We start from the raw sequence: 144179 nt of genomic DNA on the forward strand, positions 1-144179 counted from the left end.
GTCTGACCCCTGGAATTTGAGATGGGATGGTGTGGAAGGAGATTCACTCAGTGTCTGACCCCGGGCTTTTGTGATGGGATTGTGTGGAGGGACATTCACTCTGTGTCTGACCCCGGGAGTTTGTGATGGACGGTGTGGATGGAGATTCACTCTATGTCTCACCCCTGGAATTTGTGATGGGATGGTGTGGAGGGAGTTTCAATCTGTGTCTGACATCGGCAATGTGTGATGGGACGGTTTGGATGGAGATTCACTCTGTGTCTGACCCCGGGCTTATGTGATGGGACGGTGAGGAGGGAGATTTACTCTGTGTCTGACCACGGGCTTTTGTGATGAGACGGTGAGGAGGCAGATTCACTCTGTGTCTGACCCCTGGAATTTGTGATAGGATGGTGTGGAAGGAGATTCACTCTGTGTCTGACCCCGGCAATGTGTGATGAGACGGTTTGGATGGAGGTTCACTCAGTGTCTGACCCCGAGGGGTTTAAGATGGGACGGTTTGGATGGAGATTCACTCTGTGTCTGACCCCGGGCTTTTGTGATGGGAAGGTGAGGAGGGAGATTCACTCTATGTCTGACCCAGGGCATTTGTGATGGGACGGTGAGGAGGGAGATTCACACTGTGTCTGACCCCGTGAGTTCGTGATGGGCCGGTGTGGTTGGAGATTCACTCTGTGTCAGACCCCGGGAGTGTGTGATGGGACGGTGTGGAGGGAGATTCACTCTGTTTCTGACACCGGGAGTTTGTGATGGAAATGTGTGGATGCAGATTCACTCTATGTCTGACCACGGAATTTGTGATGGGAAGGTGAGGAGGGAGATTCAATACCTGTCTGACCCCGGGCTTTTCTGCTGGGACGGTGTGGAGGGAGATTCACTCTGTGTCTGACCCCGGGCTTTTGTGATGGGACGGTGAGTAGGGTGATTCACTCTGTGTCTGACCCCGTGAGTTCGTGATGGGCAGGTGTGGATGGAGATTCCCTCTGTGTCTGACCCCGGGAGTGTGTGATGGGACGGTGTGTTTGGAAATTCACTCTGTGTCTGACCCCGGGAGTGTGTGATGGGTCGGTGAGGAGGGAGATTCACTCTGTGTCTGACCACGGGAACGTGTGATGGGACGGATTGGATGCAGATTCACTCTGTGTCTGACCACGGTATTGTGTGATGGGACGGTTTGGATGGAGGTTCACTCAGTGTCTGACCCCAGGCTTTTGTGATGGGTTTGTGTGGAGGGAGATTCACTCTGTGTCTGACCCCGGGAGATTGTGATGGGACGGTTTGGATGGGGATTCACTCTCTGTATGACCGCGGGGAAGTGTTATGGGACGTTTTGGATGGAGATTCACTCTGTGTCTGACCCCGGGCTTTTGTGATGGGACGGTGTGGATGGAGATTCACTCTGAGTCTGACCCAGGGAAAGTATGATGGGACGGTTTGGATGGACATTCACTTTGTGTCTGACCCCGGGTTTTTGTGATGGGAAGGTCTGGATGGAGATTCACTCTGTGTCTGACCCCGGGAAATTATGATGGGCCGGTGTGTATGGAGATTCACCTTCTGTCTGACCCAGGGTGTTTGTGATGGTCCGGTGTGGATGGAGATTCACTCTGTGTCTGACCCCTGGAGTTTGTGATGGGACGGTGTGGATGGAGATTCACTCTGTCTGACCCCTGGAAAGTGTGATGGGACGGTGTGGATGGAGATATACTCTGTGTCAGACCCCGGGAGTGTGTGATGGGACGGTGTGGAGGGAGATTCACTCTGTTTCTGACCCCGGGAGTTTGTGATGGAAATGTGCGGTTGCAGTTTCACTCTATGTCTGACCACGGAATTTGTGAATGGACGGTGTGGAGGGAGTTTCCATCTGTGTCTGACATCGGCAATGTGTGATGGGACGGTTTGTATGGAGATTCACTCTGTGTCTGACCCTGGGAGTCTGTGATTGGACGATGAGAAGTGAGCTTTACTCTTTGTCTGACCCCGGGAGTATGTGATGGAAAGGTGTGGATGCATATTCACTCTATGTCTGACCCCTGGAATTTGTGATAGGATGGTGTGGAAGGAGAATCACTCTGTGTCTGACCCCGGCAATGTGTGATGAGACGGTTTGGATGGAGGTTCACTCAGTGTCTGACCCCGAGGGGTTTAAGATGGGACGGTGTGGATGGAGATTCACTCTGTGTCTGACCACGGGAACGTGTGATGAGACGGTTTGGATGGAGGTTCACTCCGAGTCTGACCCCAGGAGTGTGTGATGGGACGGTGAAGAGGGAGATTCACTCTGTGTCAGACCCCGGGAACGTGTGATGGGACGGTTTGGATGGAGATTCATTCTCTATCTGACACAGGGCTTTTCTGATGGGCCGGTGTGTATGGAGATTCACTTTGTGTCTGACCCCGTTCTATTGTGATTGGACGTTGTGCAGGGAGATTCACACTGTGTCTGACCCCGTGAGTTTGTGATGGGACGGTGTGATTGGAAATTCACTCTGTGTCTGACCCCGGGAACGTGTGTTGGGACGGTGAGGAGGGAGATTCACTCTGTGTCTGACCCCGGGAACGTGTGATGGGACGGTTTGGATGCAGATTCACTCTGTTCCTGACGCCGGGAGTGTGTGATGGGACGGTGAGGAGGGAGATTTGCTCTTTGTCTGACCCCGGGAGTTTGTGATGTAAAGGTGTGGATGCAGATTCACTCTATGTCTGACCCCTGGAATTTGAGATGGGATGGTGTGGAAGGAGATTCACTCAGTGTCTGACCCCGGGCTTTTGTGATGGGATTGTGTGGAGGGACATTCACTCTGTGTCTGACCCCGGGAGTTTGTGATGGACGGTGTGGATGGAGATTCACTCTATGTCTCACCCCTGGAATTTGTGATGGGATGGTGTGGAGGGAGTTTCAATCTGTGTCTGACATCGGCAATGTGTGATGGGACGGTTTGGATGGAGATTCACTCTGTGTCTGACCCCGGGCTTATGTGATGGGACGGTGAGGAGGGAGATTTACTCTGTGTCTGACCACGGGCTTTTGTGATGGGACGGTGAGGAGGCAGATTCACTCTGTGTCTGACCCCTGGAATTTGTGATAGGATGGTGTGGAAGGAGATTCACTCTGTGTCTGACCCCGGCAATGTGTGATGAGACGGTTTGGATGGAGGTTCACTCAGTGTCTGACCCCGAGGGGTTTAAGACGGGACGGTTTGGATGGAGATTCACTCTGTGTCTGACCCCGGGCTTTTGTGATGGGAAGGTGAGGAGGGAGATTCACTCTATGTCTGACCCAGGGCATTTGTGATGGGACGGTGAGGAGGGAGATTCAATATCTGTCTGACCCCGGGCTTTTCTGATGGGACGGTGTGGAGGGAGATTCACTCTGTGTCTGACCCCGGGCTTTTGTGATGGGACGGTGAGTAGGGAGATTCACTCTGTGTCTGACCCCGGGAGTGTGTGATGGGACGGTGTGTTTGGAAATTCACTCTGTGTCTGACCCCGGGAGTGTGTGATGGGTCGGTGAGGAGGGAGATTCACTCTGTGTCTGACCACGGGAACGTGTGATGGGACGGATTGGATGCAGATTCACTCTGTGTCTGACCACGGTATTGTGTGATGGGACGGTTTGGATGGAGGTTCACTCAGTGTCTGACCCCAGGATTTTGTGATGGGTTTGTGTGGAGGGAGATTCACTCTGTGTCTGACCCCGGGAGATTGTGATGGGACGGTTTGGATGGGGATTCACTCTGTGTATGACCGCGGGGAAGTGTTATGGGACGTTTTGGATGGAGATTCACTCTGTGTCTGACCCTGGGAGTCTGTGATTGGACGATGAGAAGGGAGCTTTACTCTTTGTCTGACCCCGGGAGTATGTGATGGAAAGGTGTGGATGCATATTCACTCTATGTCTGACCCCTGGAATTTGTTATAGGATGGTGTGGAAGGAGAATCACTCTGTGTCTGACCCCGGCAATGTGTGATGAGACGGTTTGGATGGAGGTTCACTCAGTGTCTGACCCCGAGGGGTTTAAGATGGGACGGTGTGGATGGAGATTCACTCTGTGTCTGACCACGGGAACGTGTGATGAGACGGTTTGGATGGAGGTTCACTCCGAGTCTGACCCCAGGAGTGTGTGATGGGACGGTGAAGAGGGAGATTCACTCTGTGTCAGACCCCGGGAACGTGTGATGGGACGGTTTGGATGGAGATTCATTCTCTATCTGACACAGGGCTTTTCTGATGGGCCGGTGTGTATGGAGATTCACTTTGTGTCTGACCCCGTTCTATTGTGATTGGACGTTGTGCAGGGAGATTCACAATGTGTCTGACCCCGTGAGTTTGTGATGGGACGGTGTGATTGGAAATTCACTCTGTGTGTGACCCCGGGAACGTGTGTTGGGACGGTGAGGAGGGAGTTTCACTCTGTGTCTGACCCCGGGAACGTGTGATGGGACGGTTTGGATGCAGATTCACTCTGTTCCTGACGCCGGGAGTGTGTGATGGGTCGGTGAGGAGGGAGATTCACTCTGTGTCTGACCACGGGAACGTGTGATGGGACGGATTGGATGCAGATTCACTCTATGTCTGACCCCTGGAATTTGAGATGGGATGGTGTGGAAGGGGATTCACTCAGTGTCTGACCCCGGGCTTTTGTGATGGGATTGTGTGGAGGGACATTCACTCTGTGTCTGACCCCGGGAGTTTGTGATGGACGGTGTGGATGGAGATTCACTCTATGTCTCACCCCTGGAATTTGTGATGGGATGGTGTGGAGGGAGTTTCAATCTGTGTCTGACATCGGCAATGTGTGATGGGACAGTGTGGATGGAGATTCACTCTGTGTCTGACCCCGTGAGTTCGTGATGGGCCGGTGTGGTTGGAGATTCACTCTGTGTCAGACCCCGGGAGTGTGTGATGGGACGGTGTGGAGGGAGATTCACTCTGTTTCTGACACCGGGAGTTTGAGATGGAAATGTGTGGATGCAGATTCACTCTATGTCTGACCACTGAATTTGTGATTGGACGCGGTGGAGGGAGATTCACTCTGTGCCTGACCCCGGGCTTTTGTGATGGGAAGGTGAGGAGGGAGATTCACTCTATGTCTGACCCAGGGCAATTGTGATGGGACGGTGAGGAGGGAGATTCAATATCTGTCTGACCCCGGGCTTTTCTGCTGGGACGGTGTGGAGGGAGATTCACTCTGTGTCTGACCCCGGGCTTTTGTGATGGGACGGTGAGTAGGGAGATTCACTCTGTGTCTGACCCCGTGAGTTCGTGATGGGCCGGTGTGGATGGAGATTCCCTCTGTGTCTGACCCCGGGAGTGTGTGATGGGACGGTGTGTTTGGAAATTCACTCTGTGTCTGACCCCGGGAGTGTGTGATGGGTCGGTGAGGAGGGAGATTCACTCTGTGTCTGACCACGGGAACGTGTGATGGGACGGATTGGATGCAGATTCACTCTGTGTCTGACCACGGTATTGTGTGATGGGACGGTTTGGATGGAGGTTCACTCAGTGTCTGACCCCAGGATTTTGTGATGGGTTTGTGTGGAGGGAGATTCACTCTGTGTCTGACCCCGGGAGATTGTGATGGGACGGTTTGGATGGGGATTCACTCTGTGTATGACCGCGGGGAAGTGTTATGGGACGTTTTGGATGGAGATTCACTCTGTGTCTGACCCTGGGAGTCTGTGATTGGACGATGAGAAGGGAGCTTTACTCTTTGTCTGACCCCGGGAGTATGTGATGGAAAGGTGTGGATGCATATTCACTCTATGTCTGACCCCTGGAATTTGTGATAGGATGGTGTGGAAGGAGAATCACTCTGTGTCTGACCCCGGCAATGTGTGATGAGACGGTTTGGATGGAGGTTCACTCAGTGTCTGACCCCGAGGGGTTTAAGATGGGACGGTGTGGATGGAGATTCACTCTGTGTCTGACCACGGGAACGTGTGATGAGACGGTTTGGATGGAGGTTCACTCCGAGTCTGACCCCAGGAGTGTGTGATGGGACGGTGAAGAGGGAGATTCACTCTGTGTCAGACCCCGGGAACGTGTGATGGGACGGTTTGGATGGAGATTCATTCTCTATCTGACACAGGGCTTTTCTGATGGGCCGGTGTGTATGGAGATTCACTTTGTGTCTGACCCCGTTCTATTGTGATTGGACGTTGTGCAGGGAGATTCACAATGTGTCTGACCCCGTGAGTTTGTGATGGGACGGTGTGATTGGAAATTCACTCTGTGTGTGACCCCGGGAACGTGTGTTGGGACGGTGAGGAGGGAGTTTCACTCTGTGTCTGACCCCGGGAACGTGTGATGGGACGGTTTGGATGCAGATTCACTCTGTTCCTGACGCCGGGAGTGTGTGATGGGTCGGTGAGGAGGGAGATTCACTCTGTGTCTGACCACGGGAACGTGTGATGGGACGGATTGGATGCAGATTCACTCTATGCCTGACCCCTGGAATTTGAGATGGGATGGTGTGGAAGGGGATTCACTCAGTGTCTGACCCCGGGCTTTTGTGATGGGATTGTGTGGAGGGACATTCACTCTGTGTCTGACCCCGGGAGTTTGTGATGGACGGTGTGGATGGAGATTCACTCTATGTCTCACCCCTGGAATTTGTGATGGGATGGTGTGGAGGGAGTTTCAATCTGTGTCTGACATCGGCAATGTGTGATGGGACAGTGTGGATGGAGATTCACTCTGTGTCTGACCCCGTGAGTTCGTGATGGGCCGGTGTGGTTGGAGATTCACTCTGTGTCAGACCCCGGGAGTGTGTGATGGGACGGTGTGGAGGGAGATTCACTCTGTTTCTGACACCGGGAGTTTGTGATGGAAATGTGTGGATGCAGATTCACTCTATGTCTGACCACTGAATTTGTGATTGGACGCGGTGGAGGGAGATTCACTCTGTGCCTGACCCCGGGCTTTTGTGATGGGAAGGTGAGGAGGGAGATTCACTCTATGTCTGACCCAGGGCATTTGTGATGGGACGGTGAGGAGGGAGATTCAATATCTGTCTGACCCCGGGCTTTTCTGCTGGGACGGTGTGGAGGGAGATTCACTCTGTGTCTGACCCCGGGCTTTTGTGATGGGACGGTGAGTAGGGAGATTCACTCTGTGTCTGACCCCGTGAGTTCGTGATGGGCCGGTGTGGATGGAGATTCCCTCTGTGTCTGACCCCGGGAGTGTGTGATGGGACGGTGTGTTTGGAAATTCACTCTGTGTCTGACCCCGGGAGTGTGTGATGGGTCGGTGAGGAGGGAGATTCACTCTGTGTCTGACCACGGTATTGTGTGATGGGACGGTTTGGATGGAGGTTCACTCAGTGTCTGACCCCAGGCTTTTGTGATGGGTTTGTGTGGAGGGAGATTCACTCTGTGTCTGACCCCGGGAGATTGTGATGGGACGGTTTGGATGGGGATTCACTCTGTGTATGACCGCGGGGAAGTGTTATGGGACGTTTTGGATGGAGATTCACTCTGTGTCTGACCCCGGGCTTTTGTGATGGGACGGTGTGGATGGAGATTCACTCTGAGTCTGACCCAGGGAAAGTATGATGGGACGGTTTGGATGGACATTCACTTTGTTTCTGACCCCGGGTTTTTGTGATGGGAAGGTCTGGATGGAGATTCCCTCTGTGTCTGACCCCGGGAAATTATGATGGGCCGGTGTGTATGGAGATTCACCTTCTGTCTGACCCAGGGTGTTTGTGATGGTCCGGTGTGGATGGAGATTCACTCTGTGTCTGACCCCTGGAGTTTGTGATGGGACGGTGTGGATGGAGATTCACTCTGTGTCTGACCCCTGGAAAGTGTGATGGGACGGTGTGGATGGAGATATACTCTGTGTCAGACCCCGGGAGTGTGTGATGGGACGGTGTGGAGGGAGATTCACTCTGTTTCTGACCCAGGGAGTTTGTGATGGAAATGTGCGGTTGCAGTTTCACTCTATGTCTGACCACGGAATTTGTGAATGGACGGTGTGGAGGGAGTTTCCATCTGTGTCTGACATCGGCAATGTGTGATGGGACGGTTTGTATGGAGATTCACTCTGTGTCTGACCCTGGGAGTCTGTGATTGGACGATGAGAAGTGAGCTTTACTCTTTGTCTGACCCCGGGAGTATGTGATGGAAAGGTGTGGATGCATATTCACTCTATGTCTGACCCCTGGAATTTGTGATAGGATGGTGTGGAAGGAGAATCACTCTGTGTCTGACCCCGGCAATGTGTGATGAGACGGTTTGGATGGAGGTTCACTCAGTGTCTGACCCCGAGTGGTTTAAGATGGGACGGTGTGGATGGAGATTCACTCTGTGTCTGACCACGGGAACGTGTGATGAGACGGTTTGGATGGAGGTTCACTCCGAGTCTGACCCCAGGAGTGTGTGATGGGACGGTGAAGAGGGAGATTCACTCTGTGTCAGACCCCGGGAACGTGTGATGGGACGGTTTGGATGGAGATTCATTCTCTATCTGACACAGGGCTTTTCTGATGGGCCGGTGTGTATGGAGATTCACTTTGTGTCTGACCCCGTTCTATTGTGATTGGACGTTGTGCAGGGAGATTCACACTGTGTCTGACCCCGTGAGTTTGTGATGGGACGGTGTGATTGGAAATTCACTCTGTGTCTGACCCCGGGAACGTGTGTTGGGACGGTGAGGAGGGAGATTCACTCTGTGTCTGACCCCGGGAACGTGTGATGGGACGGTTTGGATGCAGATTCACTCTGTTCCTGACGCCGGGAGTGTGTGATGGGACGGTGAGGAGGGAGATTTGCTCTTTGCCTGACCCCGGGAGTTTGTGATGTAAAGGTGTGGATGCAGATTCACTCTATGTCTGACCCCTGGAATTTGAGATGGGATGGTGTGGAAGGAGATTCACTCAGTGTCTGACCCCGGGCTTTTGTGATGGGATTGTGTGGAGGGACATTCACTCTGTGTCTGACCCCGGGAGTTTGTGATGGACGGTGTGGATGGAGATTCACTCTATGTCTCACCCCTGGAATTTGTGATGGGATGGTGTGGAGGGAGTTTCAATCTGTGTCTGACATCGGCAATGTGTGATGGGACGGTTTGGATGGAGATTCACTCTGTGTCTGACCCCGGGCTTATGTGATGGGACGGTGAGGAGGGAGATTTACTCTGTGTCTGACCACGGGCTTTTGTGATGGGACGGTGAGGAGGCAGATTCACTCTGTGTCTGACCCCTGGAATTTGTGATAGGATGGTGTGGAAGGAGATTCACTCTGTGTCTGACCCCGGCAATGTGTGATGAGACGGTTTGGATGGAGGTTCACTCAGTGTCTGACCCCGAGGGGTTTAAGATGGGACGGTTTGGATGGAGATTCACTCTGTGTCTGACCCCGGGCTTTTGTGATGGGAAGGTGAGGAGGGAGATTCACTCTATGTCTGACCCAGGGCATTTGTGATGGGACGGTGAGGAGGGAGATTCAATATCTGTCTGACCCCGGGCTTTTCTGATGGGACGGTGTGGAGGGAGATTCACTCTGTGTCTGACCCCGGGCTTTTGTGATGGGACGGTGAGTAGGGAGATTCACTCTGTGTCTGACCCCGGGAGTGTGTGATGGGACGGTGTGTTTGGAAATTCACTCTGTGTCTGACCCCGGGAGTGTGTGATGGGTCGGTGAAGAGGGAGATTCTCTCTGTGTCTGACCACGGGAACGTGTGATGGGACGGATTGGATGCAGATTCACTCTGTGTCTGACCACGGTATTGTGTGATGGGACGGTTTGGATGGAGGTTCACTCAGTGTCTGACCCCAGGATTTTGTGATGGGTTTGTGTGGAGGGAGATTCACTCTGTGTCTGACCCCGGGAGATTGTGATGGGACGGTTTGGATGGGGATTCACTCTGTGTATGACCGCGGGGAAGTGTTATGGGACGTTTTGGATGGAGATTCACTCTGTGTCTGACCCTGGGAGTCTGTGATTGGACGATGAGAAGGGAGCTTTACTCTTTGTCTGACCCCGGGAGTATGTGATGGAAAGGTGTGGATGCATATTCACTCTATGTCTGACCCCTGGAATTTGTGATAGGATGGTGTGGAAGGAGAATCACTCTGTGTCTGACCCCGGCAATGTGTGATGAGACGGTTTGGATGGAGGTTCACTCAGTGTCTGACCCCGAGGGGTTTAAGATGGGACGGTGTGGATGGAGATTCACTCTGTGTCTGACCACGGGAACGTGTGATGAGACGGTTTGGATGGAGGTTCACTCCGAGTCTGACCCCAGGAGTGTGTGATGGGACGGTGAAGAGGGAGATTCACTCTGTGTCAGACCCCGGGAACGTGTGATGGGACGGTTTGGATGGAGATTCATTCTCTATCTGACACAGGGCTTTTCTGATGGGCCGGTGTGTATGGAGATTCACTTTGTGTCTGACCCCGTTCTATTGTGATTGGACGTTGTGCAGGGAGATTCACTCTGTGTCTGACCCCGGGAACGTGTGTTGGGACGGTGAGGAGGGAGTTTCACTCTGTGTCTGACCCCGGGAACGTGTGATGGGACGGTTTGGATGCAGATTCACTCTGTTCCTGACGCCGGGAGTGTGTGATGGGACGGTGAGGAGGGAGATTTGCTCTTTGTCTGACCCCGGGAGTTTGTGATGTAAAGGTGTGGATGCAGATTCACTCTATGTCTGACCCCTGGAATTTGAGATGGGATGGTGTGGAAGGGGATTCACTCAGTGTCTGACCCCGGGCTTTTGTGATGGGATTGTGTGGAGGGACATTCACTCTGTGTCTGACCCCGGGAGTTTGTGATGGACGGTGTGGATGGAGATTCACTCTATGTCTCACCCCTGGAATTTGTGATGGGATGGTGTGGAGGGAGTTTCAATCTGTGTCTGACATCGGCAATGTGTGATGGGACAGTGTGGATGGAGATTCACTCTGTGTCTGACCCCGTGAGTTCGTGATGGGCCGGTGTGGATGGAGATTCACTCTGTGTCAGACCCCGGGAGTGTGTGATGGGACGGTGTGGAGGGAGATTCACTCTGTTTCTGACACCGGGAGTTTGTGATGGAAATGTGTGGATGCAGATTCACTCTATGTCTGACCACGGAATTTGTGATTGGACGCGGTGGAGGGAGATTCACTCTGTGCCTGACCCCGGGCTTTTGTGATGGGAAGGTGAGGAGGGAGATTCACTCTATGTCTGACCCAGGGCATTTGTGATGGGACGGTGAGGAGGGAGATTCAATATCTGTCTGACCCCGGGCTTTTCTGCTGGGAAGGTGCGGAGGGAGATTCACTCTGTGTCTGACCCCGTGAGTTCGTGATGGGCCGGTGTGGATGGAGATTCCCTCTGTGTCTGACCCCGGGAGTGTGTGATGGGACGGTGTGTTTGGAAATTCACTCTGTGTCTGACCCCGGGAGTGTGTGATGGGTCGGTGAGGAGGGAGATTCACTCTGTGTCTGACCACGGGAACGTGTGATGCGACGGATTGGATGCAGATTCACTCTGTGTCTGACCACGGTATTGTGTGATGGGACGGTTTGGATGGAGGTTCACTCAGTGTCTGACCCCAGGCTTTTGTGATGGGTTTGTGTGGAGGGAGATTCACTCTGTGTCTGACCCCGGGAGATTGTGATGGGACGGTTTGGATGGGGATTCACTCTGTGTATGACCGCGGGGAAGTGTTATGGGACGTTTTGGATGGAGATTCACTCTGTGTCTGACCCCGGGCTTTTGTGATGGGACGGTGTGGATGGAGATTCACTCTGAGTCTGACCCAGGGAAAGTATGATGGGACGGTTTGGATGGACATTCACTTTGTGTCTGACCCCGGGTTTTTGTGATGGGAAGGTCTGGATGGAGATTCACTCTGTGTCTGACCCCGGGAAATTATGATGGGCCGGTGTGTATGGAGATTCACCTTCTGTCTGACCCAGGGTGTTTGTGATGGTCCGGTGTGGATGGAGATTCACTCTGTGTCTGACCCCTGGAGTTTGTGATGGGACGGTGTGGATGGAGATTCACTCTGTGTCTGACCCCTGGAAAGTGTGATGGGACGGTGTGGATGGAGATATACTCTGTGTCAGACCCCGGGAGTGTGTGATGGGACGGTGTGGAGGGAGATTCACTCTGTTTCTGACCCCGGGAGTTTGTGATGGAAATGTGCGGTTGCAGTTTCACTCTATGTCTGACCACGGAATTTGTGAATGGACGGTGTGGAGGGAGTTTCCATCTGTGTCTGACATCGGCAATTTGTGATGGGACGGTTTGTATGGAGATTCACTCTGTGTCTGACCCTGGGAGTCTGTGATTGGACGATGAGAAGTGAGCTTTACTCTTTGTCTGACCCCGGGAGTATGTGATGGAAAGGTGTGGATGCATATTCACTCTATGTCTGACCCCTGGAATTTGTGATAGGATGGTGTGGAAGGAGAATCACTCTGTGTCTGACCCCGGCAATGTGTGATGAGACGGTTTGGATGGAGGTTCACTCAGTGTCTGACCCCGAGGGGTTTAAGATGGGACGGTGTGGATGGAGATCCACTCTGTGTCTGACCACGGGAACGTGTGATGAGACGGTTTGGATGGAGGTTCACTCCGAGTCTGACACCAGGAGTGTGTGATGGGACGGTGAAGAGGGAGATTCACTCTGTGTCAGACCCCGGGAACGTGTGATGGGACGGTTTGGATGGAGATTCATTCTCTATCTGACACAGGGCTTTTCTGATGGGCCGGTGTGTATGGAGATTCACTTTGTGTCTGACCCCGTTCTATTGTGATTGGACGTTGTGCAGGGAGATTCACACTGTGTCTGACCCCGTGAGTTTGTGATGGGACGGTGTGATTGGAAATTCACTCTGTGTCTGACCCCGGGAACGTGTGTTGGGACGGTGAGGAGGGAGATTCACTCTGTGTCTGACCCCGGGAACGTGTGATGGGACGGTTTGGATGCAGATTCACTCTGTTCCTGACGCCGGGAGTGTGTGATGGGACGGTGAGGAGGGAGATTTGCTCTTTGTCTGACCCCGGGAGTTTGTGATGTAAAGGTGTGGATGCAGATTCACTCTATGTCTGACCCCTGGAATTTGAGATGGGATGGTGTGGAAGGAGATTCACTCAGTGTCTGACCCCGGGCTTTTGTGATGGGATTGTGTGGAGGGACATTCACTCTGTGTCTGACCCCGGGAGTTTGTGATGGACGGTGTGGATGGAGATTCACTCTATGTCTCACCCCTGGAATTTGTGATGGGATGGTGTGGAGGGAGTTTCAATCTGTGTCTGACATCGGCAATGTGTGATGGGACGGTTTGGATGGAGATTCACTCTGTGTCTGACCCCGGGCTTATGTGATGGGACGGTGAGGAGGGAGATTTACTCTGTGTCTGACCACGGGCTTTTGTGATGGGACGGTGAGGAGGCAGATTCACTCTGTGTCTGACCCCTGGAATTTGTGATAGGATGGTGTGGAAGGAGATTCACTCTGTGTCTGACCCCGGCAATGTGTGATGAGACGGTTTGGATGGAGGTTCACTCAGTGTCTGACCCCGAGGGGTTTAAGATGGGACGGTTTGGATGGAGATTCACTCTGTGTCTGACCCCGGGCTTTTGTGATGGGAAGGTGAGGAGGGAGATTCACTCTATGTCTGACCCAGGGCATTTGTGATGGGACGGTGAGGAGGGAGATTCAATATCTGTCTGACCCCGGGCTTTTCTGATGGGACGGTGTGGAGGGAGATTCACTCTGTGTCTGACCCCGGGCTTTTGTGATGGGACGGTGAGTAGGGAGATTCACTCTGTGTCTGACCCCGGGAGTGTGTGATGGGACGGTGTGTTTGGAAATTCACTCTGTGTCTGACCCCGGGAGTGTGTGATGGGTCGGTGAAGAGGGAGATTCTCTCTGTGTCTGACCACGGGAACGTGTGATGGGACGGATTGGATGCAGATTCACTCTGTGTCTGACCACGGTATTGTGTGATGGGACGGTTTGGATGGAGGTTCACTCAGTGTCTGACCCCAGGATTTTGTGATGGGTTTGTGTGGAGGGAGATTCACTCTGTGTCTGACCCCGGGAGATTGTGATGGGACGGTTTGGATGGGGATTCACTCTGTGTATGACCGCGGGGAAGTGTTATGGGACGTTTTGGATGGAGATTCACTCTGTGTCTGACCCTGGGAGTCTGTGATTGGACGATGAGAAGGGAGCTTTACTCTTTGTCTGACCCCGGGAGTATGTGATGGAAAGGTGTGGATGCATATTCACTCTATGTCTGACCCCTGGAATTTGTGATAGGATGGTGTGGAAGGAGAATCACTCTGTGTCTGACCCCGGCAATGTGTGATGAGACGGTTTGGATGGAGGTTCACTCAGTGTCTGACCCCGAGGGGTTTAAGATGGGACGGTGTGGATGGAGATTCACTCTGTGTCTGACCACGGGAACGTGTGATGAGACGGTTTGGATGGAGGTTCACTCCGAGTCTGACCCCAGGAGTGTGTGATGGGACGGTGAAGAGGGAGATTCACTCTGTGTCAGACCCCGGGAACGTGTGATGGGACGGTTTGGATGGAGATTCATTCTCTATCTGACACAGGGCTTTTCTGATGGGCCGGTGTGTAAGGAGATTCACTTTGTGTCTGACCCCGTTCTATTGTGATTGGACGTTGTGCAGGGAGATTCACAATGTGTCTGACCCCGTGAGTTTGTGATGGGACGGTGTGATTGGAAATTCACTCTGTGTCTGACCCCGGGAACGTGTGTTGGGACGGTGAGGAGGGAGTTTCACTCTGTGTCTGACCCCGGGAACGTGTGATGGGACGGTTTGGATGCAGATTCACTCTGTTCCTGACGCCGGGAGTGTGTGATGGGACGGTGAGGAGGGAGATTTGCTCTTTGTCTGACCCCGGGAGTTTGTGATGTAAAGGTGTGGATGCAGATTCACTCTATGTCTGACCCCTGGAATTTGAGATGGGATGGTGTGGAAGGGGATTCACTCAGTGTCTGACCCCGGGCTTTTGTGATGGGATTGTGTGGATGGACATTCACTCTGTGTCTGACCCCGGGAGTTTGTGATGGACGGTGTGGATGGAGATTCACTCTATGTCTCACCCCTGGAATTTGTGATGGGATGGTGTGGAGGGAGTTTCAATCTGTGTCTGACATCGGCAATGTGTGATGGGACAGTGTGGATGGAGATTCACTCTGTGTCTGACCCCGTGAGTTCGTGATGGGCCGGTGTGGATGGAGATTCACTCTGTGTCAGACCCCGGGAGTGTGTGATGGGACGGTGTGGAGGGAGATTCACTCTGTTTCTGACACCGGGAGTTTGTGATGGAAATGTGTGGATGCAGATTCACTCTATGTCTGACCACGGAATTTGTGATTGGACGCGGTGGAGGGAGATTCACTCTGTGCCTGACCCCGGGCTTTTGTGATGGGAAGGTGAGGAGGGAGATTCACTCTATGTCTGACCCAGGGCATTTGTGATGGGACGGTGAGGAGGGAGATTCAATATCTGTCTGACCCCGGGCTTTTCTGCTGGGAAGGTGCGGAGGGAGATTCACTCTGTGTCTGACCCCGTGAGTTCGTGATGGGCCGGTGTGGATGGAGATTCCCTCTGTGTCTGACCCCGGGAGTGTGTGATGGGACGGTGTGTTTGGAAATTCACTCTGTGTCTGACCCCGGGAGTGTGTGATGGGTCGGTGAGGAGGGAGATTCACTCTGTGTCTGACCACGGGAACGTGTGATGGGACGGATTGGATGCAGATTCACTCTGTGTCTGACCACGGTATTGTGTGATGGGACGGTTTGGATGGAGGTTCACTCAGTGTCTGACCCCAGGCTTTTGTGATGGGTTTGTGTGGAGGGAGATTCACTCTGTGTCTGACCCCGGGAGATTGTGATGGGACGGTTTGGATGGGGATTCACTCTGTGTATGACCGCGGGGAAGTGTTATGGGACGTTTTGGATGGAGATTCACTCTGTGTCTGACCCCGGGCTTTTGTGATGGGACGGTGTGGATGGAGATTCACTCTGAGTCTGACCCAGGGAAAGTATGATGGGACGGTTTGGATGGACATTCACTTTGTGTCTGACCCCGGGTTTTTGTGATGGGAAGGTCTGGATGGAGATTCACTCTGTGTCTGACCCCGGGAAATTATGATGGGCCGGTGTGTATGGAGATTCACCTTCTGTCTGACCCAGGGTGTTTGTGATGGTCCGGTGTGGATGGAGATTCACTCTGTGTCTGACCCCTGGAGTTTGTGATGGGACGGTGTGGATGGAGATTCACTCTGTGTCTGACCCCTGGAAAGTGTGATGGGACGGTGTGGATGGAGATATACTCTGTGTCAGACCCCGGGAGTGTGTGATGGGACGGTGTGGAGGGAGATTCACTCTGTTTCTGACCCCGGGAGTTTGTGATGGAAATGTGCGGTTGCAGTTTCACTCTATGTCTGACCACGGAATTTGTGAATGGACGGTGTGGAGGGAGTTTCCATCTGTGTCTGACATCGGCAATTTGTGATGGGACGGTTTGTATGGAGATTCACTCTGTGTCTGACCCTGGGAGTCTGTGATTGGACGATGAGAAGTGAGCTTTACTCTTTGTCTGACCCCGGGAGTATGTGATGGAAAGGTGTGGATGCATATTCACTCTATGTCTGACCCCTGGAATTTGTGATAGGATGGTGTGGAAGGAGAATCACTCTGTGTCTGACCCCGGCAATGTGTGATGAGACGGTTTGGATGGAGGTTCACTCAGTGTCTGACCCCGAGGGGTTTAAGATGGGACGGTGTGGATGGAGATTCACTCTGTGTCTGACCACGGGAACGTGTGATGAGACGGTTTGGATGGAGGTTCACTCCGAGTCTGACACCAGGAGTGTGTGATGGGACGGTGAAGAGGGAGATTCACTCTGTGTCAGACCCCGGGAACGTGTGATGGGACGGTTTGGATGGAGATTCATTCTCTATCTGACACAGGGCTTTTCTGATGGGCCGGTGTGTATGGAGATTCACTTTGTGTCTGACCCCGTTCTATTGTGATTGGACGTTGTGCAGGGAGATTCACACTGTGTCTGACCCCGTGAGTTTGTGATGGGACGGTGTGATTGGAAATTCACTCTGTGTCTGACCCCGGGAACGTGTGTTGGGACGGTGAGGAGGGAGATTCACTCTGTGTCTGACCCCGGGAACGTGTGATGGGACGGTTTGGATGCAGATTCACTCTGTTCCTGACGCCGGGAGTGTGTGATGGGACGGTGAGGAGGGAGATTTGCTCTTTGTCTGACCCCGGGAGTTTGTGATGTAAAGGTGTGGATGCAGATTCACTCTATGTCTGACCCCTGGAATTTGAGATGGGATGGTGTGGAAGGAGATTCACTCAGTGTCTGACCCCGGGCTTCTGTGATGGGATTGTGTGGAGGGACATTCACTCTGTGTCTGACCCCGGGAGTTTGTGATGGACGGTGTGGATGGAGATTCACTCTATGTCTCACCCCTGGAATTTGTGATGGGATGGTGTGGAGGGAGTTTCAATCTGTGTCTGACATCGGCAATGTGTGATGGGACGGTTTGGATGGAGATTCACTCTGTGTCTGACCCCGGGCTTATGTGATGGGACGGTGAGGAGGGATATTTACTCTGTGTCTGACCACGGGCTTTTGTGATGGGACGGTGAGGAGGCAGATTCACTCTGTGTCTGACCCCTGGAATTTGTGATAGGATGGTGTGGAAGGAGATTCACTCTGTGTCTGACCCCGGCAATGTGTGATGAGACGGTTTGGATGGAGGTTCACTCAGTGTCTGACCCCGAGGGGTTTAAGATGGGACGGTTTGGATGGAGATTCACTCTGTGTCTGACCCCGGGCTTTTGTGATGGGAAGGTGAGGAGGGAGATTCACTCTATGTCTGACCCAGGGCATTTGTGATGGGACGGTGAGGAGGGAGATTCAATATCTGTCTGACCCCGGGCTTTTCTGATGGGACGGTGTGGAGGGAGATTCACTCTGTGTCTGACCCCGGGAGTGTGTGATGGGTCGGTGAGGAGGGAGATTCACTCTGTGTCTGACCACGGGAACGTGTGATGGGACGGATTGGATGCAGATTCACTCTGTGTCTGACCACGGTATTGTGTGATGGGACGGTTTGGATGGAGGTTCACTCAGTGTCTGACCCCAGGATTTTGTGATGGGTTTGTGTGGAGGGAGATTCACTCTGTGTCTGACCCCGGGAGATTGTGATGGGACGGTTTGGATGGGGATTCACTCTGTGTATGACCGCGGAGAAGTGTTATGGGACGTTTTGGATGCAGATTCACTCTGTGTCTGACCACGGTATTGTGTGATGGGACGGTTTGGATGGAGGTTCACTCAGTGTCTGACCCCAGGCTTTTGTGATGGGTTTGTGTGGAGGGAGATTCACTCTGTGTCTGACCCCGGGAGATTGTGATGGTACGGTTTGGATGGGGATTCACTCTGTGTATGACCGCGGGGAAGTGTTATGGGACGTTTTGGATGGAGATTCACTCTGTGTCTGACCCCGGGCTTTTGTGATGGGACGGTGTGGATGGAGATTCACTCTGAGTCTGACCCAGGGAAAGTATGATGGGACGGTTTGGATGGACATTCACTTTGTGTCTGACCACGGGTTTTTGTGAACGGAAGGTCTGGATGGAGATTCACTCTGTGTCTGACCCCGGGAAATTATGATGGGCCGGTGTGTATGGAGATTCACCTTCTGTCTGACCCAGGGTGTTTGTGATGGTCCGGTGTGGATGGAGATTCACTCTGTGTCTGACCCCTGGAGTTTGTGATGGGACGGTGTGGATGGAGATTCACTCTGTGTCTGACCCCTTGAAAGTGTGATGGGACGGTGTGGATGGAGATATACTCTGTGTCAGACCCCGGGAGTGTGTGATGGGACGGTGTGGAGGGAGATTCACTCTGTTTCTGACCCCGGGAGTTTGTGATGGAAATGTGTGGTTGCAGTTTCACTCTATGTCTGACCACGGAATTTGTGAATGGACGGTGTGGAGGGAGTTTCCATCTGTGTCTGACATCGGCAATGTGTGATGGGACGGTTTGTATGGAGATTCACTCTGTGTCTGACCCTGGGAGTCTGTGATTGGACGATGAGAAGTGAGCTTTACTCTTTGTCTGACCCCGGGAGTATGTGATGGAAAGGTGTGGATGCATATTCACTCTATGTCTGACCCCTGGAATTTGTGATAGGATGGTGTGGAAGGAGAATCACTCTGTGTCTGACCCCGGCAATGTGTGATTAGACGGTTTGGATGGAGGTTCACTCAGTGTCTGACCCCGAGGGGTTTAAGATGGGACGGTGTGGATGGAGATTCACTCTGTGTCTGACCACGGGAACGTGTGATGAGACGGTTTGGATGGAGGTTCACTCCGAGTCTGACCCCAGGAGTGTGTGATGGGACGGTGAAGAGGGAGATTCACTCTGTGTCAGACCCCGGGAACGTGTGATCGGACGGTTTGGATGGAGATTCATTCTCTATCTGACACAGGGCTTTTCTGATGGGCCGGTGTGTATGGAGATTCACTTTGTGTCTGACCCCGTTCTATTGTGATTGGACGTTGTGCAGGGAGATTCACACTGTGTCTGACCCCGTGAGTTTGTGATGGGACGGTGTGATTGGAAATTCACTCTGTGTCTGACCCCGGGAACGTGTGTTGGGACGGTGAGGAGGGAGATTCACTCTGTGTCTGACCCCGGGAACGTGTGATGGGACGGTTTGGATGCAGATTCACTCTGTTCCTGACGCCGGGAGTGTGTGATGGGACGGTGAGGAGGGAGATTTGCTCTTTGTCTGACCCCGGGAGTTTGTGATGTAAAGGTGTGGATGCAGATTCACTCTATGTCTGACCCCTGGAATTTGAGATGGGATGGTGTGGAAGGAGATTCACTCAGTGTCTGACCCCGGGCTTTTGTGATGGGATTGTGTGGAGGGAGATTCACTCTGTGTCTGACCCCGGGAGTTTGTGATGGACGGTGTGGATGGAGATTCACTCTATGTCTCACCCCTGGAATTTGTGATGGGATGGTGTGGAGGGAGTTTCAATCTGTGTCTGACATCGGCAATGTGTGATGGGACGGTTTGGATGGAGATTCACTCTGTGTCTGACCCCGGGCTTATGTGATGGGACGGTGAGGAGGGAGATTTACTCTGTGTCTGACCACGGGCTTTTGTGATGGGACGGTGAGGAGGCAGATTCACTCTGTGTCTGACCCCTGGAATTTGTGATAGGATGGTGTGGAAGGAGATTCACTCTGTGTCTGACCCCGGCAATGTGTGATGGGACGGTTTGGATGGAGGTTCACTCTGTGTCTGACCCCGGGCTTTTGTGATGGGAAGGTGAGGAGGGAGATTCACTCTATGTCTGACCCAGGGCATTTGTGATGGGACGGTGAGGAGGGAGATTCAATATCTGTCTGACCCCGGGCTTTTCTGATGGGACGGTGTGGAGGGAGATTCACTCTGTGTCTGACCCCGGGCTTTTGTGATGGGACGATGAGTAGGGAGATTCACTCTGTGTCTGACCCCGGGAGTGTGTGATGGGTCGGTGAGGAGGGAGATTCACTCTGTGTCTGACCACGGGAACGTGTGATGGGACGGATTGGATGCAGATTCACTCTGTGTCTGACCACGGTATTGTGTGATGGGACGGTTTGGATGGAGGTTCACTCAGTGTCTGACCCCAGGATTTTGTGATAGGTTTGTGTGGAGGGAGATTCACTCTGTGTCTGACCCCGGGAGATTGTGATGGGACGGTTTGGATGGGGATTCACTCTGTGTATGACCGCGGGGAAGCGTTATGGGACGTTTTGGATGGAGATTCACTCTGTGTCTGACCCCGGGCTTTTGTGATGGGACGGTGTGGATGGAGATTCACTCTGAGTCTGACCCAGGGAAAGTATGATGGGACGGTTTGGATGGACATTCACTTTGTGTCTGACCCCGGGTTTTTGTGATGGGAAGGTCTGGATGGAGATTCACTCTGTGTCTGACCCCGGGAAATTATGATGGGCCGGTGTGTATGGAGATTCACCTTCTGTCTGACCCCGGGTGTTTGTGATGGTCCGGTGTGGATGGAGATTCACTCTGTGTCTGACCCCTGGAGTTTGTGATGGGACGGTGTGGATGGAGATTCACTCTGTGTCTGACCCCTGGAAAGTGTGATGGGACGGTGTGGATGGAGATATACTCTGTGTCTGACCCTGGGAGTCTGTGATTGGACGATGAGAAGGGAGCTTTACTCTTTGTCTGACCCCGGGAGTATGTGATGGAAAGGTGTGGATGCATATTCACTCTATGTCTGACCCCTGGAATTTGTGATAGGATGGTGTGGAAGGAGAATCACTCTGTGTCTGACCCCGGCAATGTGTGATGAGACGGTTTGGATGGAGGTTCACTCAGTGTCTGACCCCGAGGGGTTTAAGATGGGACGGTGTGGATGGAGATTCACTCTGTGTCTGACCACGGGAACGTGTGATGAGACGGTTTGGATGGTGGTTCACTCCGAGTCTGACCCCAGGAGTGTGTGATGGGACGGTGAAGAGGGAGATTCACTCTGTGTCAGACCCCGGGAACGTGTGATCGGACGGTTTGGATGGAGATTCATTCTCTATCTGACACAGGGCTTTTCTGATGGGCCGGTGTGTATGGAGATTCACTTTGTGTCTGACTCCGTTCTATTGTGATTGGACGTTGTGCAGGGAGATTCACACTGTGTCTGACCCCGTGAGTTTGTGATGGGACGGTGTGATTGGAAATTCACTCTGTGTCTGACCCCGGGAACGTGTGTTGGGACGGTGAGGAGGGAGATTCACTCTGTGTCTGACCCTGGGAACGTGTGATGGGACGGTTTGGATGCAGATTCACTCTGTTCCTGACGCCGGGAGTGTGTGATGGGACGGTGAGGAGGGAGATTTGCTCTTTGTCTGACCCCGGGAGTTTGTGATGTAAAGGTGTGGATGCAGATTCACTCTATGTCTGACCCCTGGAATTTGAGATGGGATGGTGTGGAAGGAGATTCACTCAGTGTCTGACCCCGGGCTTTTGTGATGGGATTGTGTGGAGGGAGATTCACTCTGTGTCTGACCCCGTGAGTTTGTGATGGACGGTGTGGATGGAGATTCACTCTATGTCTCACCCCTGGAATTTGTGATGGGATGGTGTGGAGGGAGTTTCAATCTGTGTCTGACATCGGCAATGTGTGATGGGACGGTTTGGATGGAGATTCACTCTGTGTCTGACCCCGGGAGTGTGTGATGGGTCGGTGAGGAGGGAGATTCACTCTGTGTCTGACCACGGGAACGTGTGATGGGACGGATTGGATGCAGATTCACTCTGTGTCTGACCACGGTATTGTGTGATGGGACGGTTTGGATGGAGGTTCACTCAGTGTCTGACCCCAGGATTTTGTGATAGGTTTGTGTGGAGGGAGATTCACTCTGTGTCTGACCCCGGGAGATTGTGATGGGACGGTTTGGATGGGGATTCACTCTGTGTATGACCGCGGGGAAGCGTTATGGGACGTTTTGGATGGAGATTCACTCTGTGTCTGACCCCGGGCTTTTGTGATGGGACGGTGTGGATGGAGATTCACTCTGAGTCTGACCCAGGGAAAGTATGATGGGACGGTTTGGATGGACATTCACTTTGTGTCTGACCCCGGGTTTTTGTGATGGGAAGGTCTGGATGGAGATTCACTCTGTGTCTGACCCCGGGAAATTATGATGGGCCGGTGTGTATGGAGATTCACCTTCTGTCTGACCCCGGGTGTTTGTGATGGTCCGGTGTGGATGGAGATTCACTCTGTGTCTGACCCCTGGAGTTTGTGATGGGACGGTGTGGATGGAGATTCACTCTGTGTCTGACCCCTGGAAAGTGTGATGGGACGGTGTGGATGGAGATATACTCTGTGTCTGACCCTGGGAGTCTGTGATTGGACGATGAGAAGGGAGCTTTACTCTTTGTCTGACCCCGGGAGTATGTGATGGAAAGGTGTGGATGCATATTCACTCTATGTCTGACCCCTGGAATTTGTGATAGGATGGTGTGGAAGGAGAATCACTCTGTGTCTGACCCCGGCAATGTGTGATGAGACGGTTTGGATGGAGGTTCACTCAGTGTCTGACCCCGAGGGGTTTAAGATGGGACGGTGTGGATGGAGATTCACTCTGTGTCTGACCACGGGAACGTGTGATGAGACGGTTTGGATGGAGGTTCACTCCGAGTCTGACCCCAGGAGTGTGTGATGGGACGGTGAAGAGGGAGATTCACTCTGTGTCAGACCCCGGGAACGTGTGATCGGACGGTTTGGATGGAGATTCATTCTCTATCTGACACAGGGCTTTTCTGATGGGCCGGTGTGTATGGAGATTCACTTTGTGTCTGACTCCGTTCTATTGTGATTGGACGTTGTGCAGGGAGATTCACACTGTGTCTGACCCCGTGAGTTTGTGATGGGACGGTGTGATTGGAAATTCACTCTGTGTCTGACCCCGGGAACGTGTGTTGGGACGGTGAGGAGGGAGATTCACTCTGTGTCTGACCCTGGGAACGTGTGATGGGACGGTTTGGATGCAGATTCACTCTGTTCCTGACGCCGGGAGTGTGTGATGGGACGGTGAGGAGGGAGATTTGCTCTTTGTCTGACCCCGGGAGTTTGTGATGGGTCGGTGAGGAGGGAGATTCACTCTGTGTCTGACCACGGGAACGTGTGATGGGACGGATTGGATGCAGATTCACTCTGTGTCTGACCACGGTATTGTGTGATGGGACGGTTTGGATGGAGGTTCACTCAGTGTCTGACCCCAGGATTTTGTGATGGTTTTGTGTGGAGGGAGATTCACTCTGTTTCTGACCCCGGGAGATTGTGATCTGACGGTTTGGATGGGGATTCACTCTGTGTATGACCGCGGAGAAGTGTTATGGGACGTTTTGGATGGAGATTCACTCTGTGTCTGACCCCGGGTTTTTGTGATGGGACGGTGTGGATGGAGATTCACTCTGTGTCTGACCACGGGAACGTGTGATGAGACGGTTTGGATGGAGGTTCACTCCGAGTCTGACCCCAGGAGTGTGTGATGGGACGGTGAAGAGGGAGATTCACTCTGTGTCAGACCCCGGGAGTGTGTGATGGGACGGTGAGGAGGGAGATTTGCTCTTTGTCTGACCCCGGGAGTTTGTGATGTAAAGGTGTGGATGCAGATTCACTCTATGTCTGACCCCTGGAATTTGAGATGGGATGGTGTGGAAGGAGATTCACTCAGTGTCTGACCCCGGGCTTTTGTGATGGGACGGTTTGGATGGGGATTCACTCTGTGTATGACCGCGGAGAAGTGTTATGGGACGTTTTGGATGCAGATTCACTCTGTGTCTGACCACGGTATTGTGTGATGGGACGGTTTGGATGGAGGTTCACTCAGTGTCTGACCCCAGGCTTTTGTGATGGGTTTGTGTGGAGGGAGATTCACTCTGTGTCTGACCCCGGGAGATTGTGATGGGACGGTTTGGATGGGGATTCACTCTGTGTATGACCGCGGGGAAGTGTTATGGGACGTTTTGGATGGAGATTCACTCTGTGTCTGACCCCGGGCTTTTGTGATGGGACGGTGTGGATGGAGATTCACTCTGAGTCTGACCCAGGGAAAGTATGATGGGACGGTTTGGATGGACATTCACTTTGTGTCTGACCCCGGGAGTTTGTGATGTAAAGGTGTGGATGCAGATTCACTCTATGTCTGACCCCTGGAATTTGAGATGGGATGGTGTGGAAGGAGATTCACTCAGTGTCTGACCCCGGGCTTTTGTGATGGGATTGTGTGGAGGGACATTCACTCTGTGTCTGACCCCGGGAGTTTGTGATGGACGGTGTGGATGGAGATTCACTCTATGTCTCACCCCTGGAATTTGTGATGGGATGGTGTGGAGGGAGTTTCAATCTGTGTCTGACATCGGCAATGTGTGATGGGACGGTTTGGATGGAGATTCACTCTGTGTCTGACCCCGGGCTTATGTGATGGGACGGTGAGGAGGGAGATTTACTCTGTGTCTGACCACGGGCTTTTGTGATGGGACGGTGAGGAGGCAGATTCACTCTGTGTCTGACCCCTGGAATTTGTGATAGGATGGTGTGGAAGGAGATTCACTCTGTGTCTGACCCCGGCGATGTGTGATGAGACGGTTTGGATGGAGGTTCACTCAGTGTCTGACCCCGAGGGGTTTAAGATGGGACGGTTTGGATGGAGATTCACTCTGTGTCTGACCCCGGGCTTTTGTGATGGGAAGGTGAGGAGGGAGATTCACTCTATGTCTGACCCAGGGCATTTGTGATGGGACTGTGAGGAGGGAGATTCAATATCTGTCTGACCCCGGGCTTTTCTGATGGGACGGTGTGGAGGGAGATTCACTCTGTGTCTGACCCCGGGCTTTTGTGATGGGACGGTGAGTAGGGAGATTCACTCTGTGTCTGACCCCGGGAGTGTGTGATGGGACGGTGTGTTTGGAAATTCACTCTGTGTCTGACCCCGGGAGTGTGTGATGGGTCGGTGAGGAGGGAGATTCACTCTGTGTCTGACCACGGGAACGTGTGATGGGACGGATTGGATGCAGATTCACTCAGTGTCTGATCACGGTATTGTGTGATGGGACGGTTTGGATGGAGGTTCACTCAGTGTCTGACCCCAGGATTTTGTGATGGGTTTGTGTGGAGGGAGATTCACTCTGTGTCTGACCCCGGGAGATTGTGATGGGACGGTTTGGATGGGGATTCACTCTGTGTATGACCGCGGAGAAGTGTTATGGGACGTTTTGGATGCAGATTCACTCTGTGTCTGACCACGGTATTGTGTGATGGGACGGTTTGGATGGAGGTTCACTCAGTGTCTGACCCCAGGCTTTTGTGATGGGTTTGTGTGGAGGGAGATTCACTCTGTGTCTGACCCCGGGAGATTGTGATGGGACGGTTTGGATGGGGATTCACTCTGTGTATGACCGCGGGGAAGTGTTATGGGACGTTTTGGATGGAGATTCACTCTGTGTCTGACCCCGGGCTTTTGTGATGGGACGGTGTGGATGGAGATTCACTCTGAGTCTGACCCAGGGAAAGTATGATGGGACGGTTTGGATGGACATTCACTTTGTGTCTGACCCCGGGTTTTTGTGAACGGAAGGTCTGGATGGAGATTCACTCTGTGTCTGACCCCGGGAAATTATGATGGGCCGGTGTGTATGGAGATTCACCTTCTGTCTGACCCAGGGTGTTTGTGATGGTCCGGTGTGGATGGAGATTCACTCTGTGTCTGACCCCTTGAAAGTGTGATGGGACGGTGTGGATGGAGATATACTCTGTGTCAGACCCCGGGAGTGTGTGATGGGACGGTGTGGAGGGAGATTCACTCTGTTTCTGACCCCGGGAGTTTGTGATGGAAATGTGTGGTTGCAGTTTCACTCTATGTCTGACCACGGAATTTGTGAATGGACGGTGTGGAGGGAGTTTCCATCTGTGTCTGACATCGGCAATGTGTGATGGGACGGTTTGTATGGAGATTCACTCTGTGTCTGACCCTGGGAGTCTGTGATTGGACGATGAGAAGTGAGCTTTACTCTTTGTCTGACCCCGGGAGTATGTGATGGAAAGGTGTGGATGCATATTCACTCTATGTCTGACCCCTGGAATTTGTGATAGGATGGTGTGGAAGGAGAATCACTCTGTGTCTGACCCCGGCAATGTGTGATTAGACGGTTTGGATGGAGGTTCACTTTGTGTCTGACCCCGTTCTATTGTGATTGGACGTTGTGCAGGGAGATTCACACTGTGTCTGACCCCGTGAGTTTGTGATGGGACGGTGTGATTGGAAATTCACTCTGTGTCTGACCCCGGGAACGTGTGTTGGGACGGTGAGGAGGGAGATTCACTCTGTGTCTGACCCCGGGAACGTGTGATGGGACGGTTTGGATGCAGATTCACTCTGTTCCTGACGCCGGGAGTGTGTGATGGGACGGTGAGGAGGGAGATTTGCTCTTTGTCTGACCCCGGGAGTTTGTGATGTAAAGGTGTGGATGCAGATTCACTCTATGTCTGACCCCTGGAATTTGAGATGGGATGGTGTGGAAGGAGATTCACTCAGTGTCTGACCCCGGGCTTTTGTGATGGGATTGTGTGGAGGGACATTCACTCTGTGTCTGACCCCGGGAGTTTGTGATGGACGGTGTGGATGGAGATTCACTCTATGTCTCACCCCTGGAATTTGTGATGGGATGGTGTGGAGGGAGTTTCAATCTGTGTCTGACATCGGCAATGTGTGATGGGACGGTTTGGATGGAGATTCACTCTGTGTCTGACCCCGGGCTTATGTGATGGGACGGTGAGGAGGGAGATTTACTCTGTGTCTGACCACGGGCTTTTGTGATGGGACGGTGAGGAGGCAGATTCACTCTGTGTCTGACCCCTGGAATTTGTGATAGGATGGTGTGGAAGGAGATTCACTCTGTGTCTGACCCCGGCAATGTGTGATGGGACGGTTTGGATGGAGGTTCACTCAGTGTCTGACCCCGAGGGGTTTAAGATGGGACGGTTTGGATGGAGATTCACTCTGTGTCTGACCCCGGGCTTTTGTGATGGGAAGGTGAGGAGGGAGATTCACTCTATGTCTGACCCAGGGCATTTGTGATGGGACGGTGAGGAGGGAGATTCAATATCTGTCTGACCCCGGGCTTTTCTGATGGGACGGTGTGGAGGGAGATTCACTCTGTGTCTGACCCCGGGCTTTTGTGATGGGACGATGAGTAGGGAGATTCACTCTGTGTCTGACCCCGGGAGTGTGTGATGGGACGGTGTGTTTGGAAATTCACTCTGTGTCTGACCCCGGGAGTGTGTGATGGGTCGGTGAGGAGGGAGATTCACTCTGTGTCTGACCACGGGAACGTGTGATGGGACGGATTGGATGCAGATTCACTCTGTGTCTGACCACGGTATTGTGTGATGGGACGGTTTGGATGGAGGTTCACTCAGTGTCTGACCCCAGGATTTTGTGATAGGTTTGTGTGGAGGGAGATTCACTCTGTGTCTGACCCCGGGAGATTGTGATGGGACGGTTTGGATGGGGATTCACTCTGTGTATGACCGCGGGGAAGTGTTATGGGACGTTTTGGATGGAGATTCACTCTGTGTCTGACCCCGGGCTTTTGTGATGGGACGGTGTGGATGGAGATTCACTCTGAGTCTGACCCAGGGAAAGTATGATGGGACGGTTTGGATGGACATTCACTTTGTGTCTGACCCCGGGTTTTTGTGATGGGAAGGTCTGGATGGAGATTCACTCTGTGTCTGACCCCGGGAAATTATGATGGGCCGGTGTGTATGGAGATTCACCTTCTGTCTGACCCCGGGTGTTTGTGATGGTCCGGTGTGGATGGAGATTCACTCTGTGTCTGACCCCTGGAGTTTGTGATGGGACGGTGTGGATGGAGATTCACTCTGTGTCTGACCCCTGGAAAGTGTGATGGGACGGTGTGGATGGAGATATACTCTGTGTCTGACCCTGGGAGTCTGTGATTGGACGATGAGAAGGGAGCTTTACTCTTTGTCTGACCCCGGGAGTATGTGATGGAAAGGTGTGGATGCATATTCACTCTATGTCTGACCCCTGGAATTTGTGATAGGATGGTGTGGAAGGAGAATCACTCTGTGTCTGACCCCGGCAATGTGTGATGAGACGGTTTGGATGGAGGTTCACTCAGTGTCTGACCCCGAGGGGTTTAAGATGGGACGGTGTGGATGTAGATTCACTCTGTGTCTGACCACGGGAACGTGTGATGAGACGGTTTGGATGGAGGTTCACTCCGAGTCTGACCCCAGGAGTGTGTGATGGGACGGTGAAGAGGGAGATTCACTCTGTGTCAGACCCCGGGAACGTGTGATGGGACGGTTTGGATGGAGATTCATTCTCTATCTGACACAGGGCTTTTCTGATGGGCCGGTGTGTATGGAGATTCACTTTGTGTCTGACCCCGTTCTATTGTGATTGGACGTTGTGCAGGGAGATTCACACTGTGTCTGACCCCGTGAGTTTGTGATGGGACGGTGTGATTGGAAATTCACTCTGTGTCTGACCCCGGGAACGTGTGTTGGGACGGTGAGGAGGGAGATTCACTCTGTGTCTGACCCTGGGAACGTGTGATGGGACGGTTTGGATGCAGATTCACTCTGTTCCTGACGCCGGGAGTGTGTGATGGGACGGTGAGGAGGGAGATTTGCTCTTTGTCTGACCCCGGGAGTTTGTGATGTAAAGGTGTGGATGCAGATTCACTCTATGTCTGACCCCTGGAATTTGAGATGGGATGGTGTGGAAGGAGATTCACTCAGTGTCTGACCCCGGGCTTTTGTGATGGGATTGTGTGGAGGGAGATTCACTCTGTGTCTGACCCCGGGAGTTTGTGATGGACGGTGTGGATGGAGATTCACTCTATGTCTCACCCCTGGAATTTGTGATGGGATGGTGTGGAGGGAGTTTCAATCTGTGTCTGACATCGGCAATGTGTGATGGGACGGTTTGGATGGAGATTCACTCTGTGTCTGACCCCGGGCTTATGTGATGGGACGGTGAGGAGGGAGATTTACTCTGTGTCTGACCACGGGCTTTTGTGATGGGACGGTGAGGAGGGAGATTCAATATCTGTCTGACCCCGGGCTTTTCTGATGGGACGGTGTGGAGGGAGATTCACTCTGTGTCTGACCCCGGGCTTTTGTGATGGGACGGTGAGTAGGGAGATTCACTCTGTGTCTGACCCCGGGAGTGTGTGATGGGACGGTGTGTTTGGAAATTCACTCTGTGTCTGACCCCGGGAGTGTGTGATGGGTCGGTGAGGAGGGAGATTCACTCTGTGTCTGACCACGGGAACGTGTGATGGGACGGATTGGATGCAGATTCACTCTGTGTCTGACCACGGTATTGTGTGATGGGACGGTTTGGATGGAGGTTCACTCAGTGTCTGACCCCAGGATTTTGTGATGGTTTTGTGTGGAGGGAGATTCACTCTGTGTCTGACCCCGGGAGATTGTGATGGGACGGTTTGGATGGGGATTCACTCTGTTTATGACCGCGGGGAAGCGTTATGGGACGTTTTGGATGGAGATTCACTCTGTGTCTGACCCCGGGTTTTTGTGATGGGACGGTGTGGATGGAGATTCACTCTGAGTCTGACCCAGGGAAAGTATGATGGGACGGTTTGGATGGACATTCACTTTGTGTCTGACCCCGGGTTTTTGTGATGGGAAGGTCTGGATGGAGATTCACTCTGTGTCTGACCCCGGGAAATTATGATGGGCCGGTGTGTATGGAGATTCACCTTCTGTCTGACCCCGGGTTTTTGTGATGGTCCGGTGTGGATGGAGATTCACTCTGTTTCTGACCCCGGGAGTTTGTGATGGGACGGTGTGGATGGAGATTCACTCTTTGTCTGACCCCTGGAAAGTGTGATGGGACGGTGTGGATGGTGATATACTCTGTGTCAGACCCCGGGAGTATGTGATGGAAAGGTGTGGATGCATATTCACTCTATGTCTGACCCCTGGAATTTGTGATAGGATGGTGTGCAGGGAGATTCACACTGTGTCTGACCCCGTGAGTTTGTGATGGGACGGTGTGATTGGAAATTCACTCTGTGTCTGACCCCGGGAACGTGTGTTGGGACGGTGAGGAGGGAGATTCACTCTGTGTCTGACCCCGGGAACGTGTGATGGGACGGTTTGGATGCAGATTCACTCTGTTCCTGACGCCGGGAGTGTGTGATGGGACGGTGAGGAGGGAGATTTGCTCTTTGTCTGACCCCGGGAGTTTGTGATGTAAAGGTGTGGATGCAGATTCACTCTATGTCTGACCCCTGGAATTTTAGATGGGATGGTGTGGAAGGAGATTCACTCAGTGTCTGACCCCGGGCTTTTGTGATGGGATTGTGTGGAGGGACATTCACTCTGTGTCTGACCCCGGGAGTTTGTGATGGACGGTGTGGATGGAGATTCACTCTATGTCTCACCCCTGGAATTTGTGATGGGATGGTGTGGAGGGAGTTTCAATCTGTGTCTGACATCGGCAATGTGTGATGGGACGGTTTGGATGGAGATTCACTCTGTGTCTGACCCCGGGCTTATGTGATGGGACGGTGAGGAGGGAGATTTACTCTGTGTCTGACCACGGGCTTTTGTGATGGGACGGTGAGGAGGCAGATTCACTCTGTGTCTGACCCCTGGAATTTGTGATAGGATGGTGTGGAAGGAGATTCACTCTGTGTCTGACCCCGGCAATGTGTGATGGGACGGTTTGGATGGAGGTTCACTCAGTGTCTGACCCCGAGGGGTTTAAGATGGGACGGTTTGGATGGAGATTCACTCTGTCTGACCCCGGGCTTTTGTGATGGGAAGGTGAGGAGGGAGATTCACTCTATGTCTGACCCAGGGCATTTGTGATGGGACGGTGAGGAGGGAGATTCAATATCTGTCTGACCCCGGGCTTTTCTGATGGGACGGTGTGGAGGGAGATTCACTCTGTGTCTGACCCCGGGCTTTTGTGATGGGACGATGAGTAGGGAGATTCACTCTGTGTCTGACCCCGGGAGTGTGTGATGGGACGGTGTGTTTGGAAATTCACTCTGTGTCTGACCCCGGGAGTGTGTGATGGGTCGGTGAGGAGGGAGATTCACTCTGTGTCTGACCACGGGAACGTGTGATGGGACGGATTGGATGCAGATTCACTCTGTGTCTGACCACGGTATTGTGTGATGGGACGGTTTGGATGGAGGTTCACTCAGTGTCTGACCCCAGGATTTTGTGATAGGTTTGTGTGGAGGGAGATTCACTCTGTGTCTGACCCCGGGAGATTGTGATGGGACGGTTTGGATGGGGATTCACTCTGTGTATGACCGCGGGGAAGTGTTATGGGACGTTTTGGATGGAGATTCACTCTGTGTCTGACCCCGGGCTTTTGTGATGGGACGGTGTGGATGGAGATTCACTCTGAGTCTGACCCAGGGAAAGTATGATGGGACGGTTTGGATGGACATTCACTTTGTGTCTGACCCCGGGTTTTTGTGATGGGAAGGTCTGGATGGAGATTCACTCTGTGTCTGACCCCGGGAAATTATGATGGGCCGGTGTGTATGGAGATTCACCTTCTGTCTGACCCCGGGTGTTTGTGATGGTCCGGTGTGGATGGAGATTCACTCTGTGTCTGACCCCTGGAGTTTGTGATGGGACGGTGTGGATGGAGATTCACTCTGTGTCTGACCCCTGGAAAGTGTGATGGGACGGTGTGGATGGAGATATACTCTGTGTCTGACCCTGGGAGTCTGTGATTGGACGATGAGAAGGGAGCTTTACTCTTTGTCTGACCCCGGGAGTATGTGATGGAAAGGTGTGGATGCATATTCACTCTATGTCTGACCCCTGGAATTTGTGATAGGATGGTGTGGAAGGAGAATCACTCTGTGTCTGACCCCGGCAATGTGTGATGAGACGGTTTGGATGGAGGTTCACTCAGTGTCTGACCCCGAGGGGTTTAAGATGGGACGGTGTGGATGGAGATTCACTCTGTGTCTGACCACGGGAACGTGTGATGAGACGGTTTGGATGGAGGTTCACTCCGAGTCTGACCCCAGGAGTGTGTGATGGGACGGTGAAGAGGGAGATTCACTCTGTGTCAGACCCCGGGAACGTGTGATGGGACGGTTTGGATGGAGATTCATTCTCTATCTGACACAGGGCTTTTCTGATGGGCCGGTGTGTATGGAGATTCACTTTGTGTCTGACCCCGTTCTATTGTGATTGGACGTTGTGCAGGGACATTCACACTGTGTCTGACCCCGTGAGTTTGTGATGGGACGGTGTGATTGGAAATTCACTCTGTGTCTGACCCCGGGAACGTGTGTTGGGACGGTGAGGAGGGAGATTCACTCTGTGTCTGACCCTGGGATCGTGTGATGGGACGGTTTGGATGCAGATTCACTCTGTTCCTGACGCCGGGAGTGTGTGATGGGACGGTGAGGAGGGAGATTTGCTCTTTGTCTGACCCCGGGAGTTTGTGATGTAAAGGTGTGGATGCAGATTCACTCTATGTCTGACCCCTGGAATTTGAGATGGGATGGTGTGGAAGGAGATTCACTCAGTGTCTGACCCCGGGCTTTTGTGATGGGATTGTGTGGAGGGAGATTCACTCTGTGTCTGACCCCGGGAGTTTGTGATGGACGGTGTGGATGGAGATTCACTCTATGTCTCACCCCTGGAATTTGTGATGGGATGGTGTGGAGGGAGTTTCAATCTGTGTCTGACATCGGCAATGTGTGATGGGACGGTTTGGATGGAGATTCACTCTGTGTCTGACCCCGGGCTTATGTGATGGGACGGTGAGGAGGGAGATTTACTCTGTGTCTGACCACGGGCTTTTGTGATGGGACGGTGAGGAGGCAGATTCACTCTGTGTCTGACCCCTGGAATTTGTGATAGGATGGTGTGGAAGGAGATTCACTCTGTGTCTGACCCCGGCAATGTGTGATGGGACGGTTTGGATGGAGGTTCACTCAGTGTCTGACCCCGAGGGGTTTAAGATGGGACGGTTTGGATGGAGATTCACTCTGTGTCTGACCCCGGGCTTTTGTGATGGGAAGGTGAGGAGGGAGATTCACTCTATGTCTGACCCAGGGCATTTGTGATGGGACGGTGAGGAGGGAGATTCAATATCTGTCTGACCCCGGGCTTTTCTGATGGGACGGTGTGGAGGGAGATTCACTCTGTGTCTGACCCCGGGCTTTTGTGATGGGACGATGAGTAGGGAGATTCACTCTGTGTCTGACCCCGGGAGTGTGTGATGGGACGGTGTGTTTGGAAATTCACTCTGTGTCTGACCCCGGGAGTGTGTGATGGGTCGGTGAGGAGGGAGATTCACTCTGTGTCTGACCACGGGAACGTGTGATGGGACGGATTGGATGCAGATTCACTCTGTGTCTGACCACGGTATTGTGTGATGGGACGGTTTGGATGGAGGTTCACTCAGTGTCTGACCCCAGGATTTTGTGATAGGTTTGTGTGGAGGGAGATTCACTCTGTGTCTGACCCCGGGAGATTGTGATGGGACGGTTTGGATGGGGATTCACTCTGTGTATGACCGCGGGGAAGTGTTATGGGACGTTTTGGATGGAGATTCACTCTGTGTCTGACCCCGGGCTTTTGTGATGGGACGGTGTGGATGGAGATTCACTCTGAGTCTGACCCAGGGAAAGTATGATGGGACGGTTTGGATGGACATTCACTTTGTGTCTGACCCCGGGTTTTTGTGATGGGAAGGTCTGGATGGAGATTCACTCTGTGTCTGACCCCGGGAAATTATGATGGGCCGGTGTGTATGGAGATTCACCTTCTGTCTGACCCCGGGTGTTTGTGATGGTCCGGTGTGGATGGAGATTCACTCTGTGTCTGACCCCTGGAGTTTGTGATGGGACGGTGTGGATGGAGATTCACTCTGTGTCTGACCCCTGGAAAGTGTGATGGGACGGTGTGGATGGAGATATACTCTGTGTCTGACCCTGGGAGTCTGTGATTGGACGATGAGAAGGGAGCTTTACTCTTTGTCTGACCCCGGGAGTATGTGATGGAAAGGTGTGGATGCATATTCACTCTATGTCTGACCCCTGGAATTTGTGATAGGATGGTGTGGAAGGAGAATCACTCTGTGTCTGACCCCGGCAATGTGTGATGAGACGGTTTGGATGGAGGTTCACTCAGTGTCTGACCCCGAGGGGTTTAAGATGGGACGGTGTGGATGGAGATTCACTCTGTGTCTGACCACGGGAACGTGTGATGAGACGGTTTGGATGGAGGTTCACTCCGAGTCTGACCCCAGGAGTGTGTGATGGGACGGTGAAGAGGGAGATTCACTCTGTGTCAGACCCCGGGAACGTGTGATGGGACGGTTTGGATGGAGATTCATTCTCTATCTGACACAGGGCTTTTCTGATGGGCCGGTGTGTATGGAGATTCACTTTGTGTCTGACCCAGTTCTATTGTGATTGGACGTTGTGCAGGGAAATTCACTCTGTGTCTGACCCCGGGAACGTGTGTTGGGACGGTGAGGAGGGAGATTCACTCTGTGTCTGACCCTGGGATCGTGTGATGGGACGGTTTGGATGCAGATTCACTCTGTTCCTGACGCCGGGAGTGTGTGATGGGACGGTGAGGAGGGAGATTTGCTCTTTGTCTGACCCCGGGAGTTTGTGATGTAAAGGTGTGGATGCAGATTCACTCTATGTCTGACCCCTGGAATTTGAGATGGGATGGTGTGGAAGGAGATTCACTCAGTGTCTGACCCCGGGCTTTTGTGATGGGATTGTGTGGAGGGAGATTCACTCTGTGTCTTACCCCGGGAGTTTGTGATGGACGGTGTGGATGGAGATTCACTCTATGTCTCACCCCTGGAATTTGTGATGGGATGGTGTGGAGGGAGTTTCAATCTGTGTCTGACATCGGCAATGTGTGATGGGACGGTTTGGATGGAGATTCACTCTGTGTCTGACCCCGGGCTTATGTGATGGGACGGTGAGGAGGGAGATTTACTCTGTGTCTGACCACGGGCTTTTGTGATGGGACGGTGAGGAGGGAGATTCAATATCTGTCTGACCCCGGGCTTTTCTGATGGGACGGTGTGGAGGGAGATTCACTCTGTGTCTGACCCCGGGCTTTTGTGATGGGACGGTGAGTAGGGAGATTCACTCTGTGTCTGACCCCGGGAGTGTGTGATGGGACGGTGTGTTTGGAAATTCACTCTGTGTCTGACCCCGGGAGTGTGTGATGGGTCGGTGAGGAGGGAGATTCACTCTGTGTCTGACCACGGGAACGTGTGATGGGACGGATTGGATGCAGATTCACTCTGTGTCTGACCACGGTATTGTGTGATGGGACGGTTTGGATGGAGGTTCACTCAGTGTCTGACCCCAGGATTTTGTGATGGTTTTGTGTGGAGGGAGATTCACTCTGTGTCTGACCCCGGGAGATTGTGATGGGACGGTTTGGATGGGGATTCACTCTGTGTATGACCGCGGAGAAGTGTTATGGGACGTTTTGGATGGAGATTCACTCTGTGTCTGACCCCGGGTTTTTGTGATGGGACGGTGTGGATGGAGATTCACTCTGAGTCTGACCCAGGGAAAGTATGATGGGACGGTTTGGATGGACATTCACTTTGTGTCTGACCCCGGGTTTTTGTGATGGGAAGGTCTGGATGGAGATTCACTCTGTGTCTGACCCCGGGAAATTATGATGGGCCGGTGTGTATGGAGATTCACCTTCTGTCTGACCCCGGGTTTTTGTGATGGTCCGGTGTGGATGGAGATTCACTCTGTTTCTGACCCCGGGAGTTTGTGATGGGACGGTGTGGATGGAGATTCACTCTTTGTCTGACCCCTGGAAAGTGTGATGGGACGGTGTGGATGGTGATATACTCTGTGTCAGACCCCGGGAGTGTGTGATGGGACGGTGTGGAGGGAGATTCACTCTGTTTCTGACCCCGGGAGTTTGTGATGGAAATGTGTGGTTGCAGTTTCACTCTATGTCTGACCACGGAATTTGTGAATGGACGGTGTGGAGGGAGTTTCCATCTGTGTCTGACATCGGCAATGTGTGATGGGACGGTTTGGATGGAGATTCACTCTGTGTCTGACCCTGGGAGTCTGTGATTGGACGATGAGAAGGGAGCTTTACTCTTTGTCTGACCCCGGGAGTATGTGATGGAAAGGTGTGGATGCATATTCACTCTATGTCTGACCCCTGGAATTTGTGATAGGATGGTGTGGAAGGAGAATCACTCTGTGTCTGACCCCGGCAATGTGTGATGAGACGGTTTGGATGGAGGTTCACTCAGTGTCTGACCCCGAGGGGTTTAAGATGGGACGGTGTGGATGGAGATTCACTCTGTGTCTGACCACGGGAACGTGTGATGAGACGGTTTGGATGGAGGTTCACTCCGAGTCTGACCCCAGGAGTGTGTGATGGGACGGTGAAGAGGGAGAATCACTCTGTGTCAGACCCCGGGAACGTGTGATGGGACGGTTTGGATGGAGATTCATTCTCTATCTGACACCGGGCTTTTGTGATGGGATTGTGTGGAGGGACATTCACTCTGTGTCTGACCCCGGGAGTTTGTGATGGACGGTGTGGATGGAGATTCACTCCATGTCTCACCCCTGGAATTTGTGATGGGATGGTGTGGAGGGAGTTTCAATCTGTGTCTGACATCGGCAATGTGTGATGGGACGGTTTGGATGGAGATTCACTCTGTGTCTGACCCCGGGCTTATGTGATGGGACGGTGAGGAGGGAGATTCACTCTGTGTCTGACCACGGGCTTTTGTGATGGGACGGTGAGGAGGCAGATTCACTCTGTGTCTGACCCCTGGAATTTGTGATAGGATGGTGTGGAAGGATATTCACTCTGTGTCTGACCACGGGAACGTGTGATGGGACGGATTGGATGCAGATTCACTCTGTGTCTGACCACGGTATTGTGTGATGGGACGGTTTGGATGGAGGTTCACTCAGTGTCTGACCCCAGGATTTTGTGATGGTTTTGTGTGGAGGGAGATTCACTCTGTGTCTGACCCCGGGAGATTGTGATGGGACGGTTTGGATGGGGAGTCACTCTGTGTATGACCGCGGAGAAGTGTTATGGGACGTTTTGGATGGAGATTCACTCTGTGTCTGACCCCGGGTTTTTGTGATGGGACGGTGTGGATGGAGATTCACTCTGAGTCTGACCCAGGGAAAGTATGATGGGACGGTTTGGATGGACATTCACTTTGTGTCTGACCCCGGGTTTTTGTGATGGGAAGGTCTGGATGGAGATTCACTCTGTGTCTGACCCCGGGAAATTATGATGGGCCGGTGTGTATGGAGATTCTCCTTCTGTCTGACCCCGGGTTTTTGTGATGGTCCGGTGTGGATGGAGATTCACTCTGTTTCTGACCCCGGGAGTTTGTGATGGGACGGTGTGGATGGAGATTCACTCTTTGTCTGACCCCTGGAAAGTGTGATGGGACGGTGTGGATGGTGATATACTCTGTGTCAGACCCCGGGAGTGTGTGATGGGACGGTGTGGAGGGAGATTCACTCTGTTTCTGACCCCGGGAGTTTGTGATGGAAATGTGTGGTTGCAGTTTCACTCTATGTCTGACCACGGAATTTGTGAATGGACGGTGTGGAGGGAGTTTCCATCTGTGTCTGACATCGGCAATGTGTGATGGGACGGTTTGGATGGAGATTCACTCTGTGTCTGACCCTGGGAGTCTGTGATTGGACGATGAGAAGGGAGCTTTACTCTTTGTCTGACCCCGGGAGTATGTGATGGAAAGGTGTGGATGCATATTCACTCTATGTCTGACCCCTGGAATTTGTGATAGGATGGTGTGGAAGGAGAATCACTCTGTGTCTGACCCCGGCAATGTGTGATGAGACGGTTTGGATGGAGGTTCACTCAGTGTCTGACCCCGAGGGGTTTAAGATGGGACGGTGTGGATGGAGATTCACTCTGTGTCTGACCACGGGAACGTGTGATGAGACGGTTTGGATGGAGGTTCACTCCGAGTCTGACCCCAGGAGTGTGTGATGGGACGGTGAAGAGGGAGAATCACTCTGTGTCAGACCCCGGGAACGTGTGATGGGACGGTTTGGATGGAGATTCATTCTCTATCTGACACCGGGCTTTTGTGATGGGATTGTGTGGAGGGACATTCACTCTGTGTCTGACCCCGGGAGTTTGTGATGGACGGTGTGGATGGAGATTCACTCCATGTCTCACCCCTGGAATTTGTGATGGGATGGTGTGGAGGGAGTTTCAATCTGTGTCTGACATCGGCAATGTGTGATGGGACGGTTTGGATGGAGATTCACTCTGTGTCTGACCCCGGGCTTATGTGATGGGACGGTGAGGAGGGAGATTCACTCTGTGTCTGACCACGGGCTTTTGTGATGGGACGGTGAGGAGGCAGATTCACTCTGTGTCTGACCCCTGGAATTTGTGATAGGATGGTGTGGAAGGAGATTCACTCTGTGTCTGACCCCGGCAATGTGTGATGAGACGGTTTGGATGGAGGTTCACTCAGTGTCTGACCCCGAGGGGTTTAAGATGGGACGGTGTGGATGGAGATTCACTCTGTGTCTTACCCCGGGAATGTGTCATGGGACAGTTTGGATGGAGATTCACTCTGTGACTGACCCGGGCTTTTGTGATGGGACGGTGAAGAGGGAGATTCACTCTGTGTCTGACCCCGGGAACGTGTGATGGGACGGTTTGGATGGAGGTTCACAGTGAGTCTGACCCCAGGAGTGTGTGATGGGACGGTGAAGAGGGAGATTCACTCTGTGTCAGACCCCGGGAACGTGTGATGGGACAGTTTGGGTGAAGATTCAATCTCTATCTGACCCCGGGCTTTTCTGATGGAACGGTGTGGAGGGAGATTCACTTTGTGTCTGACCCCGGTCTATTGTGATGGGACGGTGTGGAGGGAGATTCACACTGTGTCTGACCCCGGGAGATTGTGATGGGACGGTGTGATTAGAAATTCACTCTGTGTCTGACCCCGGGAGTGTGTGTTGGAACGGTGAGGAGGGAGATTCACTCTGTGTCTGACCCCGGGAACGTGTGATGGGACGGTTTGGATGCAGATTCACTCTGTTCGTGACGCCAGGAGTGTGTGATGGGACGGTGAGGAGGGAGATTTACTCTTTGTCTGACCCCGGGAGTTTGTGATGGAAAGGTGTGGATGCAGATTCACTCTATGTCTGACCCCTGGAATTTGTGATGGGATGGTGTGGAAGGAGATTCACTCAGTGTCTGACCCCGGGCTTTTGTGATGGGATTGTGTGGAGGGAGATTCACTCTGTGTCTGACCCCGTGAGTTTGTGATGGACGGTGTGGATGGAGATTCACTCTATGTCTCACCCCTGGAATTTGTGATGGGATGGTGTGGAAGGAAATTCACTCTGTGTCTGACCACGGCAATGTGTGATGGAAAGGTGTGGATGCAGTTTCACTCTATGTCTGACCCCTGGAATTTGTGATGGGATGGTGTGGAAGGATATTCACTCTGTGTCTGACCCCGGGCAATGTGTGATGGGACGGTTTGGATGCAGGTTCACTGAGTGTCTGACCCCGGGCGTTTGTGATGGGATTGTGTGGAGGGAGATTCACTCTGTGTCTGACCCCGTGAAAGTGTGATGGGACCGTTTGGATGGAGATTCACTCTGTGTCTGACCCCGCACTTTTGTGATGGGACAGTGTGGATGGAGATTCACTCTGTGTCTGACCCCGCAATTTTGTGATGGGACGGTGTGGATGGAGATTCACTCTGTGTCAGACCCCGGGAGTGTGTGATGGGACGGTGTGGAGGAAGATTCACTTTGTTTCTGACCCCGGGAGTTTTTGATGGAAATGTGCGGATGCAGATTCACTCTAGGTCTGACCACGGAATTTGCGATTGGACGGGGTGGAGGGAGTTTCAATCTGTGTCTGACATCGGCAATGTGTGATGGGACGGTTTGGATGGAGATTCACTCTGTGTCTGACCCCGTGCTTTTGTGATGGGACGGTGAGGATGGAGATTCACTCTGTGTCTGACCCCGGGCTTTTGTGATGGGACGGTGAGGAGGGAGATTCAATATCTGTCTGACCCCTGGCTTTTGTGTTGGGACGGTGTGGAGGGAGATTCACACTGTGTCTGACCCCGTGAGTTCGTGATGGGCCGGTGTGGATGGAGGTTCCCTCTGTGTCTGACCCCGGGAGTGTGTGATGGGACGGTGTGTTTGGAAATTCACTCTGTGTCTGACCCCGGGAGTGTGTGATGGGTCGGTGAGGAGGGAGATTCACTCTGTGTCTGACCACGGGAACGTGTGATGGGACGGTGTGGAGGGAGATTCACTCTGTGTCTGACCCCGGGCTTTTGTGATGGTACGGTGAGTAGGGAGATTCACTCTGTGTCTGACCCCGTGAGTTCGTGATGGGCCGGTGTGAATGGAGTTTCCCTCTGTGTCTGAACACGGGAGTGTGTGATGGGACGGTGTGTTTGGAAATTCACTCTGTGTCTGACCCCGGGAGTGTGTGATGGGTCGGTGAGGAGGGAGATTCACTCTGTGTCTGAAAACGGAAACGTGTGATGGGACGGATTGGATGAAGATTCACTCTGTGTCTGACCACGGTATTGTGTGATGGGACGGTTTGGATGGAGGTTCACTCAGTGTCTGACCCCAGGCTTTTGTGATGGGTTTGTGTGGAGGGAGATTCACTCTGTGTCTGACCCCGGGAGATTGTGATGGGACGGTTTGGATGGGGATTCACTCTGTGTCTGACCGCGGGGAGGTGTTATGGGACGTTTTGGATGGAGATTCACTCTGTGTCTGACCCCGGGCTTTTGTGATGGGACGGTGTGGATGGAGATTCACTCTGAGTCTGACCCAGGGAAAGTATGATGGGACGGTTTGGATGGACATTCACTTTGTGTCTGACCCCGGGTTTTTGTGATGGGAAGGTCTGGATGGAGATTCACTCTGTGTCTGACCCCGGGAAATTATGATGGGCCGGTGTGTATGGAGATTCACCTTCTGTCTGACCCCGGGTTTTTGTGATGGTCCGGTGTGGATGGAGATTCACTCTGTGTCTGACCCCGGGAGTTTGTGATGGGACGGTGTGGATGGAGATTCACTCTGTGTCTGACCCCTGGAAAGTGTGATGGGACGGTGTGGATGGAGATATACTCTGTGTCAGACCCCGGGAGTGTGTGATGGGACGGTGTGGAGGGAGATTCACTCTGTTTCTGACCCCGGGAGTTTGTGATGGAAATGTGTGGTTGCAGTTTCACTCTATGTCTGACCACGGAATTTGTGAATGGACGGTGTGGAGGGAGTTTCCATCTGTGTCTGACATCGGCAATGTGTGATGGGACGGTTTGGATGGAGATTCACTCTGTGTCTGACCCTGGGAGTCTGTGATTGGACGATGAGAAGGGAGCTTTACTCTTTGTCTGACCCCGGGAGTATGTGATGGAAAGGTGTGGATGCATATTCACTCTATGTCTGACCCCTGGAATTTGTGATAGGATGGTGTGGAAGGAGAATCACTCTGTGTCTGACCCCGGCAATGTGTGATGAGACGGTTTGGATGGAGGTTCACTCAGTGTCTGACCCCGAGGGGTTTAAGATGGGACGGTGTGGATGGAGATTCACTCTGTCTCTGACCACGGGAACATGTGATGAGACGGTTTGGATGGAGGTTCACTCCGAGTCTGACCACAGGAGTGTGTGATGGGACGGTGAAGAGGGAGATTCACTCTGTGTCAGACCCCGGGAACGTGTGATGGGACGGATTGGATGCAGATTCACTCTGTGTCTGACCACGGTATTGTGTGATGGGACGGTTTGGATGGAGGTTCACTCAGTGTCTGACCCCAGGCTTTTGTGATGGGTTTGTGTGGAGGGAGATTTACTCTGTGTCTGACCCCGGGAGATTGTGATGGGACGGTTTGGATGGGGATTCACTCTGTGTCTGACCGCGGGGAAGTGTTATGGGACGTTTTGGATGGAGATTCACTCTGTGTCTGACCCCGGGCTTTTGTGATGGGACGGTGTGGATGGAGATTCACTCTGTGTCTGACCCCGGGAAATTATGATGGGCCGGTGTGTATGGAGATTCACCTTCTGTCTGACCCCGGGATTTTGTGATGGGACGTTGAGGAGGGAGATTCAATATCTGTCTGACCCCGGGCTTTTCTGATGGGACGGTGTGGAGGGAGATTCACTCTGTGTCTGACCCCGGGCTTTTGTGATGGGACGGTGAGTAGGGAGATTCACTCTGTGTCTGACCCCGTGAGTTCGTGTTGGGCCGGTGTGGATGGAGTATCCCTCTGTGTCTGACCCCGGGAGTGTGTGATGGGACGGTGTGTTTGGAAATTCACTCTGTGTCTGACCCCGGGAGTGTGTGATGGGTCGGTGAGGAGGGAGATTCACTCTGTGCCTGACCACGGAAACGTGTGATGGGACGGATTGGATGCAGATTCACTCTGTGTCTGACCACGGTATTGTGTGATGGGACGGTTTGGATGGAGGTTCACTCAGTGTCTGACCCCAGGCTTTTGTGATGGGTTTGTGTGGAGGGAGATTCACTCTGTGTCTGACCCCGGGAGATTGTGATGGGACGGTTTGGATGGGGATTCACTCTGTGTCTGACCGCGGGGAGGTGTTATGGGACGTTTTGGATGGAGATTCACTCTGTGTCTGACCCCGGGCTTTTGTGATGGGAAGGTGTGGATGGAGAGTCACTCTGAGTCTGACCTAGGGAAAGTATGATGGGACGGTTTGGATGGACATTCACTTTGTGTCTGACCCCGGGTTTTTGTGATGGGAAGGTCTGGATGGAGATTCACTCTGTTTCTGACCCCGGGAGTTTGTGATGGGACGGTGTGGATGGAGATTCACTCTGTTCCTGACCCCGGGAGTTTGTGATGGAAATGTGTGGTTGCAGTTTCACTCTATGTCTGACCACGGAATTTGTGTATGGACGGTGTGGAGGGAGTTTCCATCTGTGTCTGACATCGGCAATGTGTGATGGGACGGTTTGGATGGAGATTCACTCTGTGTATGAACCTGGGAGTCTGTGATTGGACGATGAGAAGGGAGCTTTACTCTTTGTCTGACCCCGGGAGTATGTGACGGAAAGGTGTGGATGCATATTCACTCTATGTCTGACCCCTGGAAATTGTGATAGGATGGTGTGGAAGGAGAATCACTCTGTGTCTGACCACGGGAACGTGTGATGGGACGGATTAGATGCAGATTCACTCTGTGCCTGACGCCGGTAGTGTGTGATGGGACGGTGAGGAGGGAGATTTACTCTTTGTCTGACCCCGGGAGTTTGTGATGGGATGGTGTGGAAGGAGATTCACTCAGTGTCTGACCCCCGGCTTTTGTGATGGGATTGTGTGGAGGGAGATTCACTCTGTGTCTGACCCCGGGCTTATGTGATGGGACGGTGAGGAGGCAGATTCACTCTGTGTCTGACCCCTGGAATTTGTGATAGGATGGTGTGGAAGGAGATTCACTCTGTGTCTGACCCCGGCAATGTGTGCTGAGACGGTTTGGATGGAGGTTCACTCAGTGTCTGACCCCGAGGGGTTTAAGATGGGACGGTGTGGATGGAGATTCACTCTGTGTCTTACCCCGTGAAAGTGTGATGGGACCGTTTGGATGGAGATTCACTCTGTGTCTGACCCCGCACTTTTGTGATGGGACGGTGTGGATGGAGATTCACTCTGTGTCAGACCCAGGGAGTGTGTGATGGGACGGTGTGGAGGAAGATTCACTTTGTTTCTGACCCCGGGAGTATGTGATGGAAAGGTGTGGATGCAGATTCACTCTATGTCTGACCCCTGGAATTTGTGATAGGATGGTGTGGAAGGAGATTCACTCTGTGTCTGACCCCGGCAATGTGTGATGAGACGGTGTGGATGGAGATTCACTCTGTGTCTTACCCCGGGAATGTGTGATGGGACAGTTTGGATGGAGATTCACTCTGTGACTGCCCCGGGCTTTTGTGATGGGACGGTGAAGAGGGAGATTCACTCTGTGTCTGACCACGGGAACGTGTGATGGGACGGTTTGGATGGAGGTTCACTCTGAGTCTGACCACAGGAGTGTGTGATGGGACGGTGAAGAGGGAGATTCACTCTCTGTCAGACCCCGGGAACGTATGATGGGACGGTTTGGATGGAGATTCAATCTCTATCTGACCCCGGGCTTTTCTGATGGGCCGGTGTGTATGGAGATTCACTTTGTGTCTGACCCCGGTCTATTGTGATGGGACGGTTTGGAGGGAGATTCACACTGTGTCTGACCCCGGGAGTTTGTGATGGGACGGTGAGGAGGGAGATTCACTCTGTGTCTGACCCCGGGAACGTGTGATGGGACGGTTTGGATTGAGATTCACTCTGTTCCTGACGCCGGGAGTGTGTGATGGGACGGTGAGGAGGGAGATTTATTCTTTGTCTGACCCCGGGAGTTTGTGATGGAAAGGTGTGGATGCAGATTCACTCTATGTATGACCCCTGGAATTTGTGATGGGATGGTGTGGAAGGAGATTCACTCAGTGTCTGACCCCGGGCTTTTGTGATGGGATTGTGTGGAGGGAGATTCACTCTGTGTCTGACCCCGGGAGTTTGTGATTGACGGTGTGGATGGAGATTCACTCTATGTCTCACCCCTGGAATTTGTGATGGGATGGTGTGGAGGGAGTTTCAATCTGTGTCTGACATCGGCAATGTTTGATGGGACGGTGAGGAGGCAGATTCACTCTGTGTCTGACCCCTGGAATTTGTGATAGGATGGTGTGGAAGGAGATTCACTCTGCGTCAGACCCCGGCAATGTGTGATGAGACGGTTTGGATGGAGGTTCACTCTGTGTCAGACCCCGGGAGTATGTGATGGGACGGTGTGGAGGGAGATTCACACTGTGTCTGACAAGGGGACCGTGTCATGGGACGGTTTTGAAGTAGATTCACTCTGCGTCAGACCCCGGCAATGTGTGATGGGACGGTTTGGATGGAGATTCAATCTGTGTCAGACCCCGGGAGTGTGTGATGGGACCGTGAGGAGGGAGATTTACTCTTTGTCTGACCCCGGGAGTTTGTCATGGAAAGGTGTGGATGCAGATTCTCTCTATGTCTGACCCCTGGAATTTTTGATGGGATGGTGTGGAAGGAGATTCACTCTGTGTCTGACTGCGGGCAATGTGTGATGGGACGGTTTGGATGAGATTCACTCTGTGTCAGACCCCGGGAGTGTGTGATGGGACGGTGTGGAGGGAGATTCACTCTGTTTCTGACACCGGGAGTTTGTGATGGAAATGTGTGGATGCAGATTCACTCTATGTCTGACCACGGAATTTGTGATTGGACACGGTGGTGGGAGATTCACTCTGTGCCTGACTCCGGGCTTTTGTGATGGGAAGGTGAGGAGGGCGATTCACTCTATGTCTGACCCAGGGCTTTTGTGATGGGACGGTGAGGAGGGAGATTCAATATCTTTCTGACCCCGGGCTTTTCTGATGGGACGGTGTGGAGGGAGATTCACTCTGTGTCTGACCCCGGGCTTTTGTGATGGGACGGTGAGTAGGGAGATTCACTCTGTGTCTGACCCCGTGAGTTCGTGATGGGCCGGTGTGGATCGAGTTTCCCTCTGTGTCTGACCCCGGGAGTGTGTGATGGGACGGTGTGTTTGGAAATTCACTCTGTGTCTGACCCCGGGAGTGTGTGATGGGTCGGTGAGGAGGGAGATTCGCTCTGTGTCTGACCACGGAAACGTGTGATGGGACGGATTGGATGCAGATTCACTCTGTGTCTGACCACGGTATTGTGTGATGGGACGGTTTGGATGGAGGTTCACTCAGTGTCTGACCCCAGGCTTTTGTGATGGGTTTGTGTGGAGGGAGATTCACTCTGTGTCTGACCCCGGGAGATTGTGATGGGACGGTTTGGATGCGGATTCACTCTGTGTCTGACCGCGGGGAGGTGTTATGGGACGTTTTGGATGGAGATTCACTCTGTGTCTGACCCCGGGCTTTTGTGATGGGACGGTGTGGATGGAGATTCACTCTGAGTCTGACCCAGGGAAAGTATGATGGGACGGTTTGGATGGACATTCACTTTGTGTCTGACCCCGGGTTTTTGTGATGGGAAGGTCTGGATGGAGATTCACTCTGTGTCTGACCCCGGGAAATTATGATGGGCCGGTGTGTATGGAGATTCACCTTTTGTCTAACCCCGGGTTTTTGTGATGGTCCGGTGTGAATGGAGATTCACTCTGTGTCTGACCCCGGGAGTTTGTGATGGGACGGTGTGGATGGAGATTCACTCTGTGTCTGACCCCTGGAAAGTGTGATGGGACGGTGTGGATGGAGATATACTCTGTGTCAGACCCCGGGAGTGTGTGATGGGACGGTGTGGAGGGAGATTCACTCTGTTTCTGACCCCGGGAGTTTGTGATGGAAATGTGTGGTTGCAGTTTCACTCTATGTCTGACCACGGAATTTGTGAATGGACGGTGTGGAGGGAGTTTCCATCTGTGTCTGACATCGGCAATGTGTGATGGGACGGTTTGGATGGAGATTCACTCTGTGTCTGACCCTGGGAGTCTGTGATTGGACGATGAGAAGGGAGCTTTACTCTTTGTCTGACCCCGGGAGTATGTGATGGAAAGGTGTGGATGCATATTCACTCTATGTCTGACCCCTGGAATTTGTGATAGGATGGTGTGGAAGGAGAATCACTCTGTGTCTGACCCCGGCAATGTGTGATGAGACGGTTTGGATGGAGGTTCACTCAGTGTCAGACCCCGAGGGGTTTAAGATGGGACGGTGTGGATGGAGATTCACTCTGTGTCTGACCACGGGAACATGTGATGAGACGTTTTCGATGGAGGTTCACTCCGAGTCTGACCACAGGAGTGTGTGATGGGACGGTGAAGAGGGAGATTCACTCTGTGTCAGACCCCGGGAACGTGTGATGGGACGGATTGGATGCAGATTCACTCTGTGTCTGACCACGGTATTGTGTGATGGGACGGTTTGGATGGAGGTTCACTCAGTGTCTGACCCCAGGCTTTTGTGATGGGTTTGTGTGGAGGGAGATTTACTCTGTGTCTGACCCCGGGAGATTGTGATGGGACGGTTTGGATGGGGATTCACTCTGTGTCTGACCGCGGGCTTTTGTGATGGGACGGTGTGGATGGAGATTCACTCTGAGTCTGACCCAGGGAAAGTATGATGGGACGGTTTGGATGGACATTCACTTTGTGTCTGACCCCGGGTTTTTGTGATGGGAAGGTCTGGATGGAGATTCACTCTGTGTCTGACCCCGGGAAATTATGATGGGCCGGTGTGTATGGAGATTCACCTTCTGTCTGACCCCGGGCTTTTGTGATGGGACGGTGAGGAGGGAGATTCAATATCTGTCTGACCCCGGGCTTTTCTGATGGGACGGTGTGGAGGGAGATTCACTCTGTGTCTGACCCCGGGCTTTTGTGATGGGACGGTGAGTAGGGAGATTCACTCTGTGTCTGACCCCGTGAGTTCGTGATGGGCCGGTGTGGATGGAGTTTCCCTCTGTGTCTGACCCCGGGAGTGTGTGATGGGACGGTGTGTTTGGAAATTCACTCTGTGTCTGACCCCGGGAGTGTGTGATGGGTCGGTGAGGAGGGAGATTCACTCTGTGTCTGACCACGGAAACGTGTGATGGGACGGATTGGATGCAGATTCACTCTGTGTCTGACCACGGTATTGTGTGATGGGACGGTTTGGATGGAGGTTCACTCAGTGTCTGACCCCAGGCTTTTGTGATGGGTTTGTGTGGAGGGAGATTCACTCTGTGTCTGACCCCGGGAGATTGTGATGGGACGTTTTGGATGGAGATTCACTCTGTGTCTGACCCCGGTCTTTTGTGATGGGACGGTGTGGATGGAGATTCACTCTGAGTCTGACCCAGGGAAAGTATGATGGGACGGTTTGGATGGACATTCACTTTGTGTCTGACCCCGGGTTTTTGTGATGGGAAGGTCTGGATGGAGATTCACTCTGTTTCTGACCCCGGGAGTTTGTGATGGGACGGTGTGGATGGAGATTCACTCTGTTTCTGACCCCGGGAGTTTGTGATGGAAATGTGTGGTTGCAGTTTCACTCTATGTCTGACCACGGAATTTGTGTATGGACGATGTGGAGGGAGTTTCCATCTGTGTCTGACATCGGCAATGTGTGATGGGACGGTTTGGATGGAGATTCACTCTGTGTATGATCCTGGGAGTCTGTGATTGGACGATGAGAAGGGAGCTTTACTCTTTGTCTGACCCCGGGAGTATGTGACGGAAAGGTGTGGATGCATATTCACTCTATGTCTGACCCCTGGAATTTGTGATAGGATGGTGTGGAAGGAGATTCACTCTGTGTCTAACCCCGGCAATGTGTGATGAGACGGTTTGGATGGAGGTTCACTCAGTGTCTGACCCCGAGGGGTTTAAGATGGGACGGTGTGGATGGAGATTCACTCTGTGTCTGACCCCGGGAGTGTGTGATGGGACGGTGTGGAGTGAGATTCACTCTGTTTCTGACCCCGGGAGTTTGTGATGGAAATGTGTGGTTGCAGTTTCACTCTGTGTCTGACCCCGGGAGTGTGTGATGGGTCGGTGAGGAGGGAGATTCACTCTGTGTCTGACCACGGAAACGTGTGATGGGACGGATTGGATGCAGATTCACTCTGTGTCTGACCACGGTATTGTGTGATGGGACGGTTTGGATGGAGGTTCACTCGGTGTCTGACCCCAGGCTTTTGTGATGGGTTTGTGTGGAGGGAGATTCACTCTGTGTCTGACCCCGGGAGATTGTGATGGGACGGTTTGGATGGGGATTCACTCTGTGTCTGACCGCGGGGAGGTGTTATGGGACGTTTTGGATGGAGATTCACTCTGTGTCTGACCCCGGGCTTTTGTGATGGGACGGTGTGGATGGAGATTCACTCTGAGTCTGACCCAGGGAAAGTATGATGGGACGGTTTGGATGGACATTCACTTTGTGTCTGACCCCGGGTTTTTGTGATGGGAAGGTCTGGATGGAGATTCACTCTGTTTCTGACCCCGGGAGTTTGTGATGGGACGGTGTGGATGGAGATTCACTCTGTTTCTGACCCCGGGAGTTTGTGATGGAAATTAGTGGTTGCAGTTTCACTCTATGTCTGACCACGGAATTTGTGTATGGACGGTGTGCAGGGAGTTTCAATCTGTGTCTGACATCGGCAATGTGTGATGGGACGGTTTGGATGGAGTTTCCCTCTGTGTCTGACCCCGGGAGTGTGTGATGGGACGGTGTGTTTGGAAATTCACTCTGTGTCTGACCCCGGGAGTGTGTGATGGGTCGGTGAGGAGGGAGATTCACTCTGTGTCTGACCACGGGAACGTGTGATGGGACGGATTGGATGCAGATTCACTCTGTGCCTGACGCCGGGAGTGTGTGATGGGACGGTGAGGAGGGAGATTTACTCTTTGTCTGACCCCGGGAGTTTGTGATGGGATGGTGTGGAAGGAGATTCACTCAGTGTCTGACCCCGGGCTTTTGTGATGGGATTGTGTGGAGGGAGATTCACTCTGTGTCTGACCGCGGGGAGGTGTTATGGGACGTTTTGGATGGAGATTCACTCTGTGTCTGACCCCGGGCTTTTGTGATGGGACGGTGTGGATGGAGATTCACTCTGAGTCTGACCCAGGGAAAGTATGATGGGACGGTTTGGATGGACATTCACTTTGTGTCTGACCCCGGGTTTTTGTGATGGGAAGGTCTGGATGGAGATTCACTCTGTGTCTGACCCCGGGAGTTTGTGATGGGACGGTGTGGATGGAGATTCACTCTGTGTCTTACCCCTGGAAAGTGTGATGGGACGGTCTGGATGGAGATATACTCTGTGTCAGACCCCGGGAGTGTGTGATGGGACGGTGTGGAGGGAGATTCACTCTGTTTCTGACCCCGGGAGTTTGTGATGGAAATGTGTGGTTGCAGTTTCACTCTATGTCTGACCACGGAATTTGTGTATGGACAGTGTGGAGGGAGTTTCCATCTGTGTCTGACATCGGCAATGTGTGATGGGACGATTTGGATGGAGATTCACTCTGTGTCTGACCCTGGGAGTCTGTGATTGGACGATGAGAAGGGAGCTTTACTCTTTGTCTGACCCCGGGAGTATGTGACGGAAAGGTGTGGATGCATATTCACTCTATGTCTGACCCCTGGAATTTGTGATAGGATGGTGTGGAAGGAGAATCACTCTGTGTCTGACCCCGGCAATGTGTGATGAGACGGTTTGGATGGAGGTTCACTCAGTGTCTGACCCCGAGGGGTTTAAGATGGGACGGTGTGGATGGAGATTCACTCTGTGTCTGACCACGTGAACATGTGATGAGACGGTTTGGATGGAGGTTCACTCCGAGTCTGACCACAGGAGTGTGTGATGGGACGGTGAAGAGGGAGATTCACTCTGTGTCAGACCCCGGGAACGTGTGATGGGACGGATTGGATGCAGATTCACTCTGTGTCTGACCCCAGGCTTTTGTGATGGGTTTGTGTGGAGGGAGATTTACTCTGTGTCTGACCCCGGGAGATTGTGATGGGACGGTTTGGATGGGGATTCACTCTGTGTCTGACCGCGGGGAAGTGTTATGGGACGTTTTGGATGGAGATTCACTCTGTGTCTGACCCCGGGCTTTTGTGATGGGACGGTGTGGATGGAGATTCACTCTGAGTCTGACCCAAGGAAAGTATGATGGGACGGTTTGGATGGACATTCACTTTGTGTCTGACCCCGGGTTTTTGTGATGGGAAGGTCTGGATGGAGATTCACTCTGTGTCTGACCCCGGGAAATTATGATGGGCCGGTGTGTATGGAGATTCACCTTCTGTCTGACCCCGGATTTTTGTGATGGTCCGGTGTGGATGGAGATTCACTCTGTGTCTGACCCCGGGAGTTTGTGATGGAAATGTGTGGATGCAGATTCACTCTAGGTCTGACCACGGAATTTGCGATTGGACGGGGTGGAGGGAGTTTCCATCTGTGTCTGACATCGGCAATTTGTGATGGGAGGGTTTGGATGGAGATTCACTCTGTGTCTGACCCCGGGCTTTTGTGATGGGACGGTGAGGATGGAGATTCACTCTGTGTCTGACCCCGGGCTTTTGTGATGGGACGGTGAGGAGGGAGATTCAATATCTGTCTGACCACGGGCTTTTGTGATGGGCCGGTGTGGAGGGAGATTCACTCTGTGTCTGACCCCGGGCTTTTGTGATGGGACGGTGTGTTTGGAAATTCACTCTGTGTCTGACCCCGGGAGTGTGTGATGGGTCGGTGAGGAGGGAGATTCACTCTGTGTCTGACCACAGGAACGTGTGATGGGACGGATTGGATGCAGATTCACTCTGTGCCTGACGCCGGGAGTGTGTGATGGGACGGTGAGGAGGGAGATTTACTCTTTGTCTGACCCCGGGAGTTTGTGATGGGATGGTGTGGAAGGAGATTCACTCAGTGTCTGACCCCGGGCTTTTGTGATGGGATTGTGTGGAGGGAGATTCACTCTGTGTCTGACCCCGGGCGTTTGTGATGGACGGTGTGGATGGAGATTCACTCTATGTCTCACCCCTGGAATTTGTGATGGGATGGTGTGCAGGGAGTTTCAATCTGTGTCTGACATCGGCAATGTGTGATGGGACGGTTTGGATGGAGATTCACTCTGTGTCTGACCCCGGGCTTATGTGATGGGACGGTGAGGAGGGAGATTCACTCTGTGTCTGACCACGGGCTTTTGTGATGGGACGGTGAGGAGGCAGATTCACTCTGTGTCTGACCCCTGGAATTTGTGATAGGATGGTGTGGAAGGAGATTCACTCTGTGTCTGACCCCGGCAATGTGTGCTGAGACGGTTTGGATGGAGGTTCACTCAGTGTCTGACCCCGAGGGGTTTAAGATGGGACGGTGTGGATGGAGATTCACTCTGTGTCTTACCCCGTGAAAGTGTGATGGGACCGTTTGGATGGAGATTCACTCTGTGTCTGACCCCGCAATTTTGTGATGGGACAGTGTGGATGGAGATTCACTCTGTGTCAGACCCCGGGAGTGTGTGATGGGACGGTGTGGAGGAAGATTCACTTTGTTTCTGACCCCGGGAGTATGTGATGGAAAGGTGTGGATGCAGATTCCCTCTATGTCTGACCCCTGGAATTTGTGATAGGATGGTGTGGAAGGAGATTCACTCTGTGTCTGACCCCGGCAATGTGTGATGAGACGGTGTGGATGGAGATTCACTCTGTGTCTTACCCCGGGAATGTGTGATGGGACAGCTTGGATGGAGATTCACTCTGTGACTGCCCTGGGCTTTTGTGATGGGTCGGTGAAGAGGGAGATTCACTCTGTGTCTGACCACGGGAACGTGTAATGGGACGGTTTGGATGGAGGTTCACTCTGAGTCTGACCACAGGAGTTTGTGATGGAAATGTGTGGTTGCAGTTTCACTCTGTGTCTGACCCCGGGAGTGTGTGATGGGTCGGTGAGGAGGGAGATTCACTCTGTGTCTGACCACGGAAACGTGTGATGGGACGGATTGGATGCAGATTCACTCTGTGTCTGACCACGGTATTGTGTGATGGGACGGTTTGGATGGAGGTTCACTCAGTGTCTGACCCCAGGCTTTTGTGATGGGTTTGTGTGGAGGGAGATTCACTCTGTGTCTGACCCCGGGAGATTGTGATGGGACGGTTTGGATGGGGATTCACTCTGTGTCTGACCGCGGGGAGGTGTTATGGGACGTTTTGGATGGAGATTCACTCTGTGTCTGACCCCGGGCTTTTGTGATGGGACGGTGTGGATGGAGATTCACTCTGAGTCTGACCCAGGGAAAGTATGATGGGACGGTTTGGATGGACATTCACTTTGTGTCTGACCCCGGGTTTTTGTGATGGGAAGGTCTGGATGGAGATTCACTCTGTTTCTGACCCCGGGAGTTTGTGATGGGACGGTGTGGATGGAGATTCACTCTGTTTCTGACCCCGGGAGTTTGTGATGGAAATTAGTGGTTGCAGTTTCACTCTATGTCTGACCACGGAATTTGTGTATGGACGGTGTGCAGGGAGTTTCAATCTGTGTCTGACATCGGCAATGTGTGATGGGACGGTTTGGATGGAGTTTCCCTCTGTGTCTGACCCCGGGAGTGTGTGATGGGACGGTGTGTTTGGAAATTCACTCTGTGTCTGACCCCGGGAGTGTGTGATGGGTCGGTGAGGAGGGAGATTCACTCTGTGTCTGACCACGGGAACGTGTGATGGGGCGGATTGGATGCAGATTCACTCTGTGCCTGACGCCGGGAGTGTGTGATGGGACGGTGAGGAGGGAGATTTACTCTGTGTCTGACCCCGGGCTTTTGTGATGGGATTGTGTGGAGGGAGATTCACTCTGTGTCTGACCCCGGGCGTTTGTGATGGACGGTGTGGATGGAGATTCACTCTATGTCTCACCCCTGGAATTTGTGATGGGATGGTGTGCAGGGAGTTTCAATCTGTGTCTGACATCGGCAATGTGTGATGGGACGGTTTGGATGGAGTTTCCCTCTGTGTCTGACCCCGGGAGTGTGTGATGGGACGGTGTGTTTGGAAATTCACTCTGTGTCTGACCCCGGGAGTGTGTGATGGGTCGGTGAGGAGGGAGATTCACTCTGTGTCTGACCAGGGAAACGTGTGATGGGACGGATTGGATGCAGATTCACTATGTGTCTGACCACGGTATTGTGTGATGGGACGGTTTGGATGGAGGTTCACTCAGTGTCAGAACCCAGGCTTTTGTGATGGGTTTGTGTGGAGGGAGATTCACTCTGTGTCTGACCCCGGGAGATTGTGATGGGACGGTTTGGATGGGGATTCACTCTGTGTCTGACCGCGGGGAGGTGTTATGGGACGTTTTGGATGGAGATTCACTCTGAGTCTGACCCAGGGAAAGTATGATGGGACGGTTTGGATGGACATTCACTTTGTGTCTGACCCCGGGTTTTTGTGATGGGAAGGTCTGGATGGAGATTCACTCTGTGTCTTACCCCTGGAAAGTGTGATGGGACGGTCTGGATGGAGATATACTCTGTGTCAGACCCCGGGAGTGTGTGATGGGACGGTGTGGAGGGAGATTCACTCTGTTTCTGACCCCGGGAGTTTGTGATGGAAATGTGTGGTTGCAGTTTCACTCTATGTCTGACCACGGAATTTGTGTATGGACGGTGTGGAGGGAGTTTCCATCTGTGTCTGACATCGGCAATGTGTGATGGGACGGTTTGGATGGAGATTCACTCTGTGTCTGACCCTGGGAGTCTGTGATTGGACGATGAGAAGGGAGCTTTACTCTTTGTCTGACCCCGGGAGTATGTGACGGAAAGGTGTGGATGCATATTCACTCTATGTCTGACCCCTGGAATTTGTGATAGGATGGTGTGGAAGGAGAATCACTCTGTGTCTGACCCCGGCAATGTGTGATGAGACGGTTTGGATGGAGGTTCACTCAGTGTCTGACCCCGAGGGGTTTAAGATGGGACGGTGTGGATGGAGATTCACTCTGTGTCTGACCACGTGAACATGTGATGAGACGGTTTGGATGGAGGTTCACTCCGAGTCTGACCACAGGAGTGTGTGATGGGACGGTGAAGAGGGAGATTCACTCTGTGTCAGACCCCGGGAACGTGTGATGGGACGGATTGGATGCAGATTCACTCTGTGTCTGACCCCAGGCTTTTGTGATGGGTTTGTGTGGAGGGAGATTTACTCTGTGTCTGACCCCGGGAGATTGTGATGGGACGGTTTGGATGGGGATTCACTCTGTGTCTGACCGCGGGGAAGTGTTATGGGACGTTTTGGATGGAGATTCACTCTGTGTCTGACCCCGGGCTTTTGTGATGGGACGGTGTGGATGCAGATTCACTCTGAGTCTGACCCAAGGAAAGTATGATGGGACGGTTTGGATGGACATTCACTTTGTGTCTGACCCCGGGTTTTTGTGATGGGAAGGTCTGGATGGAGATTCACTCTGTGTCTGACCCCGGGAAATTATGATGGGCCGGTGTGTATGGAGATTCACCTTCTGTCTGACCCCGGGTTTTTGTGATGGTCCGGTGTGGATGGAGATTCACTCTGTGTCTGACCCCGGGAGTTTGTGATGGAAATGTGTGGATGCAGATTCACTCTAGGTCTGACCACGGAATTTGCGATTGGACGGGGTGGAGGGAGTTTCCATCTGTGTCTGACATCGGCAATTTGTGATGGGAGGGTTTGGATGGAGATTCACTCTGTGTCTGACCCCGGGCTTTTGTGATGGGACGGTGAGGATGGAAATTCACTCTGTGTCTGACCCCGGGCTTTTGTGATGGGACGGTGAGGAGGGAGATTCAATATCTGTCTGACCCCGGGCTTTTGTGATGGGCCGGTGTGGAGGGAGATTCACTCTGTGTCTGACCCCGGGCTTTTGTGATGGGACGGTGTGTTTGGAAATTCACTCTGTGTCTGACCCCGGGAGTGTGAGATGGGTCGGTGAGGAGGGAGATTCACTCTGTGTCTGACCACAGGAACGTGTGATGGGACGGATTGGATGCAGATTCACTCTGTGCCTGACGCCGGGAGTTTGTGATGGGACGGTGAGGAGGGAGATTTACTCTTTGTCTGACCCCGGGAGTTTGTGATGAGATGGTGTGGAAGGAGATTCACTCAGTGTCTGACCCCCGGCTTTTGTGATGGGATTGTGTGGAGGGAGATTCACTCTGTGTCTGACCCCGGGCTTATGTGATGGGACGGTGAGGAGGGAGATTCACTCTGTGTCTGACCTCGGGCTTTTGTGATGGGACGGTGAGGATGGAGATTCACTCTGTGTCTGACCCCGGGCTTTTGTGATGGGACGGTGAGGAGGGAGATTCAATATCTGTCTGACCCCGGGCTTTTGTGATGGGCCGGTGTGGAGGGAGATTCACTCTGTGTCTGACCCCGGGCTTTTGTGATGGGACGGTGTGTTTGGAAATTCACTCTGTGTCTGACCCCGGGAGTGTGTGATGGGTCGGTGAGGAGGGAGATTCACTCTGTGTCTGACCACAGGAACGTGTGATGGGACGGATTGGATGCAGATTCACTCTGTGCCTGACGCCGGGAGTTTGTGATGGGACGGTGAGGAGGGAGATTTACTCTTTGTCTGACCCCGGGAGTTTGTGATGAGATGGTGTGGAAGGAGATTCACTCAGTGTCTGACCCCCGGCTTTTGTGATGGGATTGTGTGGAGGGAGATTCACTCTGTGTCTGACCCCGGGCTTATGTGATGGGACGGTGAGGAGGGAGATTCACTCTGTGTCTGACCTCGGGCTTTTGTGATGGGACGGTGAGGAGGCAGATTCACTCTGTGTCTGACCCCTGGAATTTGTGACAGGATGGTGTGGAAGGAGATTCACTCTGTGTCTGACCCCGGCAATGTGTGCTGAGACGGTTTGGATGGAGGTTCACTCAGTGTCTGACCCCGAGCGGTTTAAGATGGGACGGTGTGGATGGAGATTCACTCTGTGTCTTACCCCGTGAAAGTGTGATGGGACAGTGTGGATGGAGATTCACTCTGTGTCTGACCCCGCACTTTTGTGATGGGACGGTGTGGATGGAGATTCACTCTGTGTCAGACCCAGGGAGTGTGTGATGGGACGGTGTGGAGGAAGATTCACTTTGTTTCTGACCCCGGGAGTATGTGATGGAAAGGTGTGGATGCAGATTCACTCTATGTCTGACCCCTGGAATTTGTGATAGGATGGTGTGGAAGGAGATTCACTCTGTGTCTGACCCCGGCAATGTGTGATGAGACGGTGTGGATGGAGATTCACTCTGTGTCTTACCCCGGGAATGTGTGATGGGACAGTTTGGATGGAGATTCACTCTGTGACTGCCCCGGGCTTTTGTGATGGGACGGTGAAGAGGGAGATTCACTCTGTGTCTGACCACGGGAACGTGTGATGGGACGGTTTGGATGGAGATTCACTCTGTGTCTGACCCCGGGCTTTTGTGATGGGACGGTGAGGATGGAGATTCACTCTGTGTCTGACCCCGGGCTTTTGTGATGGGACGGTGAGGAGGGAGATTCAATATCTGTCTGACCCCGGGCTTTTGTGATGGGCCGGTGTGGAGGGAGATTCACTCTGTGTCTGACCCCGGGCTTTTGTGATGGGACGGTGTGTTTGGAAATTCACTCTGTGTCTGACCCCGGGAGTGTGTGATGGGTCGGTGAGGAGGGAGATTCACTCTGTGTCTGACCACAGGAACGTGTGATGGGACGGATTGGATGCAGATTCACTCTGTGCCTGACTCCGGGAGTTTGTGATGGGACGGTGAGGAGGGAGATTTACTCTTTGTCTGACCCCGGGAGTTTGTGATGAGATGGTGTGGAAGGAGATTCACTCAGTGTCTGACCCCCGGCTTTTGTGATGGGATTGTGTGGAGGGAGATTCACTCTGTGTCTGACCCCGGGCTTATGTGATGGGACGGTGAGGAGGGAGATTCACTCTGTGTCTGACCTCGGGCTTTTGTGATGGGACGGTGAGGAGGCAGATTCACTCTGTGTCTGACCCCTGGAATTTGTGATAGGATGGTGTGGAAGGAGATTCACTCTGTGTCTGACCCCGGCAATGTGTGCTGAGACGGTTTGGATGGAGGTTCACTCAGTGTCTGACCCCGAGCGGTTTAAGATGGGACGGTGTGGATGGAGATTCACTCTGTGTCTTACCCCGTGAAAGTGTGATGGGACCGTTTGGATGGAGATTCACTCTGTGTCTGACCCCGCACTTTTGTGATGGGACAGTGTGGATGGAGATTCACTCTGTGTCTGACCCCGCACTTTTGTGATGGGACGGTGTGGATGGAGATTCACTCTGTGTCAGACCCAGGGAGTGTGTGATGGGACGGTGTGGAGGAAGATTCACTTTGTTTCTGACCCCGGGAGTATGTGATGGAAAGGTGTGGATGCAGATTCACTCTATGTCTGACCCCTGGAATTTGTGATAGGATGGTGTGGAAGGAGATTCACTCTGTGTCTGACCCCGGCAATGTGTGATGAGACGGTGTGGATGGAGATTCACTCTGTGTCTTACCCCGGGAATGTGTGATGGGACAGTTTGGATGGAGATTCACTCTGTGTCTGACCCCGGGCTTTTGTGATGGGACGGTGTGTTTGGAAATTCACTCTGTGTCTGACCCCGGGAGTGTGTGATGGGTCGGTGAGGAGGGAGATTCACTCTGTGTCTGACCACAGGAACGTGTGATGGGACGGATTGGATGCAGATTCACTCTGTGCCTGACGCCGGGAGTTTGTGATGGGACGGTGAGGAGGGAGATTTACTCTTTGTCTGACCCCGGGAGTTTGTGATGAGATGGTGTGGAAGGAGATTCACTCAGTGTCTGACCCCCGGCTTTTGTGATGGGATTGTGTGGATGGAGATTCACACTGTGTCTGACCCCGGGCTTATGTGATGGGACGGTGAGGATGGAGATTCACTCTGTGTCTGACCCCGGGCTTTTGTGATGGGACGGTGAGGATGGAGATTCACTCTGTGTCTGACCCCGGGCTTTTGTGATGGGACGGTGAGGAGGGAGATTCAATATCTGTCTGACCCCGGGCTTTTGTGATGGGCCGGTGTGGAGGGAGATTCACTCTGTGTCTGACCCCGGGCTTTTGTGATGGGACGGTGTGTTTGGAAATTCACTCTGTGTCTGACCTCGGGCTTTTGTGATGGGACGGTGAGGAGGCAGATTCACTCTGTGTCTGACCCCTGGAATTTGTGATAGGATGGTGTGGAAGGAGATTCACTCTGTGTCTGACCCCGGCAATGTGTGCTGAGACGGTTTGGATGGAGGTTCACTCAGTGTCTGACCCCGAGCGGTTTAAGATGGGACGGTGTGGATGGAGATTCACTCTGTGTCTTACCCCGTGAAAGTGTGATGGGACCGTTTGGATGGAGATTCACTCTGTGTCTGACCCCGCACTTTTGTGATGGGACAGTGTGGATGGAGATTCACTCTGTGTCTGACCCCGCACTTTTGTGATGGGACGGTGTGGATGGAGATTCACTCTGTGTCAGACCCAGGGAGTGTGTGATGGGACGGTGTGGAGGAAGATTCACTTTGTTTCTGACCCCGGGAGTATGTGATGGAAAGGTGTGGATGCAGATTCACTCTATGTCTGACCCCTGGAATTTGTGATAGGATGGTGTGGAAGGAGATTCACTCTGTGTCTGACCCCGGCAATGTGTGATGAGACGGTGTGGATGGAGATTCACTCTGTGTCTTACCCCGGGAATGTGTGATGGGACAGTTTGGATGGAGATTCACTCTGTGACTGCCCCGGGCTTTTGTGATGGGACGGTGAAGAGGGAGATTCACTCTGTGTCTGACCACGGGAACGTGTGATGGGACGGTTTGGATGGAGGTTCACTCTGAGTCTGACCACAGGAGTGTGTGATGGGACGGTGAAGAGGGAGATTCACTCTCTGTCAGACCCCGGGAACGTATGATGGGACGGTTTGGATGGAGATTCAATCTCTATCTGACCCCGGGCTTTTCTGATGGGCCGGTGTGTATGGAGATTCACTTTGTGTCTGACCCCGGTCTATTGTGATGGGACGGTTTGGAGGGAGATTCACACTGTGTCTGACCCCGGGAGTTTGTGATGGGACGGTGAGGAGGGAGATTCACTCTGTGTCTGACCCCGGGAACGTGTGATGGGACGGTTTGGATTGAGATTCACTCTGTTCCTGACGCCGGGAGTGTGTGATGGGACGGTGCGGAGGGAGATTTATTCTTTGTCTGACCCCGGGAGTTTGTGATGGAAAGGTGTGGATGCAGATTCACTCTATGTATGACCCCTGTAATTTGTGATGGGATGGTGTGGAAGGAGATTCACTCAGTGTCTGACCCCGGGCTTTTGTGATGGGATTGTGTGGAGGGAGATTCACTCTGTGTCTGACCCCGGGAGTTTGTGATGGACGGTGTGGATGGAGATTCACTCTATGTCTCACCCCTGGAATTTGTGATGGGATGGTGTGGAGGGAGTTTCAATCTGTGTCTGACATCGGCAATGTTTGATGGGACGGTGAGGAGGCAGATTCACTCTGTGTCTGACCCCTGGAATTTGTGATAGGATGGTGTGGAAGGAGATTCACTCTGCGTCAGACCCCGGCAATGTGTGATGAGACGGTTTGGATGGAGGTTCACTCTGTGTCAGACCCCGGGAGTGTGTGATGGGACGGTGTGGAGGGAGATTCACACTGTGTCTGACAACGGGACCGTGTCATGGGACGGTTTTGAAGTAGATTCACTCTGCGTCAGACCCCGGCAATGTGTGATGGGACGGTTTGGATGGAGATTCAATCTGTGTCAGACCCCGGGAGTGTGTGATGGGACCGTGAGGAGGGAGATTTACTCCTTGTCTGACCCCGGGAGTTTGTCATGGAAAGGTGTGGATGCAGATTCTCTCTATGTCTGACCCCTGGAATTTTTGATGGGATGGTGTGGAAGGAGATTCACTCTGTGTCTGACTGCGGGCAATGTGTGATGGGACGGTTTGGATGAGATTCACTCTGTGTCAGACCCCGGGAGTGTGTGATGGGACGGTGTGGAGGGAGATTCACTCTGTTTCTGACACCGGGAGTTTGTGATGGAAATGTGTGGATGCAGATTCACTCTATGTCTGACCACGGAATTTGTGATTGGACACGGTGGTGGGAGATTCACTCTGTGCCTGACCCCGGGCTTTTGTGATGGGAAGGTGAGGAGGGCGATTCACTCTATGTCTGACCCAGGGCTTTTGTGATGGGACGGTGAGGAGGGAGATTCAATATCTGTCTGACCCCGGGCTTTTCTGATGGGACGGTGTGGAGGGAGATTCACTCTGTGTCTGACCCCGGGCTTTTGTGATGGGACGGTGAGTAGGGAGATTCACTCTGTGTCTGACACCGTGAGTTCGTGATGGGCCGGTGTGGATCGAGTTTCCCTCTGTGTCTGACCCCGGGAGTGTGTGATGGGACGGTGTGTTTGGAAATTCACTCTGTGTCTGACCCCGGGAGTGTGTGATGGGTCGGTGAGGAGGGAGATTCGCTCTGTGTCTGACCACGGAAACGTGTGATGGGACGGATTGGATGCAGATTCACTCTGTGTCTGACCACGGTATTGTGTGATGGGACGGTTTGGATGGAGGTTCACTCAGTGTCTGACCCCAGGCTTTTGTGATGGGTTTGTGTGGAGGGAGATTCACTCTGTGTCTGACCCCGGGAGATTGTGATGGGACGGTTTGGATGGGGATTCACTCTGTGTCTGACCGCGGGGAGGTGTTATGGGACGTTTTGGATGGAGATTCACTCTGTGTCTGACCCCGGGCTTTTGTGATGGGACGGTGTGGATGGAGATTCACTCTGAGTCTGACCCAGGGAAAGTATGATGGGACGGTTTGGATGGACATTCACTTTGTGTCTGACCCCGGGTTTTTGTGATGGGAAGGTCTGGATGGAGATTCACTCTGTGTCTGACCCCGGGAAATTATGATGGGCCGGTGTGTATGGAGATTCACCTTCTGTCTAACCCCGGGTTTTTGTGATGGTCCGGTGTGAATGGAGATTCACTCTGTGTCTGACCCCGGGAGTTTGTGATGGGACGGTGTGGATGGAGATTCACTCTGTGTCTGACCCCTGGAAAGTGTGATGGGACGGTGTGGATGGAGATATACTCTGTGTCAGACCCCGGGAGTGTGTGATGGGACGGTGTGGAGGGAGATTCTCTCTGTTTCTGACCCCGGGAGTTTGTGATGGAAATGTGTGGTTGCAGTTTCACTCTATGTCTGACCACGGAATTTGTGAATGGACGGTGTGGAGGGAGTTTCCATCTGTGTCTGACATCGGCAATGTGTGATGGGACGGTTTGGATGGAGATTCACTCTGTGTCTGACCCTGGGAGTCTGTGATTGGACGATGAGAAGGGAGCTTTACTCTTTGTCTGACCCCGGGAGTATGTGATGGAAATGTGTGGATGCATATTCACTCTATGTCTGACCCCTGGAATTTGTGATAGGATGGTGTGGAAGGAGAATCACTCTGTGTCTGACCCTGGCAATGTGTGATGAGACAGTTTGGATGGAGGTTCACTCAGTGTCAGACCCCGAGGGGTTTAAGATGGGACGGTGTGGATGGAGATTCACTCTGTGTCTGACCACGGGAACATGTGATGAGACGTTTTCGATGGAGGTTCACTCCGAGTCTGACCACAGGAGTGTGTGATGGGACGGTGAAGAGGGAGATTCACTCTGTGTCAGACCCCGGGAACGTGTGATGGGACGGATTGGATGCAGATTCACTCTGTGTCTGACCACGGTATTGTGTGATGGGACGGTTTGGATGGAGGTTCACTCAGTGTCTGACCCCAGGCTTTTGTGATGGGTTTGTGTGGAGGGAGATTTACTCTGTGTCTGACCCCGGGAGATTGTGATGGGACGGTTTGGATGGGGATTCACTCTGTGTCTGACCGCGGGGAAGTGTTATGGGACGTTTTGGATGGAGATTCACTCTGTGTCTGACCCCGGGCTTTTGTGATGGGACGGTGTGGATGGAGATTCACTCTGAGTCTGACCCAGGGAAAGTATGATGGGACGGTTTGGATGGACATTCACTTTGTGTCTGACCCCGGGTTTTTGTGATGGGAAGGTCTGGATGGAGATTCACTCTGTGTCTGACCCCGGGAAAGTATGATGGGCCGGTGTGTATGGAGATTCACCTTCTGTCTGACCCCGGGCTTTTGTGATGGGACGGTGAGGAGGGAGATTCAATATCTGTCTGACCCCGGGCTTTTCTGATGGGACGGTGTGGAGGGAGATTCACTCTGTGTCTGACCCCGGGCTTTTGTGATGGGCCGGTGTGGATGGAGTTTCCCTCTGTGTCTGACCCCGGGAGTGTGTGATGGGACGGTGTGTTTGGAAATTCACTCTGTGTCTGACCCCGGGAGTGTGTGATGGGTCGGTGAGGAGGGAGATTCACTCTCTGTCTGACCACGGAAACGTGTGATGGGACGGATTGGATGCAGATTCACTCTGTGTCTGACCACGGTATTGTGTGATGGGACGGTTTGGATGGAGGTTCACTCAGTGTCTGACCCCAGGCTTTTGTGATGGGTTTGTGTGGAGGGAGATTCACTCTGTGTCTGACCCCGGGAGATTGTGATGGGACGGTTTGGATGGGGATTCTCTCTGTGTCTGACCGCGGGGAGGTGTAATGGGACGTTTTGGATGGAGATTCACTCTGTGTCTGACCCCGGTCTTTTGTGATGGGACGGTGTGGATGGAGATTCACTCTGAGTCTGACCCAGGGAAAGTATGATGGGACGGTTTGGATGGACATTCACTTTGTGTCTGACCCCGGGTTTTTGTGATGGGAAGGTCTGGATGGAGATTCACTCTGTTTCTGACCCCGGGAGTTTGTGATGGGACGGTGTGGATGGAGATTCACTCTGTTTCTGACCCCGGGAGTTTGTGATGGAAATGTGTGGTTGCAGTTTCACTCTATGTCTGACCACGGAATTTGTGTATGGACGGTGTGGAGGGAGTTTCCATCTGTGTCTGACATCGGCAATGTGTGATGGGACGGTTTGGATGGAGATTCACTCTGTGTATGATCCTGGGAGTCTGTGATTGGACGATGAGAAGGGAGCTTTACTCTTTGTCTGACCCCGGGAGTATGTGACGGAAAGGTGTGGATGCATATTCACTCTATGTCTGACCCCTGGAATTTGTGATAGGATGGTGTGGAAGGAGATTCACTCTGTGTCTAACCCCGGCAATGTGTGATGAGACGGTTTGGATGGAGGTTCACTCAGTGTCTGACCCCGAGTGGTTTAAGATGGGACGGTGTGGATGGAGATTCACTCTGTGTCTGACCAATGGAAAGTGTGATGGGACGGTGTGGATGGAGATATACTCTGTGTCAGACCCCGGGAGTGTGTGATGGGACGGTGTGGAGTGAGATTCACTCTGTTTCTGACCCCGGGAGTTTGTGATGGAAATGTGTGGTTGCAGTTTCACTCTGTGTCTGACCCCGGGAGTGTGTGATGGGTCGGTGAGGAGGGAGATTCACTCTGTGTCTGACCACGGAAACGTGTGATGGGACGGATTGGATGCAGATTCACTCTGTGTCTGACCTCGGTATTGTGTGATGGGACGGTTTGGATGGAGGTTCACTCGGTGTCTGACCCCAGGCTTTTGTGATGGGTTTGTGTGGAGGGAGATTCACTCTGTGTCTGACCCCGGGAGATTGTGATGGGACGGTTTGGATGGGGATTCACTCTGTGTCTGACCGCGGGGAGGTGTTATGGGACGTTTTGGATGGAGATTCACTCTGTGTCTGACCCCGGGCTTTTGTGATGGGACGGTGTGGATGGAGATTCACTCTGAGTCTGACCCAGGGAAAGTATGATGGGACGGTTTGGATGGACATTCACTTTGTGTCTGACCCCGGGTTTTTGTGATGGGAAGGTCTGGATGGAGATTCACTCTGTTTCTGACCCCGGGAGTTTGTGATGGGACGGTGTGGATGGAGATTCACTCTGTTTCTGACCCCGTGAGTTTGTGATGGAAATTAGTGGTTGCAGTTTCACTCTATGTCTGACCACGGAATTTGTGTATGGACGGTGTGCAGGGAGTTTCAATCTGTGTCTGACATCGGCAATGTGTGATGGGACGGTTTGGATGGAGTTTCCCTCTGTGTCTGACCCCGGGAGTGTGTGATGGGACGGTGTGTTTGGAAATTCACTCTGTGTCTGACCCCGGGAGTGTGTGATGGGTCGGTGAGGAGGGAGATTCACTCTGTGTCTGACCACGGGAACGTGTGATGGGACGGATTGGATGCAGATTCACTCTGTGCCTGACGCCGGGAGTGTGTGATGGGACGGTGAGGAGGGAGATTTACTCTTTGTCTGACCCCGGGAGTTTGTGATGGGATGGTGTGGAAGGAGATTCACTCAGTGTCTGACCCCGGGCTTTTGTGATGGGATTGTGTGGAGGGAGATTCACTCTGTGTCTGACCCCGGGCGTTTGTGATGGACGGTGTGGATGGAGATTCACTCTATGTCTCACCCCTGGAATTTGTGATGGGATGGTGTGCAGGGAGTTTCAATCTGTGTCTGACATCGGCAATGTGTGATGGGACGGTTTGGATGGAGTTTCCCTCTGTGTCTGACCCCGGGAGTGTGTGATGGGACGGTGTGTTTGGAAATTCACTCTGTGTCTGACCCCGGGAGTGTGTGATGGGTCGGTGAGGAGGGAGATTCACTCTGTGTCTGACCACGGAAACGTGTGATGGGACGGATTGGATGCAGATTCACTCTGTGTCTGACCACGGTATTGTGTGATGGGACGGTTTGGATGGAGGTTCACTCAGTGTCAGAACCCAGGCTTTTGTGATGGGTTTGTGTGGAGGGAGATTCACTCTGTGTCTGACCCCGGGAGATTGTGATGGGACGGTTTGGATGGGGATTCACTCTGTGTCTGACCGCGGGGAGGTGTTATGGGACGTTTTGGATGGAGATTCACTCTGTGTCTGACCCCGGGCTTTTGTGATGGGACGGTGTGGATGGAGATTCACTCTGAGTCTGACCCAGGGAAAGTATGATGGGACGGTTTGGATGGACATTCACTTTGTGTCTGACCCCGGGTTTTTGTGATGGGAAGGTCTGGATGGAGATTCACTCTGTGTCTGACCCCGGGAGTTTGTGATGGGACGGTGTGGATGGAGATTCACTCTGTGTCTTACCCCTGGAAAGTGTGATGGGACGGTCTGGATGGAGATATACTCTGTGTCAGACCCCGGGAGTGTGTGATGGGACGGTGTGGAGGGAGATTCACTCTGTTTCTGACCCCGGGAGTTTGTGATGGAAATGTGTGGTTGCAGTTTCACTCTATGTCTGACCACGGAATTTGTGTATGGACGGTGTGGAGGGAGTTTCCATCTGTGTCTGACATCGGCAATGTGTGATGGGACGGTTTGGATGGAGATTCACTCTGTGTCTGACCCTGGGAGTCTGTGATTGGACGATGAGAAGGGAGCTTTACTCTTTGTCTGACCCCGGGAGTATGTGACGGAAAGGTGTGGATGCATATTCACTCTATGTCTGACCCCTGGAATTTGTGATAGGATGGTGTGGAAGGAGAATCACTCTGTGTCTGACCCCGGCAATGTGTGATGAGACGGTTTGGATGGAGGTTCACTCAGTGTCTGACCCCGAGGGGTTTAAGATGGGACGGTGTGGATGGAGATTCACTCTGTGTCTGACCACGTGAACATGTGATGAGACGGTTTGGATGGAGGTTCACTCCGAGTCTGACCACAGGAGTGTGTGATGGGACGGTGAAGAGGGAGATTCACTCTGTGTCAGACCCCGGGAACGTGTGATGGGACGGATTGGATGCAGATTCACTCTGTGTCTGACCCCAGGCTTTTGTGATGGGTTTGTGTGGAGGGAGATTTACTCTGTGTCTGACCCCGGGAGATTGTGATGGGACGGTTTGGATGGGGATTCACTCTGTGTCTGACCGCGGGGAAGTGTTATGGGACGTTTTGGATGGAGATTCACTCTGTGTCTGACCCCGGGCTTTTGTGATGGGACGGTGTGGATGGAGATTCACTCTGAGTCTGACCCAAGGAAAGTATGATGGGACGGTTTGGATGGACATTCACTTTGTGTCTGACCCCGGGTTTTTGTGATGGGAAGGTCTGGATGGAGATTCACTCTGTGTCTGACCCCGGGAAATTATGATGGGCCGGTGTGTATGGAGATTCACCTTCTGTCTGACCCCGGGTTTTTGTGATGGTCCGGTGTGGATGGAGATTCACTCTGTGTCTGACCCCGGGAGTTTGTGATGGAAATGTGTGGATGCAGATTCACTCTAGGTCTGACCACGGAATTTGCGATTGGACGGGGTGGAGGGAGTTTCCATCTGTGTCTGACATCGGCAATTTGTGATGGGAGGGTTTGGATGGAGATTCACTCTGTGTCTGACCCCGGGCTTTTGTGATGGGACGGTGAGGATGGAGATTCACTCTGTGTCTGACCCCGGGCTTTTGTGATGGGACGGTGAGGAGGGAGATTCAATATCTGTCTGACCCCGGGCTTTTGTGATGGGCCGGTGTGGAGGGAGATTCACTCTGTGTCTGACCCCGGGCTTTTGTGATGGGACGGTGTGTTTGGAAATTCACTCTGTGTCTGACCCCGGGAGTGTGTGATGGGTCGGTGAGGAGGGAGATTCACTCTGTGTCTGACCACAGGAACGTGTGATGGGACGGATTGGATGCAGATTCACTCTGTGCCTGACGCCGGGAGTGTGTGATGGGACGGTGAGGAGGGAGATTTACTCTTTGTCTGACCCCGGGAGTTTGTGATGGGATGGTGTGGAAGGAGATTCACTCAGTGTCTGACCCCGGGCTTTTGTGATGGGATTGTGTGGAGGGAGATTCACTCTGTGTCTGACCCCGGGCGTTTGTGATGGACGGTGTGGATGGAGATTCACTCTATGTCTCACCCCTGGAATTTGTGATGGGATGGTGTGCAGGGAGTTTCAATCTGTGTCTGACATCGGCAATGTGTGATGGGACGGTTTGGATGGAGATTCACTCTGTGTCTGACCCCGGGCTTATGTGATGGGACGGTGAGGAGGGAGATTCACTCTGTGTCTGACCACGGGCTTTTGTGATGGGACGGTGAGGAGGCAGATTCACTCTGTGTCTGACCCCTGGAATTTGTGATAGGATGGTGTGGAAGGAGATTCACTCTCTGTCTGACCCCGGCAATGTGTGCTGAGACGGTTTGGATGGAGGTTCACTCAGTGTCTGACCCCGAGGGGTTTAAGATGGGACGGTGTGGATGGAGATTCACTCTGTGTCTTACCCCGTGAAAGTGTGATGGGACCGTTTGGATGGAGATTCACTCTGTGTCTGACCCCGCACTTTTGTGATGGGACAGTGTGGATGGAGATTCACTCTGTGTCAGACCCCGGGAGTGTGTGATTGGACGGTGTGGAGGAAGATTCACTTTGTTTCTGACCCCGGGAGTATGTGATGGAAAGGTGTGAATGCAGATTCCCTCTATGTCTGACCCCTGGAATTTGTGATAGGATGGTGTGGAAGGAGATTCACTCTGTGTCTGACCGCGGGGAGGTGTTATGGGACGTTTTGGATGGAGATTCACTCTGTGTCTGACCCCGGGCTTTTGTGATGGGACGGTGTGGATGGAGATTCACTCTGAGTCTGACCCAGGGAAAGTATGATGGGACGGTTTGGATGGACATTCACTTTGTGTCTGACCCCGGGTTTTTGTGATGGGAAGGTCTGGATGGAGATTCACTCTGTTTCTGACCCCGGGAGTTTGTGATGGGACGGTGTGGATGGAGATTCACTCTGTTTCTGACCCCGGGAGTTTGTGATGGAAATTAGTGGTTGCAGTTTCACTCTATGTCTGACCACGGAATTTGTGTATGGACGGTGTGCAGGGAGTTTCAATCTGTGTCTGACATCGGCAATGTGTGATGGGACGGTTTGGATGGAGTTTCCCTCTGTGTCTGACCCCGGGAGTGTGTGATGGGACGGTGTGTTTGGAAATTCACTCTGTGTCTGACCCCGGGAGTGTGTGATGGGTCGGTGAGGAGGGAGATTCACTCTGTGTCTGACCACGGGAACGTGTGATGGGACGGATTGGATGCAGATTCACTCTGTGCCTGACGCCGGGAGTGTGTGATGGGACGGTGAGGAGGGAGATTTACTCTTTGTCTGACCCCGGGAGTTTGTGATGGGATGGTGTGGAAGGAGATTCACTCAGTGTCTGACCCCGGGCTTTTGTGATGGGATTGTGTGGAGGGAGATTCACTCTGTGTCTGACCCCGGGCGTTTGTGATGGACGGTTTGGATGGAGATTCACTCTATGTCTCACCCCTGGAATTTGTGATGGGATGGTGTGCAGGGAGTTTCAATCTGTGTCTGACATCGGCAATGTGTGATGGGACGGTTTGGATGGAGTTTCCCTCTGTGTCTGACCCCGGGAGTGTGTGATGGGACGGTGTGTTTGGAAATTCACTCTGTGTCTGACCCCGGGAGTGTGTGATGGGTCGGTGAGGAGGGAGATTCACTCTGTGTCTGACCACGGAAACGTGTGATGGGACGGATTGGATGCAGATTCACTCTGTGTCTGACCACGGTATTGTGTGATGGGACGGTTTGGATGGAGGTTCACTCAGTGTCAGAACCCAGGCTTTTGTGATGGGTTTGTGTGGAGGGAGATTCACTCTGTGTCTGACCCCGGGAGATTGTGATGGGACGGTTTGGATGGGGATTCACTCTGTGTCTGACCGCGGGGAGGTGTTATGGGACGTTTTGGATGGAGATTCACTCTGTGTCTGACCCCGGGCTTTTGTGATGGGACGGTGTGGATGGAGATTCACTCTGAGTCTGACCCAGGGAAAGTATGATGGGACGGTTTGGATGGACATTCACTTTGTGTCTGACCCCGGGTTTTTGTGATGGGAAGGTCTGGATGGAGATTCACTCTGTGTCTGACCCCGGGAGTTTGTGATGGGACGGTGTGGATGGAGATTCACTCTGTGTCTTACCCCTGGAAAGTGTGATGGGACGGTCTGGATGGAGATATACTCTGTGTCAGACCCCGGGAGTGTGTGATGGGACGGTGTGGAGGGAGATTCACTCTGTTTCTGACCCCGGGAGTTTGTGATGGAAATGTGTGGTTGCAGTTTCACTCTATGTCTGACCACGGAATTTGTGTATGGACGGTGTGGAGGGAGTTTCCATCTGTGTCTGACATCGGCAATGTGTGATGGGACGGTTTGGATGGAGATTCACTCTGTGTCTGACCCTGGGAGTCTGTGATTGGACGATGAGAAGGGAGCTTTACTCTTTGTCTGACCCCGGGAGTATGTGACGGAAAGGTGTGGATGCATATTCACTCTATGTCTGACCCCTGGAATTTGTGATAGGATGGTGTGGAAGGAGAATCACTCTGTGTCTGACCCCGGCAATGTGTGATGAGACGGTTTGGATGGAGGTTCACTCAGTGTCTGACCCCGAGGGGTTTAAGATGGGACGGTGTGGATGGAGGTTCACTCCGAGTCTGACCACAGGAGTGTGTGATGGGACGGTGAAGAGGGAGATTCACTCTGTGTCAGACCCCGGGAACGTGTGATGGGACGGATTGGATGCAGATTCACTCTGTGTCTGACCCCAGGCTTTTGTGATGGGTTTGTGTGGAGGGAGATTTACTCTGTGTCTGACCCCGGGAGATTGTGATGGGACGGTTTGGATGGGGATTCACTCTGTGTCTGACCGCGGGGAAGTGTTATGGGACGTTTTGGATGGAGATTCACTCTGTGTCTGACCCCGGGCTTTTGTGATGGGACGGTGTGGATGGAGATTCACTCTGAGTCTGACCCAAGGAAAGTATGATGGGACGGTTTGGATGGACATTCACTTTGTGTCTGACCCCGGGTTTTTGTGATGGGAAGGTCTGGATGGAGATTCACTCTGTGTCTGACCCCGGGAAATTATGATGGGCCGGTGTGTATGGAGATTCACCTTCTGTCTGACCCCGGGTTTTTGTGATGGTCCGGTGTGGATGGAGATTCACTCTGTGTCTGACCCCGGGAGTTTGTGATGGAAATGTGTGGATGCAGATTCACTCTAGGTCTGACCACGGAATTTGCGATTGGACGGGGTGGAGGGAGTTTCCATCTGTGTCTGACATCGGCAATTTGTGATGGGAGGGTTTGGATGGAGATTCACTCTGTATCTGACCCCGGGCTTTTGTGATGGGACGGTGAGGATGGAGATTCACTCTGTGTCTGACCCCGGGCTTTTGTGATGGGACGGTGAGGAGGGAGATTCAATATCTGTCTGACCCCGGGCTTTTGTGATGGGCCGGTGTGGAGGGAGATTCACTCTGTGTCTGACCCCGGGCTTTTGTGATGGGACGGTGTGTTTGGAAATTCACTCTGTGTCTGACCCCGGGAGTGTGTGATGGGTCGGTGAGGAGGGAGATTCACTCTGTGTCTGACCACAGGAACGTGTGATGGGACGGATTGGATGCAGATTCACTCTGTGCCTGACGCCGGGAGTGTGTGATGGGACGGTGAGGAGGGAGATTTACTCTTTGTCTGACCCCGGGAGTTTGTGATGGGATGGTGTGGAAGGAGATTCACTCAGTGTCTGACCCCGGGCTTTTGTGATGGGATTGTGTGGAGGGAGATTCACTCTGTGTCTGACCCCGGGCGTTTGTGATGGACGGTGTGGATGGAGATTCACTCTATGTCTCACCCCTGGAATTTGTGATGGGATGGTGTGCAGGGAGTTTCAATCTGTGTCTGACATCGGCAATGTGTGATGGGACGGTTTGGATGGAGATTCACTCTGTGTCTGACCCCGGGCTTATGTGATGTGACGGTGAGGAGGGAGATTCACTCTGTGTCTGACCACGGGCTTTTGTGATGGGACGGTGAGGAGGCAGATTCACTCTGTGTCTGACCCCTGGAATTTGTGATAGGATGGTGTGGAAGGAGATTCACTCTCTGTCTGACCCCGGCAATGTGTGCTGAGACGGTTTGGATGGAGGTTCACTCAGTGTCTGACCCCGAGGGGTTTAAGATGGGACGGTGTGGATGGAGATTCACTCTGTGTCTTACCCCGTGAAAGTGTGATGGGACCGTTTGGATGGAGATTCACTCTGTGTCTGACCCCGCACTTTTGTGATGGGACAGTGTGGATGGAGATTCACTCTGTGTCAGACCCCGGGAGTGTGTGATTGGACGGTGTGGAGGAAGATTCACTTTGTTTCTGACCCCGGGAGTATGTGATGGAAAGGTGTGAATGCAGATTCCCTCTATGTCTGACCCCTGGAATTTGTGATAGGATGGTGTGGAAGGAGATTCACTCTGTGTCTGACCCCGGCAATGTGTGATGAGACGGTGTGGATGGAGATTCACTCTGTGTCTTACCCCGGGAATGTGTGATGGGACAGTTTGGATGGAGTTTCACTCTGTGTCTGACCACGGGAACGTGTAATGGGACGGTTTGGATGGAGGTTCACTCTGAGTCTGACCACAGGAGTTTGTGATGGAAATGTGTGGTTGCAGTTTCACTCTGTGTCTGACCCCGGGAGTGTGTGATGGGACGGTGTGTTTGGAAATTCACTCTGTGTCTGACCCCGGGAGTGTGTGATGGGTCGGTGAGGAGGGAGATTCACTCTGTGTCTGACCACGGGAACGTGTGATGGGACGGATTGGATGCAGATTCACTCTGTGCCTGACGCCGGGAGTGTGTGATGGGACGGTGAGGAGGGAGATTTACTCTTTGTCTGACCCCGGGAGTTTGTGATGGGATGGTGTGGAAGGAGATTCACTCAGTGTCTGACCCCGGGCTTTTGTGATGGGATTGTGTGGAGGGAGATTCACTCTGTGTCTGACCCCGGGCGTTTGTGATGGACGGTGTGGATGGAGATTCACTCTATGTCTCACCCCTGGAATTTGTGATGGGATGGTGTGCAGGGAGTTTCAATCTGTGTCTGACATCGGCAATGTGTGATGGGACGGTTTGGATGGAGTTTCCCTCTGTGTCTGACCCCGGGAGTGTGTGATGGGACGGTGTGTTTGGAAATTCACTCTGTGTCTGACCCCGGGAGTGTGTGATGGGTCGGTGAGGAGGGAGATTCACTCTGTGTCTGACCACGGAAACGTGTGATGGGACGGATTGGATGCAGATTCACTCTGTGTCTGACCACGGTATTGTGTGATGGGACGGTTTGGATGGAGGTTCACTCAGTGTCAGAACCCAGGCTTTTGTGATGGGTTTGTGTGGAGGGAGATTCACTCTGTGTCTGACCCCGGGAGATTGTGATGGGACGGTTTGGATGGGGATTCACTCTGTGTCTGACCGCGGGGAGGTGTTATGGGAAGTTTTGGATGGAGATTCACTCTGTGTCTGACCCCGGGCTTTTGTGATGGGACGGTGTGGATGGAGATTCACTCTGAGTCTGACCCAGGGAAAGTATGATGGGACGGTTTGGATGGACATTCACTTTGTGTCTGACCCCGGGTTTTTGTGATGGGAAGGTCTGGATGGAGATTCACTCTGTGTCTGACCCCGGGAGTTTGTGATGGGACGGTGTGGATGGAGATTCACTCTGTGTCTTACCCCTGGAAAGTGTGATGGGACGGTCTGGATGGAGATATACTCTGTGTCAGACCCCGGGAGTGTGTGATGGGACGGTGTGGAGGGAGATTCACTCTGTTTCTGACCCCGGGAGTTTGTGATGGAAATGTGTGGTTGCAGTTTCACTCTATGTCTGACCACGGAATTTGTGTATGGACGGTGTGGAGGGAGTTTCCATCTGTGTCTGACATCGGCAATGTGTGATGGGACGGTTTGGATGGAGATTCACTCTGTGTCTGACCCTGGGAGTCTGTGATTGGACGATGAGAAGGGAGCTTTACTCTTTGTCTGACCACGGGAGTATGTGACGGAAAGGTGTGGATGCATATTCACTCTATGTCTGACCCCTGGAATTTGTGATAGGATGGTGTGGAAGGAGAATCACTCTGTGTCTGACCCCGGCAATGTGTGATGAGACGGTTTGGATGGAGGTTCACTCAGTGTCTGACCCCGAGGGGTTTAAGATGGGACGGTGTGGATGGAGATTCACTCTGTGTCTGACCACGTGAACATGTGATGAGACGGTTTGGATGGAGGTTCACTCCGAGTCTGACCACAGGAGTGTGTGATGGGACGGTGAAGAGGGAGATTCACTCTGTGTCAGACCCCGGGAACGTGTGATGGGACGGATTGGATGCAGATTCACTCTGTGTCTGACCCCAGGCTTTTGTGATGGGTTTGTGTGGAGGGAGATTTACTCTGTGTCTGACCCCGGGAGATTGTGATGGGACGGTTTGGATGGGGATTCACTCTGTGTCTGACCGCGGGGAAGTGTTATGGGACGTTTTGGATGGAGATTCACTCTGTGTCTGACCCCGGGCTTTTGTGATGGGACGGTGTGGATGGAGATTCACTCTGAGTCTGACCCAAGGAAAGTATGATGGGACGGTTTGGATGGACATTCACTTTGTGTCTGACCCCGGGTTTTTGTGATGGGAAGGTCTGGATGGAGATTCACTCTGTGTCTGACCCCGGGAAATTATGATGGGCCGGTGTGTATGGAGATTCACCTTCTGTCTGACCCCGGGTTTTTGTGATGGTCCGGTGTGGATGGAGATTCACTCTGTGTCTGACCCCGGGAGTTTGTGATGGAAATGTGTGGATGCAGATTCACTCTAGGTCTGACCACGGAATTTGCGATTGGACGGGGTGGAGGGAGTTTCCATCTGTGTCTGACATCGGCAATTTGTGATGGGAGGGTTTGGATGGAGATTCACTCTGTGTCTGACCCCGGGCTTTTGTGATGGGACGGTGAGGATGGAGATTCACTCTGTGTCTGACCCCGGGCTTTTGTGATGGGACGGTGAGGAGGGAGATTCAATATCTGTCTGACCCCGGGCTTTTGTGATGGGCCGGTGTGGAGGGAGATTCACTCTGTGTCTGACCCCGGGCTTTTGTGATGGGACGGTGTGTTTGGAAATTCACTCTGTGTCTGACCCCGGGAGTGTGTGATGGGTCGGTGAGGAGGGAGATTCACTCTGTGTCTGACCACAGGAACGTGTGATGGGACGGATTGGATGCAGATTCACTCTGTGCCTGACGCCGGGAGTGTGTGATGGGACGGTGAGGAGGGAGATTTACTCTTTGTCTGACCCCGGGAGTTTGTGATGGGATGGTGTGGAAGGAGATTCACTCAGTGTCTGACCCCGGGCTTTTGTGATGGGATTGTGTGGAGGGAGATTCACTCTGTGTCTGACCCCGGGCGTTTGTGATGGACGGTGTGGATGGAGATTCACTCTATGTCTCACCCCTGGAATTTGTGATGGGATGGTGTGCAGGGAGTTTCAATCTGTGTCTGACATCGGCAATGTGTGATGGGACGGTTTGGATGGAGATTCACTCTGTGTCTGACCCCGGGCTTATGTGATGGGACGGTGAGGAGGGAGATTCACTCTGTGTCTGACCACGGGCTTTTGTGATGGGACGGTGAGGAGGCAGATTCACTCTGTGTCTGACCCCTGGAATTTGTGATAGGATGGTGTGGAAGGAGATTCACTCTCTGTCTGACCCCGGCAATGTGTGCTGAGACGGTTTGGATGGAGGTTCACTCAGTGTCTGACCCCGAGGGGTTTAAGATGGGACGGTGTGGATGGAGATTCACTCTGTGTCTTACCCCGTGAAAGTGTGATGGGACCGTTTGGATGGAGATTCACTCTGTGTCTGACCCCGCACTTTTGTGATGGGACAGTGTGGATGGAGATTCACTCTGTGTCAGACCCCGGGAGTGTGTGATTGGACGGTGTGGAGGAAGATTCACTTTGTTTCTGACCCCGGGAGTATGTGATGGAAAGGTGTGAATGCAGATTCCCTCTATGTCTGACCCCTGGAATTTGTGATAGGATGGTGTGGAAGGAGATTCACTCTGTGTCTGACCGCGGGGAGGTGTTATGGGACGTTTTGGATGGAGATTCACTCTGTGTCTGACCCCGGGCTTTTGTGATGGGACGGTGTGGATGGAGAGTCACTCTGAGTCTGACCCAGGGAAAGTATGATGGGACGGTTTGGATGGACATTCACTTTGTGTCTGACCCCGGGTTTTTGTGATGGGAAGGTCTGGATGGAGATTCACTCTGTTTCTGACCCCGGGAGTTTGTGATGGGACGGTGTGGATGGAGATTCACTCTGTTTCTGACCCCGGGAGTTTGTGATGGAAATTAGTGGTTGCAGTTTCACTCTATGTCTGACCACGGAATTAGTGTATGGACGGTGTGCAGGGAGTTTCAATCTGTGTCTGACATCGGCAATGTGTGATGGGACGGTTTGGATGGAGTTTCCCTCTGTGTCTGACCCCGGGAGTGTGTGATGGGACGGTGTGTTTGGAAATTCACTCTGTGTCTGACCCCGGGAGTGTGTGATGGGTCGGTGAGGAGGGAGATTCACTCTGTGTCTGACCACGGGAACGTGTGATGGGACGGATTGGATGCAGATTCACTCTGTGCCTGACGCCGGGAGTGTGTGATGGGACGGTGAGGAGGGAGATTTACTCTTTGTCTGACCCCGGGAGTTTGTGATGGGATGGTGTGGAAGGAGATTCACTCAGTGTCTGACCCCGGGCTTTTGTGATGGGATTGTGTGGAGGGAGATTCACTCTGTGTCTGACCCCGGGCGTTTGTGATGGACGGTGTGGATGGAGATTCACTCTATGTCTCACCCCTGGAATTTGTGATGGGATGGTGTGCAGGGAGTTTCAATCTGTGTCTGACATCGGCAATGTGTGATGGGACGGTTTGGATGGAGTTTCCCTCTGTGTCTGACCCCGGGAGTGTGTGATGGGACGGTGTGTTTGGAAATTCACTCTGTGTCTGACCCCGGGAGTGTGTGATGGGTCGGTGAGGAGGGAGATTCACTCTGTGTCTGACCACGGAAACGTGTGATGGGACGGATTGGATGCAGATTCACTCTGTGTCTGACCACGGTATTGTGTGATGGGACGGTTTGGATGGAGGTTCACTCAGTGTCAGAACCCAGGCTTTTGTGATGGGTTTGTGTGGAGGGAGATTCACTCTGTGTCTGACCCCGGGAGATTGTGATGGGACGGTTTGGATGGGGATTCACTCTGTGTCTGACCGCGGGGAGGTGTTATGGGACGTTTTGGATGGAGATTCACTCTGTGTCTGACCCCGGGCTTTTGTGATGGGACGGTGTGGATGGAGATTCACTCTGAGTCTGACCCAGGGAAAGTATGATGGGACGGTTTGGATGGACATTCACTTTGTGTCTGACCCCGGGTTTTTGTGATGGGAAGGTCTGGATGGAGATTCACTCTGTGTCTGACCCCGGGAGTTTGTGATGGGACGGTGTGGATGGAGATTCACTCTGTGTCTTACCCCTGGAAAGTGTGATGGGACGGTCTGGATGGAGATATACTCTGTGTCAGACCCCGGGAGTGTGTGATGGGACGGTGTGGAGGGAGATTCACTCTGTTTCTGACCCCGGGAGTTTGTGATGGAAATGTGTGGTTGCAGTTTCACTCTATGTCTGACCACGGAATTTGTGTATGGACGGTGTGGAGGGAGTTTCCATCTGTGTCTGACATCGGCAATGTGTGATGGGACGGTTTGGATGGAGATTCACTCTGTGTCTGACCCTGGGAGTCTGTGATTGGACGATGAGAAGGGAGCTTTACTCTTTGTCTGACCCCGGGAGTATGTGACGGAAAGGTGTGGATGCATATTCACTCTATGTCTGACCCCTGGAATTTGTGATAGGATGGTGTGGAAGGAGAATCACTCTGTGTCTGACCCCGGCAATGTGTGATGAGACGGTTTGGATGGAGGTTCACTCAGTGTCTGACCCCGAGGGGTTTAAGATGGGACGGTGTGGATGGAGGTTCACTCCGAGTCTGACCACAGGAGTGTGTGATGGGACGGTGAAGAGGGAGATTCACTCTGTGTCAGACCCCGGGAACGTGTGATGGGACGGATTGGATGCAGATTCACTCTGTGTCTGACCCCAGGCTTTTGTGATGGGTTTGTGTGGAGGGAGATTTACTCTGTGTCTGACCCCGGGAGATTGTGATGGGACGGTTTGGATGGGGATTCACTCTGTGTCTGACCGCGGGGAAGTGTTATGGGACGTTTTGGATGGAGATTCACTCTGTGTCTGACCCCGGGCTTTTGTGATGGGACGGTGTGGATGGAGATTCACTCTGAGTCTGACCCAAGGAAAGTATGATGGGACGGTTTGGATGGACATTCACTTTGTGTCTGACCCCGGGTTTTTGTGATGGGAAGGTCTGGATGGAGATTCACTCTGTGTCTGACCCCGGGAAATTATGATGGGCCGGTGTGTATGGAGATTCACCTTCTGTCTGACCCCGGGTTTTTGTGATGGTCCGGTGTGGATGGAGATTCACTCTGTGTCTGACCCCGGGAGTTTGTGATGGAAATGTGTGGATGCAGATTCACTCTAGGTCTGACCACGGAATTTGCGATTGGACGGGGTGGAGGGAGTTTCCATCTGTGTCTGACATCGGCAATTTGTGATGGGAGGGTTTGGATGGAGATTCACTCTGTGTCTGACCCCGGGCTTTTGTGATGGGACGGTGAGGATGGAGATTCACTCTGTGTCTGACCCCGGGCTTTTGTGATGGGACGGTGAGGAGGGAGATTCAATATCTGTCTGACCCCGGGCTTTTGTGATGGGCCGGTGTGGAGGGAGATTCACTCTGTGTCTGACCCCGGGCTTTTGTGATGGGACGGTGTGTTTGGAAATTCACTCTGTGTCTGACCCCGGGAGTGTGTGATGGGTCGGTGAGGAGGGAGATTCACTCTGTGTCTGACCACAGGAACGTGTGATGGGACGGATTGGATGCAGATTCACTCTGTGCCTGACGCCGGGAGTGTGTGATGGGACGGTGAGGAGGGAGATTTACTCTTTGTCTGACCCCGGGAGTTTGTGATGGGATGGTGTGGAAGGAGATTCACTCAGTGTCTGACCCCGGGCTTTTGTGATGGGATTGTGTGGAGGGAGATTCACTCTGTGTCTGACCCCGGGCGTTTGTAATGGACGGTGTGGATGGAGATTCACTCTATGTCTCACCCCTGGAATTTGTGATGGGATGGTGTGCAGGGAGTTTCAATCTGTGTCTGACATCGGCAATGTGTGATGGGACGGTTTGGATGGAGATTCACTCTGTGTCTGACCCCGGGCTTATGTGATGGGACGGTGAGGAGGGAGATTCACTCTGTGTCTGACCACGGGCTTTTGTGATGGGACGGTGAGGAGGCAGATTCACTCTGTGTCTGACCCCTGGAATTTGTGATAGGATGGTGTGGAAGGAGATTCACTCTCTGTCTGACCCCGGCAATGTGTGCTGAGACGGTTTGGATGGAGGTTCACTCAGTGTCTGACCCCGAGGGGTTTAAGATGGGACGGTGTGGATGGAGATTCACTCTGTGTCTTACCCCGTGAAAGTGTGATGGGACCGTTTGGATGGAGATTCACTCTGTGTCTGACCCCGCACTTTTGTGATGGGACAGTGTGGATGGAGATTCACTCTGTGTCAGACCCCGGGAGTGTGTGATTGGACGGTGTGGAGGAAGATTCACTTTGTTTCTGACCCCGGGAGTATGTGATGGAAAGGTGTGAATGCAGATTCCCTCTATGTCTGACCCCTGGAATTTGTGATAGGATGGTGTGGAAGGAGATTCACTCTGTGTCTGACCCCGGCAATGTGTGATGAGACGGTGTGGATGGAGATTCACTCTGTGTCTTACCCCGGGAATGTGTGATGGGACAGTTTGGATGGAGTTTCACTCTGTGTCTGACCACGGGAACGTGTAATGGGACGGTTTGGATGGAGGTTCACTCTGAGTCTGACCACAGGAGTTTGTGATGGAAATGTGTGGTTGCAGTTTCACTCTGTGTCTGACCCCGGGAGTGTGTGATGGGTCGGTGAGGAGGGAGATTCACTCTGTGTCTGACCACGGAAACGTGTGATGGGACGGATTGGATGCAGATTCACTCTGTGTCTGACCACGGTATTGTGTGATGGGACGGTTTGGATGGAGGTTCACTCAGTGTCTGACCCCAGGCTTTTGTAATGGGTTTGTGTGGAGGGAGATTCACTCTGTGTCTGACCCCGGGAGATTGTGATGGGACGGTTTGGATGGGGATTCACTCTGTGTCTGACCGCGGGGAGGTGTTATGGGACGTTTTGGATGGAGATTCACTCTGTGTCTGACCCCGGGCTTTTGTGATGGGACGGTGTGGATGGAGATTCACTCTGAGTCTGTCCCAGGGAAAGTATGATGGGACGGTTTGGATGGACATTCACTTTGTGTCTGACCCCGGGTTTTTGTGATGGGAAGGTCTGGATGGAGATTCACTCTGTTTCTGACCCCGGGAGTTTGTGATGGGACGGTGTGGATGGAGATTCACTCTGTTTCTGACCCCGGGAGTTTGTGATGGAAATTAGTGGTTGCAGTTTCACTCTATGTCTGACCACGGAATTTGTGTATGGACGGTGTGCAGGGAGTTTCAATCTGTGTCTGACATCGGCAATGTGTGATGGGACGGTTTGGATGGAGTTTCCCTCTGTGTCTGACCCCGGGAGTGTGTGATGGGACGGTGTGTTTGGAAATTCACTCTGTGTCTGACCCCGGGAGTGTGTGATGGGTCGGTGAGGAGGGAGATTCACTCTGTGTCTGACCACGGGAACGTGTGATGGGACGGATTGGATGCAGATTCACTCTGTGCCTGACGCCGGGAGTGTGTGATGGGACGGTGAGGAGGGAGATTTACTCTTTGTCTGACCCCGGGAGTTTGTGATGGGATGGTGTGGAAGGAGATTCACTCAGTGTCTGACCCCGGGCTTTTGTGATGGGATTGTGTGGAGGGAGATTCACTCTGTGTCTGACCCCGGGCGTTTGTGATGGACGGTGTGGATGGAGATTCACTCTATGTCTCACCCCTGGAATTTGTGATGGGATGGTGTGCAGGGAGTTTCAATCTGTGTCTGACATCGGCAATGTGTGATGGGACGGTTTGGATGGAGTTTCCCTCTGTGTCTGACCCCGGGAGTGTGTGATGGGACGGTGTGTTTGGAAATTCACTCTGTGTCTGACCCCGGGAGTGTGTGATGGGTCGGTGAGGAGGGAGATTCACTCTGTGTCTGACCAGGGAAACGTGTGATGGGACGGATTGGATGCAGATTCACTCTGTGTCTGACCACGGTATTGTGTGATGGGACGGTTTGGATGGAGATTCACTAAGTGTCAGAACCCAGGCTTTTGTGATGGGACGGTGTGGATGGAGATTCACTCTGAGTCTGACCCAGGGAAAGTATGATGGGACGGTTTGGATGGACATTCACTTTGTGTCTGACCCCGGGTTTTTGTGATGGGAAGGTCTGGATGGAGATTCACTCTGTGTCTGACCCCTGGAAAGTGTGATGGGACGGTGTGGATGGAGATTCACTCTGTTTCTGACCCCGGGAGTTTGTGATGGATATGTGTGGTTGCAGTTTCACTCTATGTCTGACCACGGAATTTGTGTATGGACGGTGTGGAGGGAGTTTCCATCTGTGTCTGACATCGGCAATGTGTGATGGGACGGTTTGGATGGAGATTCACTCTGTGTATGATCCTGGGAGTCTGTGATTGGACGATGAGAAGGGAGCTTTACTCTTTGTCTGACCCCGGGAGTATGTGACGGAAAGGTGTGGATGCATATTCACTCTATGTCTGACCCCTGGAATTTGTGATAGGATGGTGTGGAAGGAGATTCACTCTGTGTCTAACCCCGGCAATGTGTGATGAGACGGTTTGGATGGAGGTTCACTCAGTGTCTGACCCCGAGTGGTTTAAGATGGGACGGTGTGGATGGAGATTCACTCTGTGTCTGACCAATGGAAAGTGTGATGGGACGGTGTGGATGGAGATATACTCTGTGTCAGACCCCGAGAGTGTGTGATGGGACGGTGTGGAGTGAGATTCACTCTGTTTCTGACCCCGGGAGTTTGTGATGGAAATGTGTGGTTGCAGTTTCACTCTGTGTCTGACCCCGGGAGTGTGTGATGGGTCGGTGAGGAGGGAGATTCACTCTGTGTCTGACCACGGAAACGTGTGATGGGACGGATTGGATGCAGATTCACTCTGTGTCTGACCTCGGTATTGTGTGATGGGACGGTTTGGATGGAGGTTCACTCGGTGTCTGACCCCAGGCTTTTGTGATGGGTTTGTGTGGAGGGAGATTCACTCTGTGTCTGACCCCGGGAGATTGTGATGGGACGGTTTGGATGGGGATTCACTCTGTGTCTGACCGCGGGGAGGTGTTATGGGACGTTTTGGATGGAGATTCACTCTGTGTCTGACCCCGGGCTTTTGTGATGGGACGGTGTGGATGGAGATTCACTCTGAGTCTGACCCAGGGAAAGTATGATGGGACGGTTTGGATGGACATTCACTTTGTGTCTGACCCCGGGTTTTTGTGATGGGAAGGTCTGGATGGAGATTCACTCTGTTTCTGACCCCGGGAGTTTGTGATGGGACGGTGTGGATGGAGATTCACTCTGTTTCTGACCCCGGGAGTTTGTGATGGAAATTAGTGGTTGCAGTTTCACTCTATGTCTGACCACGGAATTTGTGTATGGACGGTGTGCAGGGAGTTTCAATCTGTGTCTGACATCGGCAATGTGTGATGGGACGGTTTGGATGGAGTTTCCCTCTGTGTCTGACCCCGGGAGTGTGTGATGGGACGGTGTGTTTGGAAATTCACTCTGTGTCTGACCCCGGGAGTGTGTGATGGGTCGGTGAGGAGGGAGATTCACTCTGTGTCTGACCACGGGAACGTGTGATGGGACGGATTGGATGCAGATTCACTCTGTGCCTGACGCCGGGAGTGTGTGATGGGACGGTGAGGAGGGAGATTTACTCTTTGTCTGACCCCGGGAGTTTGTGATGGGATGGTGTGGAAGGAGATTCACTCAGTGTCTGACCCCGGGCTTTTGTGATGGGATTGTGTGGAGGGAGATTCACTCTGTGTCTGAGCCCGGGCGTTTGTGATGGACTGTGTGGATGGAGATTCACTCTATGTCTCACCCCTGGAATTTGTGATGGGATGGTGTGCAGGGAGTTTCAATCTGTGTCTGACATCGGCAATGTGTGATGGGACGGTTTGGATGGAGTTTCCCTCTGTGTCTGACCCCGGGAGTGTGTGATGGGACGGTGTGTTTGGAAATTCACTCTGTGTCTGACCCCGGGAGTGTGTGATGGGTCGGTGAGGAGGGAGATTCACTCTGTGTCTGACCACGGAAACGTGTGATGGGACGGATTGGATGCAGATTCACTCTGTGTCTGACCACGGTATTGTGTGATGGGACGGTTTGGATGGAGGTTCACTCAGTGTCAGAACCCAGGCTTTTGTGATGGGTTTGTGTGGAGGGAGATTCACTCTGTGTCTGACCCCGGGAGATTGTGATGGGACGGTTTGGATGGGGATTCACTCTGTGTCTGACCGCGGGGAGGTGTTATGGGACGTTTTGGATGGAGATTCACTCTGTGTCTGACCCCGGGCTTTTGTGATGGGACGGTGTGGATGGAGATTCACTCTGAGTCTGACCCAGGGAAAGTATGATGGGACGGTTTGGATGGACATTCACTTTGTGTCTGACCCCGGGTTTTTGTGATGGGAAGGTCTGGATGGAGATTCACTCTGTGTCTGACCCCGGGAGTTTGTGATGGGACGGTGTGGATGGAGATTCACTCTGTGTCTTACCCCTGGAAAGTGTGATGGGACGGTCTGGATGGAGATATACTCTGTGTCAGACCCCGGGAGTGTGTGATGGGACGGTGTGGAGGGAGATTCACTCTGTTTCTGACCCCGGGAGTTTGTGATGGAAATGTGTGGTTGCAGTTTCACTCTATGTCTGACCACGGAATTTGTGTATGGACAGTGTGGAGGGAGTTTCCATCTGTGTCTGACATCGGCAATGTGTGATGGGACGGTTTGGATGGAGATTCACTCTGTGTCTGACCCTGGGAGTCTGTGATTGGACGATGAGAAGGGAGCTTTACTCTTTGTCTGACCCCGGGAGTATGTGACGGAAAGGTGTGGATGCATATTCACTCTATGTCTGACCCCTGGAATTTGTGATAGGATGGTGTGGAAGGAGAATCACTCTGTGTCTGACCCCGGCAATGTGTGATGAGACGGTTTGGATGGAGGTTCACTCAGTGTCTGACCCCGAGGGGTTTAAGATGGGACGGTGTGGATGGAGATTCACTCTGTGTCTGACCACGTGAACATGTGATGAGACGGTTTGGATGGAGGTTCACTCCGAGTCTGACCACAGGAGTGTGTGATGGGACGGTGAAGAGGGAGATTCACTCTGTGTCAGACCCCGGGAACGTGTGATGGGACGGATTGGATGCAGATTCACTCTGTGTCTGACCCCAGGCTTTTGTGATGGGTTTGTGTGGAGGGAGATTTACTCTGTGTCTGACCCCGGGAGATTGTGATGGGACGGTTTGGATGGGGATTCACTCTGTGTCTGACCGCGGGGAAGTGTTATGGGACGTTTTGGATGGAGATTCACTCTGTGTCTGACCCCGGGCTTTTGTGATGGGACGGTGTGGATGGAGATTCACTCTGAGTCTGACCCAAGGAAAGTATGATGGGACGGTTTGGATGGACATTCACTTTGTGTCTGACCCCGGGTTTTTGTGATGGGAAGGTCTGGATGGAGATTCACTCTGTGTCTGACCCCGGGAAATTATGATGGGCCGGTGTGTATGGAGATTCACCTTCTGTCTGACCCCGGGTTTTTGTGATGGTCCGGTGTGGATGGAGATTCACTCTGTGTCTGACCCCGGGAGTTTGTGATGGAAATGTGTGGATGCAGATTCACTCTAGGTCTGACCACGGAATTTGCGATTGGACGGGGTGGAGGGAGTTTCCATCTGTGTCTGACATCGGCAATTTGTGATGGGAGGGTTTGGATGGAGATTCACTCTGTGTCTGACCCCGGGCTTTTGTGATGGGACGGTGAGGATGGAGATTCACTCTGTGTCTGACCCCGGGCTTTTGTGATGGGACGGTGAGGAGGGAGATTCAATATCTGTCTGACCCCGGGCTTTTGTGATGGGCCGGTGTGGAGGGAGATTCACTCTGTGTCTGACCCCGGGCTTTTGTGATGGGACGGTGTGTTTGGAAATTCACTCTGTGTCTGACCCCGGGAGTGTGTGATGGGTCGGTGAGGAGGGAGATTCACTCTGTGTCTGACCACAGGAACGTGTGATGGGACGGATTGGATGCAGATTCACTCTGTGCCTGACGCCGGGAGTGTGTGATGGGACGGTGAGGAGGGAGATTTACTCTTTGTCTGACCCCGGGAGTTTGTGATGGGATGGTGTGGAAGGAGATTCACTCAGTGTCTGACCCCGGGCTTTTGTGATGGGATTGTGTGGAGGGAGATTCACTCTGTGTCTGACCCCGGGCGTTTGTGATGGACGGTGTGGATGGAGATTCACTCTATGTCTCACCCCTGGAATTTGTGATGGGATGGTGTGCAGGGAGTTTCAATCTGTGTCTGACATCGGCAATGTGTGATGGGACGGTTTGGATGGAGATTCACTCTGTGTCTGACCCCGGGCTTATGTGATGGGACGGTGAGGAGGGAGATTCACTCTGTGTCTGACCACGGGCTTTTGTGATGGGACGGTGAGGAGGCAGATTCACTCTGTTTCTGACCCCTGGAATTTGTGATAGGATGGTGTGGAAGGAGATTCACTCTGTGTCTGACCCCGGCAATGTGTGCTGAGACGGTTTGGATGGAGGTTCACTCAGTGTCTGACCCCGAGGGGTTTAAGATGGGACGGTGTGGATGGAGATTCACTCTGTGTCTTACCCCGTGAAAGTGTGATGGGACCGTTTGGATGGAGATTCACTCTGTGTCTGACCCCGCACTTTTGTGATGGGACAGTGTGGATGGAGATTCACTCTGTGTCAGACCCCGGGAGTGTGTGATGGGACGGTGTGGAGGAAGATTCACTTTGATTCTGACCCCGGGAGTATGTGATGGAAAGGTGTGAATGCAGATTCCCTCTATGTCTGACCCCTGGAATTTGTGATAGGATGGTGTGGAAGGAGATTCACTCTGTGTCTGACCCCGGCAATGTGTGATGAGACGGTGTGGATGGAGATTCACTCTGTGTCTTACCCCGGGAATGTGTGATGGGACAGTTTGCATGGAGATTCACTCTGTGTCTGACCACGGGAACGTGTAATGGGACGGTTTGGATGGAGGTTCACTCTGAGTCTGACCACAGGAGTTTGTGATGGAAATGTGTGGTTGCAGTTTCACTCTGTGTCTGACCCCGGGAGTGTGTGATGGGTCGGTGAGGAGGGAGAATCACTCTGTGTCTGACCACGGAAACGTGTGATGGGACGGATTGGATGCAGATTCACTCTGTGTCTGACCACGGTATTGTGTGATGGGACGGTTTGGATGGAGGTTCACTCAGTGTCTGACCCCAGGCTTTTGTGATGGGTTTGTGTGGAGGGAGATTCACTCTGTGTCTGACCCCGGGAGATTGTGATGGGACGGTTTGGATGGGGATTCACTCTGTGTCTGACCGCGGGGAGGTGTTATGGGACGATTTGGATGGAGATTCACTCTGTGTCTGACCCCGGGCTTTTGTGATGGGACGGTGTGGATGGAGATTCACTCTGAGTCTGACCCAGGGAAAGTATGATGGGACGGTTTGGATGGACATTCACTTTGTGTCTGACCCCGGGTTTTTGTGATGGGAAGGTCTGGATGGAGATTCACTCTGTTTCTGACCCCGGGAGTTTGTGATGGGACGGTGTGGATGGAGATTCACTCTGTTTCTGACCCCGGGAGTTTGTGATGGAAATTAGTGGTTGCAGTTTCACTCTATGTCTGATCACGGAATTTGTGTATGGACGGTGTGCAGGGAGTTTCAATCTGTGTCTGACATCGGCAATGTGTGATGGGACGGTTTGGATGGAGTTTCCCTCTGTGTCTGACCCCGGGAGTGTGTGATGGGACGGTGTGTTTGGAAATTCACTCTGTGTCTGACCCCGGGAGTGTGTGATGGGTCGGTGAGGAGGGAGATTCACTCTGTGTCTGACCACGGGAACGTGTGATGGGACGGATTGGATGCAGATTCACTCTGTGCCTGACGCCGGGAGTGTGTGATGGGACGGTGAGGAGGGAGATTTACTCTTTGTCTGACCCCGGGAGTTTGTGATGGGATGGTGTGGAAGGAGATTCACTCAGTGTCTGACCCCGGGCTTTTGTGATGGGATTGTGTGGAGGGAGATTCACTCTGTGTCTGACCCCGGGCGTTTGTGATGGACGGTGTGGATGGAGATTCACTCTATGTCTCACCCCTGGAATTTGTGATGGGATGGTGTGCAGGGAGTTTCAATCTGTGTCTGACATCGGCAATGTGTGATGGGACGGTTTGGATGGAGTTTCCCTCTGTGTCTGACCCCGGGAGTGTGTGATGGGACGGTGTGTTTGGAAATTCACTCTGTGTCTGACCCCGGGAGTGTGTGATGGGTCGGTGAGGAGGGAGATTCACTCTGTGTCTGACCAGGGAAACGTGTGATGGGACGGATTGGATGCAGATTCACTCTGTGTCTGACCACGGTATTGTGTGATGGGACGGTTTGGATGGAGATTCACTCAGTGTCAGAACCCAGGCTTTTGTGATGGGACGGTGTGGATGGAGATTCACTCTGAGTCTGACCCAGGGAAAGTATGATGGGACGGTTTGGATGGACATTCACTTTGTGTCTGACCCCGGGTTTTTGTGATGGGAAGGTCTGGATGGAGATTCACTCTGTGTCTGACCCCTGGAAAGTGTGATGGGACGGTCTGGATGGAGATATACTCTGTGTCAGACCCCGGGAGTGTGTGATGGGACGGTGTGGAGGGAGATTCACTCTGTTTCTGACCCCGGGAGTTTGTGATGGAAATGTGTGGTTGCAGTTTCACTCTATGTCTGACCACGGAATTTGTGTATGGACGGTGTGGAGGGAGTTTCCATATGTGTCTGACATCGGCAATGTGTGATGGGACGGTTTGGATGGAGATTCACTCTGTGTCTGACCCTGGGAGTCTGTGATTGGACGATGAGAAGGGAGCTTTACTCTTTGTCTGACCCCGGGAGTATGTGACGGAAAGGTGTGGATGCATATTCACTCTATGTCTGACCCCTGGAATTTGTGATAGGATGGTGTGGAAGGAGAATCACTCTGTGTCTGACCCCGGCAATGTGTGATGAGACGGTTTGGATGGAGGTTCACTCAGTGTCTGACCCCGAGGGGTTTAAGATGGGACGGTGTGGATGGAGATTCACTCTGTGTCTGACCACGTGAACATGTGATGAGACGGTTTGGATGGAGGTTCACTCCGAGTCTGACCACAGGAGTGTGTGATGGGACGGTGAAGAGGGAGATTCACTCTGTGTCAGACCCCGGGAACGTGTGATGGGACGGATTGGATGCAGATTCACTCTGTGTCTGACCCCAGGCTTTTGTGATGGGTTTGTGTGGAGGGAGATTTACTCTGTGTCTGACCCCGGGAGATTGTGATGGGACGGTTTGGATGGGGATTCACTCTGTGTCTGACAGCGGGGAAGTGTTATGGGACGTTTTGGATGGAGATTCACTCTGTGTCTGACCCCGGGCTTTTGTGATGGGACGGTGTGGATGGAGATTCACTCTGAGTCTGACCCAAGGAAAGTATGATGGGACGGTTTGGATGGACATTCACTTTGTGTCTGACCCCGGGTTTTTGTGATGGGAAGGTCTGGATGGAGATTCACTCTGTGTCTGACCCCGGGAAATTATGATGGGCCGGTGTGTATGGAGATTCACCTTCTGTCTGACCCCGGGTTTTTGTGATGGTCCGGTGTGGATGGAGATTCACTCTGTGTCTGACCCCGGGAGTTTGTGATGGAAATGTGTGGATGCAGATTCACTCTAGGTCTGACCACGGAATTTGCGATTGGACGGGGTGGAGGGAGTTTCCATCTGTGTCTGACATCGGCAATTTGTGATGGGAGGGTTTGGATGGAGATTCACTCTGTGTCTGACCCCGGGCTTTTGTGATGGGACGGTGAGGATGGAGATTCACTCTGTGTCTGACCCCGGGCTTTTGTGATGGGACGGTGAGGAGGGAGATTCAATATCTGTCTGACCCCGGGCTTTTGTGATGGGCCGGTGTGGAGGGAGATTCACTCTGTGTCTGACCCCGGGCTTTTGTGATGGGACGGTGTGTTTGGAAATTCACTCTGTGTCTGACCCCGGGAGTGTGTGATGGGTCGGTGAGGAGGGAGATTCACTCTGTGTCTGACCACAGGAACGTGTGATGGGACGGATTGGATGCAGATTCACTCTGTGCCTGACGCCGGGAGTGTGTGATGGGACGGTGAGGAGGGAGATTTACTCTTTGTCTGACCCCGGGAGTTTGTGATGGGATGGTGTGGAAGGAGATTCACTCAGTGTCTGACCCCGGGCTTTTGTGATGGGATTGTGTGGAGGGAGATTCACTCTGTGTCTGACCCCGGGCGTTTGTGATGGACGGTGTGGATGGAGATTCACTCTATGTCTCACCCCTGGAATTTGTGATGGGATGGTGTGCAGGGAGTTTCAATCTGTGTCTGACATCGGCAATGTGTGACGGGACGGTTTGGATGGAGATTCACTCTGTGTCTGACCCCGGGCTTATGTGATGGGACGGTGAGGAGGGAGATTCACTCTGTGTCTGACCACGGGCTTTTGTGATGGGACGGTGAGGAGGCAGATTCACTCTGTGTCTGACCCCTGGAATTTGTGATAGGATGGTGTGGAAGGAGATTCACTCTGTGTCTGACCCCGGCAATGTGTGCTGAGACGGTTTGGATGGAGGTTCACTCAGTGTCTGACCCCGAGGGGTTTAAGATGGGACGGTGTGGATGGAGATTCACTCTGTGTCTTACCCCGTGAAAGTGTGATGGGACCGTTTGGATGGAGATTCACTCTGTGTCTGACCCCGCACTTTTGTGATGGGACAGTGTGGATGGAGATTCACTCTGTGTCAGACCCCGGGAGTGTGTGATGGGACGGTGTGGAGGAAGATTCACTTTGTTTCTGACCCCGGGAGTATGTGATGGAAAGGTGTGGATGCAGATTCACTCTATGTCTGACCCCTGGAATTTGTGATAGGATGGTGTGGAAGGAGATTCACTCTGTGTCTCACCCCGGCAATGTGTGATGAGACGGTGTGGATGGAGATTCACTCTGTGTCTTACCCCGGGAATGTGTGATGGGACAGTTTGGATGGAGATTCACTCTGTGACTGCCCTGGGCTTTTGTGATGGGTCGGTGAAGAGGGAGATTCTCTCTGTGTCTGACCACGGGAACGTGTAATGGGACGGTTTGGATGGAGGTTCACTCTGAGTCTGACCACAGGAGTGTGTGATGGGACGGTGAAGAGGGAGATTCACTCTCTGTCAGACCCCGGGAACGTATGATGGGATGGTTTGGATGGAGATTCAATCTCTATCTGACCCCGGGCTTTTCTGATGGGCCGGTGTGTATGGAGATTCACTTTGTGGCTGACCCCGGTCTATTGTGATGGGACGGTTTGGAGGGAGATTCACACTGTGTCTGACCCCGGGAGTTTGTGATGGGACGGTGAGGAGGGAGATTCACTCTGTGTCTGACGCCGGGAACGTGTGATGGGACGGTTTGGATTGAGATTCAATCTGTTCCTGACGCCGGGAGTGTGTGATGGGACGGTGAGGAGGGAGATTCCCTCTGTGTCTGACCCCGGGAGTGTGTGATGGGACGGTGTGTTTGGAAATTCACTCTGTGTCTGACCCCGGGAGTGTGTGATGGGTCGGTGAGGAGGGAGATTCACTCTGTGTCTGACCAGGGAAACGTGTGATGGGACGGATTGGATGCAGATTCACTCTGTGTCTGACCACGGTATTGTGTGATGGGACGGTTTGGATGGAGATTCACTCAGTGTCAGAACCCAGGCTTTTGTGATGGGACGGTGTGGATGGAGATTCACTCTGAGTCTGACCCAGGGAAAGTATGATGGGACGGTTTGGATGGACATTCACTTTGTGTCTGACCCCGGGTTTTTGTGATGGGAAGGTCTGGATGGAGATTCACTCTGTGTCTGACCCCTGGAAAGTGTGATGGGACGGTCTGGATGGAGATATACTCTGTGTCAGACCCCGGGAGTGTGTGATGGGACGGTGTGGAGGGAGATTCACTCTGTTTCTGACCCCGGGAGTTTGTGATGGAAATGTGTGGTTGCAGTTTCACTCTATGTCTGACCACGGAATTTGTGTATGGACGGTGTGGAGGGAGTTTCCATATGTGTCTGACATCGGCAATGTGTGATGGGACGGTTTGGATGGAGATTCACTCTGTGTCTGACCCTGGGAGTCTGTGATTGGACGATGAGAAGGGAGCTTTACTCTTTGTCTGACCCCGGGAGTATGTGACGGAAAGGTGTGGATGCATATTCACTCTATGTCTGACCCCTGGAATTTGTGATAGGATGGTGTGGAAGGAGAATCACTCTGTGTCTGACCCCGGCAATGTGTGATGAGACGGTTTGGATGGAGGTTCACTCAGTGTCTGACCCCGAGGGGTTTAAGATGGGACGGTGTGGATGGAGATTCACTCTGTGTCTGACCACGTGAACATGTGATGAGACGGTTTGGATGGAGGTTCACTCCGAGTCTGACCACAGGAGTGTGTGATGGGACGGTGAAGAGGGAGATTCACTCTGTGTCAGACCCCGGGAACGTGTGATGGGACGGATTGGATGCAGATTCACTCTGTGTCTGACCCCAGGCTTTTGTGATGGGTTTGTGTGGAGGGAGATTTACTCTGTGTCTGACCCCGGGAGATTGTGATGGGACGGTTTGGATGGGGATTCACTCTGTGTCTGACAGCGGGGAAGTGTTATGGGACGTTTTGGATGGAGATTCACTCTGTGTCTGACCCCGGGCTTTTGTGATGGGACGGTGTGGATGGAGATTCACTCTGAGTCTGACCCAAGGAAAGTATGATGGGACGGTTTAGATGGACATTCACTTTGTGTCTGACCCCGGGTTTTTGTGATGGGAAGGTCTGGATGGAGATTCACTCTGTGTCTGACCCCGGGAAATTATGATGGGCCGGTGTGTATGGAGATTCACCTTCTGTCTGACCCCGGGTTTTTGTGATGGTCCGGTGTGGATGGAGATTCACTCTGTGTCTGACCCCGGGAGTTTGTGATGGAAATGTGTGGATGCAGATTCACTCTAGGTCTGACCACGGAATTTGCGATTGGACGGGGTGGAGGGAGTTTCCATCTGTGTCTGACATCGGCAATTTGTGATGGGAGGGTTTGGATGGAGATTCACTCTGTGTCTGACCCCGGGCTTTTGTGATGGGACGGTGAGGATGGAGATTCACTCTGTGTCTGACCCCGGGCTTTTGTGATGGGACGGTGAGGAGGGAGATTCAATATCTGTCTGACCCCGGGCTTTTGTGATGGGCCGGTGTGGAGGGAGATTCACTCTGTGTCTGACCCCGGGCTTTTGTGATGGGACGGTGTGTTTGGAAATTCACTCTGTGTCTGACCCCGGGAGTGTGTGATGGGTCGGTGAGGAGGGAGATTCACTCTGTGTCTGACCACAGGAACGTGTGATGGGACGGATTGGATGCAGATTCACTCTGTGCCTGACGCCGGGAGTGTGTGATGGGACGGTGAGGAGGGAGATTTACTCTTTGTCTGACCCCGGGAGTTTGTGATGGGATGGTGTGGAAGGAGATTCACTCAGTGTCTGACCCCGGGCTTTTGTGATGGGATTGTGTGGAGGGAGATTCACTCTGTGTCTGACCCCGGGCGTTTGTGATGGACGGTGTGGATGGAGATTCACTCTATGTCTCACCCCTGGAATTTGTGATGGGATGGTGTGCAGGGAGTTTCAATCTGTGTCTGACATCGGCAATGTGTGACGGGACGGTTTGGATGGAGATTCACTCTGTGTCTGACCCCGGGCTTATGTGATGGGACGGTGAGGAGGGAGATTCACTCTGTGTCTGACCACGGGCTTTTGTGATGGGACGGTGAGGAGGCAGATTCACTCTGTGTCTGACCCCTGGAATTTGTGATAGGATGGTGTGGAAGGAGATTCACTCTGTGTCTGACCCCGGCAATGTGTGCTGAGACGGTTTGGATGGAGGTTCACTCAGTGTCTGACCCCGAGGGGTTTAAGATGGGACGGTGTGGATGGAGATTCACTCTGTGTCTTACCCCGTGAAAGTGTGATGGGACCGTTTGGATGGAGATTCACTCTGTGTCTGACCCCGCACTTTTGTGATGGGACAGTGTGGATGGAGATTCACTCTGTGTCAGACCCCGGGAGTGTGTGATGGGACGGTGTGGAGGAAGATTCACTTTGTTTCTGACCCCGGGAGTATGTGATGGAAAGGTGTGGATGCAGATTCACTCTATGTCTGACCCCTGGAATTTGTGATAGGATGGTGTGGAAGGAGATTCACTCTGTGTCTCACCCCGGCAATGTGTGATGAGACGGTGTGGATGGAGATTCACTCTGTGTCTTACCCCGGGAATGTGTGATGGGACAGTTTGGATGGAGATTCACTCTGTGACTGCCCTGGGCTTTTGTGATGGGTCGGTGAAGAGGGAGATTCACTCTGTGTCTGACCACGGGAACGTGTAATGGGACGGTTTGGATGGAGGTTCACTCTGAGTCTGACCACAGGAGTGTGTGATGGGACGGTGAAGAGGGAGATTCACTCTCTGTCAGACCCCGGGAACGTATGATGGGATGGTTTGGATGGAGATTCAATCTCTATCTGACCCCGGGCTTTTCTGATGGGCCGGTGTGTATGGAGATTCACTTTGTGGCTGACCCCGGTCTATTGTGATGGGACGGTTTGGAGGGAGATTCACACTGTGTCTGACCCCGGGAGTTTGTGATGGGACGGTGAGGAGGGAGATTCACTCTGTGTCTGACGCCGGGAACGTGTGATGGGACGGTTTGGATTGAGATTCAATCTGTTCCTGACGCCGGGAGTGTGTGATGGGACGGTGAGGAGGGAGATTTACTCTTTGTCTGACGCCGGGAGTTTGTGATGGAAAGGTGTGGATGCAGATTCACTCTATGTCTGACCCCTGCAATTTGAGATGGGATGGTGTGGAAGGAGATTCACTCTGTGTCTGACCCCGGGCTTTTGTGATGGGATTGTGTGGAGGGAGATTCACTCTGTGTCTGACCCCGGGAGTTTGTGATGGACGGTGTGGATGGAGATTCACTCTATGTCTCACCCCTGGAATTTGTGATGGGATGGTGTGGAGGGAGTTTCAATCTGTGTCTGACATCGGCAATGTTTGATGGGACGGTGAGGAGGCAGATTCACTCTGTGTCTGACCCCTGGAATTTGTGATAGGATGGTGTGGAAGGAGATTCACTCTGCGTCAGACCCCGGCAATGTGTGATGAGACGGTTTGGATGGAGGTTCACTCTGTGTCAGACCCCGGGAGTGTGTGATGGGACGGTGTGGAGGGAGATTCACACTGTGTCTGACACCGGGACCGTGTCATGGGACGGTTTTGATGTAGATTCACTCTGCGTCAGACCCCGGCAATGTGTGATGGGACGGTTTGGATGGAGATTCACTCTGTGTCAGACCCCAGGAATTTGTTATGGGACGGTGAGGGGGGAGATTCACTCTGTGTCAGACCCCGGGAACGTGTGATGGGACGGTTTGGATGGAGATCCAATCTCTGTCTGACAACGGGCTTTTGCGATGGGACGGTGAGGATGGAGCTTCAATCTCTGTCTGACCCCGGGCTTTTGTGATGGACCGGTGAGGATGGAGCTTCAATCTCTGTCTGACCCCGGGCTTTTGTGATGGACCGGTGTTGATGCAGATTCACTCTGTGTCTGACCCCGGGAACGTGTGATGGGACGGTTTGGATGCAGATTCACTCTGTGTCTGACCCCGGGAGTGTGTGATGGGACGGTGAGGAGGGAGATTCACTCTGTGTCTGACCCCGGGAGTGTGTGATGGGACCGTGAGGAGGGAGATTTACTCTTTGTCTGACCCCGGGAGTTTGTCATGGAAAGGTGTGGATGCAGATTCTCTCTATGTCTGACCCCTGGAATTTTTGATGGGATGGTGTGGAAGGAGATTCACTCTGTGTCTGACTGCGGGCAATGTGTGATGGGACGGTTTGGATGGAGATTCACTCTGTGTCAGACCCCGGGAGTGTGTGATGGGACGGTGTGGAGGGAGATTCACTCTGTTTCTGACACCGGGAGTTTGTGATGGAAATGTGTGGATGCAGATTCACTCTATGTCTGACCACGGAATTTGTGATTGTACGCGGTGGAGGGAGATTCACTCTGTGCCTGACCCCGGGCTTTTGTGATGGGAAGGTGAGGAGGGAGATTCACTCTATGTCTGACCCAGGGCTTTTGTGATGGGACGGTGAGGAGGGAGATTCAATATCTGTCTGACCCCGGGCTTTTCTGATGGGACGGTGTGGAGGGAGATTCACTCTGTGTCTGACCCCGGGCTTTTGTGATGGGACGGTGAGTAGGGAGATTCACTCTGTGTCTGACCCCGTGAGTTCGTGATGGGCCGGTGTGGATGGAGATTCCCTCTGTGTCTGACCCCGGGAGTGTGTGATGGGACGGTGTGTTTGGAAATTCACTCTGTGTCTGACCCCGGGAGTGTGTGATGGGTCGGTGAGGAGGGAGATTCACTCTGTGTCTGACCACGGAAACGTGTGATGGGACGGATTGGATGCAGATTCACTCTGTGTCTGACCACGGTATTGTGTGATGGGACGGTTTGGATGGAGGTTCACTCAGTGTCTGACCCCAGGCTTTTGTGATGGGTTTGTGTGGAGGGAGATTCACTCTGTGTCTGACCCCGGGAGATTGTGATGGGACGGTTTGGATGGGGATTCACTCTGTGTCTGACCGCGGGGAGGTGTTATGGGAAGTTTTGGATGGAGATTCACTCTGTGTCTGACCCCGGGCTTTTGTGATGGGACGGTGTGGATGGAGATTCACTCTGAGTCTGACCCAGGGAAAGTATGATGGGACGGTTTGGATGGACATTCACTTTGTGTCTGACCCCGGGTTTTTGTGATGGGAAGGTCTGGATGGAGATTCACTCTGTGTCTGACCCCGGGAAGTTATGATGGGCCGGTGTGTATGGAGATTCACCTTCTGTCTGACCCCGGGTTTTTGTGATGGTCCGGTGTGGATGGAGATTCACTCTGTGTCTGACCCCGGGAGTTTGTGATGGGACGGTGTGGATGGAGATTCACTCTGTGTCTGACCCCTGGAAAGTGTGATGGGACGGTGTGGATGGAGATATACTCTGTGTCAGACCCCGGGAGTGTGTGATGGGACGGTGTGGAGGGAGATTCACTCTGTTTCTGACCCCGGGAGTTTGTGATGGAAATGTGTGGTTGCAGTTTCACTCTATGTCTGACCACGGAATTTGTGTATGGACGGTGTGGAGGGAGTTTCCATCTGTGTCTGACATCGGCAATGTGTGATGGGACGGTTTGGATGGAGATTCACTCTGTGTCTGACCCTGGGAGTCTGTGATTGGACGATGAGAAGGGAGCTTTACTCTTTGTCTGACCCCGGGAGTATGTGACGGAAAGGTGTGGATGCATATTCACTCTATGTCTGACCCCTGGAATTTGTGATGGGATGGTGTGGAAGGAGATTCACTCAGTGTCTGACCCCGGGCTTTTGTGATGGGATTGTGTGTAGGGAGATTCACTCTGTGTCTGACACCGGGAGTTTGTGATGGACGGTGTGGATGGAGATTCACTCTATGTCTCACCCCTTGAATTTGTGATAGGATGGCGTGGAAGGAGATTCACTCTGCGTCAGACCCCGGCAATGTGTGATGAGACGGTTTGGATGGAGGTTCACTCTGTGTCAGACCCCGGGAGTGTGTGATGGGACGGTGTGGAGGAAGATTCACTTTGTTTCTGACCCCGGGAGTATGTGATGGAAAGGTGTGGATGCAGATTCACTCTATGTCTGACCCCTGGAATTTGTGATAGGATGGTGTGGAAGGAGATTCACTCTGTGTCTGACCCCGGCAATGTGTGATGAGACGGTGTGGATGGATATTCACTCTGTGTCTTACCCCGGGAATGTGTGATGGGACAGTTTGGATGGAGATTCACTCTGTGACTGCCCCGGGCTTTTGTGATGGGTCGGTGAAGAGGGAGATTCACTCTGTGTCTGACCACGGGAACGTGTGATGGGACGGTTTGGATGGAGGTTCACACTGAGTCTGACCACAGGAGTGTGTGATGGGACGGTGAAGAGGGAGATTCACTCTCTGTCAGACCCCGGGAACGTATGATGGGATGGTTTGGATGGAGATTCAATCTCTATCTGACCCCGGGCTTTTCTGATGGGCCGGTGTGTATGGAGATTCACTTTGTGTCTGACCCCGGTCTATTGTGATTGGACGGTTTGGAGGGAGATTCACACTGTGTCTGACCCCGGGAGTTTGTGATGGGACGGTGAGGAGGGAGATTCACTCTGTGTCTGACGCAGGGAACGTGTGATGGGACGGTTTGGATTGAGATTCACTCTGTTCCTGACGCCGGGAGTGTGTGATGGGACGGTGAGGAGGGAGATTTACTCTTTGTCTGACGCCGGGAGTTTGTGATGGAAAGGTGTGGATGCAGATTCACTCTATGTCTGACCCCTGGAATTTGAGATGGGATGGTGTGGAAGGAGATTCACTCAGTGTCTGACCCCGGGCTTTTGTGATGGGATTGTGTGGAGGGAGATTCACTCTGTGTCTGACCCCGGGAGTTTGTGATGGACGGTGTGGATGGAGATTCACTCTATGTCTCACCCCTGGAATTTGTGATGGGATGGTGTGGAGGGAGTTTCAATCTGTGTCTGACATCGGCAATGTTTGATGGGACGGTGAGGAGGCAGATTCACTCTGTGTCTGACCCCTGGAATTTGTGATAGGATGGTGTGGAAGGAGATTCACTCTGCGTCAGACCCCGGCAATGTGTGATGAGACGGTTTGGATGGAGGTTCACTCTGTGTCAGACCCCGGGAGTGTGTGATGGGACGGTGTGGAGGGAGATTCACACTGTGTCTGACACCGGGACCGTGTCATGGGACGGTTTTGATGTAGATTCACTCTGCGTCAGACCCCGGCAATGTGTGATGGGACGGTTTGGATGGAGATTCACTCTGTGTCAGACCCCAGGAATTTGTTATGGGACGGTGAGGGGGGAGATTCACTCTGTGTCAGACCCCGGGAACGTGTGATGGGACGGTTTGGATGGAGATCCAATCTCTGTCTGACAACGGGCTTTTGCGATGGGACGGTGAGGATGGAGCTTCAATCTCTGTCTGACCCCGGGCTTTTGTGATGGACCGGTGAGGATGGAGCTTCAATCTCTGTCTGACCCCGGGCTTTTGTGATGGACCGGTGTTGATGCAGATTCACTCTGTGTCTGACCCCGGGAACGTGTGATGGGACGGTTTGGATGCAGATTCACTCTGTGTCTGACCCCGGGAGTGTGTGATGGGACGGTGAGGAGGGAGATTCACTCTGTGTCTGACCCCGGGATTGTGTGATGGGACGGTGAGGAGGGAGATTCACTCTGTGTCTGACCCCGGGAGTGTGTGATGGGACCGTGAGGAGGGAGATTTACTCTTTGTCTGACCCCGGGAGTTTGTCATGGAAAGGTGTGGATGCAGATTCTCTCTATGTCTGACCCCTGGAATTTTTGATGGGATGGTGTGGAAGGAGATTCACTCTGTGTCAGACCCCAGGAATTTGTTATGGGACGGTGAGGGGGGAGATTCACTCTGTGTCAGACCCCGGGAACGTGTGATGGGACGGTTTGGATGGAGATCCAATCTCTGTCTGACAACGGGCTTTTGCGATGGGACGGTGAGGATGGAGCTTCAATCTCTGTCTGACCCCGGGCTTTTGTGATGGACCGGTGAGGATGGAGCTTCAATCTCTGTCTGACCCCGGGCTTTTGTGATGGACCGGTGTTGATGCAGATTCACTCTGTGTCTGACACCGGGAACGTGTGATGGGACGGTTTGGATGCAGATTCACTCTGTGTCTGACCCCGGGAGTGTGTGATGGGACGGTGAGGAGGGAGATTCACTCTGTGTCTGACCCCGGGAGTGTGTGATGGGACCGTGAGGAGGGAGATTTACTCTTTGTCTGACCCCGGGAGTTTGTCATGGAAAGGTGTGGATGCAGATTCTCTCTATGTCCGACCCCTGGAATTTTTGATGGGATGGTGTGGAAGGAGATACACTCTGTGTCTGACTGCGGGCAATGTGTGATGGGACGGTTTGGATGGAGATTCACTCTGTGTCAGACCCCGGGAGTGTGTGATGGGACGGTGTGGAGGGAGATTCACTCTGTGCCTGACCCCGGGCTTTTGTGATGGGAAGGTGAGGAGGGAGATTCACTCTATGTCTGACCCAGGGCTTTTGTGATGGGACGGTGAGGAGGGAGATTCAATATCTGTCTGACCCCGGGCTTTTCTGATGGGACGGTGTGGAGGGAGATTCACTCTGTGTCTGACCCCGGGCTTTTGTGATGGGACGGTGAGTAGGGAGATTCACTCTGTGTCTGACCCCGGGAGTGTGTGATGGGACGGTGTGTTTGGAAATTCACTCTGTGTCTGACCCCGGGAGTGTGTGATGGGTCGGTGAGGAGGGAGATTCACTCTGTGTCTGACCACGGAAACGTGTGATGGGACGGATTGGATGCAGATTCACTCTGTGTCTGACCACGGTATTGTGTGATGGGACGGTTTGGATGGAGGTTCACTCAGTGTCTGACCCCAGGCGTTTGTGATGGGTTTGTGTGGAGGGAGATTCACTCGGTGTCTGACCCCGGGAGATTGTGATGGGACGGTTTGGATGGGGATTCACTCTGTGTCTGACCGAGGGGAGGTGTTATGGGACGTTTTGGATGGAGATTCACTCTGTGTCTGACCCCGGGCTTTTGTGATGGGACGGTGTGGATGGAGATTCACTCTGAGTCTGACCCAGGGAAAGTATGATGGGACGGTTTGGATGGACATTCACTTTGTGTCTGACCCCGGGTTTTTGTGATGGGAAGGTCTGGATGGAGATTCACTCTGTGTCTGACCCCGGGAAATTATGATGGGCCGGTGTGTATGGAGATTCACCTTCTGTCTGACCCCGGGTTTTTGTGATGGTCCGGTGTGGATGGAGATTCACTCTGTGTCTGACCCCGGGAGTTTGTGATGGGACGGTGTGGATGGAGATATACTCTGTGTCAGACCCCGGGAGTGTGTGATGGGACGGTGTGGAGGGAGATTCACTCTGTTTCTGACCCCGGGAGTTTGTGATGGAAATGTGTGGTTGCAGTTTCACTCTATGTCTGACCACGGAATTTGTGTATGGACGGTGTGGAGGGAGTTTCCATCTGTGTCTGACATCGGCAATGTGTGATGGGACGGTTTGGATGGAGATTCACTCTGTGTCTGACCCTGGGAGTCTGTGATTGGACGATGAGAAGGGAGCTTTACTCTTTGTCTGAACCCGGGAGTATGTGACGGAAAGGTGTGGATGCATATTCACTCTATGTCTGACCCCTGGAATTTGTGATGGGATAGTGTGGAAGGAGATTCACTCAGTGTCTGACCCCGGGCTTTTGTGATGGGATTGTGTGGAGGGAGATTCACTCTGTGTCTGACACCGGGAGTTTGTGATGGACGGTGTGGATGGAGATTCACTCTATGTCTCACCCCTGGAATTTGTGATGGGATGGTGTGGAGGGAGTTTCAATCTGTGTCTGACATCGGCAATGTTTGATGGGACGGTGAGGAGGCAGATTCACTCTGTGTCTGACCCCTTGAATTTGTGATAGGATGGTGTGGAAGGAGATTCACTCTGCGTCAGACCCCGGCAATGTGTGATGAGACGGTTTGGATGGAGGTTCACTCTGTGTCAGACCCCGGGAGTGTGTGATGGGACGGTGTGGAGGGAGATTCACGCTGTGTCTGACACCGGGACCGTGTCATGGGACGGTTTTGATGTAGATTCACTCTGCGTCAGACCCCGGCAATGTGTGATGGGACGGTTTGGATGGAGATTCACTCTGTGTCAGACCCCGGGAATTTGTTATGGGACGGTGAGGGGGGAGATTCACTCTGTGTCAGACCCCGGGAACGTGTGATGGGACGGTTTGGATGGAGATCCAATCTCTGTCTGACAACGGGCTTTTGCGATGGGACGGTGAGGATGGAGCTACAATCTCTGTCTGACCCCGGGCTTTTGTGATGGACCGGCGTTGATGCAGATTCACTCTGTGTCTGACCCCGGGAACGTGTGATGGGACGGTTTGGATGCAGATTCACTCTGTGTCTGACCCCGGGAGTGTGTGATGGGACGGTGAGGAGGGAGATTCACTCTGTGTCTGACCCCGGGAGTGTGTGATGGGACCGTGAGGAGGGAGATTTACTCTTTGTCTGACCCCGGGAGTTTGTCATGGAAAGGTGTGGATGCAGATTCTCTCTATGTCTGACCCCTGGAATTTTTGATGGGATGGTGTGGAAGGAGATTCACTCTGTGTCTGACTGCGGGCAATGTGTGATTGGACGGTTTGGATGGAGATTTACTCTGTGTCAGACCCCGGGAGTGTGTGATGGGACGGTGTGGAGGAAGATTCACTTTGTTTCTGACCCCGGGAGTATGTGATGGAAAGGTGTGGATGCAGATTCACTCTATGTCTGACCCCTGGAATTTGTGATAGGATGGTGTGGAAGGAGATTCACTCTGTGTCTGACCCCGGCAATGTGTGATGGGATGGTTTGGATGGAGATTCAATCTCTATCTGACCCCGGGCTTTTCTGATGGGCCGGTGTGTATGGAGATTCACTTTGTGTCTGACCCCGGTCTATTGTGATGGGACGGTTTGGAGGGAGATTCACACTGTGTCTGACCCCGGGAGTTTGTGATGGGACGGTGAGGAGGGAGATTCACTCTTTGTCTGACGCCGGGAGTTTGTGATGGAAAGGTGTGGATGCAGATTCACTCTATGTCTGACCCTTGGAATTTGAGATGGGATGGTGTGGAAGGAGATTCACTCTGTGTCTGACCCCGGCAATGTGTGATGAGACGGTGTGGATGGAGATTCACTCTGTGTCTTACCCCGGGAATGTGTGATGGGACAGTTTGGATGGAGATTCACTCTGTGACTGCCCTGGGCTTTTGTGATGGGTCGGTGAAGAGGGAGATTCACTCTGTGTCTGACCACGGGAACGTGTAATGGGACGGTTTGGATGGAGGTTCACTCTGAGTCTGACCACAGGAGTGTGTGATGGGACGGTGAAGAGGGAGATTCACTCTCTGTCAGACCCCGGGAACGTATGATGGGATGGTTTGGATGGAGATTCAATCTCTATCTGACCCCGGGCTTTTCTGATGGACCGGTGTGTATGGAGATTCACTTTGTGTCTGACCCCGGTCTATTGTGATGGGACGGTTTGGAGGGAGATTCACACTGTGTCTGACCCCGGGAGTTTGTGATGGGACGGTGAGGAGGGAGATTCACTCTGTGTCTGACGCCGGGAACGTGTGATGGGACGGTTTGGATTGAGATTCAATCTGTTCCTGACGCCGGGAGTGTGTGATGGGACGGTGAGGAGGGAGATTTACTCTTTGTCTGACGCCGGGAGTTTGTGATGGAAAGGTGTGGATGCAGATTCACTCTATGTCTGACCCCTGGAATTTGAGATGGGATGGTGTGGAAGGAGATTCACTCAGTGTCTGACCCCGGGCTTTTGTGATGGGATTGTGTGGAGGGAGATTCACTCTGTGTCTGACCCCGGGAGTTTGTGATGGACGGTGTGGATGGAGATTCACTCTATGTCTCACCCCTGGAATTTGTGATGGGATGGTGTGGAGGGAGTTTCAATCTGTGTCTGACATCGGCAATGTTTGATGGGACGGTGAGGAGGCAGATTCACTCTGTGTCTGACCCCTGGAATTTGTGATGGGATGGTGTGGAAGGAGATTCACTCTGCGTCAGACCCCGGCAATGTGTGATGAGACGGTTTGGATGGAGGTTCACTCTGTGTCAGACCCCGGGAACGTATGATGGGATGGTTTGGATGGAGATTCAATCTCTATCTGACCCCGGGCTTTTCTGATGGGCCGGTGTGTATGGAGATTCACTTTGTGTCTGACCCCGGTCTATTGTGATGGGACGGTGTGGAGGGAGATTCACACTGTGTCTGACACCGGGACCGTGTCATGGGACGGTTTTGATGTAGATTCACTCTGCGTCAGACCCCGGCAATGTGTGATGGGACGGTTTGGATGGAGATTCACTCTGTGTCAGACCCCAGGAATTTGTTATGGGACGGTGAGGGGGGAGATTCACTCTGTGTCAGACCCCGGGAACGTGTGATGGGACGGTTTGGATGGAGATCCAATCACTGTCTGACAACGGGCTTTTGCGATGGGACGGTGATGATGGAGCTTCAATCTCTGTCTGACCCCGGGCTTTTGTGATGGACCGGTGAGGATGGAGCTTCAATCTCTGTCTGACCCCGGGCTTTTGTGATGGACCGGTGTTGATGCAGATTCACTCTGTGTCTGACCCCGGGAACGTGTGATGGGACGGTTTGGATGAAGATTCACTCTGTGTCTGACCCCGGGAGTGTGTGATGGGACGGTGAGGAGGGAGATTCACTCTGTGTCTGACCCCGGGATTGTGTGATGGGACGGTGAGGAGGGAGATTCACTCTGTGTCTGACCCCGGGAGTGTGTGATGGGACCGTGAGGAGGGAGATTTACTCTTTGTCTGACCCCGGGAGTTTGTCATGGAAAGGTGTGGATGCAGATTCTCTCTATGTCTGACCCCTGGAATTTTTGATGGGATGGTGTGGAAGGAGATTCACTCTGTGTCTGACTGCGGGCAATGTGTGATGGGACGGTTTGGATGGAGATTCACTCTGTGTCAGACCCCGGGAGTGTGTGATGGGACGGTGTGGAGGGAGGTTCACTCTGTTTCTGACACCGGGAGTTTGTGATGTAAATGTGTGGATGCAGATTCACTCTATGTCTGACCACGGAATTTGTGATTGGACGCGGTGGAGGGAGATTCACTCTGTGCCTGACCCCGGGCTTTTGTGATGGGAAGGTGAGGAGGGAGATTCACTCTATGTCTGACCCAGGGCTTTTGTGATGGGACGGTGAGGAGGGAGATTCAATATCTGTCTGACCCCGGGCTTTTCTGATGGGACGGTGTGGAGGGAGATTCACTCTGTGTCTGACCCCGGGCTTTTGTGATGGGACGGTGAGTAGGGAGATTCACTCTGTGTCTGACCCCGTGAGTTCGTGATGGGCCGGTGTGGATGGAGATTCCCTCTGTGTCTGACCCCGGGAGTGTGTGATGGGACGGTGTGTTTGGAAATTCACTCTGTGTCTGACCCCGGGAGTGTGTGATGGGTCGGTGAGGAGGGAGATTCACTCTGTGTCTGACCACGGAAACGTGTGATGGGACGGATTGGATGCAGATTCACTCTGTGTCTGACCACGGTATTGTGTGATGGGACGGTTTGGATGGAGGTTCACTCAGTGTCTGACCCCAGGCTTTTGTGATGGGTTTGTGTGGAGGGAGATTCACTCTGTGTCTGACCCCGGGAGATTGTGATGGGACGGTTTGGATGGGGATTCACTCTGTGTCTGACCGCGGGGAGGTGTTATGGGACGTTTTGGATGGAGATTCACTCTGTGTCTGACCCCGGGCTTTTGTGATGGGATGGTGTGGATGGAGATTCACTCTGAGTCTGACCCAGGGAAAGTATGATGGGACGGTTTGGATGGACATTCACTTTGTGTCTGACCCCGGGTTTTTGTGATGGGAAGGTCTGGATGGAGATTCACTCTGTGTCTGAACCCGGGAAATTATGATGGGCCGGTGTGTATGGAGATTCACCTTCTTTCTGACCCCGGGTTTTTGTGATGGTCCGGTGTGGATGGAGATTCACAATGTGTCTGACCCCGGGAGTTTGTGATGGGACGGTGTGGATGGAGATTCACTCTGTGTCTGACCCCTGGAAAGTGTGATGGGACGGTGTGGATGGAGATATACTCTGTGTCAGACCCCGGGAGTGTGTGATGGGACGGTGTGGAGGGAGATTCACTCTGTTTCTGACCCCGGGAGTTTGTGATGGAAATGTGTGGTTGCAGTTTCACTCCATGTCTGACCACGGAATTTGTGTATGGACGGTGTGGAGGGAGTTTCCATCTGTGTCTGACATCGGCAATGTGTGATGGGACGGTTTGGATGGAGATTCACTCTGTGTCTGACCCTGGGAGTCTGTGATTGGACGATGAGAAGGGAGCTTTACTCTTTGTCTGACCCCGGGAGTATGTGACGGAAAGGTGTGGATGCATATTCACTCTATGTCTGACCCCTGGAATTTGTGATAGGATGGTGTGGAAGGAGAATCACTCTGTGTCTGACCCCGGCAATGTGTGATGAGACGGTTTGGATGGAGGTTCACTCAGTGTCTGACCCCGAGGGGTTTAAGATGGGACGGTGTGGATGGAGATTCACCCTGTGTCTGACCACGGGAACATGTGATGAGACGGTTTGGATGGAGGTTCACTCCGAGTCTGACCACAGGAGTGTGTGATGGGACGGTGAAGAGGGAGATTCACTCTGTGTCAGACCCCGGGAACGTGTGATGGGACGGATTGGATGCAGATTCACTCTGTGTCTGACCACGGTATTGTGTGATGGGACGGTTTGGATGGAGGTTCACTCAGTGTCTGACCCCAGGCTTTTGTGATGGGTTTGTGTGGAGGGAGATTCACTCTGTGTCTGACCCCGGGAGATTGTGATGGGACGGTTTGGATGGGGATTCACTCTGTGTCTGACCGCGGGGAAGTGTTATGGGACGTTTTGGATGGAGATTCACTCTGTGTCTGACCCCGGGCTTTTGAGATGGGACGGTGTGGATAGAGATTCACTCTGAGTCTGACCCAGGGAAAGTATGATGGGACGGTTTGGATGGACATTCACTTTGTGTCTGACCCCGGGTTTTTGTGATGGGAAGGTCTGGATGGAGATTCACTCTGTGTCTGACCCCGGGAAATTATGATGGGCCTGTGTGTATGGAGATTCACCTTCTGTCTGACCCCGGGTTTTTGTGATGGTCCGGTGTGGATGGAGATTCACTCTGTGTCTGACCCCGGGAGTTTGTGATGGGACGGTGTGGATGGAGATTCACTCTGTGTCTGACCCCTGGAAAGTGTGATGGGACGGTGTGGATGGAGATATACTCTGTGTCAGACCCCGGGAGTGTGTGATGGGACGGTGTGGAGGGAGATTCACTCTATTTCTGACCCCGGGAGTTTGTGATGGAAATGTGTGGTTGCAGTTTCACTCTATGTCTGACCACGGAATTTGTGAATGGACGGTGTGGAGGGAGTTTCCATCTGTGTCTGACATCGGCAATGTGTGATGGGACGGTTTGGATGGAGTTTCACTCTGTGTCTGACCCTGGGAGTCTGTGATTGGACGATGAGAAGGGAGCTTTACTCTTTGTCTGACCGCGGGAGTATGTGATGGAAAGGTGTGGATGCATATTCACTCTATGTCTGACCCCTGGAATTTGTGATAGGATGGTGTGGAAGGAGAATCACTCTGTGTCTGACCCCGGCAATGTGTGATGAGACGGTTTGGATGGAGGTTCACTCAGTGTCTGACCCCGAGGGGTTTAAGATGGGACGGTGTGGATGGAGATTCACTCTGTGTCTGACCACGGGAACGTGTGATGAGACGGTTTGGATGGAGGTTCACTCCGAGTCTGACCACAGGAGTGTGTGATGGGACGGTGAAGAGGGAGATTCAATCTCTATCTGACACCGGGCTTTTCTGATGGGCCGGTGTGTATGGAGATTCACTTGTGTCTGACCCCGGTCTATTGTGATTGGACGTTGTGCAGGGAGATTCACACTGTGTCTGACCCCGTGAGTTTGGATGGGACGGTGTGATTGGAAATTCACTCTGTGTCTGACCCCGGGAGTGTGTGTTGGGACGGTGAGGAGGGAGATTCACTCTGTGTCTGACCCCGGGAACGTGTGATGGGACGGTTTGGATGCAGATTCACTCTGTTCCTGACGCCAGGAGTGTGTGATGGGACGGTGAGCAGGGAGATTTACTCTTTGTCTGACCCCGGGAGTTTGTGATGGAAAGGTGTGGATGCAGATTCACTCTATGTCTGACCCCTGGAATTTGTGATGGGATGGTGTGGAAGGAGATTCACTCAGTGTCTGACCCCGGGCTTTTGTGATGGGATTGTGTGGAGGGAGATTCACTCTGTGTCTGACCCCGGGAGTTTGTGATGGACGGTGTGGATGGAGATTCACTCTATGTCTCACCCCTGGAATTTGTGATGGGATGGTGTGGAGGGAGTTTCAATCTGTGTCTGACATCGGCAATGTGCGATGGGACGGTTTGGATGGAGATTCACTCTGTGTCTGACCCCGGGCTTATGTGATGGGACGGTGAGGAGGGAGATTCACTCTGTGTCTGACCACGGGCTTTTGTGATGGGACGGTGAGGAGGCAGATTCACTCTGTGTCTGACCCCTGGAATTTGTGATAGGATGGTGTGGAAGGAGATTCAATCTGTGTCTGACCCCGGCAATGTGTGATGAGACGGTTTGGATGGAGGTTCACTCAGTGTCTGACCCCGAGGGGTTTAAGATGGGACGGTGTGGAAGGAGATTCACTCTGTGTCTTACCCCGGGAATGTGTGATGGGACGGTTTGGATGGAGGTTCACAGTGAGTCTGACCCCAGGAATGTGTGATGGGACGGTGAAGAGGGAGATTCACTCTGTGTCAGACCCCGGGAACGTGTGATGGGACAGTTTGGATGGAGATTCAATCTCTATCTGACCCCGGGCTTTTCTGATGGGACGGTGTGGAGGGAGATTCACACTGTGTCTGACCCCGGGAGATTGTGATGGGACGGTGTGATTGGAAATTCACTCTGTGTCTGACCCCGGGAGTATGTGTTGGGACGGTGAGGAGGGAGATTCACTCTGTGTCTGACCCCGGGAACGTGTGATGGGACGGTTTTGATGCAGATTCACTCTGTTCCTGACGCCAGGAGTGTGTGATGGGACGGTGAGGAGGGAGATTTACTCTTTGTCTGACCCCGGGAGTTTGTGATGGAAAGGTGTGGATGCAGATTCACTCTATGTCTGACCCCTGGAATTTGTGATGGGATGGTGTGGAAGGAGATTCACTCAGTGTCTGACCCCGGGCTTTTGTGATGGGATTGTGTGGAGGGAGATTCACTCTGTGTCTGACCCCGTGAGTTTGTGATGGACGGTGTGGATGGAGATTCCCTCTGTGTCTGACCCCGGGAGTGTGTGATGGGAAGGTGTGTTTGGAAATTCACTCTGTGTCTGACCCCGGGAGTGTGTGATGGGTCGGTGAGGAGGGAGATTCACTCTGTGTCTGACCACGGAAACGTGTGATGGGACGGATTGGATGCAGATTCACTCTGTGTATGACCCTGGGAGTCTGTGATTGGACGATGAGAAGGGAGCTTTACTCTTTGTCTGACCCCGGGAGTATGTGACGGAAAGGTGTGGATGCATATTCACTCTATGTCTGACCCCTGGAATTTGTGATAGGATGGTGTGGAATGAGAATCACTCTGTGTCTGATCCCGGCAATGTGTGATGAGACGGTTTGGATGGAGGTTCACTCAGTGTCTGACCCCGAGGGGTTTAAGATGGGACGGTGTGGATGGAGATTCACTCTGTGTCTGACCACGGGAACATGTGATGAGACGGTTTGGATGGAGGTTCACTCCGAGTCTGACCACAGGAGTGTGTGATGGGACGGTGAAGAGGGAGATTCACTCTGTGTCAGACCCCGGGAACGTGTGATGGGACGGATTGGATGCAGATTCACTCTGTGTCTGACCACGGTATTGTGTGATGGGACGGTTTGGATGGAGGTTCACTCAGTGTCTGACCCCAGGCTTTTGTGATGGGTTTGTGTGGAGGGAAATTCACTCTGTGTCTGACCCCGGGAGATTGTGATGGGACGGTTTGGATGGGGATTCACTCTGTGTCTGACCGCGGGGAAGTGTTATGGGACGTTTTGGATGGAGATTCACTCTGTGTCTGACCCCGGGCTTTTGTGATGGGACGGTGTGGATGGAGATTCACTCTGAGTCTGACCCAGGGAAAGTATGATGGGACGTTTTGGATGGACATTCACTTTGTGTCTGACACCGGGTTTTTGTGATGGGAAGGTCTGGATGGAGATTCACTCTGTGTCTGACCCCGGGAAATTATGATGGGCCGGTGTGTATGGAGATTCACCTTCTGTCTGACCCCGGGTTTTTGTGATTGGACGTTGTGCAGGGAGATTCACACTGTGTCTGACCCCGTGAGTTTGGATGGGACGGTGTGATTGGAAATTCACTCTGTGTCTGACCCCGGGAGTGTGTGTTGGGACGGTGAGGAGGGAGATTCACTCTGTGTCTGACCCCGGGAGTGTGTGATGGGACGGTGTGGAGGGAGATTCACTCTGTTTCTGACCCCGGGAGTTTGTGATGGAAATGTGTGGTTGCAGTTTCACTCTATGTCTGACCACGGAATTTGTGAATGGACGGTGTGGAGGGAGTTTCCATCTGTGTCTGACATCGGCAATGTGTGATGGGACGGTTTGGATGGAATTTCACTCTGTGTCTGACCCTGGGAGTCTGTGATTGGACGATGAGAATGGAGCTTTACTCTTTGTCTGACCCCGGGAGTATGTGATGGAAAGGTGTGGATGCATATTCACTCTATGTCTGACCCCTGGAATTTGTGATAGAATGGTGTGGAAGGAGAATCACTCTGTGTCTGATCCCGGCAATGTGTGATGAGACGGTTTGGATGGAGGTTCACTCAGTGTCTGACCCCGAGGGGTTTAAGATGGGCCGGTGTGTATGGAGATTCACTTTGTGTCTGACCCCGGTCTATTGTGATTGGACGTTGTGCAGGGAGATTCACACTGTGTCTGACCCCGTGAGTTTGTGATGGGACGGTGTGATTGGAAATTCACTCTGTGTCTGACCCCGGGAGTGTGTGTTGGGACGGTGAGGAGGGAGATTCACTCTGTGTCTGACCCCGGGAACGTGTGATGGGACGGTTTGGATGCAGATTCACTCTGTTCCTCACGCTGGGAGTGTGTGATGGGACGGTGAGGAGGGAGATTTACTCTTTGTCTGACCCCGGGAGTTTGTGATGGAAAGGTGTGGATGCAGATTCACTCTATGTCTGACCCCTGGAATTTGTGATGGGATGGTGTGGAAGGAGATTCACTCAGTGTCTGACCCCGGGCTTTTGTGATGGGATTGTGTGGAGGGAGATTCACTCTGTGTCTGACCCCGGGAGTTTGTGATGGACGGTGTGGATGGAGATTCACTCTATGTCTCACCCCTGGAATTTGTGATGGGATGGTGTGGAGGGAGTTTCAATCTGTGTCTGACATCGGCAATGTGCGATGGGACGGTTTGGATGGACATTCACTCTGTGTCTGACACCGGGTTTTTGTGATGGGAAGGTCTGGATGGAGATTCACTCTGTGTCTGACCCCTGGAATTTGTGATAGGATGGTGTGGAATGAGAATCACTCTGTGTCTGATCCCGGCAATGTGTGATGAGACGGTTTGGATGGAGGTTCACTCAGTGTCTGACCCCGAGGGGTTTAAGATGGGACGGTGTGGATGGAGATTCACTCTGTGTCTGACCACGGGAACATGTGATGAGACGGTTTGGATGGAGGTTCACTCCGAGTCTGACCACAGGAGTGTGTGATGGGACGGTGAAGAGGGAGATTCACTCTGTGTCAGACCCCGGGAACGTGTGATGGGACGGATTGGATGCAGATTCACTCTGTGTCTGACCACGGTATTGTGTGATGGGACGGTTTGGATGGAGGTTCACTCAGTGTCTGACCCCAGGCTTTTGTGATGGGTTTGTGTGGAGGGAAATTCACTCTGTGCCTGACCCCGGGAGATTGTGATGGGACGGTTTGGATGGGGATTCACTCTGTGTCTGACCGCGGGGAAGTGTTATGGGACGTTTTGGATGGAGATTCACTCTGTGTCTGACCCCGGGCTTTTGTGATGGGACGGTGTGGATGGAGATTCACTCTGAGTCTGACCCAGGGAAAGTATGATGGGACGGTTTGGATGGACATTCACTTTGTGTCTGACACCGGGTTTTTGTGATGGGAAGGTCTGGATGGAGATTCACTCTGTGTCTGACCCCGGGAAATTATGATGGGCCTGTGTGTATGGAGATTCACCTTCTGTCTGACCCCGGGTTTTTGTGATTGGACGTTGTGCAGGGAGATTCACACTGTGTCTGACCCCGTGAGTTTGGATGGGACGGTGTGATTGGAAATTCACTCTGTGTCTGACCCCGGGAGTGTGTGTTGGGACGGTGAGGAGGGAGATTCACTCTGTGTCTGACCCCGGGAGTGTGTGATGGGACGGTGTGGAGGGAGATTCACTCTGTTTCTGACCCCGGGAGTTTGTGATGGAAATGTGTGGTTGCAGTTTCACTCTATGTCTGACCACGGAATTTGTGAATGGACGGTGTGGAGGGAGTTTCCATCTGTGTCTGACATTGGCAATGTGTGATGGGACGGTTTGGATGGAATTTCACTCTGTGTCTGACCCTGGGAGTCTGTGATTGGACGATGAGAATGGAGCTTTACTCTTTGTCTGACCCCGGGAGTATGTGATGGAAAGGTGTGGATGCATATTCACTCTATGTCTGACCCCTGGAATTTGTGATAGGATGGTGTGGAAGGAGAATCACTCTGTGTCTGACCCCGGCAATGTGTGATGAGACGGTTTGGATGGAGGTTCACTCAGTGTCTGACCCCGAGTGGTTTAAGATGGGCCGGTGTGTATGGAGATTCACTTTGTGTCTGACCCCGGTCTATTGTGATTGGACGTTGTGCAGGGAGATTCACACTGTGTCTGACCCCGTGAGTTTGTGATGGGACGGTGTGATTGGAAATTCACTCTGTGTCTGACCCCGGGAGTGTGTGTTGGGACGGTGAGGAGGGAGATTCACTCTGTGTCTGACCCCGGGAACGTGTGATGGGACGGTTTGGATGCAGATTCACTCTGTTCCTCACGCTGGGAGTGTGTGATGGGACGGTGAGGAGGGAGATTTACTCTTTGTCTGACCCCGGGAGTTTGTGATGGAAAGGTGTGGATGCAGATTCACTCTATGTCTGACCCCTGGAATTTGTGATGGGATGGTGTGGAAGGAGATTCACTCAGTGTCTGACCCCGGGCTTTTGTGATGGGATTGTGTGGAGGGAGATTCACTCTGTGTCTGACCCCGGGAGTTTGTGATGGACGGTGTGGATGGAGATTCACTCTATGTCTCACCCCTGGAATTTGTGATGGGATGGTGTGGAGGGAGTTTCAATCTGTGTCTGACATCGGCAATGTGCGATGGGACGGTTTGGATGGAGATTCACTCTGTGTCTGACCCCGGGCTTATGTGATGGGACGGTGAGGAGGGAGATTCACACTGTGTCTGACCACGGGCTTTTGTGATGGGACGGTGAGGAGGCAGATTCACTCTGTGTCTGACCCCTGGAATTTGTGATAGGATGGTGTGGAAGGAGATTCACTCTGTGTCTGACCCCGGCAATGTGTGATGAGACGGTTTGGATGGAGGTTCACTCAGTGTCTGACCCCGAGGGGTTTAAGATGGGACGGTGTGGATGGAGATTCACTCTGTGTCTTACCCCGGGAATGTGTGATGGGACGGTTTGAATGGAGGTTCACAGTGAGTCTGACCCCAGGAGTGTGTGATGGGACGGTGAAGAGGGAGATTCACTCTGTGTCAGACCCCGGGAACGTGTGATGGGACAGTTTGGATGGAGATTCAATCTCTATCTGACCCCGGGCTTTTCTGATGGGACGGTGTGGAGGGAGATTCACTTTGTGTCTGACCCCGGTCTATTGTGATGGGACGGTGTGGAGGGAGATTCACACTGTGTCTGACCCCGGGAGATTGTGATGGGACGGTGTGATTGGAAATTCACTCTGTGTCTGACCCCGGGAGTGTGTGTTGGGACGGTGAGGAGGGAGATTCACTCTGTGTCTGACCCCGGGAACGTGTGATGGGACGGTTTGGATGCAGATTCACTCTGTTCCTGACGCCAGGAATGTGTGATGGGACGATGAGGAGGGAGATTTACTCTTTGTCTGACCCCGGGAGTTTGTGATGGAAAGGTGTGGATCAGATTCACTCTATGTCTGACCCCTGGAATTTGTGATGGGATGGTGTGGAAGGAGATTCACTCAGTGTCTGACCCCGGGCTTTTGTGATGGGATTGTGTGGAGGGAGATTCACTCTGTGTCTGACCCCGGGAGATTGTGATGGGACGGTTTGGATGGGGATTCACTCTGTGTCTGACCGCGGGGAAGTGTTATGGGACGTTTTGGATGGAGATTCACTCTGTGTCTGACCCCGGGCTTTTGTGATGGGACGGTGTGGATGGAGATTCACTCTGAGTCTGACCCAGGGAAAGTATGATGGGACGGTTTGGATGGACATTCACTTTGTGTCTGACACCGGGTTTTTGTGATGGGAAGGTCTGGATGGAGATTCACTCTGTGTCTGACCCCGGGAAATTATGATGGGCCGGTGTGTATGGAGATTCACCTTCTGTCTGACCCCGGGTTTTTGTGATTGGACGTTGTGCAGGGAGATTCACACTGTGTCTGACCCCGTGAGTTTGGATGGGACGGTGTGATTGGAAATTCACTCTGTGTCTGACCCCGGGAGTGTGTGTTGGGACGGTGAGGAGGGAGATTCACTCTGTGTCTGACCCCGGGAGTGTGTGATGGGACGGTGTGGAGGGAGATTCACTCTGTTTCTGACCCCGGGAGTTTGTGATGGAAATGTGTGGTTGCAGTTTCACTCTATGTCTGACCACGGAATTTGTGAATGGACGGTGTGGAGGGAGTTTCCATCTGTGTCTGACATCGGCAATGTGTGATGGGACGGTTTGGATGGAGTTTCACTCTGTGTCTGACCCTGGGAGTCTGTGATTGGACGATGAGAATGGAGCTTTACTCTTTGTCTGACCCCGGGAGTATGTGATGGAAAGGTGTGGATGCATATTCACTCTATGTCTGACCCCTGGAATTTGTGATAGGATGGTGTGGAAGGAGAATCACTCTGTGTCTGACCCCGGCAATGTGTGATGAGACGGTTTGGATGGAGGTTCACTCAGTGTCTGACCCCGAGGGGTTTAAGATGGGACGGTGTGGATGGAGATTCACTCTGTGTCTGACCACGGGAACGTGTGATGAGACGGTTTGGATGGAGGTTCACTCCGAGTCTGACCGCAGGAGTGTGTGATGGGACGGTGAAGAGGGAGATTCAATCTCTATCTGACACCGGGCTTTTCTGATGGGCCGGTGTGTATGGAGATTCACTTTGTGTCTGACCCCGGTCTATTGTGATTGGACGTTGTGCAGGGAGATTCACACTGTGTCTGACCCCGTGAGTTTGTGATGGGACGGTGTGATTGGAAATTCACTCTGTGTCTGACCCCGGGAGTGTGTGTTGGGACGGTGAGGAGGGAGATTCACTCTGTGTCTGACCCCGGGAACGTGTGATGGGACGGTTTGGATGCAGATTCACTCTGTTCCGGACGCTGGGAGTGTGTGATGGGACGGTGAGGAGGGAGATTTACTCTTTGTCTGACCCCGGGAGTTTGTGATGGAAAGGTGTGGATGCAGATTCACTCTATGTCTGACCCCTGGAATTTGTGATGGGATGGTGTGGAAGGAGATTCACTCAGTGTCTGACCCCGGGCTTTTGTGATGGGATTGTGTGGAGGGAGGTTCACTCTGTGTCTGACCCCGGGAGTTTGTGATGGACGGTGTGGATGGAGATTCACTCTATGTCTCACCCCTGGAATTTGTGATGGGATGGTGTGGAGGGAGTTTCAATCTGTGTCTGACATCGGCAATGTGCGATGGGACGGTTTGGATGGAGATTCACTCTGTGTCTGACCCCGGGCTTATGTGATGGGACGGTGAGGAGGGAGATTCACTCTGTGTCTGACCACGGGCTTTTGTGATGGGACGGTGAGGAGGCAGATTCACTCTGTGTCTGACCCCTGGAATTTGTGATAGGACGGGGTGGAGGGAGATTCACTCTGTGTCTGACCCCGGCAATGTGTGATGAGACGGTTTGGATGGAGGTTCACTCAGTGTCTGACCCCGAGGGGTTTAAGATGGGACGGTGTGGATGGAGATTCACTCTGTGTCTTACCCCGGGAATGTGTGATGGGACGGTTTGGATGGAGGTTCACAGTGAGTCTGACCCCAGGAGTGTGTGATGGGACGGTGAAGAGGGAGATTCACTCTGTGTCAGACCCCGGGAACGTGTGATGGGACAGTTTGGATGGAGATTCAATCTCTATCTGACCCCGGGCTTTTCTGATGGGACGGGGTGGAGGGAGATTCACTTTGTGTCTGACCCCGGTCTATTGTGATGGGACGGTGTGGAGGGAGATTCACACTGTGTCTGACCCCGGGAGATTGTGATGGGACGGTGTGATTGGAAATTCACTCTGTGTCTGACCCCGGGAGTGTGTGTTGGGACGGTGAGGAGGGAGATTCACTCTGTGTCTGACCCCGGGAACGTGTGATGGGACGGTTTGGATGCAGATTCACTCTGTTCCTGACGCCAGGAATGTGTGATGGGACGATGAGGAGGGAGATTTACTCTTTGTCTGACCCCGGGAGTTTGTGATGGAAAGGTGTGGATCAGATTCACTCTATGTCTGACCCCTGGAATTTGTGATGGGATGGTGTGGAAGGAGATTCACTCAGTGTCTGACCCCGGGCTTTTGTGATGGGATTGTGTGGAGGGAGATTCACTCTGTGTCTGACCCCGTGAGTTTGTGATGGACGGTGTGGATGGAGATTCACTCTATGCCTCACCCCTGGAATTTGTGATGGGATGGTGCGGAAGGAAATTCACTCTGTGTCTGACCACGGCAATGTGTGATGGAAAGGTGTGGATGCAGTTTCACTCTATGTCTGACCCCTGGAATTTGTGATGGGATGGTGTGGAAGGAGATTCACTCTGTGTCTGACCCCGGGCAATGTGTGATGGGACGGCTTGGATGCAGGTTCACTGAGTGTCTGACCCCGGGCTTTTGTGATGGGATTGTGTGGTGGGAGATTCACTCTGTGTCTGACCCCGTGAAAGTGTGATGGGACCGTTTGGATGGAGATTCACTCTGTGTCTGACCCCGCACTTTTGTGATGGGACAGTGTGGATGGAGATTCACTCTGTGTTTGACCCCGCACTTTTGTGATGGGACGGTGTGGATGGAGATTCACTCTGTGTCAGACCCCGGGAGTGTGTGATGGGACGGTGTGGATGGAGATTCACTCTGTGTCAGACCCCGGGAGTGTGTGATGGGACGGTGTGGAGGGAGATTCACTCTGTTCTGACCCCGGGAGTTTGTGATGGAAATGTGTGGTTGCAGTTTCACTCTATGTCTGACCACGGAATTTGTGTATGGACGGTGTTGAGGGAGTTTCCATCTGTGTCTGACATCGACAATGTGTGATGGGACGGTTTGGATGGAGATTCACTCTGTGTCTGACCCTGGGAGTCTGTGATTGGACGATGAGAAGGGAGCTTTACTCTTTGTCTGACCCCGGGAGTATGTGACGGAAAGGTGTGGATGCATATTCACTCTATGTCTGACCCCTGGAATTTGTGATAGGATGGTGTGGAAGGAGAATCACTCTGTGTCTGACCCCGGCAATGTGTGATGAGACGGTTTGGATGGAGGTTCACTCAGTGTCTGACCCCGAGGGGTTTAAGATGGGACGGTGTGGATGGAGATTCACTCTGTGTCTGACCACGGGAACATGTGATGAGACGGTTTGGATGGAGGTTCACTCCGAGTCTGACCACAGGAGTGTGTGATGGGACGGTGAAGAGGGAGATTCACTCTGTGTCAGACCCCGGGAACGTGTGATGGGACAGATTGGATGCAGATTCACTCTGTGTCTGACCATGGTATTGTGTGATGGGACGGTTTGAATGGAGGTTCACTCAGTGTCTGACCCCAGGCTTTTGTGATGGGTTTGTGTGGAGGGAGATTCACTCTGTGTCTGACCCCGGGAGATTGTGATGGGACGGTTTGGATGGGGATTCCCTCTGTGTCTGACAGCGGGGAAGTGTTATGGGACGTTTTGGATGGAGATTCACTCTGTGTCTGACCCCGGGCTTTTGTGATGGGACGGTGTGGATGGAGATTCACTCTGAGTCTGACCCAGGGAAAGTATCATGGGACGGTTTGGCCGGACATTCACTTTGTGTCTGACCCCGGGTTTTTGTGATGGGAAGGTCTGGATGGAGATTCACTGTGTGTCTGACCCCGGGAAATTATGATGGGCCGGTGTGTATGGAGATTCACCTTCTGTCTGACCCCGGGTTTTTGTGATGGTCCGGTGTGGATGGAGATTCACTCTGTGTCTGACCCCGGGAGTTTGTGATGGGACGGTGTGGATGGAGATTCACTCTGTGTCTGACCCCTGGAAAGTGTGATGGGACGGTGTGGATGGAGATATACTCTGTGTCAGACCCCGGGAGTGTGTGATGGGATGGTGTGGAGGGAGATTCACTCTGATTCTGACCCCGGGAGTTTGTGATGGAAATGTGTGGTTGCAGTTTCACTCTATGTCTGACCATGGAATTTGTGAATGGACGGTGTGGAGGGAGTTTCCATCTGTGTCTGACATCGGCAATGTATGATGGGACGGTTTGGATGGAGTTTCACTCTGTGTCTGACCCTGGGAGTCTGTGATTGGACGATGAGAAGGGAGCTTTACTCTTTGTCTGACCCCGGGACTATGTGATGGAAAGGTGTGGATGCATATTCACTCTATGTCTGACCCCTGGAATTTGTGATAGGATGGTGTGGAAGGAGAATCACTCTGTGTCTGACCCCGGCAATGTGTGATGAGACGGTTTGGATGGAGGTTCACTCAGTGTCTGACCCCGAGGTGTTTAAGATGGGACGGTGTGGATGGAGATTCACTCTGTGTCTGACCACGGGAACGTGTGATGAGACGGTTTGGATGGAGGTTCACTCCGAGTCTGACCACAGGAGAGTGTGATGGGACGGTGAAGAGGGAGATTCAATCTCTATCTGACACCGGGCTTTTCTGATGGGCCGGTGTGTATGGAGATTCACTTTGTGTCTGACCCCGGTCTATTGTGATTGGACGTTGTGCAGGGAGATTCACACTGTGTCTGACCCCGTGAGTTTGTGATGGGACGGTGTGATTGGAAATTCACTCTGTGTCTGACCCCGGGAGTGTGTGTTGGGACGGTGAGGAGGGAGATTCACTCTGTGTCTGACCCCGGGAACGTGTGATGGGACGGTTTGGATGCAGATTCACTCTGTTCCTGACGCTGGGAGTGTGTGATGGGACGGTGAGGAGGGAGATTTACTCTTTGTCTGACCCCGGGAGTTTGTGATGGAAAGGTTTGGATGCAGATTCACTCTATGTCTGACCCCTGGAATTTGTGATGGGATGGTGTGGAAGGAGATTCACTCAGTGTCTGACCCCGGGCTTTTGTGATGGGATTGTGTGGAGGGAGATTCACTCTGTGTCTGACCCCGGGAGTTTGTGATGGACGGTGTGGATGGAGATTCACTCTATGTCTCACCCCTGGAATTTGTGATGGGATGGTGTGGAGGGAGTTTCAATCTGTGTCTGACATCGGCAATGTGCGATGGGACGGTTTGGATGGAGATTCACTCTGTGTCTGACCACGGGCTTTTGTGATGGGACGGTGAGGAGGCAGATTCACTCTGTGTCTGACCCCTGGAATTTGTGATAGGATGGTGTGGAAGGAGATTCACTCTGTGTCTGACCCCGGCAATGTGTGATGAGACGGTTTGGATGGAGGTTCACTCAGTGTCTGACCCCGGGCTTTTGTGATGGGATTGTGTGGAGGGAGATTCACTCTGTGTCTGACCCCGGGAGTTTGTGATGGACGGTGTGGATGGAGATTCACTCTATGTCTCACCCCTGGAATTTGTGATGGGACGGTGTGATTGGAAATTCACTCTGTGTCTGACCCCGGGAGTGTGTGTTGGGACGGTGAGGAGGGAGATTCACTCTGTGTCTGACCCCGGGAACGTGTGATGGGACGGTTTGGATGCAGATTCACTCTGTTCCTGACGCTGGGAGTGTGTGATGGGACGGTGAGGAGGGAGATTTACTCTTTGTCTGACCCCGGGAGTTTGTGATGGAAAGGTGTGGATGCAGATTCACTCTATGTCTGACCCCTGGAATTTGTGATGGGATGGTGTGGAAGGAGATTCACTCAGTGTCTGACCCCGGGCTTTTGTGATGGGATTGTGTGGAGGGAGATTCACTCTGTGTCTGACCCCGGGAGTTTGTGATGGACGGTGTGGATGGAGATTCACTCTATGTCTCACCCCTGGAATTTGTGATGGGATGGTGTGGAGGGAGTTTCAATCTGTGTCTGACATCGGCAATGTGCGATGGGACGGTTTGGATGGAGATTCACTCTGTGTCTGACCACGGGCTTTTGTGATGGGACGGTGAGGAGGCAGATTCACTCTGTGTCTGACCCCTGGAATTTGTGATAGGATGGTGTGGAAGGAGATTCACTCTGTGTCTGACCCCGGGCAATGTGTGATGGGACGGCTTGGATGCAGGTTCACTGAGTGTCTGACCCCGGGCTTTTGTGAAGGGATTGTGTGGTGGGAGATTCACTCTGTGTCTGACCCCGTGAGTTTGTGATGGACGGTGTGGATGGAGATTCACTCTATGTCTCACCCCTGGAATTTGTGATGGGATGGTGCGGAAGGAAATTCACTCTGTGTCTGACCACGGCAATGTGTGATGGAAAGGTGTGGATGCAGTTTCACTCTATGTCTGACCCCTGGAATTTGTGATGGGATGGTGTGGAAGGAGATTCACTCTGTGTCTGACCCCGGGCAATGTGTGATGGGACGGCTTGGATGCAGGTTCACTGAGTGTCTGACCCCGGGCTTTTGTGATGGGATTGTGTGGTGGGAGATTCACTCTGTGTCTGACCCCGTGAAAGTGTGATGGGACCGTTTGGATGGAGATTCACTCTGTGTCTGACCCCGCACTTTTGTGATGGGACAGTGTGGATGGAGATTCACTCTGTGTTTGACCCCGCACTTTTGTGATGGGACGGTGTGGATGGAGATTCACTCTGTGTCAGACCCCGGGAGTGTGTGATGGGACGGTGTGGATGGAGATTCACTCTGTGTCAGACCCCGGGAGTGTGTGATGGGACGGTGTGGAGGGAGATTCACTCTGTTCTGACCCCGGGAGTTTGTGATGGAAATGTGTGGTTGCAGTTTCACTCTATGTCTGACCACGGAATTTGTGTATGGACGGTGTTGAGGGAGTTTCCATCTGCGTCTGACATCGACAATGTGTGATGGGACGGTTTGGATGGAGATTCACTCTGTGTCTGACCCTGGGAGTCTGTGATTGGACGATGAGAAGGGAGCTTTACTCTTTGTCTGACCCCGGGAGTATGTGACGGAAAGGTGTGGATGCATATTCACTCTATGTCTGACCCCTGGAATTTGTGATAGGATGGTGTGGAAGGAGAATCACTCTGTGTCTGACCCCGGCAATGTGTGATGAGACGGTTTGGATGGAGGTTCACTCAGTGTCTGACCCCGAGGGGTTTAAGATGGGACGGTGTGGATGGAGATTCACTCTGTGTCTGACCACGGGAACATGTGATGAGACGGTTTGGATGGAGGTTCACTCCGAGTCTGACCACAGGAGTGTGTGATGGGACGGTGAAGAGGGAGATTCACTCTGTGTCAGACCCCGGGAACGTGTGATGGGACAGATTGGATGCAGATTCACTCTGTGTCTGACCATGGTATTGTGTGATGGGACGGTTTGAATGGAGGTTCACTCAGTGTCTGACCCCAGGCTTTTGTGATGGGTTTGTGTGGAGGGAGATTCACTCTGTGTCTGACCCCGGGAGATTGTGATGGGACGGTTTGGATGGGGATTCCCTCTGTGTCTGACAGCGGGGAAGTGTTATGGGACGTTTTGGATGGAGATTCACTCTGTGTCTGACCCCGGGCTTTTGTGATGGGACGGTGTGGATGGAGATTCACTCTGAGTCTGACCCAGGGAAAGTATCATGGGACGGTTTGGCCGGACATTCACTTTGTGTCTGACCCCGGGTTTTTGTGATGGGAAGGTCTGGATGGAGATTCACTGTGTGTCTGACCCCGGGAAATTATGATGGGCCGGTGTGTATGGAGATTCACCTTCTGTCTGACCCCGGGTTTTTGTGATGGTCCGGTGTGGATGGAGATTCACTCTGTGTCTGACCCCGGGAGTTTGTGATGGGACGGTGTGGATGGAGATTCACTCTGTGTCTGACCCCTGGAAAGTGTGATGGGACGGTGTGGATGGAGATATACTCTGTGTCAGACCCCGGGAGTGTGTGATGGGATGGTGTGGAGGGAGATTCACTCTGATTCTGACCCCGGGAGTTTGTGATGGAAATGTGTGGTTGCAGTTTCACTCTATGTCTGACCATGGAATTTGTGAATGGACGGTGTGGAGGGAGTTTCCATCTGTGTCTGACATCGGCAATGTATGATGGGACGGTTTGGATGGAGTTTCACTCTGTGTCTGACCCTGGGAGTCTGTGATTGGACGATGAGAAGGGAGCTTTACTCTTTGTCTGACCCCGGGACTATGTGATGGAAAGGTGTGGATGCATATTCACTCTATGTCTGACCCCTGGAATTTGTGATAGGATGGTGTGGAAGGAGAATCACTCTGTGTCTGACCCCGGCAATGTGTGATGAGACGGTTTGGATGGAGGTTCACTCAGTGTCTGACCCCGAGGTGTTTAAGATGGGACGGTGTGGATGGAGATTCACTCTGTGTCTGACCACGGGAACGTGTGATGAGACGGTTTGGATGGAGGTTCACTCCGAGTCTGACCACAGGAGAGTGTGATGGGACGGTGAAGAGGGAGATTCAATCTCTATCTGACACCGGGCTTTTCTGATGGGCCGGTGTGTATGGAGATTCACTTTGTGTCTGACCCCGGTCTATTGTGATTGGACGTTGTGCAGGGAGATTCACACTGTGTCTGACCCCGTGAGTTTGTGATGGGACGGTGTGATTGGAAATTCACTCTGTGTCTGACCCCGGGAGTGTGTGTTGGGACGGTGAGGAGGGAGATTCACTCTGTGTCTGACCCCGGGAACGTGTGATGGGACGGTTTGGATGCAGATTCACTCTGTTCCTGACGCTGGGAGTGTGTGATGGGACGGTGAGGAGGGAGATTTACTCTTTGTCTGACCCCGGGAGTTTGTGATGGAAAGGTTTGGATGCAGATTCACTCTATGTCTGACCCCTGGAATTTGTGATGGGATGGTGTGGAAGGAGATTCACTCAGTGTCTGACCCCGGGCTTTTGTGATGGGATTGTGTGGAGGGAGATTCACTCTGTGTCTGACCCCGGGAGTTTGTGATGGACGGTGTGGATGGAGATTCACTCTATGTCTCACCCCTGGAATTTGTGATGGGATGGTGTGGAGGGAGTTTCAATCTGTGTCTGACATCGGCAATGTGCGATGGGACGGTTTGGATGGAGATTCACTCTGTGTCTGACCACGGGCTTTTGTGATGGGACGGTGAGGAGGCAGATTCACTCTGTGTCTGACCCCTGGAATTTGTGATAGGATGGTGTGGAAGGAGATTCACTCTGTGTCTGACCCCGGCAATGTGTGATGAGACGGTTTGGATGGAGGTTCACTCAGTGTCTGACCCCGGGCTTTTGTGATGGGATTGTGTGGAGGGAGATTCACTCTGTGTCTGACCCCGGGAGTTTGTGATGGACGGTGTGGATGGAGATTCACTCTATGTCTCACCCCTGGAATTTGTGATGGGACGGTGTGATTGGAAATTCACTCTGTGTCTGACCCCGGGAGTGTGTGTTGGGACGGTGAGGAGGGAGATTCACTCTGTGTCTGACCCCGGGAACGTGTGATGGGACGGTTTGGATGCAGATTCACTCTGTTCCTGACGCTGGGAGTGTGTGATGGGACGGTGAGGAGGGAGATTTACTCTTTGTCTGACCCCGGGAGTTTGTGATGGAAAGGTGTGGATGCAGATTCACTCTATGTCTGACCCCTGGAATTTGTGATGGGATGGTGTGGAAGGAGATTCACTCAGTGTCTGACCCCGGGCTTTTGTGATGGGATTGTGTGGAGGGAGATTCACTCTGTGTCTGACCCCGGGAGTTTGTGATGGACGGTGTGGATGGAGATTCACTCTATGTCTCACCCCTGGAATTTGTGATGGGATGGTGTGGAGGGAGTTTCAATCTGTGTCTGACATCGGCAATGTGCGATGGGACGGTTTGGATGGAGATTCACTCTGTGTCTGACCACGGGCTTTTGTGATGGGACGGTGAGGAGGCAGATTCACTCTGTGTCTGACCCCTGGAATTTGTGATAGGATGGTGTGGAAGGAGATTCACTCTGTGTCTGACCCCGGGCAATGTGTGATGGGACGGCTTGGATGCAGGTTCACTGAGTGTCTGACCCCGGGCTTTTGTGAAGGGATTGTGTGGTGGGAGATTCACTCTGTGTCTGACCCCGTGAAAGTGTGATGGGACCGTTTGGATGGAGATTCACTCTGTGTCTGACCCCGCACTTTTGTGATGGGACAGTGTGGATGGAGATTCACTCTGTGTCTGACCCCGCACTTTTGTGATGGGACGGTGTGGATGGAGATTCACTCTGTGTCAGACCCCGGGAGTGTGTGATGGGACGGTGTGGAGGAAGAATCACTTTGTTTCTGACCCCGGGAGTTTTTGATGGAAATGTGTGGATGCAGATTCACTCTAGGTCTGAACACGGAATTTGCGATTGGACGGGGTGGAGGGAGTTTCAATCTGTGTCTGACATCGGCAATGTGTGATGGGACGGTTTGGATGAAGATTCACTCTGTGTCTGACCCCGGGCTTTTGTGATGGGACGGTGAGGATGGAGATTCACTCTGTGTCTGACCCCAGGCTTTTGTGATGGGACGGTGAGGAGGGAGATTCAATATCTGTCTGACCCCGGGCTTTTGTGATGGGATGGTGTGGAGGGAGATTCACTCTGTGTCTGACCCCGGGCTTTTGTGATGGGGCGGTGAGTAGGGAGATTCACTCTGTGTCTGACCCCGTGAGTTCGTGATGGGCCGGTGTGGATGGAGATTCCCTCTGTGTCTGACCCCGGGAGTGTGTGATGGGACGGTGTGTTTGGAAATTCACTCTGTGTCTGACCCCGGGAGTGTGTGATGGGTCGGTGAGGAGGGAGATTCACTCTGTGTCTGACCACGGGAACGAGTGATGGGACGGATTGGATGCAGATTCACTCTGTGCCTGACGCCGGGAGTGTGTGATGGGACGGTGAGGAGGGAGATTTACTCTTTGTCTGACCCCGGGAGTTTGTGATGGAAAGGTGTGGATGCAGATTCACTCTATGTCTGACCAGTGGAATTTGTGATGGGATGATGTGGAAGGAGATTCACTGTGTGTCTGACCACGGCATTGTGTGATGGGACGGTTTGGATGGAGGTTCACTCAGTGTCTGACCCCAGGCTTTTGTGATGGGTTTGTGTGGATGGAGATTCACTCTGTGTCTGACCCCGGGAGATTGTGATGGGACGGTTTGGATGGGGATTCACTCTGTGTCTGACCGCGGGGAAGTGTTAAGGGGCGTTTTGGATGTAGATTCACTCTGTGTCTGACCCCGGGAGTTTGTGATGGGACGGTGTGGATGGAGATTCACTCTGTGTCTGACCCCGGGAAAGTGTGATTGGACGGTGTGGATGGAGATTCACTCTGTGTCAGACCCCGGGAGTTTGTGATGGAAATGTGTGGTTGCAGATTCACTCTATTTCTGACCACGGAATTTGTCAATGGTCGGTGTGGATGGAGTTTCAATCTGTGTCTGACATTGGCAATGTGTGATGGGACGGTTTGGATGGAGATTCACTCTGTGTCTGACCCCGGGCTTTTGTGATGGAACGGTGAGGAGGGAGATTCACTCTGTGTCTGACCCCGGGCTTTTGTGATGGGACGGTGAGGAGGGAGATTCAATATCTGTCTGACCCCGGGAGTTTGTGATGGAAATGTGTGGTTGCAGTTTCACTCTATGTCTGACCACGGAATTTGTGAATGGACGGTGTGGAGGGAGTTTCCATCTGTGTCTGACATCGGCAATGTGTGATGGGACGGTTTGGATGGAGTTTCACTCTGTGTCTGACCCTGGGAGTCTGTGATTGGACGATGAGAAGGGAGCTTTACTCTTTGTCTGACCCCGGGACTATGTGATGGAAAGGTGTGGATGCATATTCACTCTATGTCTGACCCCTGGAATTTGTGATAGGATGGTGTGGAAGGAGAATCACTCTGTGTCTGACCCCGGCAATGTGTGATGAGACGGTTTGGATGGAGGTTCACTCAGTGTCTGACCCCGAGGGGTTTAAGATGGGACGGTGTGGATGGAGATTCACTCTGTGTCTGACCACGGGAACGTGTGATGAGACGGTTTGGATGGAGGTTCACTCCGAGTCTGACCACAGGAGTGTGTGATGGGACGGTGAAGAGGGAGATTCAATCTCTATCTGACACCGGGCTTTTCTGATGGGCCGGTGTGTATGTAGATTCACTTTGTGTCTGACCCCGGTCTATTGTGATTGGACGTTGTGCAGGGAGATTCACACTGTGTCTGACCCCGTGAGTTTGTGATGGGACGGTGTGATTGGAAATTCACTCTGTGTCTGACCCCGGGAGTGTGTGTTGGGACGGTGAGGAGGGAGATTCACTCTGTGTCTGACCCCGGGAACGTGTGATGGGACGGTTTGGATGCAGATTCACTCTGTTCCTGACGCTGGGAGTGTGTGATGGGACGGTGAGGAGGGAGATTTACTCTTTGTCTGACCCCGGGAGTTTGTGATGGGATGGTGTGGAAGGAGATTCACTCAGTGTCTGACCCCGGGCTTTTGTGATGGGATTGTGTGGAGGGAGATTCACTCTGTGTCTGACCCCGGGAGTTTGTGATGGACGGTGTGGATGGAGATTCACTCTATGTCTCACCCCTGGAATTTGTGATGGGATGGTGTGGAGGGAGTTTCAATCTGTGTCTGACATCGGCAATGTGCGATGGGACGGTTTGGATGGATATTCACTCTGTGTCTGACCCCGGGCTTATGTGATGGGACGGTGAGGAGGGAGATTCACTCTGTGTCTGACCACGGGCTTTTGTGATGGGACGGTGAGGAGGCAGATTCACTCTGTGTCTGACCCCTGGAATTTGTGATAGGATGGTGTGGAAGGAGATTCACTCTGTGTCTGACCCCGGCAATGTGTGATGAGACGGTTTGGATGGAGGTTCACTCAGTGTCTGACCCCGAGGGGTTTAAGATGGGACGGTGTGGATGGAGATTCACTCTGTGTCTTACCCCGGGAATGTGTGATGGGACGGTTTGGATGGAGGTTCACAGTGAGTCTGACCCCAGGAGTGTGTGATGGGACGGTGAAGAGGGAGATTCACTCTGTGTCAGACCCCGGGAACGTGTGATGGGACAGTTTGGATGGAGATTCAATCTCTATCTGACCCCGGGCTTTTCTGATGGGACGGTGTGGAGGGAGATTCACTTTGTGTCTGACCCCGGTCTATTGTGATGGGACGGTGTGGAGGGAGATTCACACTGTGTCTGACCCCGTGAGATTGTGATGGGATGGTGTGATTGGAAATACACTCTGTGTCTGACCCAGGGAGTGTGTGTTGGGACGGTGAGGAGGGAGATTCACTCTGTGTCTGACCCCGGGAACGTGTGATGGGACGGTTTGGATGCAGATTCACTCTGTTCCTGACGCCAGGAGTGTGTGATGGGACGGTGAGGAGGGAGATTTACTCTTTGTCTGACCCCGGGAGTTTGTGATGGAAAGGTGTGGATGCAGATTCACTCTATGTCTGACCCCTGGAATTTGTGATGGGATGGTGTGGAAGGAGATTCACTCAGTGTCTGACCCCGGGCTTTTGTGATGGGATTGTGTGGAGCGAGATTCACTCTGTGTCTGACCCCGTGAGTTTGTGATGGACGGTGTGGATGGAGATTCACTCTATGTCTCACCCCTGGAATTTGTGACGGGATGGTGTGGAAGGAGATTCACTCTGTGTCTGACCCCGGGCAATGTGTGATGGGACGGTTTGGATGCAGGTTCACTGAGTGTCTGACCCCGGGCTTTTGTGATGGGATTGTGTGGTGGGAGATTCACTCTGTGTCTGACCCCGTGAAAGTGTGATGGGACCGTTTGGATGGAGATTCACTCTGTGTCTGACCCCGCACTTTTGTGATGGGACAGTGTGGATGGAGATTCACTCTGTGTCTGACCCCGCACTTTTGTGATGGGACGGTGTGGATGGAGATTCACTCTGTGTCAGACCCCGGGAGTGTGTGATGGGACGGTGTGGAGGAAGAATCACTTTGTTTCTGACCCCGGGAGTTTTTGATGGAAATGTGTGGATGCAGATTCACTCTAGGTCTGAACACGGAATTTGCGATTGGACGGGGTGGAGGGAGTTTCAATCTGTGTCTGACATCGGCAATGTGTGATGGGACGGTTTGGATGGAGATTCACTCTGTGTCTGACCCCGGGCTTTTGTGATGGGACGGTGAGGATGGAGATTCACTCTGTGTCTGACCCCAGGCTTTTGTGATGGGACGGTGAGGAGGGAGATTCAATATCTGTCTGACCCCGGGCTTTTGTGATGGGACGGTGTGGAGGGAGATTCACTCTGTGTCTGACCCCGGGCTTTTGTGATGGGACGGTGAGTAGGGAGATTCACTCTGTGTCTGACCCCGTGAGTTCGTGATGGGCCGGTGTGGATGGAGATTCCCTCTGTGTCTGACCCCGGGAGTGTGTGATGGGACGGTGTGTTTGGAAATTCACTCTGTGTCTGACCCCGGGAGTGTGTGATGGGTCGGTGAGGAGGGAGATTCACTCTGTGTCTGACCACGGGAACGTGTGATGGGACGGATTGGATGCAGATTCACTCTGTGCCTGACGCCGGGAGTGTGTGATGGGACGGTGAGGAGGGAGATTTACTCTTTGTCTGACCCCGGGAGTTTGTGATGGAAAGGTGTGGATGCAGATTCACTCTATGTCTGACCAGTGGAATTTGTGATGGGATGATGTGGAAGGAGATTCACTGTGTGTCTGACCACGGCATTGTGTGATGGGACGGTTTGGATGGAGGTTCACTCAGTGTCTGACCCCAGGCTTTTGTGATGGGTTTGTGTGGATGGAGATTCACTCTGTGTCTGACCCCGGGAGATTGTGATGGGACGGTTTGGATGGGGATTCACTCTGTGTCTGACCGCGGGGAAGTGTTAAGGGGCGTTTTGGATGTAGATTCACTCTGTGTCTGACTCCCGGGCTTTTGTGATGGGACGGTGTGGATGGAGAATCACTCTGAGTCTGACCCAGGGAAAGTATGATGGGACGGTTTGGATGAACATTCACTTTGTGTCTGATCCCGGGTTTTTGTGATGGGAAGGTCTGGATGGAGATTCACTCTGTGTCTGACCCCGGGAGTTTGTGATGGGACGGTGTGGATGGAGATTCACTCTGTGTCTGACCCCGGGAAAGTGTGATGGGACGGTGTGGATGGAGATTCACTCTGTGTCAGACCCCGGGAGAGTGTGATGGGACGGTGTGGAGGGAGATTCACTCTGTTTCTGACCCCGGGAGTTTGTGATGGAAATGTGTGGTTGCAGATTCACTCTATGTCTGACCACGGAATTTGTGAATGGTCGGTGTGGAGGGAGTTTCAATCTGTGTCTGACATTGGCAATGTGTGATGGGACGGTTTGGATGGAGATTCACTCTGTGTCTGACCCCGGGCTTTTGTGATGGAACGGTGAGGAGGGAGATTCACTCTGTGTCTGACCCCGGGCTTTTGTGATGGGACGGTGAGGAGGGAGATTCAATATCTGTCTGACCCCGGGAGTTTGTGATGGAAATGTGTGGTTGCAGTTTCACTCTATGTCTGACCACGGAATTTGTGAATGGACGGTGTGGAGGGAGTTTCCATCTGTGTCTGACATCGGCAATGTGTGATGGGACGGTTTGGATGGAGTTTCACTCTGTGTCTGACCCTGGGAGTCTGTGATTGGACGATGAGAAGGGAGCTTTACTCTTTGTCTGACCCCGGGACTATGTGATGGAAAGGTGTGGATGCATATTCACTCTATGTCTGACCCCTGGAATTTGTGATAGGATGGTGTGGAAGGAGAATCACTCTGTGTCTGACCCCGGCAATGTGTGATGAGACGGTTTGGATGGAGGTTCACTCAGTGTCTGACCCCGAGGGGTTTAAGATGGGACGGTGTGGATGGAGATTCACTCCGAGTCTGACCACAGGAGTGTGTGATGGGACGGTGAAGAGGGAGATTCAATCTCTATCTGACACCGGGCTTTTCTAATGGGCCGGTGTGTATGGAGATTCACTTTGTGTCTGACCCCGGTCTATTGTGATGGGACGGTGTGGAGGGAGATTCACACTGTGTCTGACCCCGTGAGATTGTGATGGGATGGTGTGATTGGAAATACACTCTGTGTCTGACCCAGGGAGTGTGTGTTGGGACGGTGAGGAGGGAGATTCACTCTGTGTCTGACCCCGGGAACGTGTGATGGGACGGTTTGGATGCAGATTCACTCTGTTCCTGACGCCAGGAGTGTGTGATGGGACGGTGAGGAGGGAGATTTACTCTTTGTCTGACCCCGGGAGTTTGTGATGGAAAGGTGTGGATGCAGATTCACTCTATGTCTGACCCCTGGAATTTGTGATGGGATGGTGTGGAAGGAGATTCACTCAGTGTCTGACCCCGGGCTTTTGTGATGGGATTGTGTGGAGCGAGATTCACTCTGTGTCTGACCCCGTGAGTTTGTGATGGACGGTGTGGATGGAGATTCACTCTATGTCTCACCCCTGGAATTTGTGACGGGATGGTGTGGAAGGAGATTCACTCTGTGTCTGACCCCGGGCAATGTGTGATGGGACGGTTTGGATGCAGGTTCACTGAGTGTCTGACCCCGGGCTTTTGTGATGGGATTGTGTGGTGGGAGATTCACTCTGTGTCTGACCCCGTGAAAGTGTGATGGGACCGTTTGGATGGAGATTCACTCTGTGTCTGACCCCGCACTTTTGTGATGGGACAGTGTGGATGGAGATTCACTCTGTGTCTGACCCCGCACTTTTGTGATGGGACGGTGTGGATGGAGATTCACTCTGTGTCAGACCCCGGGAGTGTGTGATGGGACGGTGTGGAGGAAGAATCACTTTGTTTCTGACCCCGGGAGTTTTTGATGGAAATGTGTGGATGCAGATTCACTCTAGGTCTGAACACGGAATTTGCGATTGGACGGGGTGGAGGGAGTTTCAATCTGTGTCTGACATCGGCAATGTGTGATGGGACGGTTTGGATGGAGATTCACTCTGTGTCTGACCCCGGGCTTTTGTGATGGGACGGTGAGGATGGAGATTCACTCTGTGTCTGACCCCAGGCTTTTGTGATGGGACGGTGAGGAGGGAGATTCAATATCTGTCTGACCCCGGGCTTTTGTGATGGGACGGTGTGGAGGGAGATTCACTCTGTGTCTGACCCCGGGCTTTTGTGATGGGACGGTGAGTAGGGAGATTCACTCTGTGTCTGACCCCGTGAGTTCGTGATGGGCCGGTGTGGATGGAGATTCCCTCTGTGTCTGACCCCGGGAGTGTGTGATAGGACGGTGTGTTTGGAAATTCACTCTGTGTCTGACCCCGGGAGTGTGTGATGGGTCGGTGAGGAGGGAGATTCACTCTGTGTCTGACCACGGGAACGTGTGATGGGACGGATTGGATGCAGATTCACTCTGTGCCTGACGCCGGGAGTGTGTGATGGGACGGTGAGGAGGGAGATTTACTCTTTGTCTGACCCCGGGAGTTTGTGATGGAAAGGTGTGGATGCAGATTCACTCTATGTCTGACCAGTGGAATTTGTGATGGGATGATGTGGAAGGAGATTCACTGTGTGTCTGACCACGGCATTGTGTGATGGGACGGTTTGGATGGAGGTTCACTCAGTGTCTGACCCCAGGCTTTTGTGATGGGTTTGTGTGGATGGAGATTCACTCTGTGTCTGACCCCGGGAGATTGTGATGGGACGGTTTGGATGGGGATTCACTCTGTGTCTGACCGCGGGGAAGTGTTAAGGGGCGTTTTGGATGTAGATTCACTCTGTGTCTGACTCCCGGGCTTTTGTGATGGGACGGTGTGGATGGAGAATCACTCTGAGTCTGACCCAGGGAAAGTATGATGGGACGGTTTGGATGAACATTCACTTTGTGTCTGATCCCGGGTTTTTGTGATGGGAAGGTCTGGATGGAGATTCACTCTGTGTCTGACCCCGGGAGTTTGTGATGGGACGGTGTGGATGGAGATTCACTCTGTGTCTGACCCCGGGAAAGTGTGATGGGACGGTGTGGATGGAGATTCACTCTGTGTCAGACCCCGGGAGAGTGTGATGGGACGGTGTGGAGGGAGATTCACTCTGTTTCTGACCCCGGGAGTTTGTGATGGAAATGTGTGGTTGCAGATTCACTCTATGTCTGACCACGGAATTTGTGAATGGTCGGTGTGGAGGGAGTTTCAATCTGTGTCTGACATTGGCAATGTGTGATGGGACGGTTTGGATGGAGATTCACTCTGTGTCTGACCCCGGGCTTTTGTGATGGAACGGTGAGGAGGGAGATTCACTCTGTGTCTGACCCCGGGCTTTTGTGATGGGACGGTGAGGAGGGAGATTCAATATCTGTCTGACCCCGGGAGTTTGTGATGGAAATGTGTGGTTGCAGTTTCACTCTATGTCTGACCACGGAATTTGTGAATGGACGGTGTGGAGGGAGTTTCCATCTGTGTCTGACATCGGCAATGTGTGATGGGACGGTTTGGATGGAGTTTCACTCTGTGTCTGACCCTGGGAGTCTGTGATTGGACGATGAGAAGGGAGCTTTACTCTTTGTCTGACCCCGGGACTATGTGATGGAAAGGTGTGGATGCATATTCACTCTATGTCTGACCCCTGGAATTTGTGATAGGATGGTGTGGAAGGAGAATCACTCTGTGTCTGACCCCGGCAATGTGTGTTGAGACGGTTTGGATGGAGGTTCACTCAGTGTCTGACCCCGAGGGGTTTAAGATGGGACGGTGTGGATGGAGATTCACTCCGAGTCTGACCACAGGAGTGTGTGATGGGACGGTGAAGAGGGAGATTCAATCTCTATCTGACACCGGGCTTTTCTAATGGGCCGGTGTGTATGGAGATTCACTTTGTGTCTGACCCCGGTCTATTGTGATTGGACGTTGTGCAGGGAGATTCACACTGTGTCTGACCCCGTGAGTTTGTGATGGGACGGTGTGATTGGAAATTCACTCTGTGTCTGACCCCGGGAGTGTGTGTTGGGACGGTGAGGAGGGAGATTCACTCTGTGTCTGACCCCGGGAACGTGTGATGGGACGGTTTGGATGCAGATTCACTCTGTTCCTGACGCTGGGAGTGTGTGATGGGACGGTGAGGAGGGAGATTTACTCTTTGTCTGACCCCGGGAGTTTGTGATGGAAAGGTGTGGATGCAGATTCACTCTATGTCTGACCCCTGGAATTTGTGATGGGATGGTGTGGAAGGAGATTCACTCAGTGTCTGACCCCGGGCTTTTGTGATGGGATTGTGTGGAGGGAGATTCACTCTATGTCTCACCCCTGGAATTTGTGATGGGATGGTGTGGAGGGAGTTTCAATCTGTGTCTGACATCGGCAATGTGCGATGGGACGGTTTGGATGGAGATTCACTCTGTGTCTGACCCCGGGCTTATGTGATGGGACGGTGAGGAGGGAGATTCACTCTGTGTCTGACCACGGGCTTTTGTGATGGGACGGTGAGGAGGCAGATTCACTCTGTGTCTGACCCCTGGAATTTGTGATAGGATGGTGTGGAAGGAGATTCACTCTGTGTCAGACCCCGGCAATGTGTGATGAGACGGTTTGGATGGAGGTTCACTCAGTGTCTGACCCCGAGGGGTTTAAGATGGGACGGTGTGGATGGAGATTCACTCTGTGTCTTACCCCGGGAATGTGTGATGGGACGGTTTGGATGGAGGTTCACAGTGAGTCTGACCCCAGGAGTGTGTGATGGGACGGTGAAGAGGGAGATTCACTCTGTGTCAGACCCCGGGAACGTGTGATGGGACAGTTTGGATGGAGATTCAATCTCTATCTGACCCCGGGCTTTTCTGATGGGACGGTGTGGAGGGAGATTCACTTTGTGTCTGACCCCGGTCTATTGTGATGGGACGGTGTGGAGGGAGATTCACACTGTGTCTGACCCCGGGAGATTGTGATGGGACGGTGTGATTGGAAATTCACTCTGTGTCTGACCCCGGGAGTGTGTGTTGGGACGGTGAGGAGGGAGATTCACTCTGTGTCTGACCCCGGGAACGTGTGATGGGACGGTTTGGATGCAGATTCACTCTGTTCCTGACGCCAGGAGTGTGTGATGGGACGGTGAGGAGGGAGATTTACTCTTTGTCTGACCCCGGGAGTTTGTGATGGAAAGGTGTGGATGCAGATTCACTCTATGTCTGACCCCTGGAATTTGTGATGGGATGGTGTGGAAGGAGATTCACTCAGTGTCTGACCCCGGGCTTTTGTGATGGGATTGTGTGGAGCGAGATTCACTCTGTGTCTGACCCCGTGAGTTTGTGATGGACGGTGTGGATGGAGATTCACTCTATGTCTCACCCCTGGAATTTGTGATGCGATGGTGTGGAAGGAGATTCACTCTGTGTCTGACCCCGGGCAATGTGTGATGGGACGGTTTGGATGCAGGTTCACTGAGTGTCTGACCCCGGGCTTTTGTGATGGGATTGTGTGGTGGGAGATTCACTCTGTGTCTGACCCCGTGAAAGTGTGATGGGACCGTTTGGATGGAGATTCACTCTGTGTCTGACCCCGCACTTTTGTGATGGGACAGTGTGGATGGAGATTCACTCTGTGTCTGACCCCTCACTTTTGTGATGGGACGGTGTGGATGGAGATTCACTCTGTGTCAGACGCCGGGAGTGTCTGATGGGACGGTGTGGAGGAAGAATCACTTTGTTTCTGACCCCGGGAGTTTTTGATGGAAATGTGTGGATGCAGATTCACTCTAGGTCTGAACACGGAATTTGCGATTGGACGGGGTGGAGGGAGTTTCAATCTGTGTCTGACATCGGCAATGTGTGATGGGACGGTTTGGATGGAGATTCACTCTGTGTCTGACCCCGGGCTTTTGTGATGGGACGGTGAGGATGGAGATTCACTCTGTGTCTGACCCCAGGCTTTTGTGATGGGACGGTGAGGAGGGAGATTCAATATCTGTCTGACCCCGGGCTTTTGTGATGGGACGGTGTGGAGGGAGATTCACTCTGTGTATGACCCCGGGCTTTTGTGATGGGACGGTGAGTAGGGAGATTCACTCTGTGTCTGACCCCGTGAGTTCGTGATGGGCCGGTGTGGATGGAGATTCCCTCTGTGTCTGACCCCGGGAGTGTGTGATGGGACGGTGTGTTTGGAAATTCACTCTGTGTCTGACCCCGGGAGTGTGTGATGGGTCGGTGAGGAGGGAGATTCACTCTGTGTCTGACCACGGGAACGTGTGATGGGACGGATTGGATGCAGATTCACTCTGTGCCTGACGCCGGGAGTGTGTGATGGGACGGTGAGGAGGGAGATTTACTCTTTGTCTGACCCCGGGAGTTTGTGATGGAAAGGTGTGGATGCAGATTCACTCTATGTCTGACCAGTGGAATTTGTGATGGGATGATGTGGAAGGAGATTCACTGTGTGTCTGACCACGGCATTGTGTGATGGGACGGTTTGGATGGAGGTTCACTCAGTGTCTGACCCCAGGCTTTTGTGATGGGTTTGAGTGGATGGAGATTCACTCTGTGTCTGACCCCGGGAGATTGTGATGGGACGGTTTGGATGGGGATTCACTCTGTGTCTGACCGCGGGGAAGTGTTAAGGGGCGTTTTGGATGTAGATTCACTCTGTGTCTGACCCCGGGCTTTTGTGATGGGACGGTGTGGATGGAGAATCACTCTGAGTCTGATCCAGGGAAAGTATGATGGGACGGTTTGGATGAACATTCACTTTGTGTCTGACCCCGGGTTTTTGTGATGGGAAGGTCTGGATGGAGATTCACTCTGTGTCTGACCCCGGTCTATTGTGATTGGACGTTGTGCAGGGAGATTCACACTGTGTCTGACCCCGGGAGTGTGTGTTGGGACGGTGAGGAGGGAGATTCACTCTGTGTCTGACCCCGGGAACGTGTGATGGGTCGGTTTGGATGCAGATTCACTCTGTTCCTGACGCCGGGAGTGTGTGATGGGACGGTGAGGAGGGAGATTTACTCTTTGTCTGACCCCGGGAGTTTGTGATGGAAAGGTGTGGATGCAGATTCACTCTATGTCTGACCCCTGGAATTTGTGATGGGATGGTGTGGAAGGAGATTCACTCAGTGTCTGACCCCGGGCTTTTGTGATGGGATTGTGTGGAGGGAGATTCACTCTGTGTCTGACCCCGGGAGTTTGTGATGGACGGTGTGGATGGAGATTCACTCTATGTCTCACACCTGGAATTTGTGTTAGGATGGTGTGGAGGGAGTTTCAATCTGTGTCTGACATTGGCAATGTGTGATGGGACGGTTTGGATGGAGATTCACTCTGTGTCTGACCCCGGGCTTTTGTGATGGAACGGTGAGGAGGGAGATTCACTCTGTGTCTGACCCCGGGCTTTTGTGATGGGACGGTGAGGAGGGAGATTCAATATCTGTCTGACCCCGGGCTTTTGTGATGGGACGGTGTGGAGGGAGATTCACTCTGTGTCTGACCCCGGGCTTTTGTGATGGGACGGTGAGTAGGGAAATTCACTCTGTGTCTGACCCCGTGAGTTCGTGATGGGCCGGTGTGGATGGAGATTACCTCTGTGTCCGACCCCGGGAGTGTGTGATGGGTCGGTGAGGAGGGAGATTCACTCTGTGTCTGACCACGGGAACGTGTGATGGGACGGATTGGATGCAGATTCACTCTGTGCCTGTCGCCGGAAGTGTGTGATGGAAAGGTGCGGATGCAGATTCACTCTATGTCTGACCACTGGAATTTGTGATGGGATGATGTGGAAGGAGATTTACTCTGTGTCTGACCACGGCATTGTGTGATGGGACGGTTTAGATGGAGGTTCACTCAGTGTCTGACCCCAGGCTTTTGTGATGGGTTTGTGTGGAGGGAGATTCACTCTGTGTCTGACCCCGGGAGATTGTGATGGGACGGTTTGAATGGGGATTCACTCTGTGTCTGACCGCGGGGAAGTGTTAAGGGGCGTTTTGGATGTAGATTCACTCTGTGTCTGACCCCGGGAATGTGTGATGGGACGGTGTGGATGGAGATTCACTCTGTGTCAGACCCCGGGAGAGTGTGATGGGACGGTGTGGAGGGAGATTCACTCTGTTTCTGACCCCGGGAGTTTGTGATGGAAATGTGTGGTTGCAGATTCACTCTATGTCTGACCACGGAATTTGTGAATGGACGGTGTGGAGGGAGTTTCAATCTGTGTCTGACATCGGCAATGTGTGATGGGACGGTTTGGATGGAGATTCACTCTGTGTCTGACCCCGGGCTTTTGTGATGGAACGGTGAGGAGGGAGATTCACTCTGTGTCTGACCCCTGGAAAGTGTGATGGGACGGTGTGGATGGAGATATACTCTGTGTCAGACCCCGGGAGTGTGTGATGGGACGGTGTGGAGGGAGATTCACTCTGTTTCTGACCCCGGGAGTTTGTGATGGAAATGTGTGGTTGCAGATTCACTCTATGTCTGACCACGGAATTTGTGAATGGACGGTGTGGAGGGAGTTTCAATCTGTGTCTGACATCGGCAATGTGTGATGGGACGGTTTGGATGGAGATTCACTCTGTGTCTGACCCCGGGCTTTTGTGATGGAACGGTGAGGAGGGAGATTCACTCTGTGTCTGACCCCTGGAAAGTGTGATGGGACGGTGTGGATGGAGATATACTCTGTGTCAGACCCCGGGAGTGTGTAATGGGACGGTGTGGAGGGAGATTAACTCTGTTTCTGACCCCGGGAGTTTGTGATGGAAATGTGTGGTTGCAGATTCACTCTATGTCTGACCACGGAATTTGTGAATGGTCGGTGTGGAGGGAGTTTCAATCTGTGTCTGACATTGGCAATGTGTGATGGGACGGTTTGGATGGAGATTCACTCTGTGTCTGACCCCGGGCTTTTGTGATGGAACGGTGAGGAGGGAGATACACTCTGTGTCTGACCCCGGGCTTTTGTGATGGGACGGTGAGGAGGGAGATTCAATATCTGTCTGACCCCGGGCTTTTGTGATGCGACGGTGTGGAGGGAGATTCACTCTGTGTCTGACCCCGGGCTTTTGTGATGGGACGGTGAGTAGGGAGATTCACTCTGTGTCTGACCCCGTGAGTTCGTGATGGGCCGGTGTGGATGGAGATTCCCTCTGTGTCCGACCCCGGGAGTGTGTGATGGGTCGGTGAGGAGGGAGATTCACTCTGTGTCTGACCACGGGAACGTGTGATGGGACGGATTGGATGCAGATTCACTCTGTGCCTGTCGCCGGAAGTGTGTGATGGAAAGGTGCGGATGCAGATTCACTCTATGTCTGACCACTGGAATTTGTGATGGGATGATGTGGAAGGAGATTTACTCTGTGTCTGACCACGGCATTGTGTGATGGGACGGTTTAGATGGAGGTTCACTCAGTGTCTGACCCCAGGCTTTTGTGATGGGTTTGTGTGGAGGGAGATTCACTCTGTGTCTGACCCCGGGAGATTGTGATGGGACGGTTTGAATGGGGATTCACTCTGTGTCTGACCGCGGGGAAGTGTTAAGGGGCGTTTTGGATGTAGATTCACTCTGTGTCTGACCCCGGGAATGTGTGATGGGACGGTGTGGATGGAGATTCACTCTGTGTCAGACCCCGGGAGAGTGTGATGGGACGGTGTGGAGGGAGATTCACTCTGTTTCTGACCCCGGGAGTTTGTGATGGAAATGTGTGGTTGCAGATTCACTCTATGTCTGACCACGGAATTTGTGAATGGACGGTGTGGAGGGAGTTTCAATCTGTGTCTGACATCGGCAATGTGTGATGGGACGGTTTGGATGGAGATTCACTCTGGGTCTGACCCCGGGCTTTTGTGATGGAACGGTGAGGAGGGAGATTCACTCTGTGTCTGACCCCTGGAAAGTGTGATGGGACGGTGTGGATGGAGATATACTCTGTGTCAGACCCCGGGAGTGTGTGATGGGACGGTGTGGAGGGAGATTCACTCTGTTTCTGACCCCGGGAGTTTGTGATGGAAATGTGTGGTTGCAGATTCACTCTATGTCTGACCACGGAATTTGTGAATGGACGGTGTGGAGGGAGTTTCAATCTGTGTCTGACATCGGCAATGTGTGATGGGACGGTTTGGATGGAGATTCACTCTGTGTCTGACCCCGGGCTTTTGTGATGGAACGGTGAGGAGGGAGATTCACTCTGTGTCTGACCCCTGGAAAGTGTGATGGGACGGTGTGGATGGAGATATACTCTGTGTCAGACCCCGGGAGTGTGTGATGGGACGGTGTGGAGGGAGATTAACTCTGTTTCTGACCCCGGGAGTTTGTGATGGAAATGTGTGGTTGCAGATTCACTCTATGTCTGACCACGGAATTTGTGAATGGTCGGTGTGGAGGGAGTTTCAATCTGTGTCTGACATTGGCAATGTGTGATGGGACGGTTTGGATGGAGATTCACTCTGTGTCTGACCCCGGGCTTTTGTGATGGAACGGTGAGGAGGGAGATTCACTCTGTGTCTGACCCCGGGCTTTTGTGATGGGACGGTGAGGAGGGAGATTCAATATCTGTCTGACCCCGGGCTTTTGTGATGCGACGGTGTGGAGGGAGATTCACTCTGTGTCTGACCCCGGGCTTTTGTGATGGGACGGTGAGTAGGGAGATTCACTCTGTGTCTGACCCCGTGAGTTCGTGATGGGCCGGTGTGGATGGAGATTCCCTCTGTGTCCGACCCCGGGAGTGTGTGATGGGTCGGTGAGGAGGGAGATTCACTCTGTGTCTGACCACGGGAACGTGTGATGGGACGGATTGGATGCAGATTCACTCTGTGCCTGTCGCCGGAAGTGTGTGATGGAAAGGTGCGGATGCAGATTCACTCTATGTCTGACCACTGGAATTTGTGATGGGATGATGTGGAAGGAGATTTACTCTGTGTCTGACCACGGCATTGTGTGATGGGACGGTTTAGATGGAGGTTCACTCAGTGTCTGACCCCAGGCTTTTGTGATGGGTTTGTGTGGAGGGAGATTCACTCTGTGTCTGACCCCGGGAGATTGTGATGGGACGGTTTGAATGGGGATTCACTCTGTGTCTGACCGCGGGGAAGTGTTAAGGGGCGTTTTGGATGTAGATTCACTCTGTGTCTGACCCCGGGAATGTGTGATGGGACGGTGTGGATGGAGATTCACTCTGTGTCAGACCCCGGGAGAGTGTGATGGGACGGTGTGGAGGGAGATTCACTCTGTTTCTGACCCCGGGAGTTTGTGATGGAAATGTGTGGTTGCAGATTCACTCTATGTCTGACCACGGAATTTGTGAATGGACGGTGTGGAGGGAGTTTCAATCTGTGTCTGACATCGGCAATGTGTGATGGGACGGTTTGGATGGAGATTCACTCTGTGTCTGACCCCGGGCTTTTGTGATGGAACGGTGAGGAGGGAGATTCACTCTGTGTCTGACCACTGGAATTTGTGATGGGATGATGTGGAAGGAGATTTACTCTGTGTCTGACCACGGCATTGTGTGATGGGACGGTTTAGATGGAGGTTCACTCAGTGTCTGACCCCAGGCTTTTGTGATGGGTTTGTGTGGAGGGAGATTCACTCTGTGTCTGACCCCGGGAGATTGTGATGGGACGGTTTGAATGGGGATTCACTCTGTGTCTGACCGCGGGGAAGTGTTAAGGGGCGTTTTGGATGTAGATTCACTCTGTGTCTGACCCCGGGAATGTGTGATGGGACGGTGTGGATGGAGATTCACTCTGTGTCAGACCCCGGGAGAGTGTGATGGGACGGTGTGGAGGGAGATTCACTCTGTTTCTGACCCCGGGAGTTTGTGATGGAAATGTGTGGTTGCAGATTCACTCTATGTCTGACCACGGAATTTGTGAATGGACGGTGTGGAGGGAGTTTCAATCTGTGTCTGACATCGGCAATGTGTGATGGGACGGTTTGGATGGAGATTCACTCTGTGTCTGACCCCGGGCTTTTGTGATGGAACGGTGAGGAGGGAGATTCACTCTGTGTCTGACCCCTGGAAAGTGTGATGGGACGGTGTGGATGGAGATATACTCTGTGTCAGACCCCGGGAGTGTGTGATGGGACGGTGTGGAGGGAGATTCACTCTGTTTCTGACCCCGGGAGTTTGTGATGGAAATGTGTGGTTGCAGATTCACTCTATGTCTGACCACGGAATTTGTGAATGGACGGTGTGGAGGGAGTTTCAATCTGTGTCTGACATCGGCAATGTGTGATGGGACGGTTTGGATGGAGATTCACTCTGTGTCTGACCCCGGGCTTTTGTGATGGAACGGTGAGGAGGGAGATTCACTCTGTGTCTGACCCCTGGAAAGTGTGATGGGACGGTGTGGATGGAGATATACTCTGTGTCAGACCCCGGGAGTGTGTAATGGGACGGTGTGGAGGGAGATTAACTCTGTTTCTGACCCCGGGAGTTTGTGATGGAAATGTGTGGTTGCAGATTCACTCTATGTCTGACCACGGAATTTGTGAATGGTCGGTGTGGAGGGAGTTTCAATCTGTGTCTGACATTGGCAATGTGTGATGGGACGGTTTGGATGGAGATTCACTCTGTGTCTGACCCCGGGCTTTTGTGATGGAACGGTGAGGAGGGAGATACACTCTGTGTCTGACCCCGGGCTTTTGTGATGGGACGGTGAGGAGGGAGATTCAATATCTGTCTGACCCCGGGCTTTTGTGATGCGACGGTGTGGAGGGAGATTCACTCTGTGTCTGACCCCGGGCTTTTGTGATGGGACGGTGAGTAGGGAGATTCACTCTGTGTCTGACCCCGTGAGTTCGTGATGGGCCGGTGTGGATGGAGATTCCCTCTGTGTCCGACCCCGGGAGTGTGTGATGGGTCGGTGAGGAGGGAGATTCACTCTGTGTCTGACCACGGGAACGTGTGATGGGACGGATTGGATGCAGATTCACTCTGTGCCTGTCGCCGGAAGTGTGTGATGGAAAGGTGCGGATGCAGATTCACTCTATGTCTGACCACTGGAATTTGTGATGGGATGATGTGGAAGGAGATTTACTCTGTGTCTGACCACGGCATTGTGTGATGGGACGGTTTAGATGGAGGTTCACTCAGTGTCTGACCCCAGGCTTTTGTGATGGGTTTGTGTGGAGGGAGATTCACTCTGTGTCTGACCCCGGGAGATTGTGATGGGACGGTTTGAATGGGGATTCACTCTGTGTCTGACCGCGGGGAAGTGTTAAGGGGCGTTTTGGATGTAGATTCACTCTGTGTCTGACCCCGGGAATGTGTGATGGGACGGTGTGGATGGAGATTCACTCTGTGTCAGACCCCGGGAGAGTGTGATGGGACGGTGTGGAGGGAGATTCACTCTGTTTCTGACCCCGGGAGTTTGTGATGGAAATGTGTGGTTGCAGATTCACTCTATGTCTGACCACGGAATTTGTGAATGGACGGTGTGGAGGGAGTTTCAATCTGTGTCTGACATCGGCAATGTGTGATGGGACGGTTTGGATGGAGATTCACTCTGGGTCTGACCCCGGGCTTTTGTGATGGAACGGTGAGGAGGGAGATTCACTCTGTGTCTGACCCCTGGAAAGTGTGATGGGACGGTGTGGATGGAGATATACTCTGTGTCAGACCCCGGGAGTGTGTGATGGGACGGTGTGGAGGGAGATTCACTCTGTTTCTGACCCCGGGAGTTTGTGATGGAAATGTGTGGTTGCAGATTCACTCTATGTCTGACCACGGAATTTGTGAATGGACGGTGTGGAGGGAGTTTCAATCTGTGTCTGACATCGGCAATGTGTGATGGGACGGTTTGGATGGAGATTCACTCTGTGTCTGACCCCGGGCTTTTGTGATGGAACGGTGAGGAGGGAGATTCACTCTGTGTCTGACCCCTGGAAAGTGTGATGGGACGGTGTGGATGGAGATATACTCTGTGTCAGACCCCGGGAGTGTGTGATGGGACGGTGTGGAGGGAGATTAACTCTGTTTCTGACCCCGGGAGTTTGTGATGGAAATGTGTGGTTGCAGATTCACTCTATGTCTGACCACGGAATTTGTGAATGGTCGGTGTGGAGGGAGTTTCAATCTGTGTCTGACATTGGCAATGTGTGATGGGACGGTTTGGATGGAGATTCACTCTGTGTCTGACCCCGGGCTTTTGTGATGGAACGGTGAGGAGGGAGATTCACTCTGTGTCTGACCCCTGGAAAGTGTGATGGGACGGTGTGGATGGAGATATACTCTGTGTCAGACCCCGGGAGTGTGTAATGGGACGGTGTGGAGGGAGATTAACTCTGTTTCTGACCCCGGGAGTTTGTGATGGAAATGTGTGGTTGCAGATTCACTCTATGTCTGACCACGGAATTTGTGAATGGTCGGTGTGGAGGGAGTTTCAATCTGTGTCTGACATTGGCAATGTGTGATGGGACGGTTTGGATGGAGATTCACTCTGTGTCTGACCCCGGGCTTTTGTGATGGAACGGTGAGGAGGGAGATACACTCTGTGTCTGACCCCGGGCTTTTGTGATGGGACGGTGAGGAGGGAGATTCAATATCTGTCTGACCCCGGGCTTTTGTGATGCGACGGTGTGGAGGGAGATTCACTCTGTGTCTGACCCCGGGCTTTTGTGATGGGACGGTGAGTAGGGAGATTCACTCTGTGTCTGACCCCGTGAGTTCGTGATGGGCCGGTGTGGATGGAGATTCCCTCTGTGTCCGACCCCGGGAGTGTGTGATGGGTCGGTGAGGAGGGAGATTCACTCTGTGTCTGACCACGGGAACGTGTGATGGGACGGATTGGATGCAGATTCACTCTGTGCCTGTCGCCGGAAGTGTGTGATGGAAAGGTGCGGATGCAGATTCACTCTATGTCTGACCACTGGAATTTGTGATGGGATGATGTGGAAGGAGATTTACTCTGTGTCTGACCACGGCATTGTGTGATGGGACGGTTTAGATGGAGGTTCACTCAGTGTCTGACCCCAGGCTTTTGTGATGGGTTTGTGTGGAGGGAGATTCACTCTGTGTCTGACCCCGGGAGATTGTGATGGGACGGTTTGAATGGGGATTCACTCTGTGTCTGACCGCGGGG

The sequence above is a fragment of the Hemitrygon akajei genome, unplaced genomic scaffold, assembly GCF_048418815.1.
Source record: "Hemitrygon akajei unplaced genomic scaffold, sHemAka1.3 Scf000059, whole genome shotgun sequence".
Classification (NCBI taxonomy): domain Eukaryota; kingdom Metazoa; phylum Chordata; class Chondrichthyes; order Myliobatiformes; family Dasyatidae; genus Hemitrygon; species Hemitrygon akajei.